A 118,885-nucleotide genomic window follows, 5' to 3' on the forward strand; every position below is an offset into this window, starting at 1 on the left:
CGCGGGGTGGTACAAAGTTATTTTGGCACCTGTTTCCACCGTGTCATTTTCCCCTTGCACAGTGTATGACGAAGGAGACAAAAGTCTCAGAGACAAAGGTCACAGACAGGACACGGCAGACTACTTAGACCGCAAAAGGTTAGACAGAGGGCAAGATGTTCAGACAGCTGTGGCCTTATCTGTGAGGGGGAGTGTGCTCCGCACCCCAATGTCACACGTGCAGACAGCTAAGGCTGCCCACAGGCGGGGAGTGTGCTCCACACCCAGCGATCATTCCTACGTATCAATTCCAAGGGTCCACAAGTTTTGGCTGATCTCAAAAGGGTTTGTTCTTAGCTCTGACATCACACTAGTTGTCACATACAACTAGGTGCCTGTTGTCACATAGAATCATAGAGTTGGAAGGGACCCCCAAATGTCAATCTAGTCCAACCACATGTAATGCAGGAAGCATCCAGGACAGATGGCCATCCAACCTCTGCTTAAAAAATCCAATGAAGGGGAGGCCACAACCTCTGTTCTGCTGTCAAGCAGCTCTTACTGTCAGAAAGTTCTTCCTGATATTTAGCTGGAATCTCCTTTCTTGTAACTTGAATCCATTGGTTCAGGTCCTCTCTTCCAGAACAGAAAACAAGCTCACTCCATCTTCCATGCGACAGCCCTTTAGATATTTGAAGATGGCTGTGATGTCACCTCTCAGTCTCTGCTTTTCCAGGCTAAAACAAATCCAGCTGCCTCAACTGTTCCTCATAAAGCTTGGTTTCCAAACCCTTGATCACCTTGGGCTACCACCTCTGCACATGCTCTCACTTGTCAATATCCTCCTTAAATTGTGAGACCCAGAACTGGACACAGTTCTCCAGGTATGATCCGACCAAGGCAGAATATAGCAGTACTATTACTTCCACTGATCTGGACACTATACTATACTTCTGTTGATGCAGCCTAGAATAGCATTAGCTTTCTTTGCTGCTACATCACACCGTTGACTCATGTTAAGCTTGTGGTCTACTAAGACCCCAAGATGCTTCTCACATGTACTACTGGCAAGCTACTTGTCACCCATCTTATGTTTGTGCAGCTGGTTCTTCCTCCCTAAATGTTGCCCCACTCAGACCACATTTTACCAGCTTCTCTGTAAGAATATTCTAGGGGACTTTGTCAAAAGCCTTACTAAACTTAATATACACTATGTCCACAGTAGTCTTCTGATCTACCAAGCTTGTAACTCTTATAAAAAAAGAAAAGAAATGAGATTTGTCTGTCATGACTTGTTTCTGAGAAACCCATGCTGGGTCTTTGCATCCAGTATGGATAGTTTAAACACTTGTGAACTGCCCTGAGATCGACAGATGATGGGCAGTATACAAATTTAAATAATACTAATACCAAGTAGAAAGGACTTTTATAGTGAACAGAAAGGATGTTGCAGAATAATATCTCACTATATTAATAATAAGATACTATATTAAGTGATGTGTTCTAATTCCACTTTCAATAACAGAACCCCCCTCCCCAAAAACATCAGAAGCTTTAAAGGACTCCAGTGTGAAAGATATTTATAAAAACAACAGTTTTACCTTGCACTTCATCTTTCTCTCCCTGCCTAAAAGAATGAACTTGAGAAATGTCAAATGTAATGCTAATTTGATTTATGAGTAAATGCAAAACAAATATATAAATAAAAGCACTGTTGTTTGCTGTTGTAGCATGTCAGCATCACTCACCAGCAACAGCAAGTTACCTACACTAGGAAAGAGAGGCTTACCAAGAACTTGCCTCAGTCTTCTCCGGTAAAGAAAACAATGCCCGACCTGAAGAATTTGGAGCAAATGATTCAGCAGAGGAAACACAGCCCAGAATAACTAAGGAGATAGTACAAGAATACTTGGCTAGTTTAGATGTATTCAAGTCTCCAGGGCCAGATGAACTGCATCCAAGAGTATTAAAAGACCTGGCAGATGTGATCTCAGAACCACTGGCAGTCATCTTTGAGAATTCCTGGAGAACAGGCGAAGTCCCGGCAGACTGGAGGAGGGCAAATGTTGTTCCTATTTTCAAAAAGGGGAAAAGAGAGGACCCAAATAATTACCGCCCAGTCAGTCTGACATCAATACCAGGGAAGATTCTGGAGCAGATCATTAAGCAAACAGTCTGTGAGCACCTAGAAAGGAATGCCATGATCACCAATAGTCAGCATGGATTTCTGAAAAATAAGTCATGTCAGACTAACCTGATCTCGTTTTTTGACAGAATTACAAGCCTGGTAGATGAAGGGAACGCAGTGGATGTAGTCTACCTTGATTTCAGCAAGGCATTTGACAAGGTGCCCCATGATATTCTTGTAAAGAAGCTGGTAAAATGTGGACTTGACTATGCTACCACTCAGTGGATTTGTAACTGGCCGACTGACCGAACCCAAAGGGTGCTCATCAATGGTTCCTCTTCATCCTGGAGAAGAGTGACTAGTGGGGTGCCACAGGGTTCTGTCTTGGGCCCGGTCTTATTCAACATCTTTATCAACGACTTGGATGATGGACTCAAGGGCATCCTGATCAAATTTGCAGATGACACCAAACTGGGAGGGGTGGCTAACACCCCAGAGGACAGGATCACACTTCAAAACGACCTTGACAGATTAGAGAACTGGGCCCAAACAAACAAGATGAATTTTAACAGGGAGAAATGTAAAGTATTGCACTTGGGCAAAAAAAATGAGAGGCACAAATACAAGATGGGTGACACCTGGCTTGAGAGCAGTACATGTGAAAAGGATCTAGGAGTCTTGGTTGACCACAAGCTTGACATGAGCCAACAGTGTGATGCGGCAGCTAAAAAGGCCAATGCAATTCTGGGCTGCATCAATAGGAGTATAGCATCTAGATCAAGGGAAGTAATAGTGCCACTGTATTCTGCTCTGGTCAGACCTCACCTGGAGTACTGTGTCCAGTTCTGGGTACCACAGTTCAAGAAGGACACTGACAAACTGGAACGTGTCCAGAGGAGGGCAACCAAAATGGTCAAAGGCCTGGAAACGATGCCTTATGAGGAACGGCTAAGGGAGCTGGGCATGTTTAGCCTGGAGAAGAGGAGGTTAAGGGGTGATATGATAGCCATGTTCAAATATATAAAAGGATGTCACATAGAGGAGGGAGAAAGGTTGTTTTCTGCTGCTCCAGAGAAGCGGACACGGAGCAATGGTTCCAAACTACAAGAAAAAAGATTCCACCTAAACATTAGGAAGAACTTCCTGACAGTGAGAGCTGTTCGACAGTGGAATTTGCTGCCAAGGAGTGTGGTGGAGTCTCCTTCTTTGGAGGTCTTTAAGCAGAGGCTTGACGACCATATGTCAGGAGTACTCTGATGGTGTTTCCTGCTTGGCAGGGGGTTGCACTCGATGGCCCTTGTGGTCTCTTCCAACTCTATGATTCTATGAACTTTCAGGCGGACAATATCCAGCTATTTCACAGCTAGAGTGCTAATGCTACCAAGTTCTGGTGGAATTAACAGTCCTTTCGATCAATTAGTAAGCCATCCATTCCATTTTATGCAATGCTACAGCACATTAAGGAGAACGATATGGAAAAGCAAAGGCCCCAGGCTTTTCAAATTATCCAACAGTAATAATGCATATGATCAATGATCAAAAGGCCTCCGGAAGATAGCTTAGTTATCTGAATGATTGATCTTTGCTTTAGAATCAACAGGACCAAAAAGGTTTTGTAGAATAGGATTTATAAATCTGAGGTATTCAATGAAGAGAAGCCCTTTAAGGAATTAACAATTATCCCACATAGATACACAGATTATTCATTAAATACAACTCTCACATCTGGGTTTTATTATACTCTGTAAAATATACACAGGAATCTTGATGTACTCAAAGAGTGCAGGTAAATACAGTATTCAAGCAGTCGCTATTTATATGTACATGCTCATTAATTCTTCAAAAACCCACAAAATTATCAAATAGATCAAAATACTGTCCTGTGTTTCCACACTATGTTCAGAAAACAAGCTGATAATTTACAATGGCATTAAGGTTTCCAGTTTCACAATACAAAAAGGATAAAAGAAGGTTGGGGTCAGTTTATAGCAAGTCATTTGTGTTTTACCTCAACATGCAAGAATATGTTCTTGCATGTACATAAGCAAGTTATAATTAAAAATGTTACTTTTCAATTAAAGCAGAACCAAATAAAGTAAATACCTCTATTTTAACAAATTTCATTTTAGGATCGAGAAATGTATTCCATTTTTCAGTTTATTCTTTTTTTTTTTACAGTAGCCTGTTATAAATTAGACAAACTCAAGGCAAGCTGTAACTCTAGCTGAAGGACTTGGAATACATTTCCAAAGATTCATCACTGTACCTTTTTGATGAGAGGGAAACCATTTTAACCATCCCCCAGTCACATCCTGTGCCATGAAAGCTTAGGAGGTTTTTTTTTAATTAAAAAAATTATATACATCATAGAGGCACAAATCTCATGTCATTGTATATGATGTAGAAGACTGGGCAAGCTGTAGAAAATGCCATTTCCCTAAGGCAGCCTAGCAGGGTGTCAGGATTTTACAATTCTCATTTTTGATGCAGTTTTGCTCATCCAGATAATTACCATTCCTGTATTTTGAATAAAAATATATATTTAAAACAGATTTATTTTCGTAAAAGTAAGCTGTGCAATAAATACTGCATCGCTGTCTCATCTCCCTTTTATTATACTACTGTACAAGTTTCACCCTGACTACTCCTGGTTAAGCCAGTACAGCTTCACTACTATAAGATTGTGACAAGTTCCTTTTCATTTCCTCTCAGAGAAACAAAACTGAAAATTAAGTCCCCCCCCCCCCATGGTACATTTAACTGTGTTGGGAGGCTGTTAGGTGATTAAAAACAAATAAGACATTTAAAACCAAATCTAACATTAATTGTCAGAAGTAATTTAGGGGTTGGTTAAGACTATTACTTATTTAACCTATTCAACTTTTCAAAAAAAGTTTTTTAAATTAAAAAAGTCTAAGTTATTCATTTGGTCCTTTGGCAATTTGCTGCACAAACAACGCCTTCTGTACCAAACTCAATTATTGCCTTAAAAATGTCTTGGTAAGATTTAAATCTATTGTCTTCTTTGTTGTATAACTTGTTTATTCATTTAGACAGACAATGGTGCACAGCCTTTTTTAGGATTCTTCATGGCACCATGGACAACCTAGTACACTGCAATTAAATAACATTTTGTGTAATTTTTCTTTTCTTTTGCACCATGGATTTGAAGCATTTCCTTTGCATAACCTACTTTTAAAAGCCTTTGGGAAGTTGCACAAATGTTTCATGTGCACCCATGTTTGTTTTTAAAAAAACCCTCTTCTGGGTGTCCCTTTTTTATATTCAGAAACTGCTTTCTCCAACAACACAATCTTGAAATTCAGCAAGTGAGTTCCTCTTCTGACCTCCAAGGAAGCTTCTTAATAGGTTTCAGAATCCGAGTCATTAAGTTCATCTTCTTCTGTATATGGGTAGCCATCTTCCCTGCCAATGTTGTTGAAACTACAGTAAGAGCTGTGTTCACTCCTGATAATAGGCAAGGAGTCAAAGGTGACAGTTTTTGAGGTGTTGGTGTAATGATTAATGGCATTGAAAGTAAGGGAAGGTAGCGTGGTGCTTGACGAAACAGGCATCATTGTGGCCAGAATGAGAGCTAGGCAATCAGCAACATCCTTATTGGGAGCACAGGCCAAAGCTGGTGTATAACCTAGAGTCAGAATAAAATCATAAATTTTAGTTCAAGACACACCCAAAATTTCAGATATCAAAGTCCATTCACTTGGTACAGCAGCAAAGTACGATTTTGTTATGCTATACAGTTTAACCTTGAGTTCTCAAACGGAATTCATTCCAGAAGTCCATTCAACTTCCGAAAACGTTCAAAAACCAAGGCACAGCTTCCAATTGGCTGCAGGAGCTTCCTGCACTCAATTGGAAGCCGTGTCAGACATTTGGGTTCCAAAGAATGTTCACAAACCGGAACACTCACTTCCGGGTTTGCAGTGTTCAGGAGCCAAAAGGTTCGAGTTACAAGGCATTCAAGAACCAAAGTACAATTGTACTAATTAAAAACTGGATTATGTGGGTGACAGACAACTGTGTCCGTCTGCCAAGTGGGAATGGGTTTCCATTTGTGCAATGGGACTCTGAGTTAGCGTGCCACCCCCCCATATCTAGCGCAGCTTCTGTTTTAGACTGGCCACAACTTTTGTGACATCCAAAGTCTGCTGAGTGGAAACAAGTCAACTTCAAACCACAGTTTATAAAGGTGGTTAATTCTCAGCAATTAGCTGCACTTTAAGGTTTGGATATAATGCTTAACTGTGGCTAATCTTCCATTCTCCTTGTAACTGCAGTGGGAAGAAGGTGGGGAGCATGCAAGCCCAAGGTGAACAGCAACACATAATGCTAAACCATGGTTTAGAAATTGCAGGCAAACCAAGTGACCACTGATTTAGAGGTTTGGTAAAATAGGTAAAGGGACCCCTGACCATTAGGTCCAGTCGTGACCAACTCTGGGGTTGCGGCGCTCATCTCGCTTTATTGGCCGAGGGAGCCGGCGTACAGCTTCCGGGTCATGTGGCCAGCATGACTAAGCCGCTTCTGGTGAACCAGAGGAGCGCACAGAAACACCGTTTACCTTCCCACTGGAGTGGTACCTATTTATCTACTTGAACTTTGACGTGCTTTCGAACTGCTAGGTTGTCAGGAGCAGGGACCGAGCAATGGGAGCTCACCCCGTCGCGGGGATTTGAACCGCCGACCTTCTGATCGGCAAGTCCTTAGCTCTGTGGTTTAACCCACAGTGCCACTCGCGTCCCTTGTTGTTAAAATAGCATTAGACAAATTCATGGAAAATAGACCCCAATAGATGCCCAGAAGCTGCATACCTTTGAATACCAGGCTTCTTGGAGGCAATATGGCACTGCTGGAAAAGGAAGTGCTATGCAGGCTCTTTTGATTCAACTTTACCCTGTTTAAATTTACTTACCATTTTCATCAACGGCAAGTACACTTGCTCCTTTTCCTAGAAGTTCTTGAACTACAACCGTTAATCCATTTCGAGCAGCAACATGCAAAGGTCTGCAGAGACAACCACCCACAAATCTTACAACAAACACATTAAAAATGCATACAAAGATTACTGTCTGATTATATTAGTATTTTCATTTCTATCCTTGTGAAAAGGTAATTATATACATATTAAAGCAAGCCGTTGCAATTTCTAGAGTAGAAAAAGTGATATCCAAACATTTGAGCATGTTTAAATATTTGTAAGTAGCTTGTTATGTATCTGTAGAATTAATCTATTACTACAATACAGAGAGGGTGGGAGTTATAGTCCGGCAATATCTGAAGGACCAAAGGTTAGCCAACCTTGGTTTTAAATACAGAATCTATATGGTGTGAGACTAAGCAGTTCTTTGGTTCTCGTGTAACCTGTAATTTTTTTGTGAACTAACTCTTATCCTATTCCAAGCAACCATGAATCAGAGTATAGTAACTGTGTCAGTAACTAGCAAAACATCCTTTTTCTGTCCCTTGTTTTAAGCCAGCATGATTACTATTTTCCTGCCTTGTGACCTGTAAATTATTGCTTCTTTTGTTTACTGTTAATATTTCTATTCTGCCTTGCCTTTGCCGAATGTTTCCATGAAGACCATTTCTTAAAACATTGTATAGATTAAGCTCATATATTGCCAATTATCACACAAAAATTTTTTAGTGAGCACTTTCCCCCATAATCTCCCTGCTCCCACTCCACAACATTCACCTAAATATAGTTTCTTCAATAATAGATTTTCAGTGCTATATGAAGCTGTACTTACGTCTGCAAGGCTGCATTGGTGGCATTGATGAGATTTCTATCTGTAATCTTCTCCAGTATTAACAAGGCACTAGTTTCATGACCCTTTTTTAAAAAGGAAGGAAAAGGAAAAAGAGATTCTTTATTCTTCCTTTAAAACAAACATCTATTATTTTAAACCTTGGCAAATTCAACATGTATATTTGAAACAATCTACACACGTTTTCTTTAGATTATGTAAGCAACAGATTTGGAACTAGTAGGCAGAGTTTTTATTAGCGCTAAGTATGGTCTGCAGAAGGACGCAAGATACGTAGCCCAATATGCTTAGATATTATAGTGGTGAAGACTGCATGTTTCTGTCTTTTACTTCAGTGTCTACAATTTTTGTACCCACTGCTGCCTCTCTTCCTTCATTCCGTTTCTGAACTGTATCATCTTCTTCCCCCACCCCTTTGCCAAAATGCCCTCTGTATTCCAAGCAGATCCAGTATAAGGGATGATGTTTCATCTACCCAATAATGGAATAGTTCTGGTAGAGAGTCCAGACCACTGGACACCTTAAAAATGCTCAACAGATGGACTTCATGGTCTTAGCTTTAGATCAGGCATAGGCAAACTTGGCCCTCCAGATGTTTTGGGACTACAATTCCCATCATCCCTGAACACTGGTCCTGTTAGCTAGGGATGATGGGAGTTATAGTCCCAAAACATCTGGAGGGCCAAGTTTGCCTATGCCTAATTTATATCATCCACACATATGCATATACAATGCATAATTAACTTATGAAGTGCTCTGTCTCAAGGTGTGGTGATTGCCACCAGCATTGAGGTAAAATGGGCATAGGCAAACTCGGTCCTCCAGATGTTTTGGGACTACAATTCCCATGATCCCTAGCTAACAGGACCAGTGGTCAGGGATGATGGGAACTGTAGTCCCAAAACATCTGTAGGGCTGAGCCATTGTTAAAAATCTGTTACCTGGCTCAGTGTTGATGCAGCTATGAACGAAGCAAGCATGATAAAGAACTCGGCACCCCACTCAAGGTGTAGTTCTTTCCCAGTGCATTTAAAAGACTGCTGCATCACCACTGCTGCTCTAGACCAACTTTATTCAAATGGATAAATGATGAAAACCACGACGAGACCAGCAATAAATCACAGAAGCTCCAAACTGGAAACTGATACATACCTTGCTGCAAGCCAAATGCAGTGCTGTGTTTTTACACTTATCTTGCAGGGTCAGATCGGCTTTAGCGCTGCTAACCAACACCTCTGAAAGAAGTAAAGTGTCACATTAACTGAAAAGATGCATTTATAGACAGAAGATTTATAGTGTACAACTTTTTTTTAACCGTTATCTCATCAGCAGAGATTGTTCCCAACTCGGAAGTGTAAATAGGCCTGACATGATTAAGAACATAAGAGCATGTTTGCTTTATCAGATCTAAAGCCTTTCAAGTTGAGCGATCTGTTTCACAAAGTTGCCAACCGGATACCTTTGGGAATCCGAATGCAATAGTCTCTCCCGCCACTCAAGTAACCGTTGGTAACGTTTTTTTGTTTGTGTGTGCAAATTCCCCTACTGCCCCATGTTTCATCATCCTATGCTTTTCTATCCTCTTAAATCACTTGACAGGTAGCCTGACTTACACTGTGGCTTATCCTGTGAATTAAATTATGAAACTACTGTAGTTGTTAAGAGGATGCGTGTTCTTTTGAATCCAATTCTGTTGATTAATAAAAATATTAACCCAAGGAAGTTGCTTGGTTGATCAATCTGAAATCTGCAAATCTGCTTTAAAAAATGGCCTATGCAGTTCTAATGCAGGCTTTTTACGTTAGTAGAATTAATAGTTATTAGTAATGAAAACAGAAAATACACAAGAGTTCTCTTTTTACCAACTGTATTTGTTTGTCCGTTTTCTGCAGCCATCATTAGAGGGGTCTTCCCAGAAGAATCTACAGAGTTTACTTGTGCATTATGGCTGAGCAAAAGCTGTAAGCACTCTACATGGTCTGTAAAGGCTGCTGCATGGAGAGGAGTTCTGGGGAGAAGAAAAAGAGCACACTTTGTAGATAAAAAGCAGGCTAACAACTAGTATCATATGCATGATTCTACCTAAAAACATAACCCGTCTAGCAGTTGTGGAAAAAACTGCTTTAGAAGATTATGATTTGTGAATTTGAATTATCTCGACACTTTAGAGTCAACTATATACATTTCATTTCCCCTCTTGCCCTTTTCATGGAATAACAAGGGGCAGGAGATATAGAAAGAGTGGGGTTGGGCAAAGCACCGCAGATATTACAAAAGAGGTCCAAACCCAGATCTCAGCCCAACATATCCAAAGCTTCTTTTCATATCATAAATTATTTTTTTTTAAGAGTTTTGGTTTACTGCGTAAAGAAAGCGCAATCCTATATAAGTTTAATGAAGGATTTCCAAATACTTATATGTAGGATCACACAGCTTTATTTCTTTGTTTACTGAACATATTTTAAATTATACATATCACTGCAATGTATAGGAAAGGGAATAGTCCAGTCAGCTTGAAATTATAAGTCAAGTATTAAATTTAGCTAGAACATATATAATAGTTAACCTACCATTGTAAAATACTAAGCTTTTGCAGATATTAAAACAGCAGCTGCTTTAAATTACAACACACAGATCTAGACTAAGGCCTATCTGCAATATATATTTAAAACAGCATCATACCAAAGAATCCTGAGAACTGTCGCTCATTAAGGGTACCGAGAGTTGTTAAGAGACCCCTGTTCCTCTCATAGAGCTACAGATTGGTTTAACAACCAATTCCATTTCCCAGGGAACTCTGGGAACTGTAGCTCCATGAGGGGAACAGGGGTCTCTTAACAACTCTTGGCACCCTGAACAAACCACAGTTCCCAGAATTCTTTGGGGGAAGCCATGACTGTTTAAATTATGGCACTGTTTAAAATGTGTAGCGCAGATGGGGCCTTAATCTAGATTAAACACATGAAACCTGCGACAAAATGTTGTCCAGGGTTCTAACCAGCCATGCTTTCTACCAAGATACTTCATTACATTCACGCTCCACCCCCCTTACTGGAATAACAGTCAGAGAACACAAAAAGCAGCAACTCTGGCTACCTATTAAGCAGAACTGAAAATGCAGAACATTCTTTTTAGTAAATGTGCTTCGGACCTTACCTGGCTTTCCCGTCTGTAGAATTTACAATGCTAGAACCCAGTGTATCAATTAGCATTTCAGCAGCGCCCTCGTTATCATTAATCCTATCAGAAATTTAAAAGGGAATTACTTCCAGAAAAGCTGCAGTTTGTTAAAAAGATAAAATGAAATCCATGTAGAAGTTGCTTACACAGCACAATGCAATGGGCTGAAAGCATTTCCTTCCATTTTCTGGAAAACTTCCTGCTCCAAAAGAAGTTCGACACAGCTGTCATGACCTAAAATGGTTTAAATGCCAAATAGCAAATGCAAAATAATACAAATCAGAGGTCTTTATTATGAAACACTAAGTATAAATAGAATGTATAGTTTATTTCTTATGTGTCACATGTTGGAAACTGATGTTTATTTTGGAACACTCCTGACTATCAGGTAAATGTAGCCATAGGTACCATTTTTTCATGGCTACAATGCTGTCACACATCTACTATTATAGAAATGGGTGAAACCAACAGAGGGTGAGGAAGGAGATAAATGAATTGAAGATCTATTGGCAGAAATATTGAATAGGGTGTGTCTTTTGTGCATGTGGACACCGACACTTATTTATCTTTTTCCTGTATGTGTTTATTTGCTATCCATGACCCATTCTGTGGCCTGGCAATTGGCTGCTTCCTACAGAGACTTCCTGGCACATGACACTTCTAATTAGTCACATGTTCTGGGACCAATCAGCTACAAACTTCCTAAGGTACTTTGGCATGTGTAAATCTTCACAGAATGGCGCATAAGATAATATGTTGCCTCTGCCCCAAATCCTTCTCTAGTTCTCCTGGTGCGTTTTAGGATTTTATTAGTTAGCACTGTCTGATCTGAGAATGGCAATGGAGATTGGAAGCACAAGGCAGCTTGTACGAGTCACGTGATTCTACACCAACCAAGCATTAAGAATATTTATTTACCATTGTAACAGGCCCAGTGCAATGATGTATATCCATGATTGTCTGCAAGGGCAGGTACTGTATCTCCAGATGCTGCTGACTGCAAGAGTGCTCCTAAAACCCCAATATGTCCACATGCAGCTGACAAATGTATAGGTGTTCGTCCTCTGCAATCTCGTAGTATGGACTTTGCACCGTGTTGAAGCAGAGCTTCTACACACTCCTCGTGTCCTGTAACTGCCTGGAAAAAATGTAACAAAGAAAGCATATATTGTGTCAACGTGTATATAAGTCACAAAGAAGAAGAAGGAAAAAATCAATGGTCTCCACAGTTATGTGATCCATCCATTGCTTCTCTACCATATCAGCCCAATCTGTTTTCACATCAATAAATGGACATTTGTGTACAAAAAGGCAGATGGAGCCGGCTAGGAATGTAGGCTTCAAAAGCTATTGAGAGCTGATTTTGCATGTCTCAGGACACTTTCCAAACAGCATTTGTTTCTGTATTGTTAACGCTACAGCATTTACATTGTAAGCCACTTTGTAACAGTTTGCTATAAAAGGGGAGGGGTATATAATATATACAGGGACGCGGGTGGCACTGTGGGTTAAACCACAGAGCCTAGGACTTGCTGATCAGAAGGTCAGCGGTTCGAATCCCCGCGACGGAGTGAGCTCCCGTTGCTCCTGTCAACCTAGCAGTTCAAAAGCACATCAGAGTGCAAGTAGATAAATAGGTACCGCTCCAGCGGAAAGGTAAACGGTGTTTCCGTGCGCTGCTCTGGTTTCCAGAAGCGGCTTGGTCATGCTGGCCACATGACCTGGAAGCTGTATGCCTGCTCCCTCAGGCAATAAAGCGAGATGAGCGCGGCAACCCCAGAGTCGGTCACGACTGGACCTAATGGTCAGGGGTCCCTTTACCTATATAACATATAACTAAAGTGTTCTGGATGCAGACTAAGTTAGTTGAACTTAGTTTCCATTGAAATCAATGACTCTTTAGTCATGACTTGCTTGTTGCGCTGAGCTCAGCAAGACCTCTAAGCATAACTAATTCAGTCTATATCTAAAGCAATGCTTCTCTAGGGAAACTTCAGCGATGCTACCTACTGAAGCAAAAGGTGAGGCAGGGGACAATGAATGACACACTTACCCCTCTGTGCAATGCTGTTCTTCCCCATTTATCTTTGGCATCTACATTTGCTCCTTTATTAAGCAATGAATAGACACAATCTGTGTGCCCATTGAGAACAGACAACATCAGAGGAGTCCTGGAAGAGAAACAAAAAAACCCCATACATTCTATGTGAGCTCACAAACCTGCTCACGTGGCAAGCTAGGCAACTGTGAAGAGAAACATTAGCAAATCCTAGTTTGACTCAGTCCATAGACTGGAAGGGCTGCTGCACATCTGAATGGAGACAGAGACAAATCTTCTTAAAAGGAGCATACCATATATTAAGAGCAGGGGCAGGCAACCTAAGGCCCGGGGGCCGGATGCGGCCCAATCACATTCTCAATCTGGCTGCGGACCGTCCGGGAATCAGCGTGTTTTTACATGAGTAGAATGTCTGCTTTTATTTAAAATGCATCTCTGGGTTATTTGTGGGGCATAGGAATTTATTTTATTTTTTTTCAAAATATAGTCTGGTCCATCACATGGTCTGAAGGACGGTGGACCGGCCCACGGCTGAAAAAGGTTGCTGACCCCTGTTAAAGAGAGTAGGATAGAGAAGCCAGGTCAAAATACAGTTGTGATGCACCTTTCACTATTGTTGCCTCATAACTGTCTGCAAGCCACAACCTGAAAAATGTATGCAATGCCTTAGCCCTTTGTTCTTTATTTTATTTGCAGAATGATTTGAAGATCTGCCTGGTAATAAACTATTTCATGGGTTTTTAAATAATGAATGCTCTGGAATAATTCAGCACTGAGTTTCATAAAAGGCCAGCTGGAGGTAATCGTTCAATACTGCATATCTTAATTTGAAAATAAACATTATCCAGAAGAAAACATGGCCACTGGGAATAATAAATTATTATGAAAATGATCAAATATTTTTATTTACATTCTTTATCTGAATCTGTTTCCTCCAGGCAAACCATGAACTATAAATCCAAGAACAAACTTTGGTTATAGCTTCGAGTTTGTCTGGAGTGAGACAAACCATGAGCCTGAGTTTGGATGAAACACTAAGCCAAACCGTATTGGCTTAGCTCAGAGCAGAGCAATGGCAGCAGGGCCAGAAGAGGAGCAAATAGTGAAATCTCCTAGTAAAAAAAAGTCTGAAAAGACCAGAAAGCAATTTAGGTATTAAAGAAAACCTCATTATTTGATTCATAGTCTACTGAAATATTTACTGTATGTGTTCAAAGCAAATAAATATCAGGCAAATATGAGTATATTTCTTTTTAAAAATCAAATGGTCCTAAAGGATTTTGATTTCATGCTCATGTCAGCCCAGCACTGTCAGCCCAGCACTAGCGAGCTCATTTTAAGAGAAAAATACAATTTGAGACATACTGTCCATTTCCGTCTTGGATGTCGACAGCATTCTGTGGTTCTGCATTTCCTATCAATAACCGCAGACATTCCGAATGACCATTTGTAGCTGTAAAATATTAACAAATAAAACATTAAAATCATTAAACATCAAATTATTTGAAAAAAATATAATTTCTGTTTTAAGACTGTCAGAAGGTACTACTGCATTGAAGCATAAAATACATTTTTGCCAGTGATGCAACCACATTCCATTTATCCTAAGGGTGAAATAATGCAAATTTTGGCTGACAAATCTGGATTAACTAAAGACCTTAGGCTTTAGTGGAGAGGGTAAGAGGGAATAGCTGAGATTCATATCACATAAGGGAGTAACTTGCAACTTACAGGATTTGTTTTGCCTGGGTGGGGATTATGTGATCAAGAGGGTTGGGTATAAATCTTTTAAAATAAACTAAATAAAAAAATAGGCTGAGGATCCCAAGTCACCTAGAAAGCACACACATCTTATGTGCTGGGCTGCTTCTTCATGTTATCCATGCAAGGCTACCATCAAAGTCCAAACCTTAAGGGAGACCAGAAAATATAAACTCATACAATTCACTGCTCTGGGTGCCTGAATATATTTGATAACTCATGAAACAAGATTTGGAATACTTTATGGGCCCTAGCTTTAACTATGGAAATCTGGCAGACCTGTTAAGAAGGAATACAAGCATCGTTGGGTTGGAGCTCCCCTGAGATCTGCTTTTTAGCACCAAAGATTACCAAGAAGATCGGCAGAAGGGACGTGAAGAAGAGTTAAGAGCCTCGGATATAAGATCTCCAGGTTGATGGACTGTTGGGGGTTGATGGAACTGACGGCAGGGGCCGAGACCGGGGAGGGGAGACGGTGGAAGAAGATTGGGAATTTAAAGTGTATATATGGAGATTCTAAAAAATTTAATGAGAGATGGAAAAAACATGGAATGAAATTTTTATGACTCTAGGGGAAAAGTCTTAAGAGATCAAGTTCAAATATATTAGCTTTAATGAGAAATAAGATTAAATAAAGTAAAAATGGATCTTTAATTGGTGAAAGAAGAGAATGTAAAATTACAGTATATTAAGATAAATTATTAGGATAAAAACAAAGATGAAGGATTTGTTGAAATATCTAATTGAACTAGAATACAAATAGGGGAGGTGTGAGGAGGTCAAGGAAATAAGCTAAGGAAAGAAAGTTATGTAAAAGTTTGATTTGTTCTTTTTTTGATTGTATGCATTTTTTTTCTTTTTTGTCTGTTTTCCTTTCTTATTTTTTATATTTTTTGATGTGACTTGTTTTTATGTATTGTTTTCTTCTTTTTTGTTGTTTAACTGGGTGTTTTTTTTGCTATTTTTTCATGTAACTTTTAAAATCTTAATAAAAATCTATTTTTTTTAAAAAAAATTTTGATAACTCAAAACCTCTGCAAAAACAAATGGACAAGGAAAGGAAAGAGACAGAAGCTCCCAAGCCAATGTAGTTAGAGATATGGAGGCCTGGGTTTAACACCTCTAGTTATAAAATAGGGTTATAAATAGGGTTATAAAATAAAACCAAATAAAATAACCAGAGTAAGATCAATATAATATATTGAAAGCAATTTTTGTAACTATCTGCTTTTTAGAAATAGCAGAATTAGATAATCTATTCTCTATTTGTAAGACCACTTGATTTAAAAAATAATAATAATTAAGCAGGGGGGGAATTTGTTAAACATTAACATTGTTAAACAAAATAAACAAATTTCTACCCTATTTCTACCCTAATTTTCTGCTATGATTTAAAAATGAAGTGTTAAAGGTCTTACCTGCAGCATGTATTGGTGTTCTCTTAACAACATAGTCTTTCACCAAAATAGATGCCCCCTGATTAATTAGTACATCGACACATTCAACGTGTCCTTTAAAAGCTGCAAGATCCAATGGCGTTCTACCATTATTGTTCCGGACATCAAGATCCAACAAAGACTGTACTAATACTTCCAGAGCTTGATGGTGTCCATGATAGGCCTGAGAAATGTTACAATTTTAGATAGATGGAGACATTACAGTGATAAAAATGAATCAGATTTGAGACAAAAGTGTATACTTTACAAAGATGTCTATCAAATGTAGCCCAGGTTTTAGCAAGCGTAAATAATTATTGATGCATAAACGAACTCAAAGCACAAGTCAAAATTACATTAAATCACCCAATGCAAAGGTATGTTTATTTTCTAAAAGGCCAATAATCAATATTTGGTGAACTAAATACTTACAGCTAAGTGCAATGGACTAATTGGTGCCCTGTTGTCTGAATCATTCAGCATGTCTGTTCCAGATGTTTCCATTAGCTAAACAAAAAAATATACACGATGAAAGTCAAATTATTTTTAAGTTGACATACATACTTCAACAATGCATGGTTGTCCCAATCTAAATTCATTAACAGAGGGAAAATACCAAAGTGAGGAATTTGTATTTTAAAATTAAAACATGCTTGTTGAGCTCTTGTAACAAAAACAAAGAGCTAACACTTAAACTTTTCAATTCCCCCCCCCCCGACATACTATAAAACACATTAGAAAGACTTGATGTTAACAAAGTTTTTTGTTTTTTAAAGATCAGTTAATGGTTATAAGACTGGGCGAGAAATGGAAGCATATGAGAAGGATGTTCCTTGGCCTGGTTCACATGTCACAGTAAGACAGGGGTATGGTTTACTGTAACTGTACGATGAATATGCTGGCTCCTAGCGAGGAGCTGACACCTACTTTCCTGATTCCCTCAGACTTTTTCAGTCACCAAAGGATGGCAAGCTAAGCCAAAGTTGGGCTCAGCATGTCATCCCAAGCCAGGATTGTGATAAATGTCTCTTCTCCCTAACCACGGCCTTTAACCATCGGATGACCTTCTGCTAACAAGGGGAATGCTTACCGTATTTTTCGCTCTATAAGACATACTTTTCCCCTCCTAAAAAGTAAGGGGAAATGTGTGTGCGTCTTATGGAGCGAATGCAGACTGCGTGGCTAAGCCAGAACAGCGAGAGGGATCGCGCACAGCGCTCCCTCTTGCTCTTCTAGCTTCTGGCTTAGCCACACGAAGCCTCTTCAGGGCACGGGGAGCCTTCATCCCACTGCCCTGAGGAGGCTTCGCACGGCTATCCCAGAAGCCAGAACAGCGAGAGGGAGTGCTGCGCAGCGCTCCTTCTCACTGTTCTAGCTTCTGGCTTAGCCCCTTTGTCCCTTCCCCCACCTCCCAGAAAAGCCCCCAAGAGCCGCGCTCCCTTTAAAGAGCGCATGGCTTTTGCAGGAGGTGGGGGAAGGAACAGAGGGCAGTCCCTCAGTCCCTTCCCCCACTTCCCAGAAAAGCCCGCAAGAGCTGCACTCCCTTTAAAGAGCCACACAGAGCATGTGTGCGACTCTTGGGGGCTTTTCTGCCTCCTCGGGGGAAAGCCTGCAAGCGCCGCACACACGCTCCACGCGGCTCATGAAAGGGAGCACTGAGCAGAGCCTGGGATGCATACAGGCTCTGCTCAGTGCTCCCTTTAAAAAATATTTTCCCCTTTACATTCCCCCTCTAAAAACTAGGTGCGCCTTATGGTCAGGTTCGTCTTATGGAGCGAAAAATACGGTAATTATAATCCCAGCTTTGGACAAAACACTAAGCCAAATCTTGGCTTAGTTGCTGTGCCACATTAACTTTAAAAGCTAGAGGATCAAAGTAGCTGCAATATCCTCCCTGGGAGCTGAACGATCATGCTATGCTATGGTTTGGCTTAGCATGATGTGTGAATGCAGCCTTTAAGGAATCAAGCTGAATTAAAGAAGCAAGAAAACTACATCACAAAAACTGGGCTAAATGAGAAACAAGCAGCAATTTGTGGTTTCTTTAACTTGTCTACTTGTATCACCAGGAACACCGTAGACAACATAAAAGCTATCTGAACGTTACTAATTAGCTTCTTTGGAAAACAAACTAGAAGAGCCATATGTTTTATTCTGAGTCATTCAACTTTTAGTTAAGTATCTGCTGAATTTCCAGTATAAATAGTGAAATGTCAAACAAAATTAGGCTATAAAGCATTCTGAATATTTGCAATAAATATTTTACAGCAAATGTCTTTATACTTACAACATCTAGAGGTGTTTCACTGGCAATCTGCAATGAAATCCACACTTTAGATAACAGTTGCTAAAAATGTGAATACAAAACTCCAAGCTTTTTATTATTCTTCAGAAAATTCATGGTTCTGAATTTAAGTTTATAAAACAGCAATTGTAATTCAAAGATGTACACATCTTTGCAGATATGTATTACACTTTGTATCCCAGGGTTTGGTATGCAAATCATGCATGGAACTATCTATAATATCCTCATTGTAGTTAAAGGCAACAATCCAAATGATTATGTTTGAAATAGACTTTACATATTGGCCAAGATTCAAAGAACAATGCTGGGCTTCTGTTTTTCAAACAGCATGCCACATGGCAATCACTTTTTAAACTGTATGGAATATTCAAAAGCAGATTGTATTATGGTATTGGGGTCTACAGTTCAAAGAAAAAGGGGAAAAAAATCACGTCAACATGCTTAAGTAATAAAATAATAGTTCCTCTTTAACCAAGCTTTTTGCTAATTGACACCTTTTTAATGTGGAAGAGGGGATTATTGGATTGTCTTTGTTTTTGGTGTGTGTGTGTGTGTGTGTGTGTGTGTGTATACACATACATACACACACACACAAACACACACACACACACACACACATATATGAGAGAGAGAGTTGTGTACCACCTTGAGATATAGGGTAGTATACAAATTTAATAAATGATAATAAAATAATAATTAAGGCTTCAGAGAAAGCTAAAAGTAGCTTTTCACTCTTGTTTTTCTTTGTAAATGCTCAAGGATAAGATAATAAATTTTATTTTTCATGATTATCTCTTTTTGTCTTTAAAAAAACCTGACTTACGTGTACTTCTTAAGATGTCTCACACAATCTTTATTTACTGGTCAATGTCCTTCACAGTAAATTATCTTACCAATTCAAGGCATAAGCGATGACCATAAGCTGCAGAATAATGAACTGCATTGTATCCTTGCTTGTCTCGAATCCCTGGATTTGCATCATTTCTTAATAAATATTCCAGGCACCTGTACAAAATGAAATGGCCTTTTAATCTTTAATCAATGTCTTCTTCCCTATACATGGATGATTCACTCATTCAATACATTTAGATACTGTTGCTTGTCATAAACAATACACTATAAAGCATTATATAACAAATGTATCATCATCATCATCAGTTATTGAATTTGTAGCCCAATCTTCCTTCAGACAAAGCTCGGAATGGCAAAAAGATACACAAGCTAAAATCAAAAACAAAACAACATTTTAAAACATTCTAAAAACAATTACAATTCAAAACATCTATAAATATTAAGGCCAGTTGTAAATTCCATACCAAGCCAACTAAAAGCAGTCCTCCCTTACAAAAGGGCAACATTGCACTGTCAAAAATGGTAGGAGACAAATGACTCAAAACAGTGGCAGAGGAAAGAGGCCCCAGGAAGGCATGGGCATGGAGGAGGAAGGAGTCAATGACCACGGATAGCTTATCAGAAATCCTTTCCCCCTGTGTCTATGACTTAGCTAAGGTAAAGGTAAAGGGACCCCTGACCATAAGGTCCAGTCGTGACCGACTCTGGGGTTGCGGTGCTCATCTCACTTTATTGGCCGAGGGAGCCGGCATACAGCTTCCGGGTCATGTGGCCAGCATAACTATGCCGCTTCTGGCGAACCAGAGCAGCGCACGGAAACGCTGCTTACCTTCCCGCCGGAGTGGTACCTATTTATCTACTTGCACTTTGACGTGCTTTCGAACTGCTAGGTTGGCAGGAGCAGGGACCGAGCAACGGGAGCTCACCCCGTCATGGGGATTTGAACTGCCGACCTTCTGATCGGCAAGCCCTAGGCTCTGTGGTTTAACCCACAGCGCCACCTGCCTCCCATGACTTAGCTACTCACAAACAAAACAGATCAATATTTGTGGGAGAAAAGTAACTTGACTATCAGTCTTTACTAATCCCTTCTAACAACATATCCCCATTAAACAAACAAACAAACAAAAGCTTCATGGCAAATTTCATGCTACTAAGGGGTTTGAATATTAAGATTTCTAAATAGTACCATACTTACTTTCCATCAGTGTCTGATGCAGCTGCATAGTGCAATGGTGTACAACCCCTTTCGTCGAGGTCGTTGACACTTGCTCCAGAACCCACAAGGGCAAACAGGCACTGGTAATTACAATTGGCAGCAGCATAATGGAGTGGAGTTCTATGGCACAAGATATTGGATATGTTATTTGTAACAATATTTATACTGAAAATTTATCAATATGCCATGGTGAATTTTTATATTTCCAGTAAAGGGTAGAAATAAGTCTGAAACTTTGTACTTGATCAGTCTTGAAATTTACCAGTAAATATCAGAATACTTGGACATACCCCAAGAGCCTAATTACACTGCAGACAAGTAGATTTCAATGGTAAATGAGTGTCCATTTATATAAATATATAAAAGCAGATACAATACTAAGTGCAAGGGTGGAAGTGACCATTTCAGTGCTTTTCATAAACAAAGGAAAGAGCATGTAAATAGACACTGGTGACAAGTAAACTATGCTTATTATTTAACATATCCTGCACATTCAAAAGGAGCATCATGTTTTACCTTCCAAATTTGTCTTTCTTATTGAAGTCTGCACCTGTGTTGAGCAGCAGATTTAGGCACTCCAAATTCCTGAAAGTGTTAGAACATGCTTCTCTTAGTCAGACTCCTCTAAAAACATCCCCATGCAATGTCACCCACGATAATCGCAATCTGCAGTTTTCTATGAAACTAGGCTAGGATCCAAAGGATTACAAAGTGTTCCATATGTCTTTCAGCCATATTCCCTAGGATGGCACCTCCTTAAAAGCTCTCCACCCAACCACCAAGGAATCTTAGGGTGAGATGGCACAAGTGACTGAGACCAGAAGGGAAGATTGCTTGCGCATGGGCTTCTCGGAATTTTAGGCTCTTAGCCATTGTAAGGAATCTTTTAACCAAACAGCAATATCAAATAACTACCAATAAAATAATGCAATATTAATTTCTTTTAATCACAAGCAAATAAAGACCTGTAATCATGGAAGGGAAATAAAGGGCATTAGAGAAGGACCTAGATAAGCTAGATCATTTAGGCTTGATTTTGTTTTACAATGCTTCAAAACCAGGAGTTCGTGAAGAAGCACTTGTTCATAGCTACTTAAATATTGTGATACTGTATTATTTTTTATTCTTTGATGGTATCCCTGAGAGTTCATAGAAGAGTGCATCCAGTACTTCAGACCTCATTAAGTATAGTGGGATAGATACTAGACAAAACCCTTACTGCTGTCCATAACATGTTAAATCTCCTTAAGCACAGAAAAATAATATTTTCCAAGTATTACACAGGTAGTACAGATCATCTGACAGACTAACTTTTATGCTGCTGCCGAAAATCCTAAATTTTAAGAAGTTGCTAAAACTGTACATACCCTCCAGCTGCAGCAGCATGAAGACAGGTCCTGCCAAAATCATCTGGGGTATCTATGTCAAAGCCTACAAAAGAAAGGCATTATTCTGTGAAACCACCTATAAAATGCATCTCTCTGTCCAGTTTGGCAGGGTATGCTATGAAGCAAACTTCCTTGTATAGTAACTGTAGCATGAATAGTTACTTCTACACAATAAATTAATCCCCCAAAGATGTTCTGTTAATGTATGAAAAAGCTAGCTTTAACCCCACTTTTGTAGCATTGCTGTTGAGCCTTCTCAGACATAGTGTTAAACAATGTCTTAGCATTATGCACAAAAGCTTGAGGGTAACACATTTCTTGCTATCCTCTGGCACAGCTGCAATATATCAACTTTTTGTTTTTAAACTAACGTGTAGCTCCCTAAATGTCCAAGCAAGCTAGGCTCAAGCTGTGGTTTATAATCCTGACTTGCTCATAAACCAGTTTAAATTAAACACATTTTTCCTGAGTTTGGATGCAGCAGGGTGTTGTGATTAGTTTAAAATCAGAAGCAAATCTTCCTTATAGCTGCACCAGAGGGGTATGTGGGGATGAGGAAAGCATGTGAGCACAAACTCATTTGCATAACAGTAAACCTGGCCCACTGAAAACAGTTATGCCTTCAGATTCCTTCTGCTGCAAGTACTGCTTTACATGGAAAGCAAGATATCTGGGAATTATCACATTTCTAGCACAAGATGCCTAAAATAGAAAGACTGAATGTGTTAAAAAAAAAGGAAAGAGGAAATCAAGTTTCCAAACCATACAATCATTGTCCATCAGCAAGAGAGGTTCAGAGTAAAATAAGATCAAATATTCAAAACCAAAACCACCATAATATAATGTGGGGGATATTAAATTTGCACACTAAAGGTGAAGGGAAAATATTTCTTGGGAATTTCGATTCCAGTACATGCCAGAAGGGCACCTATGTTTCTGGAATAACTTTTCAATTAAAGAAAGAAAGGCAAGGTGAGAGTTCCATCATTCTAGAGGGTACAACCCTCCAGCAGCTTCCAGACCGATATGCAAGGAACTTAAGACTAGAGTCAGCAGATGTTGCTTTCTAACTAGGACAATCCACAGACCAGAATATCTTACTGTTACCCACTGAACAGACTCTGAACTACGAAACTGTCATAAAGGCAGTCACTTGATTTTCACTGAATTATGCATCACGCTGCATACGAGGAGGAGCAAGTTTTCCTCTGACCTTGCAGTGCATTTCAGAGGTTAAGTACAAGACGATAGGTAAAAAACTCTCGTGGGGAGGGGAGATGTAGCAACAAAAAAAATTTTAGTTGGCCAACAAGAACAGCTAAAATTAGTTGACACCTGTTTAAGGTGGAACTCCCTATCCAGGGCTGCAAAACCAAGAAACTTGAGTCAATTGATTTCAGTGGGCCTACTCTGAGTGTGATTAATGCTGGATATCAACTATTGAATTAAACCCCACACACAAGACATGTAGAGTAGAGGAACTGCATGAGGACAGAGATTGCTCACAATCCTCCAAACCATGGTTTGGAAAATCATCTAACTATAGGCACAGTCTATTTCAAATCACTTTTCAATACAGTGTGTGTTATCAAGATATGGAATAGCCACTATTCCTTAGTTTTATCTTCCTTAGTTAGTTAAGAGTTTATATCCCATGCTTCAGAGTTTATATGAGTAGTGGTTCAAAAGAGTATTAAAACAGAAAAAAACACTGAAGATGGTTTTCCTTTTAGCGATTAACTATTGCTTTTGTTTGTTAAAATAGAAGCATTCATGTTATCAGCAAAAATATATCTTTACTGAACTTTTATTACATGCGTACCCCTCAGAAAGTTAATTTTAAAAATACCATCACCAAGAATAGTCCTTGATCTGCTGACGGCTCTAGTTATATAATAAAAATTGTAGCTTCCAACTCCAAAACAATAACTCTGTTATGCCTATCAGGGAGTGTGAAGAGACTTGGAAGAGTAATACTGTACACTCTTTCTACCAACAGTTATAATTTTATACTAATATCACCAATATCAATGACCAAAAATATCTAACAGGCTCTGTCTAACCAGTAAAAATATGTATCTGACTGAAAGCTTTAGAACGATGGAGTACATTACCTCACAATAAAACTACTCAGTATGTATTCACAACACACACTACACAACATTTGCTCTGTTTTCTTTTTATTAAGACCTACCATATTTCCTCAAGATATTAGATTTCAAAATGAGTGATATGGACAACTGTATAGAACTGCAACTGTTTCATAGCTATAGCAGACTCAAAACTAACAACATACATATAATGTAGGCATTTCAGGGTCAGGGGAACATGCAACTATTCTAACCTACAAATCTAAACAACATATAGCTATTTATCATTGAAAATTAAAGTTCCTAAATTCAAACTGGTTTCACCCCAAAGGAAACATTTCTCTGTGTCATTGAATTCACCCCACCACAAGAAAATATGGGATACACTAACGTATCAATTAATGAAACGAATCAATCACATATAATATAAGGGATGTAAATTTTTCAGAGGTTTAACACATAAATTATCAGCAGTGCTTTTTTTCTAAACCAAAGGGTGCTGGAAGGCACCTCACTCAGAAGACACACTCCAGAGCCTAAAGAGGATATCTATGGGCTTGGAGAGGGGGGTCTCCTCATGAGGAACCCTTGGTCAGGCTCTGTTCATGAGGCTACCTCAACTGCCTTTGCCCAGGCATGGGATGGGAGGAAGAGGTGGCCCACCCCCCTGCCCGTGTGAAGGCAGCTGACGCACAGGCAGGTAACTTCTTTAAACTCCTCCGCTGAGCGGCGTGTGACTGCTAGTGCCGTAGCTGAGCAGCTTGTGTGAGCCAGAGTAGCATGAGGGCTTGCTCAGCTTTGGAGCGGCTTAATTGACTAATACAGAGCACAGAGATCACTTGGGCAATCATTCAAAAAATAAAAGGTAAGGTAATAATAATAATAATAATAATAATAATAATAATAATAATAATAATTTTTATTTATATCCCACCCTCCCCAGGCGAAGCTGGGCTCAGAGCGGCTAACAACAATCAAAATAATCCAACAATTCTAAAAACATTTCATTATAAAAATTAATTAAAATCAAATTGATGGCAACCATTAAGCAAAATTCTGTGCAGATTGCCAGAGGAGGGGGAGTCAGGCTGCGCCCTGGCCAAAGGCCTGGTGGAACAGCTCTGTCTTGCAGGCCCTGCGGAAAGATGTCAAGTCCCGCAGGACCCCTGGATGGTTAAGTCTAGTAAATGATGGTTAAGTCCAGTCAAACGAGCTCACCCCGTCGCATGGATTCAAACTGTCGATCTACCGATTGGCAAGCCCAAGAGGCTCAGTGGTTTAGACCACAGTGCCACCCCCTGAATGCAAGCCCCCATATATCTGGGTGCAGGACAAGACTGAAAAAGATTGCATACTGCATTCTGTCTCCTAACTAAAACAAAGCAGATTTCCACCACTGCACATTTTATGTGTAAACAGTGAGTGTTCACACCTTTTACATTTAAACTGATCTATGAAGCATCTGAAAAATTAAAGAGCTGGAATTTGTTATAGCCTGAAAAGTATTAATGAGATTATCTATAATTAATTGCAGGTGTAGTACAGTACTTTTTGGTGCATCAGCATACAAAAATGAACTTCATGGCTGAGTGAGAACTTGAACCAAAACCTTGCTACTATGAGTCCACCCCTTGAACCATTATATTGTCAATTAAAATGTCAAACAACCAAAGGTTAACAGGAAAAGGGTTTAAACTTATTTTGAAGAGCCTACCTGAAGACAGCAGCTTTCTGCAACAGTCTGAGAATCCACTTAATGCTGCCAAATGGAGAGGAAACATTCCATGTATACCCCGCCTAAGATACACCATAATCAGACATCACAGTCTCATTACAATAGAAGCAATCCAAGATGTCATGCCAAACTCCTTATATATAAGGTAGCATTTAACTGCCCTTGTTAAAATAATTAAGGAAAGTAACTAATACAATTAAATGTAACGGTTCAGTCTAAATGCAGAGCATTCATTCAGAATGAGAGCCAAATAAAAAACTGAGCCTTATCTATATTTACATTAGAAACGCAGAGGCTGTCTTGCTTTAAGCAGCATACACAAAGCAACATGCAGCATTTTCAAAAGTTTGAATAAATTACAGAAATTTTATTAAGACCTTTATGCAAACTCTCTCCACAGATGTTCTGTAAACAGTGTAATATTGCTCAAATTCTGTATTATTTATTTGTATTGAGTGAGGTTTTACAGAGGCAATTTGACCGTTTTTCGACTAGATATACATTATATGGGGTAAAGTTGTATCTCTTGCTCATGTTCTAAAAAGGGACAATACTACTACACTAAGACGCATCATTAGAATTAACTTATCTCTCTCTATCTCTCTATCTCTCTCTCTCTCTCTCACACCCACAAATATGACCTTTTGAATTGATATATATTTCATTTTGATGTGTTTCTTACTTTGCAGTGTCAGCACCACTTGTAATTAATGTGTTGATGAGCAGTTCATGGCCATATCTGGCTGCTATGTGCAAAGGTGTATTTCCATTCTTATCTTCACAATCTATTTCAGCTCCTAGAAAGTAAATGTAAAATAAAGTGTAACCATATATGCGTGTGGGCTCAGCAGCATACAGGTTGTTAAACAAATAAATTCACATTTTAGATTATCAGAAAACTCAGAAATTTTCAAAATGTCAAATTGAGTCCAAAGTGTCTGAAGATCCTGAAATGTAACTAAAGGCCACTTGCCATGTTAAGAACAGTCAGAAAGTGGAAGCACAAGAAGTATGTGTTGTTGTTGTTATTAAATTTGTATACCGCACTATAATGGTAAAGGACCCCTGGATGGTTAAGTCCAGTCAAAGGCGACTATGGGGTATGGTGCTCATCTTGTTTTTCAGGCTGAGGAAGCTGGTGTTTGTCCACAGACAGCTTTCTGGGTCATGTGTCCAGGATGACTGAACTGCTACTGGTGCACGGAGGACCGTGACAAAGCGCCAGAGCGCATGGAAAAGCTGTTTACCTTCTACAGCAATGGTACCTATTTACCTACTCACACTGGTATGCTACTGAACTGCTAGGTGGGCAGAAGCTGAGACAGAGTAACGGGAGTTCACCCCGTTGTGTGGATTCGAACCACCGACCTTCCGATCGGCAAGCCCAAGAGGCTCAGTGGTTTAGACCACAGCGCCACCCGCAGGTCTCAAGGCAGGATAAAATCACAACATAAAAACATGAAATACACAATCAAAATAAAAACAATACCCCCTCAATAACCGAATAACTCCCCTTTCCTTCCTCCTAATGCTGATAATGAGACTCCATGATATCCTTCAAAGCAAGTATAAGAAGACTTCTGTAGGTCACAGATCTTACTATAGGAGAATTCTGAATCATAGACTTGCGGAATGGGAAGGGACCCCAAGGGTCATCTATATAGCTGCCATGAGAAAAGCAGCACTATGTTTTTTTGCGTGTGTTTTTAAAGGAAAATGGAAGTGTCTATGTTTGTGGTACTTTCTTTGATCCCAGGGCTGTGTGGGCTAATTTCAGAGTTCTAGAGAAATTTACTCTGAAAGCAAAGCTGTCAGTGTAAAACGTAAAACACAGGTTAACAGCATGATAAAGCCAACTAAAAGATGAGTGAGGGCAGGGTCCTCGGAGCAGACTTATTTGCTTGACCCAGGCACTGGCAAACCTGGAAAAAATAAGCGGTTGCCTCCCCAGAGAGAATTCTTCCCCATCAGTTTTTAAGTGCTGTAGCACTAAATTAATTACTTTATATACCCAACTTTAAGACTAGTGTTTTAAAATGCAGGATTAGTGTTATAGGCCTGTAACAAAATCTAGACTTATAAAGGTGATGGAGCATACTGGAATTACAGGTTTTTAAATAAAGTTAAGAGTTTGCTATTGATTTAGTAACCTGAAGATTCCCAAAACAGAAACTTCAAATTTCTGAGATTCATATTTCAGCACACAAGGCAGACAGATGAAAAGGTTAAAGCTAGTAAATTAACTGATTTATTTAAAATGTCAAACCATATGCATCGCATGACAGTAACAGAAACATTAATATTTTAATATGTTTTCTTTTCTTTTACCATTCTGGATGATTGTTTGTGATCTTGAAAATCTTCCATGGATTGCTGTCATATGCAATGGTGTTTTTCCATCTTTACTCTGGGGAAAAAGAAGTCAACCCATGGCTACCAAGTCAATTGACAACATTAGATAGACAACTTCAGTGTTTTATTTTTGCTTCATTTATATTCCTTTCCTGCACTATTGTAACGTTGTGCTAGAGGCTTTTCAACATTATAGTTTTGTAAATATTTGCATTATAACTGCACACAACAACACAGTGAGGCCCACTCTGAACTTATGTTCAGGGCACTTGCTGTTTATACAACAATGACAGCAGACAATCTTTATCACCAAGCAAGGATGCCAGAATACTTAAAGCAAGCTTTTCATGTACACCTAAGACACCCAAATCTGTTACACACAAATATTTCACTTGTGTCACCTGACACTTTGGTGTTGACCAGAAACCCACCAGCAATTCATTGCAAATCAGAAGCAATGCTCAACGGAACTATTCCATTCTGGAGGATACTGTATATTTTATATGCAACCATTCCCCTACAATCACATCTTAGAGACTTCCGGGTTAGCGCGAACGGCTAATGGCGGATTCCCTCCGAGCTCCGGAGGGAATCGGCTCTACTGAGGACGGGTCTTGCCGTGCCGGCGACACGGGGACCCTCAGAAACCGCAGGCGCGGAAGCCTGCGGACTTGGTGACTCGGTGGGCACCTTAAGCGCCCTCCCCGACCCACGAAGAGCCTTTTTAAAGGCTGCGGAGAGGGTACGGAGAGTGGCGTGGTGCTGAGAGTAGACCGCTACCTCAGTAGAGCGAAGCCGCAAGCCATGGCCGGAGAGCGCTGACTTTCTTCCCAAAATTTGGACTGGATAACAAAGGACCCGTGAGTAGTGGAATTTGGACTTTAAAAATTTTATCCTGTGAATTCGGCACGATCGGGGGATGTGTTAAAGGGAAATCCGCACCCCCTCTACTTATAGACGTTTCAAAGCAAGGAACGGAGAATTAAGGCGGAATGAATACTGTTTTGATGACTTAAAAGTTTCTCACAAATTTGATAGAACAAGATTTTTGTGCTGGAGAGAAAGGGAATTTGGAATTTTGTGTGTATCCCCCCCAAAAAAACCCGGGAGTGTCCTATTTGGGTGCCGGAGGAAGAAGTGAAAGGAGTTTGACAGCTGTCAAAGAAGCTGTCAAACGGGCGGACAAAGTAAAGAATTTTGCTATTTAACAACTCTTGGAATTAAAGCTGATACATTTGGACTGAGGCGATTGGAAACAAAGTATTGATAATAACAAAGTAACAGATTATTGGAAAAGGACTACTAAATAACTGAAAGCCCCCTAGGGGGAATTAGTGACATTACAATGGCTGCAGAGGGAAAATTACTGGCGGAGATAGAAAAAATGTTTTTTCTCGTGGGAATCCTGCAGGAGCAGAGTATGGCTCTGAGTAAAGTTTTTATGACCTTGAATCCTGAAACAAACAACTCTGCTGAATGCACAAAGGAGACGCATGATAAAAATTCTGCAGCTGAGCAGGAAGAGATGCCTTTGGAATTGACAGAGAAAAAAGAAGGAGTTCAGACACTACAAGTGGAAAATATCAACCAGGAATCTGCAGTGTTAGAGTATGAGCAAGAAGACCTCTGGATTACAGACCTGCGAAAGATGAGAAAGAAGAAGAGAGAAGCCCCTGGAGTACTTGGAATATTAAAACTAGAAAGAACAAAGCAACATGATTGGGACTTTTCTCTTGAGTATGGAAAACTAGATGGTCTTTCGCAGCAAACACTCTTCAACATTCTGGACGAAAGAAAATATGATGTGACTCTGACTGAACTCCTTCGGGGTCTTAGGACCATCAAAGAGGACTACCAATATAGTTGGCAGAGAGGGACTGACAGAGAATCAGACGCCTCGGACGTGAGGAATCCGGGCTAGAACTATTTTTTGTTTGTTTTCTGGACATTTGTCTAGGAAGGGACAGAAACCGGGGCAGGGGGGGGAGAGAATAGAACTATAAAATGATATGTTTTGTTTTACTTGGTCAATGTGACCTATAATTAATATAATAAAGGGAAAATTTGTGAAGGGGAAGTTAGATCGACCTTAAAAAAAAAAAGAAATTAATGATTATAAGAGAATTGGATAGTTGAATATAGATAAACAAAAGAATTTAATTTTTAAAAGCAATGTGAATATCTTTAAGAGGTTAGGTAAGAACTTGCTGAATTAATTTTGGAATTGGGATGTAAGAGGAGGGGGTGGGGGGAAGTCAATGAAAGTGGGTAAAGAAATTTAGGGTATGTAATTGTATTGGTGTGTTTGTTTGTCTTTGTCTTTGTGTGTGTGTCTGTTGTTATAAAAATGTAAAAACCCAATAAAAATTATTTAAAAAAAAAAAAAATACAATCACATCTTAGAAGTAGGTCAACCTTAATGCATGAGGTAATTCCGATTTTTTGCTGAACTGCGACAAAGCATTTATAATCTGCAGCCATGATTAGCTATGCAAACATGAACAGAACGGTCAGAAAAAGAAACGTTTTCATACATTTAATATAGACAATGTGATAATAAAATACAAAGATAAAAATTATGATTATTTAAAATACTGCATGTATTAGCATTTCAAATGGTAAACTGCTTTGAGAGAATTGGCAGAAAGACAGCACATAAGCAAAGTTAAACACGTAAGTAAATAAGCAAGCAAGCAAACTAACAAACTGGCGTTCATCCCATTCCAATATTCAGAGAGTAATGTATTTTTCTCTTCCCCATCTCAAGAGAATGGGGATTGGGGGACAAATGTGGAACAAAGAATGGTAAAATATATTGCCAGCACTCTTTAGTTTTGGCTTACATTTCTATGTATCTATTGATCATCATTACAAAGTAAAACACAGGCCATTTCAATGAATTATTTTGCGTTATATGTGGGGGGGTTCTTTATTTGAGCAATATGCTCAGATGCACATTTTAAAAAATGTTCAGCTATGTCTAACATTCTTTTTCATAACTTTCCAATAGTCAGTTGGAAGCTCTCTGAATTATTAAACTTTCTTCTTAGTCCCTTTTGTGTGACCTGTATGAGTGGTTCTCAAACATTTTGGATCAAGTACAAACCATATCTACTTTGTTTTCATTGAGTGAACCCCAATTACATGGGTGATTCTGTGGACAACTTGATCAAGTAGGGGGATTCCTCAGAGCCCCTTGGGCAAAAAGTAGGTTTTAGAAAGTATCCTGGAAACCAATGAACCATAATCCTACAAGCTCTCCCACTTATTCACACAGTGAAATGCATTGAGCCATGCGTTTGTTGAATATTAACAGTGTGCATATTATATTATATTATATTGCGTTTTAGGACAACGTGCATATTGATAATGCCAAGAAAATGTTCATAAATATTGTTACAGCATTTAAAATTCACCTTTCAGATCATTTTACCTTCATATTCACATCTGCGCCATTACAAACCAGAAGTTCTAAACACAATGCTCCATGGGTCGATGCAGCAGCGAAGTGTAAAGGTGTAAATCCCTTCTCATTCATTTGATTTACATTAGCACCAGAGTCTATCAGTTCATTTACTACAACATCTTGTCCATTGAAGCAAGCGACATGAAGAGGTGTATTTCCATATGCATTTGGTTCGTTCATCTGTAGGGGAAAATATGACGGGGGAGTCTTTCAAATGTTAAGTCCTTAAGCTACTTTTAGTCCATCACAATAATAATTTATATTCAGCAAATGTTACGAACAATATACTTGTTCAATAAAAATGGCAATTATTCATTGAATCTGAATCAAGGTGGAACATAGTCCAGTACCAGAAAATGTACTTTACATACAAATAGTCACAAGTTTAATTCCAGTTAAAAGGACCTCAGATTTGCAGGACAGAGCAAGGCTGCAGCTAAGTGAAGCAGACCACACTAGGCTACATGAACAATGGTATATGACTCATTATAAACCTTCAGATTTTCAATTATTAGTTACAAGAGTTTAGCTCTAATTGACACGTGATTACCCTTTCTTCCATCATAAAATATAATACAATCAGTAAATCTGTAAAGTACTCTTCCAGAGTTCTGATTATCCTAGGCAAGTTGTAAAACTATAAATATATGGATGCATACAAGGGTGCAACAATGCAGAAATTAAGATTATTTTGTCACCTTCCTAATCCCTTCCCTGCTGTGTTATTTCTCTTTCATAGGCTGCCTGTTTTATACTAAGATGGTCTACAAGAAGGCAAGGCCTGTAATTAAAAAAAATTGTACAGTGGTACCTCGGGTTAAGTACTTACAGTGGTACCTCGGGTTAAGTACTTAATTCGTTCCAGAGGTCCGTTCTTAACCTGAAACTGTTCTTAACCTGAAGCACCACTTTAGCTAATGGGGCCTCCCGCTGCTGCCGTGCCGCCGGAGCACGATTTCTGTTCTCATCCTGAAGCAAAGTTCTTAACCTGAAGCACTATTTTTGGGTTAACAGAGTCTGTAACCTGAAGCGTATGTAACCTGAAGCATATGTAACCCGAGGTACCACTGTAATTCGTTCCGGAGGTCCGTTCTTAACCTGAAGCACTACTTTAGCTAATGGGGCCTCCCGCTGCTGCCGCAGCCCAATTTCTGTTCTCATCCTGAAGCAAAGTTCTTAACCCGAGGTACTATTTCTGGGTTAGCAGAGTCTGTAACCTGAAGCATATGTAACCCAAGGTACCACTGTATAAAGAACACTAGCTATTCCAGAAACATCCTTTTAGAACAGACTAGATATGATACCAGTACATACTACATACAATTCCGGAAAAACTGTATTCATGTCTTAACAATGTACAAAATAACGAGAAACAATTTAGAGTCATCTCTTACTCACATCAACTCCAAGATCCAGAAGATACTTGACTACACTAATCATTCCACTGGAAGCTGCAGCATGTAGTGGTGTGTATGATTTTTTATCTTTACACGTAACTTCAGCACCATTGGCTACTAGCAGTTTTACTACATCAATATGACCTGAAAAAAATGAATAATTATATCATTTATTATACTGCAAGCTTTTAACTGGGGCAGAGTTAAGGTCACATGTTTGAGATTATTGTGGTGTTATGATGACTGATAATAGATGAACACATTCAAGATTGCCCTTCTTTTTAACAGTGAGTTGCGGGTCTTATTCATTAAATTTTAAAAGTGAAATCCAGTCCTTTTGATCTACCAGACCCATCAGCTGTAAGTGAAGGGGGGCGGCAGCATTTTTTTCTTATTCTCCTTTTTGCAGCTCCCTTGCTCCCAAGTAGCTTGGTTCAACAGAAAGAGTGTACAGGCCCTGAGACCGATGGTGCGGTTTGGATTTAATCAGAACAATAAGTGCTTCACTGTGGTAAACCAAAGGAAGGACCACTGGTGCAACGAGCACTGATCCCTGCACACACCAGCCACAATTAGAAGGTTGCAATTGCCACACTTAATGCAAGCAACACCACTTTTGATTGTTAGCCATCCCTTGTGACTTGGATGTCATCCACTTAGTATACACTGCCTTGATTTGCTTTAACGAGACACCCTGTCTGCATTTTGTGAGAGGTCCAAGTGTGGCTGCCTTCAGAAGGGGCAAGACCACACCACTAAAAGCAACATATTAATGTTGCAGTTACCTTTGCTATTTTAAGTCCTGTGGTGATCTAATACAACTCAGGCTGCCCCAGGAAAACTTACCCGTGTCTTTTGCTGTGGGCTCACTGTTCAGCCTAGGCCTTTGTGAATATTGATGTTCACTGATAAATTATTCCTATAACTGGATCCACATTGCACCCAGAGATTGTTCAGCTTTTTCATATCTCCCTAGAAGTCTGCTCTATGCTGCTATTCTCCAGACATCATACCAATGTGGTAAGTTCACTTCTTTCTGATTTTTTGCTAGATCCCTTCCTTGTTCTTTTTATCTCTCCTTCCCCGACCCCATCTTGAGTTTCTTCTCAGAAATGGACTAGTCAAAACTCCTGTGCAGAGAGGCACTAGGCTAAGAGAGTTCAATGGAAGCCACATAAAAATTTAAAGAGGAACAACTTAAGGAGGGGCTAAAGCAACTTAACTTTCTTTCTATTATCATTAATTTAATATACAATCTTTACAACGAAATAAAATCATATATGGGAAAACCTTGAGTCTCATGTTTTCATTTGTACTAATCTCTTCTCATATTTCTTTATTTTAGTATTCCTTAATATTTGTCTCCTTATTTTAATTGCTTATTTTCTATCTCTTAAATCCAATCTATATCTTTAACATTTTTTCAGTTAATACCCTCATCTCCCCCCCTCCCCGAGACCCATTACTTCCCTCCACCCATGTGCGATCTTTACATACATTATTTTTGTTTATTGCGTTACTCGCTGTTTATATTTATTGTTCCATCTTTATTATTATATTATCATATCTCCTTGCGCCCTTTAAGCTATTGCATATTAATTTTTAGTCTTCAAAACCAACTCTTTTCATGTAAACCTTTCTGCAATCCCATTCTTTATTAATTTTTTGATTAGGACAACCTCTAACACTGATGCTGTTAACCTTGCCATTTCTGCAAATTCGTAAATTTTGGCTCTCCATTCTAGTAATTCTGGTATTTTGTCTGTTTTCCAATTTTTTGCCACTAGAATTCTGGCCGCAGCTGCTGTGTAAAGGAATACATTCCTTTTATCCTTTGGGATATCGCTCGTTACTAAGATCAGCAGAAATGCCTCTGTTTTTTAGAGATTAAACTCCTGAGTATCTTTTTGAGCTCTTCATGTACCATAATCCAGAATTGTTTGACTACCTTATACCCCCATCACATATGATACATTGGAGATGTAAATCAGAGGTGGGGATAATGTAAGCAACTTAACTTTCTGAAGCTCCCTAATTTTTCAAGGATTGTGGTGGGTAAGAAGGTCTCATGGTTTGGGACAAGGACAGCCCAACTAATTTTACTGCCTGCGGTGAAGCAGCGTATGCTACCCACCCCCATTAAATCAAAGTGCATTGTACCCAAGGCCCATCAAGTTTTGTTGACACCTCTCTTCGGCTTTCTTCTTCCCTATCTCTACAACAGTAACTAAACATACAGTCCAGACAACACCCGAGTTGCCTGAGGCAACTGTGTTGTTCTGCCTAAAAGTAGTCAGCTCTACTAACATAGCGTGAGTGGTTATGTAGTATAATCCCTGTTTACTTTGCCTGTATGTTTCTGTGTGAAGGCACTTCAAACCACAAAGCTATTCGTTTACTTTTAAACCATTCTATTCTTACCGCTAGCTCCTCTGAAAGGACAGTAATTATAAATTCCCTGAAGTAAGCAAGGTATTTGTAGCAAATGCAATTTGATCTGTAGCATGAAACCATCTCTGGTAAAGATCTGTTCTGTGAACGTTCTGGGTTCATGTGCATGTATGTATGGTCATAAAGGCAAAATTTGTTGCACTCTGCACCACCTTCTACGGTGTTCTGGAGGGTTGCCCAGCTCTTTGGAACAGAGTGTGGGGTCACAGGGGGCTGGAGCAGAAAGTGGAGTCAGTGAAAATCACCATCCTTGTATTAGCAGACACCTTGACTAGATCAAAAGCCACTCCACAGCTCTGATTTTCATTCTATACGTCATCTCATACTTTCTTCAATATCTCAGAAATGTCCCTATGCTATTTAGTAACATTTGTTGTTGTTTAGTCGTTTAGTCGTGTCCGACTCTTCGTGACCCCATGGACCAGAACATGGACCCCATGGACCAGGGTAACATAGACATGTTTAATGAATACTTTGATCAATCACAATTGATTAAAAATAAGTTAGTTAATTAATTGTTCTTTAGTTGGTGGAGAACCCCAACCAATTCAATAATGCTTGTCTCTTTCAGAGAAAATAATTTCTTTTTAGTACCATTAGGTGATCTTTTACATGTGAAAGATCCACAATGAACATGCTAGATGTATTTCTAATATTAGATGGGATTCATCCAGGAGAAAAGACCACCATAACCGTAAACCAGACATAGTGATGCAAAATTGAGACAAGGCTGGCGGAAAGATCAGTCTCTTATCCACACCAAACAAGGATTGCACTGGATGCTCTGTGTTCATATGTGCATTCAAACTGCCTATGAGATTCCTGAACCAGGAAGGAAACAGCATGCAGAAGCCTGTTTTAAGAACAAAACCCTGAAACAAAGAAATCAGCCATGAATAAATTCCTGCCGGAAGTCAAGTAAGGGAGAACGAAGTGCTTTTACATACCCATATAAGCTGCCCAGTGAATTGCTCGTCTGTCTTTCTTGTCAAAGGCATTGATATTGGCACCTCTAGACAATAATAAACTGACCATCTAAAATGAAGATAAGTTAAATTTCTTAATATACATAAATATTTATATTAATTTAAAGCATAATCAAAATTGAATAAAGTTAATGCCTGCACAGCACTTAAAACTAAAATGCATCTACATTGAGGGAGAAAGTTACTGATCAGCTATGTGATCACTGCAGGATTAAAATAACCAAAATAAATAAGCTTCAATCAGTTTAGTTAGCTATTTGGATTTTCACTAGAACAACTTTTCAAAAACTGTATTAAAAGTCACTGTTGAAGTAGTTTTTGCAACCCTGAAAAAGCAGAAGAATTAGGTGTGTCATCAAAAACTTGATTCTGATGGTTATGTATTACATTAATAACTGACCAATGAACATTTTGCTACAGTACATATGATGGAGACTAAAAGGCTTTAATTGGTTTGTAACTATAATGTATGTCTTCCCTTAATCTGCATTAAACAGTTTCAAGTAGAAAGAAAGTCATGAAGGCACATGACACAGGAACCTTGCTGTAGCTAAGTAGGTTTGGATGTTGACTACATGATAACCACATTTACTACCCTGAGTTCTACAATGCAAGAAAGGCAGGATAAACATATTTTAAATTAAAGGAAATATTTCTTTCCATACTATAAACAAAAGAACAGTATTTCTGCAAGGCTAAAGTAAGCATGTTGCAGTTTTCTTTGCATGTAGCACTGGGATTAGGTAAACAGACCCCTGTTTGTGGAGGGACAGCTGGCTTGGGGGAGTCAAATGTAAGAAGTCATCTGTACCTCAACATGTCCACTGAAGGCTGCATGATGTAATGCTGTTCTACCAGCACGGTCTGACACATTTACATTGCTGAGAAGTGGCACCAAGGCTTCTGCACACTTGACAGCTTTATTTGCAGCTGCTATGTGTAGGGGTGTTTGCCAATTTTTGTCACGGGCATTGACATCTGCTGAATGCTTCAACAACACCTGCACAGCATCCTATAAATAATAAAACACACACTTCCAATAAATAAAAAAGATTAGCAAAGTAACCTCCCAATTCTGTTTCCTTTGAAGCTTATCTTAACTCCCCACCCCCACCCCAATAACCTGCCTCCCACTTCAATTACCCAAGTATTCTTCCTATGGACAAAAATCAAAACTGGCATTTAAAATTCTTATATACTCTGCAACCAAGTGTCCAAAAGCATGTGATCAAATATCTATTCAAAGGCTTATAAAAGGTTTAATGAAGGCCTTTCAGCAAGCAACAGGTGACTGGGTGTGACAGCTTCCCCCTTTATTTGTCTCCACTTCCTTGCCAGCACCAGCAGGGAAGGAGGAGCTGTCCTTTTGGACAGGGAGGAAAATTCTTTCTAGTATTCATAAAACTAGCATTGATAATTGGTCCCATTGATTGAGGGATTTAGAAGGTTGTGGGGTCCTGTGTTATTTAAGTTGCAAGGTTGTTTAATGAGAGTGGGCAATATAATAATATGTTGGGTATGAAGTCAAGTGAAATTGAGTTCTCTCCTCATGCCCTCTTTTGTGTGCCCCCCCAAAGTATAACTTTTTTTGAGTCCCTTTTACAAACTAATGAGAAAGCAACGATTATTAATGTTTACAAATGTGTTTTATTTTCTGGCTATACTGTCCTCTACTTTCTCCTTTTCTAAAATCTATATATGCTGCGCTTTTTCATTTATAAATTACAAAATGTGTAGCCCAGCTTTCCACATAAATTTTTAAATGGTCAAGGTAGTTAAAACCATAAAACACAAAAATAATAGCCAGCTTGGAACCCCTGATAATATGTGTTTATAATAAAAATAATAAAATATAAAATGAGCATCTGCAACCATGTACATTTCCCTATGAGAACCTTGGCTGGTTCACTGATCATCAAGGCAGTACCTGTGTGGGACTGAGGTTGGAATACTATATCTGCCCAACTGCAGGTAAATCAGTGGGATTTACTGAGTGGATATGTAAAGGATTGCACTATGAATTTTGGTTATGCAGGGTGGAAGGAAGGGCTCGTTGTACCTAGACACACTCCTCTTATTATTTCATACAATGAAACCTGGGTCAGCAGTCCTAAGTGTCATCTGAAACCAACATAACACCAAGGAGAGCCTAAACTGATCAAACTTTATCTGATATTCAGAGGAAACACATCCAGTTCAGACCATGAGTTTCCCAGGAATGTTTTAGCTTCAGAACTTTTCCTCTTAGAAATAATAATAAAGAATATTTTTTTAAAAAAAATCAAAACAGAAGGCATTATGTATGTATTTTGCATTATGTTCTTTTGTGTGACCTTGGCAAAAACAGTTTAAGAGGCATTTGACTGCAATGATGTCCCAGCACAAAGGTGCAGAGCAAAAACCTTTAGTGCAAAAATTGGCACAATATTATTTTATTAATTTATGAATCCCCAAGGCGATTTACAGTCATACAATAAAAACAATTCAAAAAACCAACTACATATGGGTTTAATAAAGATGCATACAAACATCTAGTACAGAGGCCTTTTGAAAAGTTTTTTTCATCTAGCTGGAAAAGCTTGGCAAAAAAAAAAATCCATTGAAAGTACCAACATTGGATTCTTATGTCCGTAAGAATCATAGTCATTTTATGAATGTTTGTCACAGGTCCTCAGGGAGCCTTTGTAGGTTCCCTGCAACCTCTCTTTCCACCTTTAAGCAAGAAAAAAGCTCTGGAATAAAGACATGATGTGCATATGGATTGTTCCCTCGGCCAAGCTCTGAGAAGAATCCATGTTCCTGTTCCAGCAGATTTTGACTACAAGCAGCTTCTCTCCTGCCTGCCACCAACTATGCTATTAATCCTCTGGGAGGCTAGCTCTGAGCACTGATATGCTGCCTTCAGCTGGTGACATGGCAAGTAGGATGGGAGGGGAAACAAAGACAACAGTCAAATGTAAAGGTACATGTGCACTGATGGGCAGACAAGATGGCTTGAGGAGGGAACAAGGAGCTCTAGGCAAGCACCAGAGTTAGAGGGAAAGCTGAGAAGCATCGGCAACACTGAAGAGCCTCAAGCTTGTTTCATTTCAGTTCTGAATTTTTCCCCATTTCAGAACAGAACAGTTTTCAACTGAACTTGATCAAATAACGGCTTGCAAAAATTGTGTAAAAGTTTGGGTGGCAAAGAGCAACAGGAGCACCTGGGTATGTTGGGAAGCAAAGCACTACCTGGTTGCTACAACCACAGCAACCAGCAACTCTATTTCCACTGAATTCCTCCAGTCCTCACATGGGTCTGGGAAGCAATGAAAATGAAGACAACAGGCAACTAGAGCTGAATAGTGCTTTGCATTAAGCTGCCCTATAAAAGTGCTTTTTAAAACCTGCAGGAGAAAAAGAGAACAAAAAGTGGTGCTGGGGTGGCAGAGTTTATGGGTCCTTATATTTCTGCCTCAAAGTCTAGTACTGACAGTGTCACTGTCTGCAGGATTCTTTTGCAATAAAATGTACTGAAGAGTTTTAAAGCAAACCCATACCTCACTACATGATGCAACAGCTCTGTGTAAAGGAGTCAACCATTTGCTGTCTTTGGCATTAACTCTAGCTCCTGCAAATGGGGGGGGGGGGAGAATACAAAAAGGAATATTATTTGATACAAATTCAAATATCTAAATGACCATTAAAGATTAAGAAACATAACATTAAAATATTCCTGCAGAGTAAATACAGATTGAGTGTAAATAAAATGTTTTTGCATATTGCAGTTTTTATGTTTCTCCCTGACAATGACCAGAATTTTAATTTGTCCATCAGCCAGTTTCCTGAATTGTTCCGTACTGAAAGTAGTAACATAAAGCAGTAAATAAGCCAGTATGCTTGTTATCCCTACTTATTCAGTTTCCCTGACTAGATGGGAAAATTATTCCCTTTAATCCAGTTGTTTTTCTTTGATGATGGAGGATTAGCTCTATATTAAAACAACATACTGTATATACCCAGCTAATTGACAGTATTTCATGCCTGTTCATTAAATACTCAGGAATGCAGCACTTGGAGTCCCAAAGCAATACTATCAAACAAAAATCAAAGATTAAAGATGCAATTCTATGTATGTATATCTGGAAATAAGCCCCACTGTACAAAATAGGACTTGCCTCTAAGTAAACATGCATAGCATTACACTGTAAGCAAACTAGACGACAGGAATTTTAGAGGAAGAATAGTAAGATGTTTGGCTTCACCTTCTCCCACATTAACACATTCTGTGCCTATGAAGGAGAGACTAGTAGCAGCATCAATGTCAATTCCCATCAAGTCTAATCTTTAACAGAAATATACACATACTAATTTCAGCATTTACAACATTAAAATGAAAATAGTACTCAGTGTCCCAGAGTATAAATTACATTATCAGAAAAACCTCTGGGAACTACTTAATGGACTGCCTGCATAACACTAGAACGGATGCATGCATTAATCTTACGCTAACATTTAGAGATGAAATGGTATTTAAAGAAACTATACTTGACGTAGCCTGAGAAGAAAAAAGGAGCAAAACTGTTTCCTTGGGTATTTGTTTCAAGAAAGGCACCATCCTTTTCCACATTATCATACTACTCAAACTTGAATATAATAATGATTTGCACCAGATGAAGTGGAACAGAAAAAAAGGGAAACACTTTTTAAAAAAAAGGAAAACAGGAAGCTGCCATATCAGATTATTTGTCAATCTAGCCATATCAGATTATTTGTCAATCTAGCCCAGTACTGTCTATTCTGACTGGCAAGAACTCTTCCAGGTCTCAGATGGAGAGGTGTTGCCTAGCAGCTATCTGATTCCTTTAACTTAAAACTCTAGATAGTCAACCTGACATCTACATTCAACACATGTGCTCTACCACTGAGCTATAACCCCTCTCCTAAACAGCCTACTTATCAGTGAAACATCGAAGACAGGAGTAAACTTCCCTGGCACATATTGCTCAATTATGCCAGCATTACCTCAGTTCCCTTCAACTGAACTGATGTTTAGCAAGCTTTCATTTATGCAATAACAGAAAATACTGAAAGTTGCCTCCATGACTGATGTTCATGTAATTTCAAATTTCAATTTCAACAAATGTTCACAAATAGGCATGGCCTAAGCCTTCCTAAAAAATATTAGCAACAGAGAAACAATCTGTTTTCCATAATAGTATATCTTCTTTTTAGTTCATATGTAAAATTAGCTACAAAAGGAATGATTTAAATAAAACAAAACTGGAAACTTTGTAGCTACACTATTTTTTTTAATATAGAAGCAGTATTTAAATAGTTGGCTACCTATGCAATACTTTTAATAATTCTACTGTTATTCACAACAAAACAAAAATGGATGACCAAAACTTTAGTTTTGTGTGTACGTTAAACACCTGAAAGGTTAAATTCAATAAACGGATTGTTCATATCTCTTATCACATTTGCAGAACTTGTAAAATTATTGTTCCAGTCACACATCTTGTCCATAACCAAGAAAAGCACCATACCAGATAAAATAAGTAGCTCAATAATTTCTGCATCTCCCAGATAGGCAGCAGCATGTAAAGGGGTCCGCTTTTCATTATCCTGTTGTAAGAGGAGGAAAGATTTAATAAATAATAACAAGTGGTAGAAGCATTCCCTACAAATTAATTAAAAATAATGGTGTAAAGCAGCAGTCAGCAACCTGGGCTGGATCTACGCACATCAAAGAAGCGTTTCAGTTAAACACATTGCAAACTTTGTATGAAAAATTGGGTAAGCAAAAACAGAACTCCACAGCGTGGAGTGTTACAGTGTTAGAATGCATAAACAACACATATACTGTAAAGCGTTTTTTCTTTACCAATGTAGCCGAGTCCCTGGTGTCCACAAAGGCTTCAGCTGGTGCCCATGGGCAGGTGTCCTGGATTCTGAGTTTTCATTTTAAAAAAAGGATTTAGCCCTCCTAGAAATGTAGTTATGGGCCAAAATGTGCAGGTATCTTCAAACCAATTTCTTTAAAATGTGTGTGTGTGTGTGTGTGTGTGTGTGTGTGTGTGTGTGTGTTGCAGCCACCTTGTATATTTTCCCGATACTGAGAAATGTTCCCTATTGCTATTAGCAATAGCAATTAGCAATTAGCAATAGCAACGGCATCAAAGTGTGCATGTGAAATCAATATTGTATAATGGTGTGATCTCCATGATCCTGAGCCGGAGGTCCTAGCTGACTTCCCATTGTAATCATAAAGTTGTTGGGAGTGGCTATCTAATCTTGTTATATGATACTCCCCATGGCAGCTGTTTTGTGTTATCCCACCCCTCATGGCAAGTATTTTGTGGGTAGCATCAGCAGCACTCACTCAAAATTCAACATGTGCCCAGTGGTCACATTGGTAATCACTGGTGATTGGTAATCACTGGTGTAAAGCTCTTTTTGAAGTACTGTATTTTATATTTTTAAGAAACACAGTTAACACCATAGCAGTGTTAAACATCTTAGGTGATGAGTACAAATGTCCATTCCATAATCAAGAACACTTAATGTAGATTAGCAGCCAAGCAAAATACTCCAATCTCCCTTTTATAATCCATCAGTATGGATTTCCAGTTAATGCTTACCAATAGAATTGGAAAACCCTCCATGAGAGGATGGAGCAATGCTACCAGTTACAAGCAAATTAATTTAAAGAGCAAAATAAATATTTGTTTGAATTTTTAAAAAAGTTTCACTTATAGTACAACCCTATATCTACTCAGAAGTAAACACTACTGAATTGAATGGAACTTTCTCCCATGTTAGGGTGTAGAACAGCAGCCTTAGTGCAATTCAAATGCTATATATTGAAACAAGCCCCAAAATTTATTTTTACTGGAATACTTGTAAATATATTAAGTTATGTCCACTCAATAACATACCATTATTTAACTTTTAAGGGAAAAAATGAAGAACTATTAATACTTCATTTTACTCATTTTAGCATGCTAGAAGAGCTGTGGGTGCATATGTACTCCCTAAGGACTGTCACATCATTGAAAAATTAGGATTTAGTCTAGTTTTCACCAATATTGTATGCATTCCAGTTGCTGAATTTGACTTGTATTTTGTCCATTCATTATATATGTCTACTCAAAGTAAGTCTCACTGAATTCAATTGCGCTTAATCTTAGGAAGGTGAATACAGGATTGAGCCTAATTAATTTTCTGAAAATACATTCCTAAAACGGGAAAATAGTCCATATAGGAATATAGTTATAGAAAATGATACACGTCACATCACTGCCTTAAACTGTAATGTGCTGTTACTTCCAAATATGCAAACTGCTCTTTGAATGTTCCTTCCCAATTACGGTAATATTACTTAAACCACTTTGCTGATTTGGATATTAGAACAAACTGTGGTGTGAGGAAATCAGGAAAAGTGAGAGAGAAGGAAGTTAAGCTTTCTCCTGATGTTCTAAACTGTAGTATGGAGGACTGGGGAAAATGGTTTCAGTTTTCACAAACCAGAAAATGGAAGGCAGACATGAATGAAAAGAAGCGTCACAACAATTCTATGTGTTGTTTCCTGAATTCTGTATGCATGCATCTTTCAATATAAGTCAATTTACTTCACAAAGTGCAAATGAGAAACCAGAAAATCCAAGGCTACGTGCTAGAGGCCTTGATACCATATTGAATGATGCTTTGTAAATTCCTAGTTTCCTTCTAAGAATGTCATTGTTTACTAATCCAGACAAATGTTATTATTAGCATCAGTGAAAATGCTCCAAGCCCGGCTTTAAAAAATCACTAATAAGAGTCCCTGCCTTCAGGCTTACACTCTTCAAAAGACATGAAATAAAAGAAATATGGAGGGGGCGGGAAGCAGGGGGCAAGCTACACTCAGGCACTAGGTCTACACTACAAGTCTAGCAACCAGATGAAATGAAAACTTAAAGGAGAAAGGTCTTGCTAGTCTCTCAACAGAACAGATGGAGTGACCTTGTTTCCCCAAATTGCCTTCTGCTGCAGCCTGACAGAATAATAATAATAATAATAATAATAATAATAATAATAATAATAATTTATTATTTGTACCCCGCCCATCTGGCTGGGTTTCCCCAGCCACTCTGGGCGGCTTCCATAAAAACCAGAAATACACTAAAATATCACAGATTAAAAACTTCCCTGAACAGGGCTGCCTTAAGATGTCTTCTGAATGTCAGGTAGTTATTTATCGCTTTGACATCTGATGGGAGGGCGTTCCACAAGGCGGGTGCCACTACCGAGAAGGCCCTCTGCCTGGTTCCCTGTAGCTTTGCTTCTCGTAATGAGGGAACCGCCAGAAGGCCCTCGGCGCTGGACCTCAGCGTCCGGGCAGAACGATGGGGGTGGAGACGCTCCTTCAGGTATACTGGGCCGGGGCCGTTTAGGGCTTTAAAGGTCAACACCAGCACTTTGAATTGTGCTCGGAAACGTACTGGGAGCCAATGTAGGTCTTTCAATGTAGGTGTTATGTGGTCTCGGCGGCTGCCCCCAGTCACCAGTCTAGCTGCCGCATTCTGGATTAGTTGTAGTTTCCGAGTCACCTTCAAAGGTAGCCCCACGTAGAGCGCATTGCAGTAGTCCAAGCGGGAGATAACTAGAGCATGCACCACTCTGGCGAGACAGTCCGCGGGCAGGTAGGGTCTCAGCCTGCGTACCAGGTGGAGTTGGTAGACAGCTGCCCTGGATACAGAATTGACCTGCGCCTCCATGGACAGCTGTGAGTCCAAAATGACTCCCAGGCTGCGCACCTGGTCCTTCAGGGGCACAGTTACCCCATTCAGGACCAGGGAGTCCTCCACACCAGCCCGCCCCCTGTCCCCCAAAAACAGTACTCCTGTCTTGTCAGGATTCAACTTCAATCCATTAGCCGCCATCCATCCTCCAACCGCCTCCAGGCACTCACACAGGACCTTCACCGCCTTCACTGGTTCTGATTTGAAAGAGAGGTAGAGCTGGGTATCATCTGCATATTGATGGACACCCAGTCCAAACCCCCTGATGATCTCTCCCAGCGGCTTCATATAGATGTTAAAAAGCATGGGGGAGAGGACGGAACCCTGAGGCACCCCACAAGTGAGGGCCCAGGGGTCTGAACACTCATCCCCCACCACCACTTTCTGAACACGGCCCAGGAGGAAGGAGCGAAACCACTGTATAACAGTGCCCCCAGCTCCCAGCCCCTCTAGACGGTCCAGAAGGATGTTATGGTCGATTGTATCAAAGGCCGCTGAGGGATCCAGCAGAACTAGGAAACAACTCTCACCTTTGTCCCTAGCTTGCCGGAGATCATCAACCAGCGCGACCAAGGCAGTTTCAGTCCCATGATGAGGCCTGAATCCCGATTGGAAGGGATCCAAATGGTCCGCATCCTCCAGGCGTGCCTGGAGTTGTTCAGCAACCACGCGCTCAATCACCTTGCCCAAGAATGGAAGATTTGAGACTGGGCGATAGTTGGCCATACTGGCCGGGTCTAAAGATGGTTTTTTAAGAAGCGGTTTGATGACCGCCTCTTTCAGCGGATCTGGGAATGCTCCCTCACAGAGGGAAGCATTCACCACCCCACAGAGCCCATCGCCCAGCCCTTCCCGGCTTGCTTTTATTAGCCAGGATGGGCAAGGATCCAGGAGACAGGTGGTTGGTTTCACGCGTCCAAGCAGCCTGTCCACATCCTCGGGGGTAATGGATTGAAATCGATTCCATGCAACTTGACCAGACAGAGCTCTAGCACTCTCCCGCCCCAGCCCTGCTCCCACGGTGGTGTCTAGCTCCTTCCGAATATGAGTGATTTTATCTGCAAAAAACTTTGCAAAATCGTTGCAGGAGATCTTGGGGTCTTTACAAAGCCCCGGTGGTAAAGGTGCTTCCGTTAAATTACGAACCACCTGAAAAAGTCTCCTGCTACTATTTTCTGCAGATGCAATAGAGGCGGTGAAGAAAGTCTTCTTCGCCGTCGCTATCGCCACTTGGTAGGCTCGACGTTGAGCTCTAACCTGTGTCCGGTCAGATTCGGAGTGAGTTTTTTGCCACCGACGCTCTAGCCGTCTCAGCGATTGTTTCATCGCCCTCAGCTCCGAAGAAAACCACGGAGCTGTCTGGGCTCCATGCAATCGGAGAGGGCGCTTCGGAGCCAGACAGTCGATAGCCCTGGTTAACTCCGCATTCCAGCGGGCCACCAGGGAATCAGCTGAAAGGCCATCAACATGGGATAAGGCATCCCCTACCACTCTCTGGAAACCATTTGGATCCATTAAGTGGCGGGGACGGACCATCCGAATTGGTCCCACCTCCCTGCAGAATGCAGTACTATCCTCGCTAACTTTTACTATCTTATCGTGGATCTAGGAGTTTCACAGCATATTAAATATCTTCTAACAACATTGTTTTAAAACACTACTTTAAATGATATTTCACTTTATCACTCTTAAAATACTGGACACAAACACAGCAAGCCAGGCAAGTATTCTTATTCCTATTCTGTTGTATGATCTTCCATTTATGTTTGTTTACTATCTATTTTTGTCATTCCTTCAACAAGGTTCTTACATATCATATCATCATAGCCTCTGTCACCCAAAGGAGATAGGACACACACAAACATAGTTTTAATAAAGGGAAACGAATCAGGAAACCCGGGTTTGTACTGATGCAGCCAACACAGGTGTTCTGCATTGCAGACCTATTACAGTGGTGCCCCGCAAGACGAATGCCTCGCAAGACGGAAAACCCGCAAGACGAAAGGGTTTTCCGTTTTTCGAGGCGCTTCGCAAGACGAATTTCCCTATGGGCTTGCTTCGCAAGAAGAAAGTCCATAGGGAAATCTCCGGGGACCTCTTTTAAATGCTGGCGGTGGGGAGCAAAGCCTTTCCCCCCCTCTCCGGCCTTCAGAAGAGGTCCAGGAAGGCCGGCGGGGGGGCGAAAGGCTTTGCTCCCCACCGCCAGCATTTTAAAAGCGGTCCGGGATAGCAGGGAAGCGCTTCCCGCTATCCCGGACGGCTTTTGAAGGCAGGCAGGGGGGAGCAAAGACTTTCGCCCCCCGCCAGCCTTCCCGCGGGCTTTAAAATCGGCCCGGGACAGCGGAGAAGTCCGCTGTCCGGGGCGATCTTAAAATGAGATCCCTTCGCTGCCGCCCGCCAGCATTTTAAAAAACCCCGGGACAGAAGAGGTCGGGGGACAGATTGTCCCCGGACCTGGTCTGAAGGCGGTTTCCATAGGAACGCATTGATTGATTTTCAATGCATTCCTATGGGAAACCGTGCTTCGCAAGACAAAAAACTCGCAAGACGAAAAAACTTGCGGAACGAATTAATTTCGTCTTGCGAGGCACCACTGTAACGTGTAATAAATGGCCACAAACTAGCGCAGAAAATGTCTGGTTTCTTTTTTCCATTCAATACTACTACCTCGCGAGTTATTTTCTCCACAACTGCAGCAAAAACAAAACAGAATTTTGTTGAACCTTAAATACAGTGGTACCTCTGGTTACGTACTTAATTTGTTCCGGTTCTTAACCTGAAACTGTTCTTAACCTGAAGCACCACTTTGTTAATGGGGCCTCCCGCTGCTGCCGCGTCGCCACTGCACGATTTCTGTTCTCATTCTGAAGCAAAGTTCTTAACCAGAGGTACTATTTCTGGGTTAGCAGAGTCTGTAACCTTTAGTGTGTGTAACCCGAGGTACCACTGTAATATTAAATCTGCCACTCTTTAAGATGCAACGAGATTCGCTATTGTTGCATAAGGAAGATCCATTTTCCCACTGCTTCCCCCATACAAATACCCACATTTTTTAATAAAGAAGCATCAACTCAACCTCCAAGGAACATGTTTGGGTGCAACTAGTTATTTGCTATATTTTGAAAGCACCATTAGACTTGAATGATTACAACAATATTACTTTTATGCTGATATTTTAATTTTTTTTTACACAAGTTAACCTATGTGGAAAGACACCTGCCAAAGTTCTAAGGGGGTTACTGCAAACACTCATCAGCTGATCAGAGTGAACTCCCTTGAATGTGTACCCTTCAAAGGTGCTGCCTCCCTTTGACTGAATGGAGCAAGCTCCTTTGAAGGAGTGCTCTCAGTGCCAATCAATGAAACTTGCTTCTTAAATTGGAGCTTTCCCCTCTCTGCTTCAAGATGAATCAAACAAGTCCCACTCGCCAAGCTCCTTTGTGGACATGTCTGTACCTCCCCTACACCTGACATCACATTATAATGACAGGTAGGCATGACCTGTGGGGGAAAGCTTTATGGGCCAAATTAGGACCCAGACCAGGCATAATTAAGTCCATTTGTCATAGGTTCCCCATCACTGTTGTAGACCTAAACTGTACAGGTCCAAGTAACTTTCACCCAAATATAGGAAGTTTTCAAAATTTATTAATCTCTTTCGTTACAGTTTGAATTCAACATGCTTTAACAATATGCTAGAAGTGCTAGCTTCCACAATTCTGAATCTTCTGGAACACACTGAGCTCAAAACTGAACATGTTATGCAACTAAGCAATAAAATAAAATAAACCAAAACAGGCCCCTGCACACAAAATTCAGAGAACAAGGGCTGTCTTTTCATGCATTACAAAAGAGGTGCCTAATTAAGACCTTAAATATTAGAATCACAGCAAACAGAAGGTGTGTGTGTGTGTGTGTTTTCTCTTGGCATCTCATTTGGCAAAGTGGTGCTGCACTTTTTTGTAGCTGGAAAAACTGTTGCATAGTCCCTTTATACTTTCAGTTCCAGTTCTTTCTACTTAGCACATTGAAACTCTGAGACAATAAAATATAAGTGTTATTCAAGCTGTACTGCTAATAAAGAGTTCACATTAAGATCAAGTAAAATCCTGATGGACCTAAAAATAGTTATTGCCAAGGTTTGGGTAGATTACACACTTGATATTAGTGTCATCAACAAATCTCTTAGAAACATACAGAACCTGTTCTGTATCAGCACCTACAGTGTTCCAAGGTGTTGGAAAAGGCACTCAGATGTCTCCTAGTGAGGGAGATTGAAGCTTTATGGACCACAGTGACATACCAGCCTTTTAATGTCTGATGTTTAATAATAATAATAATAATAATAATAATAATAATAATAATAATAATTTATTATTTATACCCCAACCCTCTGGCTGGGTTTCCCCAGCCACTCAGGGTGGCTTCCAACAAAATACAATAGTCTATTAAACATTAAAAGCTTCCCTAAACAGGGGTGCCTTCAGATGTCTTCTAAAAGTCTGGTAGTTGTTTTTTCTCTTTGACATCTGGTGGGACGGCTGTGTTCCGCTATATTGTGTTTTGCTGTGTTCTGCTATATTCTGTTGAAAGCTGCCCAGAGTGACGAGGGTAAATTACCGTATTTTTCCGTGTATAACACGCCTCCATGTATAAGACAACCACTATTTTTTGGGACTGCAACAAAAAACTTGGGGGGGGGGAATTGCCCAGAGTTATTGAGCTTTTCTGGGGGGGGGGTCAACGCTGCCAATCACTCTATAGCCTGCCTGCCACTGCAAATTGCACATAACATCGTGGCCACCAATAGTCTGCACGCTTGCCGACCAAAGCCCACCTGCTCACTTGCCACACGCATGCCTTGCCGCTGCTGTAAATCAACATTCACAGCCAATCATCAGCAGGTCTTGCCGTAGCAACCAATCACATGCCCAATCACCGCTGCCAATCTCCTGCTGGCTGCTGCCACCAATAGCCCATCCCCCATCTGTTATCCGTGTATAAGACAACCCAAAAATTTTGCCTATTATTTCTAAGGAAAAAATATTGTCTTATACACGAAAAAAATACGGTAGTCAGATGGGCAGGTACAAGTAATAAATTATTGGTGGTGATGCTACATTGGTTATTACATAGAAAAATGTATAAACTACCTGATTAAAAAGTGTTGAGCATAGTAAAATTGTAGATTAAAAACCCAGCTAAAATCTACAAAACTGGTTTAAACAACTATATGCAAACCAATTATATTTAAAACAACCAAAATCAGTAAAACATTTTAAACTAATACAGGTAACTAAATACTATGTGTGGGTAGGCTTGTTGATGATCAAAACATTGTAAGAAAGGCTGCTGCCAAATGTTAACAAGCAGGGAGCTCCAAAAGCCCTGGTGCTGCCACTTTAAAAGACTTCTCACAAATGTGCAATGAACATCATGTGGCACTTGTGAACGTACAAGTTCTGAAGATCAAAGTGGTCAGATAGACACATATGAGGCAAGGTGACTGTGGTACCTGCTGTCTTGAAAGATGTGATGGCGTGGCCACACCTAAAGAAACCAGCCATGTACCCTTTGGACTGAAATAACTATCAACCGCTCGCAAATACTCCTTCTTGGGCAAAGTAGTGGAGAGAGTCGTGGTGGGGCAGCTGCAAGCATTCTTGGAAGCCACATATTATTTAACCCTGTTCCAAACTATGTTTAGGCCTGGCCATGGAACTGACCTGGCCTTAGTCACCCTGGTGGATGACCATTACATAGAATGGGTCCCAGGGAGTGTGACATTGCTCCTGCTTCTCAGCCCCTCCCCAGCTTTCAATGCTATTGGCCATGGTATCCTCTTGTACTAGCTCTATGAGAATGAGAACTGAGGGCATTGTGTCACAATGATTCCCATTCTACCTACAGGACAAAGTCCAGAGGACAGCACTAGGAGAGTGCTTCCCAAACCGCTGAGATGCCGCAGTGCACTATTCTACCTCCAATGCTATTTAATATCTACATGAAACCACTGGGAGCAATCATTAGGAGTTTGGGGGCACATTAACATCAGTACACTGCTGACATTCCACATAACAACTGAGTCAGGAGAGGTCATGAGGTCCCTGGACCAGTGCCTGCATACAGTGGTGGAATGGATGAGGGAAAATAAGCTGAGCTGGAATCCTGGCAAAACGAAGGTACAGTGAGCGACTGGCTCCTGTGTCTGAGAAATTGATCAACTGTCTGCTATGGAGAGCATTTGTGCTTCCTCCAGGTAAGCAGTCTGGGAGTTTTTCCGGATGTAGCCTCAGTAGCTAGAAGTAACTTTTATCAGCAGCGACCAGTATGACAGCTATGGCTGATCTTGGGCCAGGAAAACTTGACACAGCACTTCAGACACTGGTGACTTCAGGACTGAATTACTTCAGTGCACTCTATGCAGGGCTTCCTTTGCACTTGATTGGGAAGCTGCAGTCATTGCAGAATGCTGCAGCACAGTTGCTGACAGGAGTGAGAAGCTGCCTGCATGAAACACCTTTTCTCAGAGATCTGCAGTGGCTGTCTATTCGCTACCGGACCAGGTTCAAGGTGATACTATAAATATATAAAACTCTTAACTGCTTGGGATCAGTTTATCTGTCTAATCCCATAATCTGTTACAGGTGCCACACAATACTCATTCCAAACTTGTAAGAAATCAATCTTTTCGTCTGGCAGCATATACTCTGGAATTCCTTGCCCACTGACATCAGGCAGGCACCTTCATAAGCCTGCTTATAACATTTTGGCTTAGGCAAGCCTATCTAGACATGTAGAAGTTGCATGTATTTTTCTGTTTTAGCTCATGTTGATTTTAGTCATCTTTTGAATGTTTTATAACTCATTTTTAATCAGTAATTTTAATGTTTTACTTTCTATTTTTGTGAACCACTTAGACGTTCTCTATATTACAAGCAAGCAGTATATAATTTTTGCTAAATAAATAAAATTAGGCAATGCTTCAAGTAAACTGACCCCAAACTGTTGCCTAGATGGGCACAGCTGGGTCAGATCTACTCCACCCAGCTCCTCCACCTAATTCTTGGTAATACACATTTAAGACTGCTTTGTAATCCACAATCAAATCACTATATGAATTGATCTGGGACTAGATGACGGCACCATACAGCTGGAAGGCTTAGTGATAGAATAACCAGGGAGCTAAGGTAAGGGCTAAAGGAAAACCGAAAAGGGGAGTCCTGCCAGAAGCTATTCCCTTCACACATCGTATCTTCCATTGCTCATGATCACTCTTACCCCAGAACCATTCATTTCTCCCAGCTCTGAAATCATGACTACTTGGGCATACGGATACCCCACCAACATACTCCCCACTTTGGCGGCAATAAAAGATCTAATTACAAGCAGTAGGCAGCAGCATGGCATTAACTAAGAAAACACTGCAATAAGAACTAGATAAAAAAAGATCATTAAAGTACCTGTGCTTACAGCAGTCAAAAATATTCAATAAATGAAGTCCCTGGAAATTACCCTTCCAGTCAAACCATCTCCTGATCTTTAATGCTGTAACCAACAAGCTCTCACCTGGTCAATCCCATACATTATCCATCTCTCCCCTAAGAGAAATCACAGCAATATCCTCCACCTCCACTCAGTCTCCTACTCTGAGTAGTATCACAGATACTCCCTGGACCCTGCCTCCTACCCAGGACCACAAGCTAGCAATCCACATTTCCAACAGCTGACAAGGGATGATGCTGCCCACAAGTGACTCTCCAAAGGGATGTTCTGTTACTTGCAATCAGGTTGGCTTTCATGAGTCCTACCCAGAAAATTCGGTTTCAAGCCTCTTTGCAATGGAAGCTGATCGCCCCAGGCTAAGGCTTCGAGCCAATACAGCTGCTTTGCAGAACTTGTCTTGCTGCTGCCACTGACACAAGCTGACAGTGTTGCATGTCCAGGCTGGGGCAAGCAGCTATAGGAGGAGCAGGGGGCAGTTTTTATCACTGAATTTTTACAGGCATATAGCTTCCCTTTGTACTTCCAGCAACACACCAACATCATGCACCCTGGCTAAGAGAAATGTTCTGTATAACTTAAAAATGTATATACCACATTCAAACATGGCTGCTTATAGTGAAGATGATGTTTCACAAACTCAGCAAGACACACAGAAGCAATGTTACCAGAAGCAGCACCTTGTGATCAGTGAAAATTGACATCTGTGAAAGCTACTAATTGAAATATTATCTAGGAAGAGAATACAATTTAACAAGGCATTTTTCTTTTTTATGACATCTTTGCTTGTGTGTGGTTCCAGTTGCAAAAGAAAATTATCCACTAATCTTTTAAATAATTAATGCCTCAAAAAACAGAGAGACCAAAGCAGTATCTACTTTTGAAGTTAATTAATTTCTGCTTGGTGTTTTGCTAGATTTCCTTATTTAATTCATTTCTATTTGGTTGCATACAAGCTGATGCATGCCAACTAAAAAGAAAACCCTAAAACCCCCGAAACAACTCATGTACACTACAGAAGCACACCAGGGGAAAGCTATAATTGGCTCTCTGGCATATATTTCTGTGCCTTTCTTAAAAGTAAAAAAAGAAAGAAAGAAAAGTATGTACTGTCAAAGGCTATAGCTTTCACAAGTACAAGAGTGGCAACATCTACACTTTTACAGGGATATGACATACACAGAGGTCTTCATTCTCTCCTCCTTAAAGTACTTTCATATTTCAAATCATGTCTTCTACCTAAAAACAACTGGATTCTTCTTTGAAAACTCCATTTTACCATGGATGCAAGGTCATAGACCAGGAGTTAAAGAGCATGAAACTAAAAAAACATAGGGATCAGCCCCATCACATAGCCTAAAGTTCTTGAATCCTGGCTCTAGTTTTCAGCTTCTTTATTACTTAAAAGGTAAAGGGACCCCTGACTGTTAAGTCCAGTTGCAAACGGCTCTGGGGTTGCGGTACTCATCTCGCTTTACAGGCTGAGGGGGCCAATATTTGTCCGCAGACAGTTTTTCCAGGTCATGTGGCCAGCATGTCTAAGCCGCTGCTGGCAAAACTAGAGCAGCGCACAGAAACGCTGTTTACCTTCCCGCTATTTGCACTTGACATGCTTTCGAACTGCTATGTTCGCAGGAGCAGGGACCGAGCAACGGGATCTCACCCTGTCACGGGGATTCGAACCACCGACCTTCTAATTGGCAGACCCTAGGCTTTGTGGTTTAGACCACAACGCCAGCCGCATCCCTCTCTATATTACTTAGTTGGTCATTTAAAAAACGATTATATCTGTAAGGTGAAAGTAGTTCCAAATACAAATATAGCGGGATCAGATTTTATTGTGATATATTTGTCATTTTAAAAACTACTGTAGCTGAGGTTGCAGAAATATATCAAGGATAAGACCAACAAATTTTTACTTTTTTTATTTTTTTAAAATTTCTATACCGCTTTATATTTTTAAGAAAAATCTCAAAGTGGTTTACAGCATATTAAATCAATAAAACATAAATAAAACAATCTGAAGAAAGTCAAATATAGAGCATACTGTCAAAGTAACATAACAGTAAACTAAACTATTATCATAAAGATTTCAAAATAAAATATTACAAAGGAGCTCAACTACAGAATACATATTTAACAAAGTAGGGCTGGGTGAATCTGGGTCCCGCCACCTAGGCCAGGTGAAAAGGGCCTCGCAGGGAGCAGGCCTTCATGCCTCACAGCCGGACGATCAGAAGAAATGAATGTGTGTCTAACAATGGAACTGAGGGATTTTAATATATGCTTTATTTGTTTCTGTAGCACAAAAGTAGGTAAGCATGTTCATTTCCATTCCAAAACAATTTCCAGCAAAACTACAATATCTGCACTCTCTGCAAGGTTGGGAGATCAGATGAAAATTACACATGCGTCAGATCAGTACTATTCCACAATCTAGTTTACCATTAATTTAGACATGCCCAAGTAATGTTGCAATGATAGTTACAGTGGTACCTCTGGCTACGAAGTTAATTCGTTCCGGAGGTCCGTTCTGAAGCTGAAACCGTTCTTATCCTGAGGCGCGTTTTGCTAATGGGGCCTCCTGCTGTGCGTGCGCCTCCGGCACGTGATTTCCATTCACATCCTGGGGCAAAGTTTGCAACCAGAAGCAGCTACTTCTGGGTTAGCGGAGCTTGTAACCTAAAGTGTTCATAACCAGGAGTGTTTGTAACCAGAGGTACCACTGTAATTCAAAATATTGTAAGTGCTGCACTTTCATGAATGTGAAGATTCATCTTATTGCAAGGATCCTGGGTCTTCTCAGTGATGGCTCCCTGCTTGTGGAATGGCCTTCCTGGTAAGGTGCACCTATATCCCTCACTGACTTTCAGGGCACATGTTAAAACATTTATATTTACCCAGGTATTTGATGAGTGACAGATATTAGCCATGGTAAATGTGAAATTAATAACTTTGAGGGTATATGGTTGTTGTTTTAGATATTATAAATGTTTTAAATGGCTTTACAATGTTTTAAAATATGTCAAAAATTATTTTATTTTAAACTGTACTGTATAGCATTTGATGTTTGTTACCCCAGGATTGGGGTGAGATACAAATGTAAATAAACAAGCTGAGATTCATTGAGACAGAAAGTAATATCAGCAGAATTCCTTGTCCTGGCAGTCCAGGAAGGGAGAGTGCAGGAGTCTCTTGGATTCACAAGTTTTCTCCACATAAAGTTAAATCATGGCCTAGCACCATGTGTGAACTATCCCTTCCTGGAAATTGGGGAGGATTCTCTCTGCCTGTAGAAAAATATTCCACTATTCACACTATGCAAACACACTATGCACTATTCCACTATGCAAACAGCGTTCAAAACTCCCATTGTTCTAGGTGCGTTTTATGAACAAGGAATTACATTAGCTCCTAGCTTTCATTGCTCTGTTTCTAACTCTTCTAAATTCAGGTAGGTACCCGTGTTGGTCTGACACAAAGTGATTTTTTTAAAAAAATTGTCCAGTAGCACCTTAGAGACCAACTAAGTTTGTTCTGGGTATAGGCTTTCACGTGCATGCTTCTACTCAGAACAAACTTAGTTGGTCTCTAAGGTGCTACTGGACAATTTTTTATTTTTTATTTTAACACTTCTAAGTAAGTGCAAACTTACATTACTAAATGGGAGGAAATGACTAATCAGTTTGTTGGCATCTTTACATAAAAAGGAAATGAAAAATCATGTTTGTCTAGAAACATTATGTTGGTCAGTGTCTATTTTTAGAAATGTCTCTTCTGTGCTAGTGAACTACCAGTGCACAATGGAGGGCCTTTGCACACGGTTCCATCCCGCTTTGTTTCTATAACTATAGAGCATGCATGGTGACTCCAACAAAATGCAAAATAGCATGGCCTCAAGCTTAAACACGGTAAAAATTTAGAACAAATTTTTACCTCCCCAGAAACTCCATCAGTGGCTGATGAGTGGACAACAATGAGTAAATTTAGGCCAAAGGCAGGAAACAACTTTAACAGACTACAGTGGTGCCTCGCAAGACGAAATTAATTCATTCCACGAGTTTTTTCGTCTTGCGATTTTTTCGTCTTGCGAAGCACAGACTATGGAAAAGCTTCAAAAATCACCAAAGTCTTCAAAAACCTCAAAAAAGGCTACCACACCGCGTGCTATGAGTTGCTCCTTGAAGTGAATGCACGGTTTTAAGAAAAAGGAAACAAACTTGCAAGACAAAGGAAACAAACTTGCAAGACATTTTCGTCTTGTGAAGCAAGCCCATAGGGAAATCCGTCTTGCGAAGCAACTCAAAAAACGAAATTCAACTCTTTCGTTTTGCGAGTTTTTCATCTTACAATGCATTCGTCTTGCGAGGTACCACTGTACTGTTTAACTATTATTCAACCTTAGCAGAGCACTGAATGTTTGGTACTCTTGCACAGCGACCAGGATCTAGAGAACTAGGAAGAACATCACATGCACCCAGAAGCTGACATCCCTTCCTACCTTACACCTTACCCTGTATTTTCCTTCCAGGATGCAGCTAGAAGGAAAATACTCAACACACACCCAGTCAGGATTTATTCCATTCATGAACAAGCTCTACAGATCCTAGCCAATGAAGTTAAGCAACTGCACTTGCTTGTGCTTTTACTGTATCTTCACCAATTATACTTGAATATGATTCCCATGGATGCTGTCAAGTTTTATTCATAATTAGCAGGGGAGAACTCTCTTTCTTCCAAAGTTTCAACTAAAACCCTGCTTACTCCAGACTAAATTATGTTCATTGACAACCCAAACAGTGAAGAATATAACATTTCCCCGAAACGAAAATATCACAACCCTCATCCACAAGTCTGTTTTAGACCTGGGAGTTCTAAGAGCTCCTCCTCCACAAATGGCTTGCCCTATCACTATAAGCAGATAAACTTTATCAAAATTCCCCAGCATGCATCGATCAATGAAGATCCCCAACCACAGAAGATCTGTGCACACATTAGAGGACACACTCTAGGATTCGAGCGCTAGCCTACAACCATCAAGGAAGGTTTGCAGCAACTAAGCATTATAATTCATTGTAATATGTGTGCCACCATCAATTGGCACTTCACCATTATTTACTTTACAAAATAACACACTACTTAACATGCTGAAAATCTGAAACACTTACAATACAGGCAGCCCCCCATTTATGCAAGGACTACGTTTTGAGGCACTGCTCGCATCAGTGAAATCACGTATAATTTAAACCCCTTGAAAATGCCTGCAAACACCCCATTCCACCTTTTTAGTGCTGTTTTTATGACATTTCCGGGTTCAGCATGATGTGCGTATACACAGTTGCACACATATTGAACACATGTAAACAGGAGGCTGCCTGTACCACCAACTGAACAGAGGACAAATTGGGAATGGTTTGACCCTAATCATGTATTATTTTATTACACATGTTGGATCACAACTCACTCAATTCCTGTTTTGTTCCTAACTTGCAGAAGAAGAATACAACTAGGACAGAGCCTATCCTCACTGTAGGCTTTATTACAACCAAATCCTTGTGTCCTTTTGGAAAGCATCTTGTGCTCTGGCTCACACAACTATAATAGAGTTACTGTGCACTAGATCTTGCATTTGAAACATTGGTTTAAAATTCTAATGAGCAGCCCTGTTTCAATGACATTTGATTTCAATCATTTATTTTTCATTACACATTTTCACCAGCCAACACCCATCATGACAAAAGTTACCCAGTATACAAAGAATACATTTGTTTTAAAACCACTAGTAACAACCACTAAATTCAGTGCCTAATTCTAGTCAGGTTGAGATTGAACCAAGATTTCGCCAGTAAACCTATAACTATTTTCCTCATACACAGTAAGAACTTCTTTAAAAGTCATAATAAAGCATAATTTTCCCATCATATTTTGTAAAACAGCATTAAAAATAAGTTGTATGCTAAATACCCGATTAGTACTTAAAACCATATCCCTCTGGAATGTTGATAGACTAAAAGCCTAGTGTCTATGTCTACTCTGGAACAAGTCCTACTGAATTCAATGGACCTTACTCCCAGAAAATTGGAATTAGAATTACAGGCCACATTTTTCTAGCAAAAAAATCCCACAGAATTCAACAGGTCTCTCTCCTGAGTAAGCATGTATAACACTGAATTAGTCTCACACTGAGGGCTCATCTAGCCAGGCATCCTGTTTCTAACAGCAGTCAGACGATAAATCATATAACATCAGATAATTAGTATGATCATAATAACTGCATGACTAAGGTTGCAAGGCTATGCACCCTTCCTTACTTGGGAGTAAGTCCCACTGAACTAAATGTGACACTTCCAAGTGAATATACAAAGAATTGTGATGCATGAATATAATAACAGGATCATCATATATAATTATCTTAATTCTCCTAATGCCAGTTCATATGTAGCCAGCACCACTCATGCACAAGAAAGAAGTATCAGGGGACAACAGATCACAAAACATTCCAATGAGCAGGTTGAGCATGCTCAGTGGGCATGGAATGCTGACTGGTTGTTGGGAAGAGAATACAAATAAGAGAGAAAACTAAGGGGAAATGGAATGAATTATCAAGGAAGAAGTCAGGGGTGGCTGAACAATAAATTCCACAATGCGACATTTATTTATTTTTTTGCAGGTCCCACTTGTACATGAAACGTATTGGCTGCTGGGAAATTCATTAGACTGATTTTGCAATATTAAAAAGCCTCTTGCACCTACAGAAAAAAGGCCTGCAATTGTCTATCCAGCTGCCAAAGAACAGGTCACATTATGAGTAGTTTGGACAACCAACATGGCAGCAGGAAACCTGATCCAGTTTACCAGCTCTAAAAAGTGAAATATTTTGGTATTCCTCTGTCCCCCATCTTTTCCTTGGTTTTATGAAAGGGCTAAAATGAGATGACTTGAACACCAACATGAATTATGGGTGTGGGTAAGGATTATTAGTAACTAGAGGCTGGATAGTGGTATATGGTGGAGAAACCATATTTGAGTTGTAACTTTGTTGCAATTTAGTGCAGTCTTATTATTATTACAATATCTTAAAAACTTAAGAAGAAAGATAGGCAAGTGTTTCTTTAAACTAAACAGATTAATTAGTTTACCACCAAATGTAGGTAAAATCTGACAGAATAGTACTAGGGTGAGTTATATTTCGTAAATCAATAAATTTATTACAAAGACTTCTGGAGTGTCTCAGATAAGAAGAAAAAGACAACAAAATAAAATAAAATCTATGAGCAAAAAATAAGGCATTTACCTGAAAGTTAACATCTTCTTTCTTAAAAATTAGTGCACGAACTTCATCAGGGTCCCCATTAAATATAGCTTGAACAAGTGGTGGCTAAAATATAAGAAAACAGAGAAAGCATTTTAATTTTAATGCTATTCAGGTGTAATTATTCCACCACAGTTTTAGACGAGTACCAAAACATTCCATATCACAAATACTTCATTAAAAATCTGTCTAATGCACTCTTTTAAAATGCTCTTCTACATAAACAACCATACTCCACTAATTATCTATACAAGATAAAAATAAAAAATACCTGATTATTGCATACTAATTTTGCAGAATGCCTTCTGAAAGAAACAGAAAACAACTAGACACATGCATGCAATGTGATAGACAAATAAGGAAGTGCAGTACATCTAAATGATCTGGTGACAAACACATCGATTTCTAAAAATATCTACATGTGCTAACCACCACCATAAACATGTGAAAGCATTATTGCCAAAGCAATAAATAATAACTACTCCACTATTACAATGTTGCTGGACTAGTAGCCCTGCATCACATGATCTATTTTCCATATTTTTAAAGAATGGGACTTGCTTTACTACAGAATATACTATATGGTTTTTGAAAGACTACATAACCAATTATTTTAGGAGCTGTGTTAGAAACAATTTGCTACAAAATTCACTTCTTTGCCAATTTACTTTTGAAGGCAATGATTGGAGCACTCCTTAAGGTTTGAAAAGGAACAATCTAGAGAATTTGTTTCATTCATTAGGATTATCGTTAGACACAGAAGTGAATCTACACAACCATATTAACTACTTCAGCAAAATAAATACCAGTTACAGTTTCATATTTATGGCAAGTCAATGGAGCCTTGAACCACAATTACAAACAGGACATATTTAGCAAGAACCTCTTACCAAGCAATGTCCTGAAGCTGAAGGATGTAGAGATATGCTTTCCTGAGGCAGTTTGGAAATAAACGTGGGAGAATCATCTTCCACCTCCTCCAAAACAACAATACACACACGACTCATTCGACCCGTTTGAAGGAGAAAATTAGATTTGTAACAGCCTTGTCCCAAGGATAGCCAAGACAGCACAGAAAGTTCTTTTCCTCTCAAACATAATTTAGAAACACTAGTGCTTTGTTTTGAAATATTTAAAATGGCATAACTTAAATTATATTCTATTTGTCAAATTCAACAACATATTCAGCTAATGAAGTATTCCAAAATATTCCATAAAAAGTTCTGCTAAAATAGTTCTGCTATTACTTTATAGCACTCAATTACTAAAATATCCTCTTACAGTAGAAATTACAACAGTATATATAAAAATTCTGAACTTTCACCAGCCAATTTGCTTTTGTTTAAGTTCTACAGAATAAGACTACCTAAACAGTAAAATCATTGTTATAGACGACATAACACCATTCTGTATAAAATGAAACAAGAGACAATTGCTCTGGCAGAGATGATCACAGCTCTCCCCACTCCAGCAAGGTCAGCCTCCAGTTAACGGTAGCAGGATTTCTACCGAAAAAGGCATACATGACTGCCCCAAGTGTTCCAGGTCATAATCATTCCGCAATTAAAAATGCTACTGCCTTAAAATCAAAAGTCCATCACACAAAAAGCAACGTATAACTCAACAGTTATTCAGCACTAAAGCTCCAAGGTTGACATTTCTTCTCCATGTAAAAATGCCTGCAATGTACAGCTAAGCTGCAGTACATTTACATGTGATGAGTCAGACAACAAAGGACAATGAGACTCAAATAATACTGCTTCTTCAATCTAGATTCCCCAACAGACCGTAACACAGAACGCTTCTCCATCAGTCAGAAAAAAAATGCAGAACATTTGTTTTCCATCATCAGACCATTGCTCTAGCTAGCTGCTCCAACAACCAACACGTAAGATATAAATGCCGGTAACAACGTTTTAGCAAAACACCACAAACACAAGCACTTGAATTATTGCTTTAGACTTTTCCTGCAGAAGTAGTTCATCACTCGAGCGCTTCTTTTGATCACTGTGTGAATAGAGGTTCCATTATAGCCTTCATTCAGACCGATGTAAAAAGGGGGGGGAGGGGGGAGAAAATCAGGCTCCACGCATCATCTTTCAGCCAACTTCTTTATTTGAAGATCTGTGTCTATGCAAGTCCTGTGGTTCTTCACGTTAAATGCTCTATTTATCCAAATTTTGTCATTAAGTTAGGATTTTTCATGCAGCAGATGGTACCGCAAACGGTATAAAAAGCTAGTGCTTTAAAAAGGTCATTACAGAACACATTAACAGGACACAAAAATCGCACCCGCAGCAGTATTCCAACAGAGCAATAGATCCGCAGAATGAAATGCCTAGTAATGCTCACATGTTACACTTACCAAATAACTGAGCTACTGCTCTGGATGCAACTTCCTGTAGCAGGGAGAGGGAAAAAAGCAGCTTTGGGGCAGCCCTCACAGAATATCGATGCCAGTTTTGTGTGACTAATTCAGTTAAAACGTAAGATTTCTGTTGAGCCTTTAACATTTTCCACTAAAAGCCACAAGGAAACTCGTATACTGGCACTGCTGACTAACAATGTAGGAAAATAAACAATTCCAACCCATAACTGCTTTCATATGTTACCATATTCTCAGAACGGTCTCAGTTAACCCTCTGTGGCCATGCAACTTTTTAGTCTTTATAAACTAGGAATTAAAAAGCCTTTTAAAAAAATCAATCCATTATACAAAGTAATAGCTGCTTACCAGAAATATTTGGGTTGCCGTTAAAAGACATATTTAGCATGCTAACAAGCACCTAAGAAAAGTGAGGAAATTAACAAACACTAAGAAAAAATGTCATCCAATAATCTGAATTTACAGCTTTGGTTTGAATCTGCTGAGCTGTAGCAGTGATCTGTGGGTGTATTATATAAATGGGTCATATGCCCAAAGTATTGGAAATGTTGCTTTTTTAACTCAACAGTACTTTCAGTTCATATTAAGTAACCTTACATTTTTAAGGTTCTCAATTTCAGATCTTAAAATACAGACTTAGCAGAGTTTCAATGGACATGCGCTGAATGACCATAACAAGAGATATCTGAAGTATCTTGTAAGCTGCTTTGGATATGAATACTGTAGATATATTCCTATGGGTTAAGTATCAAAATTTTCAGGTATCAACCAACACTGGTATTTTCAAATTCTGTGGTGAAAAATAAGTTCAGCAGTATACAATGAAACAAGATTCACATTTCAGAAGAAAAATACTTTTAAACAAAATTCCAAGTAACTGACTCAGCTGTCCTCAGCTCGGAGATTTTGAAATTTTAGCTAGAAACCATTTTTGTTTACATTGTCACCTCAGTCATTTCCTCATACTGGTAAATTAATCCCATTTATTTAAATGAAACTTGGTTAAAACAATGCATTCAAAATCGGACATTAGATGTTTTAAGTCTGGTATCCTATGATTTCTTAATTGGGAGAAATAAGTTACTGACCTGCCAACGTAGCAGTTCGAAAGCACGTCAAAGTGCAAATTGATAAATAGGTACCACTCTGGCGGGAAGGTAAACGGTGTTTCCGTGCGCTGCTCTGGTTCGCCAGAAGCGGCTTAGTCATGCTGGCCACATGACCCGGAAGCTGTACGCCAGCTCCCTCGGCCAATAAAGCGAGAAGAGCGCCGCAACTCCAGAGTCGGTCACGACTGGACCTAATGGTCAGGGGTCCCTTTACCTTAAGTTACATTGAACACAGTGATCTTGTATGGTCATAATGTTCCTAGTTTACTAAACCATAGTTTAGTAAGTCAGCAATGAGCGCTGAGGTTCACCATGTTCCCCTTTATGCACTGGCTCTGAAATTTCCATCCTCATCTATTTAAATGAGAGTTTCCCATTTCAGAAGTAACATGGAGCTCTGGTTTAAACGTATCAGGACAATGAGGTCAGCGGGTGAAAGAGCCAAAGGGGGGAGAAGAAGGGGGAACATGCAGGTCTAATGTTCTCAATACTATGGTTTGACAACTTCAATCCAGCCCTGTGGATGCTTACCCAGAAGTAAATTTCTGTGAGTCTTTTCGAACATAATGTTCCTGGCTCAACAGAACTATGGTTTTATTTAGTCTGGAACATTATGTCCAAAAAGGCCTCCTGAGATTTACTTCTGGGTAAACATGCATAAGATTGGGCTGAAGCTATCTAAAACTGAGGAAAACTAGAAGCACTTTGCCCTTCTTTTTTCTATTTAAAGGGCAAAGGCAGCTAACACCAATAGGGGCTGGTGGGGCAGAGGGATGGGCAGCTTATGGTAAGAAGTGCTAAGGCTAACAGAGCTAATGGTAGGTGAAACATTGCAAGGTTGCAATCCTATGCACGCTCATATGAGAATAAATCCCACTGGACACTGCAAGTCTTGCTTTTGTTTTTTTAAAAAATAGGATTGTGAAAGTAATCAATGCCAAGTCATACCTCATCAATATAATTAGTACTTACACAGTAGTGAAAATACATCACTCCTTTACAGAAGTATAATGCAAATATTACCTCCAGAGTTATTTTTCAACATGCAGCCCAATCCAATGCATGTTTACTTAGAATGTGTACTGAATGCAGTAAGGCTCGCTCCCAAGAAAGTATAGGAGACGGCAGTTTTAGAAGTCCCCATTTTTATTACTGGCCCTGCTCCTATGCCTTTAACAGCAACCTGACATGCAAAAATTAATCAGGTAAAGGTCTTCTTAGCATGGCTATATGGGTGGTAAGTGAAGCAGCTTCCAGCCAGAGCTAAATCAGGACTTGCTTCTAAGTGCACGGGATTGTGTCCCCCCTCTTTTTTTCCATATATGGCTTTTTGTAAACTCAAAACAACAGACCCAGAAAATAAAAACTAGCAATCTGGGTGCTAGTGTTAGCCTAGATGCCTCAGAGCATAGGTCTTCAGGGAACAACATGGTTACTACCTTTTCTCTTAACAGAGCTCCTGTGCCTTTAAGAGCTGCAGAGAGGCAGATATTCAACAAACACACCTTTCCTAAGAACACAAGATTTAATGAAGTTGGAGGCCAGCTCCAGGCATTAAAATAAACATTCACTCAATTTTTAGCAGCCCCAAAAACTACATTTTCAGTGAGCGGTAACAAAGAAACAGAGTCACATAGACTTCCCATCACCTGAACTGGAATTTTGTCTGTACTGGAATTGCAGAGGTGGGAGGGGGGAGAGGAAGAAGTTAAATATACCTTGCTATTCAAAGCCTGGATCTGATAGTGTCCCATAGGGACAAGGTCACTCGCTGCTGCTGTTTTCATCAGTGGTGCGGGCTCTGTGTGTGATTCACAGGTGTCAACAATCAAGTGCTTGGAATTAATTGTAGGTACCTGTCACAAAATGTCCCTCTTTTTACAAATAACTGGGTCCCAATTGGCTAGCTGTTCCAGGTTGCAAGGAAAGGAGGGTGTATGAAATGTCACTGGTTTTCACCATCTCTCAAGGCTAATTTTCAATAGGAATTGCTTTTTGGGGGGTTGTTATGGAAAGTTATAAGGCAGTACTGGGACACAGTGATGCAGACGTTAAACTATTTGTTTATTTTACAAATCTTATATGCAACTTGATTGTAAAAACAAAACCCTCAGAGCAGGAGGAAAGAAAGAAAAGACAAGAATGGGCTTAGGTTCTGGAAAGCACAAGGGACTGTCCCAATTGATATTTAAGGGTAAGCCTCTGGAGGAACCCTGCCTATCAAGATGTGCAGGTAAAGCTTGGGGGGTTGGCTTGGGGTAGGAAACACAGGAAGCAATGGCTGCACCTATATATCACAAGAAAGCAAACAGAACATTCCCAAATGTGTGTTTGCAAATATATTTAATACAGTATCTTTTTAAATGTTAAGTATATTTCTAGTGACTACAAGCCCTCTCTAAGCAAATTCTAACAATGCAGGAAGGAAAGCTGGCACAAATATATTTTCAAAAAGCATAAGCAAGTCAGGTACTACATGAAATACAGCTGCTAGATATGTCACAAATTCATCCATATAAAAATCACAAGTTCATCTTAACTCCATGCCTGGTTGCAGAAATTAATATTAAAAACAAAATTAAGTTGTCTGTCATTTAAAAATCCCAGAGAACAAGGAAAATGACATGTAAAATGAATGTACTTCTAATTTTGTTATCTTGTTACAGTAAGCATTGAAATACCGAAATACCTACTAAAAAGGACTCTTAACTGTATGCATTAAATATACCTACAGAAGCACTACTTGCCTTGCAATAACATCTTTTGAAAGTACAATATTGTTTATAAGAGTATGAAACAAACGTATTCCGGGAAGAATTCATCTGGGGAGAGAATCAGCTCCATACAGCACAGCATTACCTGGGAATTTAAAAGTGACATTCTGCTACTGCCCACCCATGTGAAAGTATAATTAGCAAATTACATACTATACCCATATGCCACATAGAATATAACATAAGGACACAGAGTGCTATATTTTGGGGCGATAATAAAAAGCTATCCTTATGTCATTATAGCTAATGATAGCAATTATAACTGTCACAGAACATGAAGGGATCATATCCTACTTCTTCTAAGTTTGAGTGAATCTCTTCTGTAGTACTGTCCTCAACTTATTCTATCTGAATCATTTAAGGATTTTGCCTCCCTTCTCTGTACAGGCAACAACCAAAAGACGCAGGGCATAATGGAGTGGGACACGCTTATACACACTCTGCTGATGCGCACGGAGCGGGGGAACATAACCTCTGTGTGAAAAGGTTGTTGACTGTACTTCCTTCAAAATACCTGTTTCTCAGACCATTAGTTCTTTGTCGTTCAACAACACTAACTCTTGATTCCACTGTCTCCCAAGCTCTCTCCTGGTATGAGCCCTTCTGACTAGGAAATCCAAGGAGGACACACCACAGCTGCTGGAAACTGACTCCAGCTTATCAGAAACGATAGGATTTGCTTCTCTTAGAATAGTATGTTGTAGGCTTCTTGTAGGTGGGATTCCGAGAGGCACAACACTGCTTCAGCTTGCTTACAGGGCCTGTTAAACTCCCATCACTGTGGCAGAAGCTCCCCATGTTTCCCCTAAGAAACTCCTATCCTGAAGGTTGAAGCCATGAGGTGTGAGAGACTGACACCAAACAGCAGAAAATAAGACACTGTCATCTTCACCACCTTCTACACACATGTGCAATTCCAGATCCCATATGACTCTGGGAGCAAGTATGATTACTCATATCATTCAGTAGTCAGGAGACAATGCTGTCAGACTGGAGTTTTCCAGTTGGCATCTTAACAACAAGAAATCACTAAAAACAAATTCTAACACCGATAATTCGTACTTCATAGGAAGAAACCAGTGATAGCAGCAACACAACAGATTGTGATCTAAGTTTTTTTTTGGGGGGGGTAACATTTTGCTTCAAGAATTTGACTATTTGATGTGAAGTTTCCAACCAACTGCGTTTAGTCACAACGCTCAATAATGAGGCTAAGACAAGGACTGTATTCATAGAAAGCCATCATATGATAAGTCAGACATCAAAGGAGGTAAATATCAGTGTACAACATTTGCTTTTTGAAAAGGGAAAGCCTGCTTTCAAAGTGCATCTAATGCTCAATTTTAATCTGACACAACAGGAGCCTTATCATCGGGATTCTTGCTTTGCAGGGGGTTGGACTAGATGAACCTTGAGGTCCCTTCCAACTGTACAATTCTATGATTCTATGTTTACCGGGAATAAAGTCCAGAACAGTTCAATAGTATTTTCTTTCTTGGAAGAAAGTGACAAAAGTCCAGGATTATGAATTCTTGCTGAGAAGTACTACCATCACCACTGCAAACCCAAATCACACAGGCAGCCTTTACTTTCTAGCAGGAACAGCAGGCATGAATATGAGAAATCACAATACTAGGGAATTAGACTAGGGCATGGGTAGGCAAACTAAGGCCCGGGGGCCGAATTCAGCCCAATCGCCTTCTAAATCTGGCCCATGGATGGTCCAGGAATCAGCGTGTTTTTACACGAGTAGAATGTGTGCTTTTATTTAAAATGCATCTCTGGGTTATTTGTGGGGCATAGGAATTTATTTTATTTTCAAAATAGTCAGGGCCCCCACAAGGTCTGAGGGACAGTGGACCGGCCCCCTGCTGAAAAAGTTTGCTAACCCCTGTTATAGAGCCAACCTCCAAGACTCTGAGATTAAACATTACAATCAAGTAACCTTGTTAAAAAGTAATAGAACTACTGATGTGGCAGAACTGGGATACATCTGATGACTGTATATTCCATAATTCCCTGATATGCATGATATCTCATATAGCAGGACAAATTAACTGCCGAGGCTGAACACTTACACAGAAAAATAGAGAGGTATCTAATCTTTAACATGAGAAGTATAGTAAGTGATAAATGGGAGTATATTCTTTAGCATGGAGATTGTGTGTGTGTGTGTGTGTGTGTGTGTGTGTGTGTGTGTGTGTGTGTGTTCTCTATGAGTCTAAGTGGTAGTCTTGGATTATTTCTAGGGTTTTTTTAATTGAGAATATCTCCTGTGTGTGACAAAAGCAGTTGAAGATTTCCCACCCACAGTTCACTAGACAAGAGGCAGACAGAAAATAAGTGCCCAGTATATACCCAGCAAAAATAAGATAGCTTCCACATATTTCCAACTGTAGAAGGAAGCAAAGCTGTAAAGTAGCAATGTGACTATTAGGGAAGTGGAGCATTTGACTATTTTGCAAGTATCTTCATTTAAAAAAACAAGACACAAAAATTCACTGCAATCTTGAGAGCCTTCTTTCTTCCACCTGGGGCACAAGGCTTCCTTAACGTCGAACATCCTAACTGGCTTCCTCACAGTCTCAAATTTTGAAATACTAGTTACCAGTCAAAACATGAGTCAGGGATCAGACACATTATGGAGGCTCTGGCTCATTCAGGAAGCAAAATCTGAGCTGGATGCATTAGTCCTTCTTTTGTTATTCCTTGGCTGAGGAAAAAGCCCTACCTTGACTATTTATAATTTTGAATAAACTGGGGGGGGGGGGAGAGACATGGCATTTTTGAATATAGTTTTCCAAGATATTAGTCTTCAACTATTTTTTAAAAAACATAATTTGTTTGCATTCAAACATATCAATATTTAGCACCTTGTTATATTTATCTGTGGCAACAGAAAGCCATACGAAATAATCTTTATGGTTAAAGTAAGTTGCTAGGGTAACAAAATGTTTGTCTAGTAGTCAAACCAAAACCATTTGAAAAATCTTTTGAAAATCCCATGTGTCTATCAGCAGCAGTACTTGGGAGGATACCACCAGCGATTTACAACTTATTACAGGAATACATACTTCCTCTCAAACTATTTAGGAAACACAGAAGAAAATGATTCATATTATTCTGGCCTGTGGAAGGGTGTGGACAACACACTGATTACAACTATTCAAAATCTTCAGCAGTGACTCATCACTGGTATAGGGCATTTCCAACTCCAGCCTCTTTGGCAACGTAATATCTTCCGTTACATTATTCAGAGGAAGAGCAAATTGATGAGATCTAACCCATTCTTTCTTAGAATATACATATGACAAAATAGTTTTCAGAACTGAGCACATGGCAAAGTTACCTAAGCTGCAATTCTATATGAACTTACCCAGGAGTAAATCCCACTGAGCTCAATGTGGCTTACATCTGAGCAGATATTTATAGGATTGCACCGTTAAGCATCCAGGTTTGAAGGGTATTAATAGATCAGCTAAAATCAGGTGACTAGAGAAATCTATCCAGGTTTCTTTACCACCTCAAAGGAGAGGAGATGCTACGTTTTCCTTTTTGGACTCTATTCTCTAGTTCTTTCTTCCATCCTGAAAATTACAAATAGACTCTTGTTCAAGTACGTGACAATTCAGATTGTTTTGTTTCCAGAAGTTTATTGTCAAATAATATACATGAGTCTTTTTAATTACAAAAGGTAGAAATACAAATGCTGCCTGTTTGACAAAGAGTTTTCTGCGAAAGAGAACTCCAAAATAAGCATGTGCAGCCAGTTTAGCAAGGTTTACAAGATCCTTCATGAAAGACACAAAAAAAGACAGAGGGAGGCTGTTTTTTCCTATTGTTATTTTGTGAATTTTAGCTCTCAAAAGATTTTTTTTAAATGTCTTATAGATTTGGCCAAAGGCAAATGAACACATTTCTCAAAATTCATATGCATTAAGATGTCAGGAAATAACTAGGTTGCTAATCATACATACTATTTGTTGTTCTAGCGGTTAGGAACAGACATACTGCATATGTGAAAGAATTGAATTACAGTTTCCATGGATACCATTTTTTTTATCTAAAAAAATGTGACTCCTGCAAGAATTACTCATCATCACTACATCTGCACAATCTGACTTTGCAAAACTAGCCAGGATCAAGGTTAATCATTAAATCAGATGCATGGTGCCTAATTATTTATTTAAAAATCCTTGGGGGAGATTCAGATTCATCAGGAATATGTAGTCCTATACCAGCTCAAGAAAGATTTTCTAAAGTAATGCTTTGGAAGCAGAAAGAATATTAAAAATCCCAGTTCAAATGAGTAAGAACAGGATAAATCTGACTCTCTGGGGTTCATGTATATGCTTACAAATTAGTAAACATACGGAACAGGAATACATGTCTTTATTCACTGTCCACATTACGGCTAAACTCAGATGCTGTTCTTGGTTTATTCTTTACCCAATCCTTCTCAACAAATAACACATTTCAGAAGACAATTGTGCTAGCTAGATCACTGCTACATTTCAAAACCGATAATTATTTAAACTGAAATGTGAATGCTACTGATATTTCTCAGGTTAACTGAGGTGCTGATGATACTGTCAATATATAGTTCCTGTTACGGCCTGCACTGCTGTTTTTGTGAGCTCCTGGGGTAGTGTGTGGTTATGGAGGAGAGAGTCCTTGAAAAACGTGCCTGGAAGGGAGGCCTTGCAAGGAAGTCTCAGGGATATCAACTATTCAAGTGACTGGAGGCAGAGGTAAGTGAGGCTAGAGGATGGCTTGGTCCGAGAGAGGCTTACAGAAGCTTGCATTCTGTTGCTTGCTCTGACCTCTTACCTGTGGCATCACTGGAGGTCTGGTGGTGGTGTTACTGAACACTAACCCAGTTCCTAAGATCCATAATGTTATTGTGAACAAACAGGCTGACCTGATCTGCATAATCGAGACCTGGGGAGAGGGAGATGGATGGACCTGACCTAACACAACTCTCTCTACCTGGAGTGACAAACACTCTCATGTGTCTATTTGTTGCTGTCAGCCTCTTTAGGGGCTGCATTGAAAAGAAATTTATGTCTTTGAAATGAGTACCTATTCCATGATTCATGGCTGGATTTGAAATCCCTAAATCTACTTTGGAGATGGAACCCACAAAGGGCCGACTATTCTGACAGTGAGCGATAAAAAGGATGCTTCTTGTCCTGACATGCAACAAGATTTTTTGTCTTATCATGAGACTCCATCAAAATGTTCTATAGGAAAGGCTGATAGCATGCATTAGTTGGAAGTGGATTAGAATGTGAACTGACTGTACAAATTAGATGTGTATAAATCTGTTGTGCATGTTGAGTTATACATAAATTAAAGTTTAACAGGTACAACCAATCTTAAAGTGTAAACTATCCTTCAATGGCATTTTTTTAAAAGTGCAAACTTTTCAAACGGAAAGTTCATCTAAATCACTAGTTTAAAATCAGCCTATTATCTCAGCCTCACAACAGAGGTCATTACGACATAGTCCCATTTCTGCAGTAATAGTCCCTAGAAATTTCTTAGTCTATAGGTTTCTATTCAACTGTTGGGTTCTGTGTGTAAAAATCCATAATCTAAAATGCAAGTTTTGACTGCATATATTTTAGCACAGTTTCACTAGCTAATGAAAAAGCCACTATATAAAGTAAACTACTGCCCCCTGGGGTACAAAATCAGAATTTTAAATCCAGTCTAGCAAACAATTCCAATAATTACATCTATGGATATACTGAAATATAGGCTGACAATTCCAGACAGATTTGCTAATTACCAACCCAGAACAATCCTCTTCTTCCCATCTATATTTAAAAGCCTGATTTTAAAATATCACATCTCTAGCTAATTAAAGTTGCCTGAAAGGAAAGAAAGACGCTACTCTAAACAGCATCTGAAATTTCAATCTAAGATTGTGCAATTAAGACATTGTTCTTCAGAGCAACTTTGTAACAGCATGATAATTACTAGAGTCTGCAAGTACACGCACCAAAATTTAAAAATTCGCACATAGTAAAACTCTCTTGGGAACAGAAAATTAAAAGCTGCAGGACATTTGAATGAGAGTGTCTTACTTTACACTATATACAGGAGGCATCAGGAATAGTCCAAAAAATAATCTGAAGAAACTTGCAACATACACTTAACACAAAAAATAATGTTCCTATTTCTTTGTCCAGTATAGATGTCAAATGTTCAAAGCAGCTGCCTAAGTGTTCGTTGATGAGAAAGGCAGAGGAAATGAATCTCTGAATTAGCCATCCCTGTCTCTCATATAGGTCACTCACAGAACATACAACTAGCAAAGTGGCTGACTATGACAAAACGGCTGGGTATAGTTAGGTTGTGATGTTTAACTCTACCTCACACCAACAAGCCCAATTACCGTATTTTTTGCTCTATAAGACTCACTTTTTCCCTCCTAAAAAGTAAGGGGAAATGTGTGTGCGTCTTATGGAGCGAATGCAGGCTGTGCAGCTATCCCAGAAGCCAGAACAGCAAGAGGGATTGCTGCTTTCACTGCGCAGCGATCCCTCATGCTGTTCTGGCTTCTGAGATTCAGAATATTTTTTTTCTTGTTTTCCTCCTCCAAAAACTAGGTGTGTCTTGTGGTCTGGTGCGTCTTATAGAGCGAAAAATACAGTATATTATTTGCACCACTTGCCCCCTACTTTTCCATGGTATCAGTGTCATCCATCTCTTCACTGTCCCTCAAATCATAGAAGTCACTTTTAAAAAACGCTCAGACTATTGTGGGGTGGCTGGTGGAAGCCATTTTCACATAAAAAAATATGTCATGCATTCCAAAATTTTGGTGAAACAAATTAATTCCATTCTTTGACACGTCCTCCTATATCCACAATCTTAACACTGATCAGAAGAACCCACTAGGCAGGCCCAGAGTTAAAACTGCCAAAACAGCAACAAATGTACATGCTGGTAAAGGTCAACCTGAATGGTTCCGTCTATGATCACTTAATACTTAATGGGTATAAATTAATAAGCCTAGCATACTAGCCAAGCATGGGTAGGCAAACTAAGGACCAGGGGCCGGATCAGGCCCAATCGCCTTCTAAATCTGGCTTGCGGACAGTCCGGGAATCAGCATGTTTTTACATGAGCAGAATATGGTTATAAGACGTCCCCGTTTCCCAGGGACAGTCCCCGGATTTACAAATCAGTCCCCATACAAAATCCATTGAAGTTGAAAAGTGTCCCCAGATTCATTGAAAAAAATCTGGTAACCTTAGAGTAGAATGTGTCCTTTTATTTAAAATGCATCTCTGGGTTATTTGTGGGGCATAGGAATTGGTTCATTATTATTATTATTATTTTTCAAAATATGGTCCGGCCCCCCACAAGGTCTGAGGGACAGTGGACTGGCCCCCTACTGAATAAGTTTGCTGACCCCTGAGCCAAGGTATTTAAATTCCAAGATTAGCATTAGGCTATCAGGGGAATTAACTCTAACATTATAGCCTCATTCAGATGTACCGTAACTCTAAACAACCAGTTAGCCTTTACAAGAACAACTTGCAGCAAGCCATAGGTTAACAAGCTTCCTCATCCTCATTCCTCCTTTTGCGTGTCTATGAAAAGCAGTTTGGAAGCTTTCACTTCCATTTTCAATTAACTGCAGCTTGTTATAGTTGAACCTAGACCATAATCTTAACTATGGCTTGTTAAAACAAACCAACGTCAAACAAAAGTTCAGATGGTACAATAAAATGCAGTTAATCCAAAACAGAAATCCAAATGAAGTCACGGCTTCAACCTATCTGCATATGTAGACTTGTGTAGCTAAACTGATGGGGGGGGGGGATTGCAACAGTTAAAGTTACATTTCTAGGTTCTTTTCAACAATAGTATGAAACAACAGGAAATTAAAGGATACTGCAGAAACCAATGTTAAATTCTATAATGTAAGAACCCAAATTTGCTAAAAAGGGACCTTCCAAGAGCTTTCATACTGCAGTTCTGACTAGTCTGAACAATTACTGATCAGCTAACAAGTACTTTAGAAAAACCCATTTTCAGCAGTTAGATAAACTAGTCCATCGATTCAGTTTTACATCAGCATTTACTCCAAACAGTTTACATGTAATATCATATTCCTTTATTTTTATTTGGCTTATATGACAGTAGTTTATAGTTGAGCCACATGGTGGCACAATACAAAAAGAAAACACGGTTTGAAAACCAAAAGCAAAGTCTTATTGTTAACTAAAATGTGGATGCAGAACCACCATGTGTAGTATGAAGAGGAAAGAAGAGGAACAGGAGGCAGTGCTGATCCCCTGCTTTGTGTTCCCCAACCCAACAAGATCTACTTAGAGGAAAGCATATGGGGGGGAAGTAATTTGGGAGGGGAGAAGAGACAAAATAATGTTTAAGTTTAAAGCTGCATTTTAAATCAATATTATTTTGTACTACTGCATACATTAAATATTGTTTCACTTGTAACAAATGCTATTTTAAAGAATCATACACGAGTCTACCACTACTGTAGTTTAAATCTATTTTATTTAAATGTTGAAGGCACACATGGAAATTACACAAGGCATGCACACTGCATGCATCCTTTTTTCCCCTAGGACACAGACATAGCTCTCAAGGTATTGTTGGAGAGCTGTACCCCAAGATCTTGGGGACCAGAGGTTCCCCATTTCTGTTCTAAGGCTACAGTAAGTCTGTACAGTCATTACCTTATCCAGTCTCAAACCAAAGAGAATAATGCCACTCCAACTTCTTTAATAAAGTATGCTTTTGAGGTGCCTGTTCATGGTATGTTTTTCAAAAAAAAACCTAGACTGAGGATTTCTCTTTGAAATGCAATGGCAGAGAAATAATTCCTAAGTATCAGGTGCATATTCCCAGTCTCAGGGGCTGCTTCAAAGGGACTATTTTGCACAATCAGATTGAAGCAGGACCCAATTTCAGAAACAAAGATTGTGAGAAGGTGGCTATAGGGAAATGTGGTCTCTAAAGTACGTGTATCCCATGTGTGTAGATAGTTCTAAGTTGAAACCAGCACCTTGGTTTAGGCTCAGAAGCATGCTAGTAGCATGTGCAGTTGGCAAATCCAAGGCTGCACAGTCTCATTTAAAGGGAGATAGGCTGCAGCATTTTGCAGCAGCTGAAGCATCTGGATCATTTTTCTCAAGGTCAGCCCTTCATAAAACACATTACAATTGTCAAGCCTGGAAGTTATGAAAGCATGGTTCAATGTGGCATGGCCATGTCCTCCAAGATGTAATTAACAGAAAGCTGTTCTAGGCTACAGCAACCTGCTTGGCAAATGCCACTGTCTTGGACAGACTTCCCAAGCTGGCACCCTCTAGATGTTTTGGAGCACAACTCCCATCATGCCTTCAGACTGGGACTGATAGGAGTTGGGAGTCCAAAACACTTGGAAATCACTGGAGTGGAGAAAGCTAGTCTAGGATAACATCAAGGATGTGGTAGAAGAATAAGGTGAATCCAAAGAGAGAGACACCCAATAAACTTCCTTCTGCAGCTCAAATCACAGGTCAAATCTGTGCTATGTAAACTCTACTATTAGGATAGTGTTGACTTCATCCTCATGCATCAAGACAATTTTCTCTCTTTTCCAGCTCCACCAGTTCTCTGGTGCACATTCATTTGTGTGCCCTATTTCTGCACTCAAAAAAAACCCATTCAGGGTGTGACAGAACTGTACCGTTATCCAGGTTCTTAAGTACATTTTAATTTTTTTTATCATAAAGGTTACTGAGATTGCTGATTCGCTGAATCTTTTTCCAAATGTTAGCTATGTCAAAATTAAGTAAAAGGTTATGAGCTTTATTCAAACTAATGTTGATCACAATTAAATTCACTGATTTCAATTTGACAAATCTATTTGACTTTAGATTTTGAGGGCCACAATATCTAATATATTTCACTGAAATTTTTGCTAATTTAGAGAGGAAAGGAGAAGGTGATGCAAACTTGCAGATAAATAAAATATTTTGTAGAGCACAGTAAAAGGCAAAAAACACCTCCTTTTGTCTGAATGAACTACAAGACTCAGAGAGAGATGAAAATCTAATAAAACTCAAGACACAAACCTACATGTTCATTGATACTCTTGGAGAAAAATGTTTCTCACTATATTTAAATGTACAACTTTAAAGAAAAATGGGTTAAGTATCAATACTTACTAATTATGTTACGCTTCGTAACAGTTATTGAGAATAAAAGCACAAACTCTGAAAGCCCCTTGTTACCGGGTCTCCCAATAGTAAAAGTACTTCATGTGATTGGCTGGCACAGAGTCTCAAACAGTGACTGACAACTCGAAGATCACAGTAATGAGCATGCCACAAATGACTAGAGCAGTTAAATTGCTGTCATGCAATACACAACTATGATAAATTGCACTGGACATGTGTGGTAGAAATACAGACCATTCTTGCATGAGATTTTGTTAAGCATAACATAAAACATTCTTATACAGCTATTGTAGCAGAATCTAACATGCCATAGAATCAGGTGTCAAATGCTGAGCATTAGCAGAGTTTATCTAATAATTTATCTTACTCACTCCCACTCAAACAGCAATACTGGTGAAAACTAATTCATATATTTCCAAGATGAACACGTTGTCTGCTGAGTATTAATTTGGAAGAATATTTTTGATGAAATTTGATCTTTAAAGCACTAGAGATAACTGGGTTTTCCTACTGTAGCTACATGCTCCACTAGTCAAACACTATCCTTTGTCAAGGGACTCCACCACCACAGTTATTAAGCAGATATGGAAGAGCAAGCAATAGCATGTAGTATTACACCCCTGATTTTTTCAGTAGATTTGCAACTCTGTAATTTCCCTCAATACTCAATGTTCATCACACAGTCACAATGTTTTAAAATGAATTAGTCCTATGTGGAACTTTGACACAGATCTGTCTCTGTTAATTATGCAATCTCAGTCCACAGACAAACCTTGCAAAGATAGAGAATTATAATGAAATACAAAAATAAAATATTTCCTTGATGGCATATTAGCTGCATTTGGATGAATGTATACCATCTTATTAAGCAGAGAATAACACCCCTAAGCAAGTAGCTTCCTTGCTCCTTCCTTTGTGCAAGGCGCAAGTAAACCAGGAATTCATTAGCCAGAAAACTATGGTTTGGATCAAGAGAAGACCTTAAACAATGTTCTGAATATGGTTTTAGACCCTTGCTTGTTCCAAAGCTGGTAACCACAGTTTCCCATTCTGTATGAAATAGAGAAGCTATATTTAATTTGGGGCATCTTGATAGAATTATGGCTCACAAGAAGGGAAGAGGAAGAGAGTTCTGTGCATGGGTAAAGACTTGTTCATTCTCATCTAAGCCAGGCCATATTAGTGTTAGAATCTCAGATGTATAAGCTAATTGCCAAATGGCACCTTAAACCTAAGTTACGGTTGCCACAACGAATGTCTACTCACTAATTTTACAATGGAGCTTATTATATTATTATTACTTTCCTTTCATTTCTCTATTGTATTTCTCTACTATATTTTAAAGACTAAAACTCAAAACTGCTTACAAACATTAAAACATCAAATAAAACAATCCAGAATAAAACAAAATCAACCTTCAAGGACAGTATTTCAGACCCTTCTCTAAGTGACATTTTGCTTTCCCCATACTTATTTACCTACTTAATTTATACAGCTGCTCCATAGCAGTACTCTAGGAAGCCAGTGTGGTGTAGTGGTTAGAGTTTCAGACTATGATCTGGGAGATCAGGGTTCAAATCCTCACTCAGCCATGAATCTCACTGGGTGACCTTGGGCCAATCACAACCTCTTAACCTACCTCACAGGGTCTTTGTAGGGATTAACGAAGAAGAGGGGTGAACCATGTACTTTTGGGGGGAAAGGTAGGATATAAATGCAGTAAGTTAAGCTCTTCATCTTACTTGCTTAAGAAAGCTAGAGACCAGCCAGATGGACATGTCAAGTCACCAACCTGGCATCCAGAAATCTCCACATGGTTGCATTCAGACCCATGCCAATCACAAAACATGTCTGGTGCCTGGAGAATTTCGAACACTGACTATAATGTAAGGTCAAATGAGGCATAGAATAAACATTTAAAGTACAGTGATACCTCGGTTTTCAAACGTAATCCGTTCCGGAAGACCATTCGAGTTCTGAAACGTTCGAAAACCGAAAACTCAATAGCCAACAGCTAGGCCTCAGGATCTTGCACTCAGTGGAAGCCGCATGGCATGTTCAACTTCCAAGGCGTGTTTGAAAACCGAGGTACCACTGTATTTCTCACTCATTCACCACAAATCCTTATAAATATAAAAAAATTGGCCTTCAATTAATCAGAGTATGATGTATTCTAGAACAAGGATAGATCTGCTAGAATTGCTGGTAGGCAGAGTGCAGTGGCGCTCAGGTCAAGCTTGCAGGCAGGCTCCCCATAGGTAATGGTTGGCCACTTTCTGCACTCCTCCCAGCAGTCATTTCTCCTCTGGTCCCTGCTGTGGATACATGACCTGACTGGTTGTCTTTACACTGAGCCTTATGCAAGTTGCACTCTAATAGTCACTGAGTCTGTTTGGTTGCCCTGAGTTCCCTCATATATTCAGGAAGCAACCTGGGCTTCACAGTGCCAGAGAGGACACTAAGGATCAATTATGTTGAGAACCCATCAGGCCTCACTATTCCCATCAAGTCTCACTATTCCACAGTGAACTTTGGCCACTGGAAAAGTTCCCATCATATTGAGGAATCCACCAATCTCTGTAAGTATTCAGAGACAGATCATCTTAATGAATCTCCCTCCCCTCCAAACTTCTTCAGATAGTGCAGTCAATGACAATGGGGTAGATAATTTTAACCCCCCCCCCATCCCAATATCCAAAAAATGCCCTCACATCCCGAGGCAGAGACTAAATAAAGGGTATGGCCTACAGTGTGTCCAATGAGACAGCCCCCTGGTTGTCATGGAGATCACAAAGTCCAAAAGCCAGTCCAGTCAAGGCAACCTCGGTGCGGATATTTAAGTTCCCCACAATCAATGTCCTGGGATTCCATGACACCAGATTTGGGACATCTCTGCCAGCTCAGCTGTTGGGCAGCAGGGTGGGCAGTACACCAACAGCATCCCTAGTCTGTCTTGCTGACCAAGCATCAGATAAAGGCCCTAATAGCCTATCTCAGTGTAGAGAAGTTTCCTGATGAGTAACAAAGCAGTTTTGAGGACCACAGCAAGTCTGTTACCCCACACGCCTAACCTAGACTGGTGCTGCATCAAGTACATAAGTGGGCAAAGCTGGGTCAAGACCCCACTGCCCACCCAGTGATTCGTGCCAGTTTAGCTCCATCATCTGTGGTAAAGTCCTGTTTGTGGATGTGTTCTGAATCAACTTGGAATTGAGCTACATCATTGCCTGGCTAAAGAGCTCACAGCCAGTCCTCTGATTACCCATAGCATTGGGTGTCTGGCAAGGAGATGATGTGCACATATTTCCATCCTATACCTATGCCAGCATTGACTTATATATGCTTCAAGGAACCCTGGGCAAGAGCAAACAGTGGTTGAATTTACTAATTAGCTGTTATCTGTGGCTTCTGCCAACCCTATCTTCCTTCCCACATGGAGAGCTCAAGGGAAGAGCAGGATCTTATCCCAAACATCACAATAAGCTTCAGAAGCACTCATTAGCAGGGTGGATAAAAATCAATGATTTTTTTTTTTTTTAAATCATATATATATTTATTTAAATCAGATTTTTTAAATTTAAATTGGATTTTTAAAATAAAATGCTTTTGGAGGGGAAATCTTTCTAAAGATAGTTTCCTATTAAAGTTACATTGTTATTATTATTATTATTTTTAAAATTTCTATACCACTTTATATTTTTAATAAAAATCTCAAAGCAGTTTTTAGAATATTAAACCAATAAAACAATAGCCAAGCGATGTTCCTCCAGCCTCATGAGGAGCCTGTGTAGTAGAGCTGGTAAGTTCTGGGCCCCACCCCCTAGGCCAGGTGGAAAGGGCCTTGCATTATAGTCCAAAGCAGAGGTCAGCAAACTTTTTCAGGAGGGGGCCGGTCCCCCGTTCCTCTCCCAAAAGCACCCCCCAAAAGGACCCCCCCTCCTAAAAGGACCCCCCCCGCCGCCACTCACACCGCAGCCGCCAACGCCGCCTCGTCTTCGGCAGTGTCAGCATCATCCTGTGTCTCGGCGGGGCACAGAGCCCATGCCACTGGCCCGGGCAGCAGAGGCAGCCTCCATGCTGCCGCCGCTTCCTCCTGCTCGGCTCTTCCCGCTCAGCCACTTCCTCCCGCTTGGCCGCCTCTGGGTGCCACTCCTTCCTTCCCGTTGATGCGGCCGAGCGGGAGGAGGCAGCAGCAGTGCAGAGGCTGCGCTAGCATTGCTGCGGAGGCCGCACCAGCGCCGCCACCTGCCCAGAGGCGGCCGCGGCTTCTGATGGGCTGCAGGAGCTTCCTGCAACCAATCAGAAGCCACGTCGCAGAAGTCAGTCCCCGCTCAGCGAGGCCTCTGTGCTGCGCCAGTTTAGCATGGGCACTGACTGAGCGGGCAGCAGGGTCTGCAAGGTTCGGGGGCCAGATTAACGAGCCCGACAGGCCACATCCAGTCCGCGAATCGTAGTTTGCAGACCCCTGGTCCAAAGGCCATTCATCAGGAAATAAGGATTTGTTTTAAGATTTTTATGTGTGCTAAAACTCAGTCTAATGTTGTTGTTGTTTTTTAAAAAAACCGTTTAACCATGTCAGTTAGCAAACATGGATACATATGCTATAATGTTATTGTTTTAGTTAAATAAATTGTTTATATTGTTATTAAGGAAATGATTATTTTTCTTCTTCCAATAAAGTTGCCCAAATATAAACAGTTAACTTACTAAACCTCACAATAATTTTATAATTATCTGTCAATAGATTTCTAATAGTATAACCAAATCAGTAATTTTTGACATAACTGTTAAAACTATTCTGAAAATTTATTATTCCAAAAATGAAACCTTCATCTGGTTGTAAATATTAAGATTATACCAGCAAGAATGAGTCCTTCTGTAAAAATAAATAAATAAATAAATAAATAAATCAAGTGTTACTGACTAGTGATTTAAATCGTGATTTAAATCAATTTGATTTAAATCAAATTCATCCTGCTCACCAGTAAGTCATCTTGTTGTTTTCAGGTGCCTCTGAACCCTAGAGACAATATCTGTCCTTACCTTACAACGTGCTCAAGCAAATGGTCACTAGGCTATGATAGCGATGCCACTGGCAACTGCATGTTTATGAAGCTCTCCAGGATATATACAGTACAGCACAAACCAATATTGATACAGTCTTTAATAATACCCTTATGTGAACTGCATCTGAAGCAAATAACTACACACACCTCTACTCTTTTAAAACAATTTTTTGTATCATGATAGAAGCGAACCTTATGCAAACCAAGGTGTTCTTATGTGCAGGAAAGACTGCATTAAACCACTGCTTTTTCCTGAATGTGAAGACTATTTGAAAGTTTGTGGAACTTGTATCCTTTTCTTAAAAAGCAGGTTACCAGTTCAGAATAAGGGTTCAACGTTTATTTTTTTAAGTAGCACATTCACTGCCCCATCCAGAATGAATGAGGAAGGCACAGTTTTTCAAATATTTTTGTCTTTGTCTTGGCTTATGTTCTGTCTTCTTAAAGGGTTGTGAAGCAGGAAGTAAAATAGTACAAAATAAGAGCATGTTATGATTATGATACTGGATGTTCTAGGTTTTTTAATGCATGCTTCAAAGTACTTGTCGGTTATGGCTTTCAACTAATTGTACCACTCCACTTAGTGAATTAGCATTGTAGTGTGAATTGTATTTACTTTCCTTTGTGAACCAAACTCAACTAGCTCCAGAAGTGTTTTGAACTAGCCGCTGAAACCCTTACTGCCTTGAATCACAGCAACTTCACTCAAAATCAAATTGGAACCAAACAAAAGCATTCATTGGTTCGACTCTCCAGTTAAAATAGCTATATAAAAGCTCCAAAAAAGCCATATTGAAAAGGGACAAGAAAAGCTTCTTTTATAATTACTACCATTTAGAATCAAGCATTAAGTTTATCAATAAATACAAATGCATTCTGCATGATGCAACAACAAAAAAGACAAATTATGCCATATGTATTGAATTTACTGCAATGAAGGAGGTGTTAACCTATGGTATGTAGAGTAATGTAAAGCAGCATACAATTATTGCAATGTGAATACAATTTAAATAACTTAATACTGTTACCAACTAAAGCTAAAACTCAAACTTTTGAAATGTAATACAGGTTATTTACAACTGGAAAACATTACAATCACCATATATTATGCAAATTGAAATTTAACATGGCATCAAGGTGAGAATGCCCAAGATGGTGCTCAATCAATGCAATTTAAAAACAGAAACAGCAAGATTAAAAATAAAAACAGAGAAAGCACATAGCAGATAAAGGACTAGCTCCAGACTAAGCTGTACTTAGTTCAATGAAATCAGTGGGACTTAAATTAGTCATGATTTAACTTCCCATAATGATTTCAATGGAATGCAAGTGAAGTCAAATAACTCTAACCATTTTAAAAGGGGGTAGGACTCAGAAATCCAGCATGCCATAAGCCCACTGAAACCAAATACAGTGGTACCTTGGGTTACATACGCTTCAGGTTACATACGCTTCAGGTTACACACTCCGCTAACCTAGAAATAGTGCTTCAGGTTAAGAACTTTGCTTCAGGATAAAAACAGAAATCGGGCTCTGGCAGCGCAGCGGCAGCAGGAGACCCCATTAGCTAAAGTGGTGCTTCAGGTTAAGAACAGTTTCAGGTTAAGTACGGACCTCCGGAACGAATTAAGTACTTAACCCGAGGTACCACTGTAGGCACAGAGGATACGATCTCTGTTCCCTAGAATGTACCAGTATCCTATGCACAGCTACATATACACACATTCAAATTTTGATCATGAGCACATTTTAAAAGCACAACTTGAAAAACATAAGGTGTGAAGAGGGAGACGCCCTCAAAATTGTTGGTGGTGGTTTTACAGAAGTGAAATAAAACAAGTTTCTCGAGCAGGCAGAAAAGCTGGATTGGCTCTGTTCCACTTGCCAAGGTTAGAATGTGTAAGTATCATATTACCACAGCTAAAGCTTAATAGAAAGACCATAAGTGTTGTGACTTTCAACAATAGGCATGCTACGTAAGATTAAGGTAATTCTCATGGTTACCTTGACTAATAAAGCATACATTGAAGCATACATAGTTTGAAGGCAAAGGAGCTCTAAAGCAGAAAAAGCATGCCCTCAAGTCCAAAGTTTGTGTTCTCATATATATGAATGAATTTATAAGTCACACTTTCAATAAAAAATATAGCAAGGTGGAATACAACATCAAAAACGATATCCATAAGCATAATTTAAAACATCAATAAATTATGACAGGATTAAAAAGGAAGTTCATGTTGCAAGGAAAGTAAGGATGGCTGTCACCAACTGCTGCTGGTAGGGAGTTCCACCGGGCAGGGTCTGCCACACTAAACAAATGGTCCTTTCTGATAGCCAGCTGAATCTCAGCGGTATGGGGAACCACCAAAAGTCCTCCATCAGAGCACTCACAGCAGCCCCATCTCCCAGACTCTCTAGCCTGGGTTGATGCTGCTGGGTAAGAGATGCTCCCCTATCTTGGTAATGCATACCAGGCCAGCATCCTTGTGATTAAGGAATAGAAAGCAGTGATAAAATCCAGGAGAACCCACAAACTACAAACCTACTCCTTCAGGGGGACCACAACCTCATCCAGTAAGAACAACCAGCTACTAACAGCATCATTGTCTTGTCAGGATTGAGCTTCAGTTAACTGGCCTTCATCCAGTCCACTAATGAAGCCAGGCATCAATTCAACACATCCACTGACTCACTGCCTGAAGATTAAAAGGAGAGATTGAGCTGAATGCCATCAGCATACTGAAAACAAAGCAGTCCTAAACACTGGATGATCCCACTGCACAGTTACACGTAGATTTTAGACAGGTGTTCAAAATTAGACAGGGGCATTTTGAACCTGGCTATTGGCCAACTGCGACCAAGTGAAGATGTCCCGGTACAAATGGGCTATAAGGACATAGTGGTCCAGTTCAGATCATGATTTAGCACTCAGGTGTACAACCTGTAACATGCAATATACCACCGAAAACTCACAAAGGAAAGGAGGGCAAAGCAAAATGGATAGAATCATGGAAGGAGGGAAATTCCATTCCAAGTAATTAGTTCAGACCTGCTATAAAAGCAATCTGTTCCACTCTGAGCAGCCTGCATGGTGAGGAGCATAAGAGAGAAAATGGATGGCTCTACCTATTTTTGGCTCAGGCCATGCCTACACCTGGCAGCAATCCCATTCACTACCAGCAAACAGCCCCCAACAGATTACCACCAAGAGGATGCAGTCCTCAACAGAAAAAAAGGATCACCACCCATGGTTTAGCATTAGCAGACCTGCCACAGTAAACCTGGGGCTCGCATGGCCCCAGTTAATCAAACTGTAGTTTGTTGCAACTGTCTGTTGCATCTGAAACTAATACCTCATCCTGGTTTTCTTGCAGTAACAAGTGAGAATAAACCAGAGTTTCCAAGTTTGGATGTATTATGCAACAATGTTCATTCAAAACCAAAATTGGAAGCTTTTGATCTCTTCCCCTCATGAGCTTGGTAAAGGGGAGACTGAGAGAAATAGTATAGCCATCTATAAGGCTATCACATGGAGCATGAAGCAAGCTTGTTATCTCCTCTCCGAAGGCTACGACCAATGGATCCAAGTTACAAGAAAGGAGATTCTGATTAAACATGAGAACAACTTTCTGACAGTAAGAGCTGTTCGACTGTGCAACAGTGGCAGACTTTCCTTCCTTGGAGGTTTTTAAGCAGAGGTTGGATGGCCAGGGAGTTGGTCCCTTCCAACACTACAATTCCACCCTACAGAAATCCAGGAGGCAGCAGCAGGGAGAAAAACTGCTGTGATTAGAAAGACATTGCTCCCTCTCCCACTTATTAGATGATCAATTAGATGGGGGAGGGTACATCTGCATACCCACTATGCCACTGGACTGGGTGGAGAGACTGGAAACCCCTTTGCTCAGTGTCAATTATGAGAAATCACAATTGCTGGAGCTCTGCACACTTTATCTCCCAAGTGGCAGTGCTGTCACCAGTGAAAGACTGGGACTGACCACCAAGGAAAACCAGATCAGGCCATTGCATACACCACCCATGGCATACAGAACCTAGCAGTACAAGGGGGTGTACTACTGCAAAAAGGAAATCCTAAAGCAAGTGAGGGAGGCATGGGGCAAAGCATATATAGCCCTGTAAGGGGAATTCTGCCAATTTTGAGTCCTACTTACTGTAACCTTCTAAACCAGAGGTCAGCAACCTAAGGCCCATGGACCGGAAGCGGCCCATGAGGATTGCTTAACCGGTCCATGAACTGCCCCCGAACCGAAGCGCCCGCTTGGCGAGTCCCCATGCGCTGTGCTAAACCAGCGCAGCACAGCGACTCTCTTCTGTGGCTCCAAAAATTGCTTCTGTGCGTGCCCAGATGCCGGAAATCGCTTCTGCGCAGGCACAATTTTTGGCATCTGGGCATGCTCAGAAGCGATTTCCAGCGCCACGGACATGCGCAGATGCAATTTCCAGCATTGCACTGTGCCAGTCCAGCCCACGGAGGATCTGGGCGTGATCCAGCCCATGCCCGGTAAGCCTTGCCGACCCCTGTTCTAAACCTAAGTGCTGGTTATAATCTGGGGATGTGGAATATGAAGATGAATACTCATTTCTCACACAGCATTGACAGAAGCCTAACTTTTGTGGGACGATGGGTGGAAAATATTTGATCTTCAAGGCAGCTACATTACTGCAGCTTAATTCTTGAGGGCAAAGCAAGACAATTCTGTTTATATACACACATTCTGCTTGTATTCATGCTATACAGTGGTACCTCAGGTTACATACGCTTCAGGTTACAGACTCCGCTAACCCAGAAATAGTACCTCGGTTTAAGAACTTTGCTTCAGGATGAGAACAGAAATCGTGCTCCGGCGGCGCGGTGGCAGCAGGAGGCCCCATTAGCTAAAGTGGTGCTTTCAGGTTAAGAACAGACCTCCGGAACGAATTAAGTACTTAACCTGAGGTACCACTGTAAATGTTTTAAGAAGCAAGAAATCTTTTTAGTATTTATTTGAAGAAAAATGTCTAATTGGTTGGAAGCAGGTGAAACTGATATTTCTGTTGCAAAATTCTGGGTGTAGCTCCTGAGCAAGGAATTTAGTCTTGCAACACATTTATGTTTGACACCCCTGCTGCAGACTGAATGTGGGAAGGGAAAGAGAACTTCAAGCCATAACAATGGAGCATGAAACCACCCAAAACAGAAATTCTCAGCCCCCTGAATTCTAGAGTTTATGCATTAACTGCTTCCATGCTTTCAAAGATCAACAAAAATCAACTCCCAGTCCATACAAATGTACAGTATAACTAGTATAGAGAAAGCACAACTGAAGTTGACATTTAAACTTAAAGTTTAATTAAATTAAAGTTTCTTGCAAGTCCATCAGCTACATTTCAAGAAAGCAAACACTGGTCCCATTTCCTCCCACTCTACTTCTACAGCAAACAGGACAGGATTCTAACTTATCCTGCAAAGAGTCATGGCAGACTACTGCCAACATATAAACCCCTGCCACGGAATGCATAGCTAAAATTATAAGGATGCATGTATCAGTCTAACCACCTTTTACACCAAGAGCACAAGAGGTAGAATACTGGTAATAGGAAAGATGAGGAAAGGGCCCTTGACGACAGAGTATTTTGCATAAGCTCAGCCTCAGAATATAACAACATATTGCTCACTTTGCTTTTTGACACCAACTGAAAATGTACCTATTCACCCAGGCTTTTATAGGATAACAGAACTCAATTAATCCTTCAGCAATTAAGCACTCTGTAATATATCTTTTCAGAGGTTATACTGACTTGCTTAAGACCTTAGAGGTTTTTATCGTTTGTAACTCCCTCTAAGATCAGTGATGAAATGCAAGCTAGAAATTTACTATACAGGCATCTCCCCGTTTGCATGGGAGTTGCATGCTGGATCATCGTATGCATTAGTGGAGCACATGTAAACCTACCACAAGCCTACCCCGCGCCTGCCCCGTTCCAACCCTATTCTGGGGCCTAAAACTCCCCACTCCACCAGTAGCGCACCAACTGAACGCAAACAAAATGGTCGCCACCTGTATAAGTATAGAACCCTTATAGGCAGTGCTATTTTTCTGGAAAAAGAGGTGCTGGAACTGACCATGAATGCCTCCCTTGTTCTCTTATAACAGCAATGGTGCCAGAGAGGTGCTGGAACTGAGTTCTGGTGAGTTCCAGCTGGGAAAAAAGCCCTGCTTATAGATAGATACACTTTCCCAAGGCCCCAAGACACAAACACCCAAAATGACTTTCTTATTTCTGCGCTGGGGATGCACAGGTTCAAATGAAGACTGCTATAAATGCATGCATCACCATCACATCTCATTATCAACTTCCTATTAAAAATAGCACTGGCTAGTCAAACCTTCCTCCTTCCATAGGAAGTGGGGGGCCTCTCTCATATACATGTTCAGTATGCATTAAGCAGAAAGGCTGACCCTGACTGGCAAGCACTTCACTTTTAACCATTAATAGTGCTGCACAGAAAAGGAGGTGGGGCTCATGCCTAGGTGGGGACATTTGGATCAGCTCATTATTAATGAACACCTGGCTCACTACTCCAACTTTTCACCTACAGGATCACAAACTGGGCACACAGAGCAGAAACAAAAAGTGCAAGCAGCACTGCCTTGCAATTCCTTGAGTTGAGTGACATTTTCTCAGTCCTCCGTCCTTCTCCTAACAGAAGAAGAGTATGGAGAGTATGGCTGAGGAATAAGAACTGAGCTGGAACCACTTTCTCTCAGTTGCTCATTACCACCTATGGAGCTGGCAAGCATTATATATTACAGTCCCTGTGTCTTTTTAGGCTCTTTTGTGGTAGCTCTTCAACAAGATTCCCAGTGCAACGCAGACCAGCAACAATGGATAGTATGCATCCAACCATTCCTCTGTACAGTTGCCACATTCATTTCCTCACAAGGCTCCTGCACCTTTACAAATCTTTTTTTATTTCTTTTTTGTATCATGATATTGTTCAATAGTGGGCAGTTTACAAATTATTTAAATAAATAATTCGGCTGTATTCAACTACAGTGGTACCTCAGGTTAAGAACTTAATTTGTTCTGGAGGTCTGTTCTTAACCTGAAACTGTTCTTAACCTGAAGCACCACTTTAGCTAATGGGGCCACCTGCTGCTGCCACGCCGCCGGAGCACAATTTCTGTCCTCATCCTGAAGCAAAGTTCTTAACCCGAGGTACTATTTCTGGGTTAGCGGAGTCTGTAACCTGAAGCGTCTGTAACCCAAGGTACCACTGTAAATACTTGTGCTAGCTGGTGCCAGTGAAACAAGTCCCACTAGTGCAACAGGGCCACCCCCTGACAACTCCTCCCTTGCACCCCTCAAATTACGGTAGCTCTAAGGGGTCAGGAGATCCCCAAAACAGCATGCAGGGAGAGAAGGAAGATAATTCCATCAGGGAGCAGAAATGCTTGTGCGGACAGAGCAATCTCCTTCTTGCTACTTTCAATTAAACCCATTGTCCAGTGTGTAAGTCAACTCTTCCAAGAGAGATCTACACTTACACTATGGCATCAAATTGTTAACAAGTTCCAATATCCATTTTATACCAGGAATTTTGCAGTTCCAATCACCAAGTACCTTAACAGCACTTCAGGTGGTTTCTTCCATCCTACTGTTTAATGTTTGGCTTTTTGTGAAATGGACAAGTTCAGGAAGTACAATACTATGTATTTGTCCTGGCTCTCCCCAACCGATGCAGAGCTGGAACTCATGACTCCAGTTTTGCCAAAGGCATTCAGATTAGAATGGTAGAGAAGACACAGCAAAAATTGCAAGGATTAGCAGTTACATGAGAGGTGGAAGGCATGGCTAGTTTGCCAGCTAAGATGCTGAACCAGAAAGCCACATGCCCCTGCACCTTTCTTTTGAAGGACGGGGTGAGCACAGAATGTAGTCTGGAAGGCAGCTGGAGTCCCAAGCAAATAGGTACTCCTTTTAGTGGGCTGGCAAAGTGAGGTTTGTGCATGCTGGCTTCTCATGTCCTAGTGGTAGAGGCAGGGCGGGTTCCAGCGCAGCATCAGATTTAGTCCGAGTTGCTTCCTGTGGAGGGGAATGAAGGCTCCTATATAACAGGAGGAAGTGCCACAGGTGGCTCACCAGCTGGAAAAGTTATGGGAGGAGTGTCTGGAAGGTAGGTAATGAGAGACACAGATCAAACTCCCCAAGGTCCTCCCACTCCTCAGGGTTTGACTACCTGCACCATTGAACCTCCAAAGCTCGCATTACAGTATTCAATATATGAAGTTATTAGCCTAAAATCTATACTGACCTCATGTATAATTTGATATATTTTCTATCCCCCCCCCCGCCCAAATGGGACTAATTCTTCCACTACATTGGCACATTAACATGAAAATAGATTTAGTTTTCTAAATCCATAAATATATGTATAAGATTTTAGCTAATAAGAACATAGTGAAGGAATGAGTAGACATAAATAGTGTGCAATGGAGCTTTTCCATATTTTAAGTACTTCTCGTGCCTATGAGTAAGGATGTGTATTGCACAACGGGGGGGGGGGGAGGAATTATAAACAGCAAGTCAAAAACCTACCATTAAGCAGATCTTGGAATATTCTAAGCAATTGTTCATCAGCAGAATAGTGTTAGAAAGAGCCCTAGTATACTGCAAACATGTATTTTACAGATTAAAAGGCAATATAGCAATCAGGCCAGAAGGCTGTAACAACTTTGAATAAGCAAGCCAGCATTCAACAAGTCAAGGCTAGAAAAGGAGGTGGTGAGATACGCAGTAAAAGCATGGCTGTGATAAATGAAAATCTTTGCTATGTAGCAAATCTATCTAGATACGAGTCTACAATCTAACAAGAAAAAACCTAAGCCAATGTTTCCCACTAGCAAAGAACTTCTGAGAAAAAAACTTAACAAAAGGTACATTAATGGGAGGCAGAGAGAGACAGGCAGACACTTAAACACTGCAAAATTTGGATCTTTCTGACCTTCATACACCAACTAAGGAAATGAATATAGAATTATATTGTTCTGCAAATGGAAACTATAGAAGCAAATATGGCTGTTGTGGTAGAAGTGAGTGTGATGATTAATGTTGGCTTAGCAACAGGGAAGACTGGGTTCAGATCTCTGCTCATCCACAAAAGCCAACACAAAACAGCCAAGGCTGTGTACACACAGTATACATTTAAAGCACACTCCTACCCTCAAAGAATTCTGGGCACTGTAGTTTACTCCTCAGAATTCCCACCAGCCCTTAAACTACAGTGCTGAAAATTCTTTGAGGGAAAGCATGTGTTTTAAAAGTATAGTGTGTAGACAGCACAAGTCACTAAATTTTAGCCAGCCATATCTCTCTCAGGGGGTTGCGATGAAAACAAAATGAAACGGGCCTTTGTAAGCCACACAAAATCAAGGCCTTTGAGTGATGGGCCACAAATGTAATATTAAAATGGACTAGGATATGAGAGAGTTAAGGGCATGAGTGCTAGAGAGGATGAGTATCATTTTAAATAGATCAGGCTGGAAGGCATGCCAGTATGTTATTTGAGCCCCTTAGATACATGTACAACACCGAGTGATATCAGACTGTCCATGTTAAATTAAATGGTTCCTTCTGGCGGGGTCCTCCGATATCGGACACTGGGATGGAAGAAACCCTTTTTTATGTCAGAAATAGAACAAGCTCCCATTAGCAGCATTCCCAGAGACCCCTAGTTGGCCCCCACTGGAAAGGGGGGGGGCGGACCTTTGCTCTGAGACCCACCAGGGCTCTTCCTAGTGCTCCCAGCACAGTTTCAGCCACGGCCATGTAGGGCAAAGGGGTACCACTTTGTCCAATCTGCGCAGCCGCCTGTAGAGGAGTACATAAAGGTGCAAGCACAGAACGCCGAAATGCATATATAGATATATGTATGTGTGTGTGTTGTCTGCTTGCACCTTTATACACCGTGTGTGTGTGTGTGTGTGTGTGTGTGTGTGTGTGCAGGGAGCTGGAGAGCAGAGCCGTATGGCATAATAAAGGGGGCGTGCGTGCATGTGCCGGGGGGGGGCCTCTCAGCACACGAGTATACCGGGAAAGGAGAGGAGGAGAAATGTGGCGGTGGAGAGGAAAAACGACTCGCTGCCACCTGTTAGGCCTGAGCCACAGAGTAACCTGGGAAAGGAGGAGGAGGAGCCAGGAGGTACCAGGAGGTAAAGGGAAAAAGGGGGTGGGGAGTCGTGAGCAGCAGCAGCAACACCCCCCCCCGCTGTTTCCTAGCAGGCGGGCGCGCACACTGCCGCCACACACGCGCGCACGGGGGGGAGGGGGAGGGGGAGGGGGAGGGGACGAAGCAACGCCCTCCGGCCCGTATTCCCTCAGCCACACACGCACCCTGTCACCACCACGCCGGAAGCCTTTGAGAAAGAGAGGGAGAGAGAGAGGGCCACGGCGGGGCCACGCCATCCCCACCCACCCACCCACCTCCGTCCGTCCCTAATGCCGCCATAGTGCCTCTCCCGCCCCCCAGCCTGTCACCCTCACCAAAGAGGGGGACTCGCCCCCTCAGAAAACGTTATGGCTGAGGGCGGCGAAGGGAAGGCCGCCGCCGCCGCCGCCGCGCTTGAGGCACCCACCTGCTCGCGTAGTTTGAGGAAAACCATGGCGAGGCCGCCGCCGCCGCCGCCGCTACTACTACCCCGCCTCCTCACGGGCCACCGCTGCTATTCCTCGCCGCCGCCAACGACTCCTTCCCTCGGCAGCCCCGCCTCCTCAGCGCCTGGGCCGCTCAGCCCGTGCTCGGCAGGCCACGCCCACGGCCACGCCCCCGCCTCCTGGCGCGGCGGCGACGGCGGCTGCCTCTGCTGCGAGGCGCGCGGATGGGGCCGGGCGGGGGCGAGAGCGTGAGGTTACCTCTTCGCCCCGCCCCCTCTCCTCTTCCACTCCTGTCCGCTAAAACACACAGAGTATCTCTCTCTTTCAAATCTTGCCCTTTCACTAAAGGGTATAATGTGGCACGGAGAGAGAGTCGATTTGATCCGCCCCTCCCCTTTCTTCTCCCTAACGCCCTCCCGATGAGGGTCGCGACGCCCGTCACTCACCACCAAATGGCGGCGGTGATTGGGCGCGGGGCGCGGCGCGGCAAGCGCCGAGGCTGATTGGAAGGCAGGTTGGCGTGTGCGGGTGGGAGTGCGCGTGTGATTGGCAGGAATGAAGGTGAGGGAGAGAGGAGGGTCGGCACAGAGAAAGAGAGAGACAGAGTGCGCGCGCTGGGCGCGAAAGATGTGCCAGTGGCTTCTGGGAGAAGGAGGGCTGGGGAGATGAGATTAGTGAGGGCAAGGTGGAGGTGTGTCGCCCTTTCCTGGGCTTCACCTTGGAGTCCTTTATAATTTTTTATTGCCTGTAGCCTCCCTATCCAGGTTTAGGCAGAGTCCGATTTACACCTCTGCAGCTGATTCGTTATAGTTAGTGCATGGTTTCCCAGCTGGAAATCGATAGGTTCAGGTTTTAAAAGCACGACTCATGGAAATTCAGTCAAAATTCACTATGGCTCCCAAGAGAACGTATTTTTAGCAACTGCACAAGATGATAGGAGTTCCCCTGTGGCTGATGGCACCTACTGCTTCCACACGGGATGAAAAAGCTTAGCCGAAATGGGTTATTAAAGTTGCAAGTGGCCAGGCTGAAATCATCATGTGAGAATTGTTACAGATAGGTAGCCGTGTTGGTCTGCCATAGTCAAAACAAAAAAAAAAAAATTTCCTTCCAGTAGCACCTTAAAGACCAACTAAGTTAGTTCTTGGTATGAGCTTTCATGTGTATGCACACTTCTTCAGATACACTGAAACAGAAGTCACCAGACCCTTCTATATAGTGAGAAGGTGGGGAGGGGTATTACTCAGAAGGGTGGTGGGATTGGGTGCTATCTGCCAGTCACCCAATCATCACAGCCATTGGCAGCTATCTGCCAATCACCCAATCCCACCACCCTTCTGAGTAATACCCCTCCCCACCTTCTCACTATATAGAAGGGTCTGGTGACTTCTGTTTCAGTGTACGTATCTGAAGAAGTGTGCATACACACGAAAGCTCATACCAAGAACTAACTTAGTTGGTCTTTAAGGTGCTACTGGAAGGAAAAAAAATTTTTTATTTTGTTTTGACATGTGAGAATTGTGATCATGTTAATTTGGTGAGTAGGTAGTATAGGTTGGAAATGGCTGGGTGGATGTTTTCATAATTCTAATTCTTAGAAGGTGGTTTCTTCATCCTGAGATAACTGGATTGTAAAAGCCACCCAAGTTTGGATGTGTGTATGTATATATGTGAAATAAATAAACTTGGGAGTGGGTAGCGGACTAGAGTGATATTTAGCAGCAACAATGCTGTAAGTACTTTGGAAAAACTTGGGGTGCCTGTGTGGATTTACAGAGTTTATTTTCTGTAAACTCATTTGAACACATGAGAAATTGTAGTACTGTATTTAAACAGACTGAGAGCACCTGCTGACTGTCAGTATTTTGCAGAAGGCCTTCAAGTGCATGCCTGGAAATGGAGGTTTGCACAATCAAAATTGTATTAAAGTGCTCTGTTCCCCTACTATACCAAACTCACTTTTATGGAAATAAGCTTTCTGTAGTTAGGAAGGTAAAGGTAAAGGGACCCCTGAAAGTTAAGTCCAGTCGTGAACGTCTCTGGGGTTGCGGCGCTCATCTCACTTTACAGGCTGAGGGAGCCGGCATTTGTCTACTCCGCAGACAGTATTTCCGGGTCATGTGGCTAGCATGACTAAGCCACTTCTGGCGCAATGGAACACCAACAGCAGAGCAGCGCATGGAAACGCTGTTTACCTTCCCACTGGAGCGGTACCTGTTAATCTACTTGCACTTTTTGGCATGCTTTCAAACTGCTAGGTTGGCAGGAGCTGGGACCAAGCAATGGGAGCTCACCCCCGTTGCGGGGATTTGAACCACCGACCTTTTGATCGGCAAGCCCAAGGCTCAGTGGTTTAGATCACAGTGCCACCCGCGTCCCTATGTAGTTAGGAAAGTGACAAGAAAATGCATAGAACTGTAGGCTGAACAAATTATTAACAGGAAGACATTTAAACACTTCAGAAGCAAATCAGGATGAATCAGTTAAGAACTTTGCTTCAGGATGAGAACAGAAATCACGCAGCGGCAGCGGCAGGAGACCCCATTAGCTAAAGTGGTACCTCAGGTTAAGAACAGTTTCAGGTTAAGAACAGACCTCCAGAACAAATTAAGTTCTTAACCTGAGATACCACTGTATAATCTAACCTCTCTGAAAGCTTAGCAAGTGAAACAGGATGAATGCTCAGTATGCATGTCATCACATGGATATAGTGAGGGCTCCAGTGTTTGATCTGAGATCCTTCTATAGCTCCCCCTGCTATCTGTGATAGTGATTAAGTGGTGCCCCGATTATGGAATACTCTTCCTAATGAGATTCATCTAGTGCATATGTTGGTGTTTTGTATTGTAAAACAGCATTGGCATTTATCTGAAGGATAACATATAAATTCATATAATAAGAAGGAAAGAAGGAAAATAATCTGTTGGTAGTGCATCTGCTGTCACGAATGAAATGCTGCTTGCCTTGACCTCTGTTCTATTTGTATATCTGTAAACGGGCAAATATTTCAAAACACTAACTAACTCTCCAGTGCTGTCCTCCAAAAGAAACAAGAATTAAAGTACTGCTGTCCCTGGAATCTGTCGCCATTCAGAGAATCCTGAGTGGGAAGCAATGTATGTAGTCACGTTCAAAGGCAATTAGTCTAAAATGAATAACTGGAAAAACCAGGAATAAGTAAGATTGAATGTAGTTCTGTTCTGCAGTTTTGGTTGACAGCAGGAGAAGGAAGACCTGTGGGAGAAGGTAGATCAAGATATACAGTACTAGGTTTCTGAGTGATCTGCAGAATAGTGGCATGGTCTTCTGGGCAAGTAAAGCTGCAAGTTAAAAAAATATCTCATTATTCACCTGTAAAACATGTGAAGAATGCCATTTTTTTAAAAATTGCTCAGTGATATGTATTTGAAATAAGGAAATCTAAAATATAATGAAATATTCAAACATGTAGTGTATAAGGTAAGGTAAAGGTAAAGGACCCCTGGACGGTTAAGTCCAGTCAAAGGCGACTATGGGGTGCAGTGCTCATCTCGCTTTCAGGCCAAGGGAGCCAGTGTTTGTCCACAGACAACTTTCCGAGTCATGTGGCCAGCATGACTAAACCACTTCTGGCGCAACGGGACACCGTGACGGAAGCCAGAGCACACCGTTTACCTTCCCATCGCAGCCGTTTACCTTCCCATCGCAGCGGTACCTATTTATCTACTTGCACTGGTGTGCTTTCGAACTGCTAGGTTGGCAGGAGCTGGGACAGTGCAACGGGAGCTCACCCTGTTGCGCAGATTCAAACCGCTGACCTTCTGATCGGCAAGCCCAAGAGGCTCAGTAGTTTAGACCACAGCGCCACCCACGTCCCCATCCCAGTAGTGTATGGTACTTCCTGCCCCCCCCCATTCAGTTGTTAAACTAAGTTGGCTGTCCTTGATACTTTCACATTATTTAAGGGTGCCAAGGTGGCATATCATCGAAACTATTGTTCTACAGTACAAAATAAAATGTATTTTAAAAACTATAACAGTGGCTAGTTAATTCTTCCTGATTAATTAAAAACTGAAGTTCTGAATCCTGTTTGAGGAATCAGCCTTTAAAGAGTTGGAGGCTTTTTTACAGGCAAAAAAATAGTCTAGTTCTAGCTTTACTTGTCTGTGTTTGCTGGATTCTGAGAGTACACAAAGGCAGTAAGATAATACCTTTAATTGCTCTTACTACCATAGGTTAGTCTGCAGGTATCACCTTACCTTCTTTGTTTCTGGCCTTCTCCGGGATCAACACATTCAATAAAGCTCTGTATCAAATTCTTTATTTTGGGCACTTAAAGGATATAACCACATTCACTCTTCATTTATTTCTGATTCACCATGCTAATACAAGCAAGAGCAGCTACCAAGGTCTGCTCAGCAGGAGGCTCTTATTGTTTTGATCAAGGACAGGGATACATTTCAACACTGTGCAGCTGAACTCTGGTCCAGAATAAATAGTAGAGTCTCATAAGGCACTCGGATCCAACACAAAATATTTCTCAGCGGAGACAAGGACCATAAGCCACATCCTGTAAACATTTTACTGAAAGCCCCTTCAGAATTTGCCCTCCCCATGTTCCAAACATGTGGAGGAGGAATGGGGAGTGCTGACCCCTGCCCTGGACAAAACTTCTCAAGGAGGGACTTCACTGCGTTTGGCTGAGTGGCCATTAGCTCCTCTGTGTCACTGCATACTTTCTCCCTACAGAACTACTGCCAAACAGGGGTCTGGACGAGACACCAGGAGAAGCAGGGACATTGGGACTGGGGACAACAAATGTGTTCCTTCAGTGGAGGGCAGTTTGTGGAGTCAGGTAGTAAATGCAGCTTGAGCATAGGTGGAGGTACAGCTTAACACTCCCAGCGAATCCACTGCCCCACATCTCGTATCCAGAGAGGCAGCCCCCCCCCCCGCTGCTTTTAGTTTACATCCACCAAAACCCAGCCCTCTCTCTGCCTTTGCCTTTGTGTCGCACTCAAAAACTGCAGTCTGCCCTTTGCTCCCTTTCCTGTGACATATTACATCATTCACATTACGCCATTCTTCAATGGGACACGGGGGCAAGGTCTGTTTTTTTTCCTTATTGAGAAGACTTAAGGAAAATAGAGCTTTTAAGAGCAAATGTATAATCATCATCTCCCATGGAGGCACATCACAGGCATATCCTGGGCTATTAATCCATGGTTTTCCCATCCAAAATTACACCTGGCAGATTTGCTAGGACTATTTTTTCTGGCTCCATTAACCCTCTCCTATCCAAAAAATTTATCGTACAACAATGTACGTCTTCACCCCAATTACATGCTTAAAATTAATATCCAGGTCCCCATTTCCTTTAATAGATACTGGGTCAGTGGTTTTCAACCAGGGTGCCGGGGCACCCTGAGGTGCCTCAAATGATGGTCAGGGGTACTGTGGGCAATGCTGGCCTCTGTCCCTCTTCCATCCCTCCCTCTTCCTCCCAAAGGCTTACACAGCTGTTTGCTGCAACAGCCCTGACTACAAGCTCCCCAGGCGAATGGTGCCTCTGGAGCTGGCCAGGGGGTGCTCCCCAGGCCCCTGTGGGGCAGGGTGAGGAGGCACCTCTCTTTGGGGTGGGAGGGGGCAGCTCAGAGTCCAGGGGTGGCAGCTGCAGGTGCCCGGAGGATTCCTAAGGAGAGAGGAGAGGAGAGAAGGCTGAGGGAACACTCCACAAGAGAGGGTGTTCGAAAAAGGGTGAGGGGCTGCCAGCTCTGCAGGCAAGGGGCTGGGCTCCTGAGCCCCACAGGGGTGCCACAGAAAGAATGTACAGTGGTACCTCGGGTTACATACGTTTCCGGTTACATACGCTTCAGGTTGCACACTCCACTAAGCCAGAAATAGTGCTTCAGGTTAAGAACTTTGCTTCAGGATTAGAACAGAAATCAAGCCCCGGCGGTGGCGGCAACAGGAGGCCCCATTAGCTAAAAGTGGTGCTTCAGGTTAAGAAAGGACCTCCGGACCAAATTAAGTACTTAACCCAAGGTACCACTGTAAGTTGGTCAAGGGAGCCGTGGACTCAAAAATGTTGAAAGCCTCTACTGGGTTATAATGAAACACAGTTAAGACACCCTTCCAGCTGATTGTCATTTGGCCATATAAAAAGGTAAAGGGACCCCTGGCCATTAGGTCCAGTTGTGGCCGACTGGGGTTGCGGCGCTCATCTTGCTTTACTGGCCGAGGGAGCCGGCATACAGCTTCCGGGTCATGTGGCCAGCATGACTAAGCCGCTTCTGGTGAACCAGAGCAGCACACGGAAACGCAGTTTACCTTCCTGCCGGAGTGGTACCTATTTATCTACTTGCACTTTGACGTGTTTTCGAACTGCTAGGTGGGAAGGAGCAGGGACTGGGCAACGGGAGCTCGCCCCATCGTGGGGATTCGAACCGCCGACCTTCTGATCGGCAAGTCCTAGGTTCTGGGGTTTAACCCTCAGCATATAGTTAACTACAAATAATTCGTTATCATGATGCCCAGGCCAGTCTCGAAAGTTGCAGGAGGCTGTTCACATGGACTCTAGTGCTTAAGCTAATGTGCTGGCTGCCACATGGGGCACATGCATCATTACACATGCATTACTCCATAGGCAAATGTGTTCTGCTGCCAAAAACTCAGCAAACTGCTGTGCTCCTGGTAGAACAGATCCACAAAATTTTGTGAAAGGCTAGACATTCTTTCTGCAGATATCCTTAATCAATGTGTGCTACAACTGGAAAAAAATGATTATATATACTACAATTGACCGGGGGGCAGGGGACGGGACGGGACAACGACACAACTTTTGAGACTGAACCCAAAATGTCTGCCCATCAGTTCGTATTTATTTATGTAAACAACATGGTTTTATAGGCTTGTTATGAATTAATAGTACCTGTTTAGGGAAGCTTTTAATGTTTGATGTATTACAGTATTTTAATATTTTTTTGGAAGCCGCCCAGAGTGGCTGGGGAAGCCCAGCCAGATGGGCGGGGTATAAATAATAAATTATTATTATTATTATTATTATTATTATTATTATTATTATACCTTTTATTTAGTACTAGCTGTTGAAATGTGGCTGCCCTTCAGGAAAGTCCAGAAATTTCACTTGGTCTGGAATGCAGCTGCCAGGGTTTTTGTATTTTTTTTTGTGGGACTCTTCACTCCTATCTGTTGCTATCAAGCCAGATCTTGATATGAACCAGATTTCACTGGTGGCCAATTTATTTCTGGGATAAATTAAACTTGCTGGCTTTGATCTTGAAAGCATTAAACTGGGACCAGATAATCATAGGAACTACCTCTCCCTAGACAAACCTGTCCAGGAACTGTGTGCCACATCTGAGGTCTGCCTCTCAGATAGATGTGCACTGAGTGGATTCAAAAGATAGTGGTGGCACCAAGATTGTGGAATGGCCATCAAAGAATGATATTCCTGGCCCCTTCTTTTTTCTGCTTCAAGGCAGGGTATAAGAACAGTTTTGCTTCAGAGGGCATCTTTTAGTTCCTTCTCTTTGGCCACAGTCCTAAACACACATACTAAGGTGTGAGATTAATAAATATGTCGGTTTCGGTTCATCTCGCTTTCTCATTTTCTAACCTTAAAGTCGGTTATCCACATTTGGGCAGCAATTTGCAATTTTTGTTTTGTTTTTAAATCTTCATGAAAATTCATCAGTATGTCAGTGACTAAATTAACAGCATTTAGTGCAAATTCCTCCCAATATGCATATATTTTTATGCGGTTTTGAGGGATTGACACATTTTTTGCAAGCAATTTTTCTTAATGTAATGCATTTTTCTATGTTATATTCACTAATATATGCAATATATTTCCCCTAATATAAGCACTGTTTGGTAGGAGAATTGCATCTCAAAATTCAGAGAAGTGTAAACAGCCAAGTATAGTTGTGCTTCGGCTCACGTTGTGGTTTGAGAAGTATGAATTAGATATTTTCTCATGAAATGCCAACAAAATCAAATTTCTCTCTCATCCCTTCTAAGGAGGAAGCGTCACTGGACACAGTGGAACTTATGGTACTTCTGAATAAGAACACATAAGACTTCATTTTTAAATCAGCTGCTGTAATTGTCTGTTGTTTTATTTGATTGCTGTATATTGTAAATATTTATGAAACACTTTTAGTGTATCTTGATTCCCGAAAGTTCAGAGAAACAAATAATAAATATAAGGCTCTCAAAGCAATTCAGATTTTTTTTTTTTCTCTTTCTGCGACAAATTGGTTTAACAGTACAATCCTGTGTACACAACTTAGCTGGGAGTAAATTGCTTTGAACACTCTGCAACTTATTACTGTGTGTGCATACACAGAACTACTCTGTAAATATAGTAATGCTGTTCTTATACTATGGATGACAATTGCCCATTATTCAAAACACATGAATACAGGAAATATTATTTATCTAGCGTTTATATTTTTCACCTACGTTGTTTCTGCAAAGGTTTAGCAGCCTATATGAGAACGGTTTGATTCCTCTTTCGAGTTACAGAGAGAAACCATGTTTGCATAATAAGACTATATTTAAAATTGGACTCATTAAAAAAATTATAATGACTTATTCATCAGTAAAGCACTGTAGTTGCATTGTCAGAGATGTGCTTTTTTGCAGGGAAGGCATTCTAATTTTGTAACAATTTGCGGCGGGGGGGGGGTGTCCCTCAAATGGCTTCCTTTTCTGCAAAGTGACAGTGGTTTCCAGCGCAGCGATTGCTTTCTCAGTCTCCACCAATTTGCTTTTGACACTCATAGCTTCCAATTATAATGGGGTCTGTACCATAACATCTTCCAATTACATTGGGTCTCTAGACCATAATAGCATTTTTATCTTTATTTTTGGACAAATCGGTCACCTTTTCGTATGCCTTTTTCAGAGCAGCACCTTTTCACTATGTGTTACTTCTTGTCTTAATCAAACCAAGGTCCATCATTTTTGTATATGGGAATTAGTGTTCTCTTCCCAAAACAAAGCTCTGTGGACTGTAAAGACTTAAGTTCCTTTCTGCCAGGTGAGATGCTGAAAGGTGTGCAAAACCTGTGAAATTCAATGCGGGAGTCAAAGCCTGAGCTTCCAAATGGAGATGGTCATTAGGCTTGTATGCAATACAAGAGACATTCAGTCTAGCCTTTGGTGGTCACGCTCTTTTTCCTAATGATGTTTCCTAATATACTGGGGCATTTCTTTCACCCACCTCTGTCCCCTTTCTTAACTCCCAACCACAAAATCTACACATTAACTAAGTTGTAGAATCCAAAATACAAACAGCACATTTTTTGTTGTGCTTTGAAACTACCTGAATAACAAGGTCACTAAATATAACTGAAGCGAAAGGATGACGGAGCTTTTCTTTTTAGAAAAACCTCCAGCCACAAATAATTTCAGCCATATGGGAATGTTAGCGATACATTTTCTGGAAAGGGGGTAGTCTTATGGCTACAGATTTTTTAATATATATATATTTTTAAGACTGATTGCTGGATAATATATAACCTCTTGACGTCTCATCAATAGTTAATAATGGCATGAAATAAGTCTCCTGATAGCTGGAAGCGCTCTCTAGGTTTTGACAAGCGATATACCCATCAGAACTGACGCCCTTTCAAGTGAGTAGACAGGCAAGGAAATACTCAAAAAGCAGTCAGAGAGGAAGGGGCGATGAGCTGAACATTTCTCGCCGGGGTCAGATGGAAACTGGGGCACAGGCTTGTGGATATGGAGATAGAGGAAGCTGTTGTGCTGAATCAGACAATTACACCATCCATTTAGGTGCTTTCTGGGGTATACAATACTGTATGGTGTTCATCGGCACACATGTCCCTGCACAGGTCTTCCCTGGTGTCCACAGGACCTTCTTCCCACATCGAAGAAGCACTTTATTGTAGCCAGAAGAGTAAGTAGGTTGTAGTGCATGTGTGCTGATCCCGGGGGGAAAGTTACCGTAGGCGAAGTCAAAGTCCGGTCCTGGGTCACTAGCCTGGAATCAGTCCACAAGGAGCGGGGCGGGGTCCGAAACAGGAAGCCGGGTGGGGACAGGAGCACTGAAGAGACAGGTCTGGGTCCGGGCAGGAACAGGAACTCAACAACGACGTTGCTCCCACAACCTGGGACCGGGCCGACTGGCCTTTATCTGTTCTGAGGCTAGGGGCGGTCCCGGCCCTCAGGAGACCCGCCTCTCTTGGCCTTAAGGCGAGCACTCCTCCTGGGAGAAACCAGTTCCCTTCGCCTCTCTGCCCTGAGTCTCTGCAGTTCAGGAGAGGCTAAAGGGTTACTGGGCCCAGGGGGAGACTCACCTGCAGGCACTGAGTCCTCAACCACCTCTGGAGCCAGAGTGGGATCACCTGGTGCTTGCTTCTGAGGATCTAACACAGGTGCAGGCGCTTCAGAATCAAGGCCCTGCCCCAGTTCAGCCGGCCCTGGAGGCGGGGACTCCTGTGCAGGCTGGGATTCCTCTGGTTCAGCCTCTGAATCGGAATCCCAGGCCATCACAGCATGCTTTGTTGTGGTGCTGTCAGGTTTTGGGGAATCGGTGGCAGCAAAGAAGTAGATACAGTGGTGCCCCGCAAGACGAATGCCTCGCAAGACGAAAAACCCGTTAGACGAAAGGGTTTTCCGTTTTGGAGGTGCTTCGCAAGACGAATTTCCCTATGGGCTTGCTTTGCAAGACGAAAATGTCTTGCGAGTTTTTCCGACTTTTCCCCCCTTCCCCCCCCTTTTTCTAAGCCGCTAAGCTGCTTATCCGCTAAGCCGCTAAAAGCCGCTAATAGCGCTAATCCGCTAAGCCGCTAATGGGCTTGCTTCGCAAGACGAAAAAACCGCTAGACGAAGAGACTCGCGGAATGGATTCTTTTCGTCTTGCGAGGCACCACTGTATAAAAGTAGAAGAGTTCTTACCCATTAGTTTATTCAATAATCACAGCGAGAGACAAAGGAATGCTGTCTCTCTCTAGAAATGGTGTTGTTCCAAGTAAAGCCCAACCCCCCCTTCAGCCTTCTTATCATATGTCAGCCCTGGGCCGGCTGATCTGCACTTTCTGTCTCTAAGCTTTCTGTTTGGCTTCTCCCAGTGCCCGCCTAGTTCTGGGAGAAGGGGGCTCAGGAATGCTCTTCAAAGACACTGAGTCTGTCAGCTGTCTCTTCTCTGGTGTTTCTTCTTCCTGCTGTTCCTCTTCCAATATTTCTCCCCTCTGCAGTCTCTGAACTATGTCCTTCTGCAAACCACTGTTCTAAACCTATACAGTTGTACCTCGGTTCTCGAACACCTCAAAACTCATACATTTCGGCTCCCGAATGATTAAAAACCAGAAGTGAGTGTTCCGGTTTTCAAGCATTCTTTTGGAAGCCGAATGTCCGAAGGGGCTTCCACGACTTTTGATTGGCTGCAGGAGCTTCCTGCAGCCAATCAGAAGTCATGCTTTGGAAGTCGAACGTTTCGGAAGTTGAACAGACAGTCCATCTCTGGAATTTTGATGCAGAGTTCGGCAATTTGATGTTTGTAGTAGAGTGCTGTTTGCTTCCACTATTCTCTGTAGTTCTGTAAAATAAATAATTACAGAGAGGCTGCTGTGCTCTCCCATCCAAATAAACTAAGCCCTGTAACAATACCCCCAGAATTTCTTAGTGCACAGAAGTTGCTAGCACATAACAATACAATAGCACAAGAAGAGATATTTAGACTACAATCCCATACCTGCTTCTGCATAGACACATATAGTGTTGCACTGTTAACAAAACTGTGCCATTTTTTCTTGATTGAAACTGTTAAATATGTTTATGCATGCACAGAGTTACACTGCTGTACGTCTTCTCAGATAAATACAATCGTAAGAGCTAAAGAGCCTCTGGCAAAAGATGGGCATCTCTTATATATGTACATCTATGATGAATATTATTTGTCAAGCAGGTGCCATTGTGTGGATTTTCAGAGAAGATAAAAGCACTGCCATGACAGTGTGTGGGGGGGGGGGGGAACGACTAATGGCAGCACAGGCAAGCAGACAAACCATTTTTACTTATCTTTGCATTTTCCCCCCTGACAAACCTGTTCCTGTTTCCACAATGATCTCTCTTTGTTCATGCTAAGAGATTTAACAGTACGCCGAACAGAAACAAGAAGGGAGGATCAGATCAAAATCTCTGTATCCTCCTCATTTACAATTAGCTGTAAAAATGTTTTGTTACATTTCCTTCTTTACTGTACGTAGCTGTCTGAGAAAAACTGCCTAAGATGTCTGATAAGTTGCCTAGATGTCAGACAACTTAACATTCTTGATTTAAATTCTAATCATCTTTTGAGCAGATACAGCACCTAAAAAGCGATCTCTCTCAAAGGGTATAGAATATCTATTTGACCGTGGAATCAGATACATATCTACACGGAAGTAAGCCTTGTTGAGCTCAATAGGATACACCACCAGGTAAATGTGAATTGGGTTGCAGCCTAAAACACTGCGGGGTGTATTCAATGAAGACGTCCAGTGTGCGCAAGGAGTTTCTCTACCCCTCCTCCAGCTTTGAATGGTTGGGGAAACCCCTACAACAGATATGGAGGTGTGTGAGGTGTGTGGAGAGATAAGTGGGAGAAGTCCTGTTGTACATGTGGAACTCCTTGCACTAATGCAGGTGTGGGGAATATAATAATAATCATCATAATCATAATAATACTACTACAGTGGTACCTTTGGTTGCAAATGGGATCCATTCCAGAGGCCCGTTCACAACCTGAAAGGAACACAACCTGCGTTTGCATGTCTGCGCATGCGCGGCAACGATTCACCACTTCTGCGCATGCACGTGACGTCATTTTGCGCGTCTGTGCATGCGCGAGCGGTGAAACCTGGAAGTAACCCTTTCCGGTACTTCTGGGTTGCCACGGGACGCAACCTCAAAACACTCAACCTGAAGCAAACGTAACATGAGGTACAACTGTAATGCTGATAACAACAACAACAACATATATTTATATGCCGCCCATCTGACTAGGTTACCCCAGCCACTCTGGGCGGCTTCCAACAAATTAAAACACAGTAAGACATCAAACACTACAAACTTCCCTGTACAGGGCTGTCTTTGGGCTTCCCAGTTGTTGCCAAACTACAACTCCCATTTGTTCTAGGAAGCGTGTCCGATGGCCAGGCGTTTTATTTATACATATAAAGGATGCAAAGGAACAAAGAGGCAGTCAGCGAGAGCAGAGCCAGTCAAAGTCTGGTCCCATGTGCATTGTCAGTGGACAGAAATATGCAGGCATATGGTGCGAAAGCTAAAATATTGACTGAATCCATAGACCCTCTGCCTCTTGGGCTCCAAACAGTTAGTTCCTAACAGTGAGTATAACATGTATTTATTTATTTTTCCTCTGAAGGTTAAGCCTGTCACAAAATGCACGCTTCCAAATCTTGATTCCGGTGTTCTCAAGAACTGTTGCATGCCCAACAGTATATACTGTCAAATCAGTTCTTCACAGTATTTATTGTCTGAAAAAGATGTATTCTATCTTTCCTACCTGAAACAATGCAAAACATTTGAGTGCTCTGGTGTGTATACTAACTCAGAAGAAAGTCCCACTTTTTTTCAGTGGAGCTTACTCTCAGGTAAATACGTTCCAGACTGCAGCCACGATAGTCTTTTAAGGATGAAACAAACACTTTTGTCCAAAGCCTAGTTTGGCTTCCAGGAATGTGAAGTATATAGCTATGGATTCCTTGTAGTGATTTCATTTCCTTCCTTGTTCATCTTGGAATGTCCAGCTTTTGTTGCATTTAGGGTTGTTGTTTTTTAAACTGCTTAATTCAGAAAGAACAGATCAGAAAATCCAGTGAACTACTTTCAACGCAGTCAACACAGATCAATCAGCTTCTTGCAAGAAGAGGAATTCTTAATATGTATGCCGTGTTCTCTTTTATTGAGGGGGCAGCTCTGCAACTACATCCATGTGTGCTCACCAAGCTTCCCTTGAAGTGCCTAGGAGAGCTCTGGCTTACACAACAGCTCCAAGTTCCCATCAGAAGACAACCAGGGTGGCCTGTGCCAATTCCTGCATCTTACTGATGTAGATAATGCAGGTCTGGTGAAAGTCAGATTAGCATCAGCCTGCACACACAAGGTTTTTAATGAGGTCATTTGGTACTCCATTTTATCTGTACTTTAGATACTATTAACTGATCTAGAAGTGTGTTGGAGGTGGTGGAATTATGAGTCAGTGTAACCCCCCCATGCGTGGGTTGGTGCAGCCCAGAAGGATTGAAAGCTCAATAGTATTTCTCAGCTCTTATTACCTTGCATAATGAAAATGGAAATAATGTCTATGTATGACTAATTAGCTGGGGGATGGGGAAGAAGTTTGTGTGCATATGGCATTATTTATTATACTTGTGTCGTGGCTGCAGGTCTTTATCCTTCAAGGTGCAAATGATAAGTTTGCCATTGTCATGCTGGTTTGCAACTACAAGTGTTGCAAAGAAACAGCTCTGAAGTGCCCATTACTTTGGTGGTTTTTGTTTGTTTGTTTGTTTGTTTGTTTGTTTGTTTGTTTAATGTTAGGATTGACTGCTTACGAAGCTCCAGCACTTCTAGTTTTCTCTTTGGACTCAGAGGGACTATTGCACTGTTCATGTGTTAATTACCTCTGCATATCGCTCTTTGTGGGCAAATGCTATACAGTGGTACTTCGGGTTACATACGCTTCAGGTTACATATGCTTCAGGTTACAGTCTCCACTAACCCAGAAATAGTACCTTAAGAATGAGATGAGAACAGAGATCGTGCTCTGGCGGTGCGGCGGCAGCGGGAGGCCCCATTAGCTAAAGTGGTGCTTCAGGTTAAGAACAGTTTCAGGTTAAGAGCGGACCTCCAGAACGAATTAAGTACTTAACCCGAGGTGCCACTGTATTGATTTGTACTGTGGTGGTTAGTGCTCCCTCAAGCTGGTGAGGTTGCAATGAGGTCACAGAGGTGTGGCCAATGAGATGTCACAGTGGCAAGTTCTGGTTTTCTCCCCATCCTTCCCCCTTGCCAAGAAACAGTGGACAATTAAACATTGTAGTTTTATTAACACTTAGAACCTAAAGTGTATTAACATTGTTCAGAAGGGGGCCCTGCTGTCACAATTTATAATGTGAGTTTGTGATGCAATAACTGTATATTGCTCAGAAGTGAGCTGCGCTGAATTCCATGGGGATTTCTCCCTGATAAGTATATATAAGACTGCAGTCTGAATTGGTTAGTCCTAAATAGAGATGGAGGGACTCAGGTGGCGCTGTGGTCTAAACCACAAGCCTAGGGCTTGATTATCAGAAGCTTGGCGGTTCGAATCCCCACAACGGGGTGAGCTCCCATTGTTCAGTCCCAGCTCCTGCCCACCTAGCAATTCGAAAGCATGTCAAGGTGAAAGTAAGTAGATAAATAGGTACCGCTCCGGCGGGAAGGTAAACGACATTTCCGTGCGCTGCTCTGGTTCACCAGAAGCGGCTTAGTCATGCTGCCCACATGACCCAGAAGCTGTCTGCGGACCAACGCTGGCTCTCTCAGCCTATAGAGCGAGATGAGCGCGCAACCCCAGAGTCATCTGCGACTGGACCTAACGGTCAGGGGTACTTTTACCTTTAAATAGAGATGGAAGGATCTGTCCACTTCAGTTTTGTTAGATTCTCATTTTTCCAACCTTAAATTCAAGGAGTCTGGAGATCCATTTTTCACTAACCTCATCAAATTCTCATCAAATTCTTGAATTTTGTAAAATCTCATGGAGCCTTCCTGACTTTCAGAGAGTTATATTTCTGCCCTTTCTCTTAAAAGGTTTTCAGCCGTGTATATGTGGATCAGTGTCTCTCTTTGGAGATTTGCAAAGGATGTACCGTATTTTTCGTTCCATTGGACACAGTTTTTCCCCTCCAAAAATTGAGGGGAAATGTGTGTGCGTCCTATGGAGCAAATGCAGGCATGTGCCATAGCCGCGCACAACCCCTCCGGCAGGGAGAGATTGCGTGGGGCTAAAGAGGAAGCCAAAGCAGCCAGCGGGATCCATCCCGCTCACTGCCTTGGCTTGTTCCATAGCCATGCGCAACCCCTCCGGCAGGGTGAGGTTGTGTGCAGCCTGTACGCTGCTCTTTGGGGCTGGGGGGGGGGAAGAATTTTTTATTGATTTCCCCTTCTAAAAACTAGGTGCGCCCTATGGTCCGGTGCGCCCTATGGTGCAAAAAATACGGTAAATCCTGTTTTCAGCATCAGCAATCAGATGGAGGATTTTCACAGACAATATTACAGATCTGACCATGGAGGTGTTAAATGACACTTGCTGGGGAAACTACATTGACAGTGTAAAGGCAGTGAAGTACCAGCTGACTAAAGTTCATGTTCACTTGTTTTGAGTAGCACAGTCAAGCCAAGACAGGAATCAAACCATCACTGACTTCCAATTTCTGGTCTCATTGTGGTTTGGCATGATACCATGTTCTGTGTAAACATTGTAAGCAAGGCATCACAACTGCAGCCAACCTCAGCATCTCAACCACTATTACTTTGAAGAGATGCTGTCTTTGTTTTGTTGTGGCTTACAGAGAAAACAGATTTGAAAATGTAATTACATCCCCACAAGGAATGACAGAAAACCTGGGTGTTGACATTGTCTTCAGTGAGATATATAATCACCATCAGTTTGGTTACAATTACAGAGAAGATGGTAGGAAGCTTGGGAGAAAATTGAAAAGGGAAATCCCCTATGGCTTCATTAACTATGAACACCAATATCTGGGATCCCCTCAAAACCAGTGCCAAAGTTTTGCAGGCATTTTGCAGCGAAAACCCCACATTTTGCAGTGCTCCACAAATGGAGCAATAGCCACTCACACCCAGGGGTTAAAGGGTAACCAAAACCCCAACATTGCCTGACTACTTGGGAGTGAACCCATTGAAATAAATGGACCTCAAACAGTTAGGTTTATTAGTTTAAATAGGTTGACTTAATGTCTATTGTATACAACTCAGTCAGCTGGATATCAGTATTAAATTGCTTTTATATATGAGCTGTTTCTGTTTCAAACAGTTACATGAATTGGTTTTTACATATGCAGTTGGTTTAACAGTTTTTATACCTGCACCAGTGCTTTTTTCTGGGGGTTCTCAAGTGTTTCTGTGGGGCCTGTGATCCCTCTTGCTGTCCTGGCTTATGGGATAGCCGTGCGCAGCCTCTCCCGGGCAGCGGGATGAAGGCTCCCCCTGCCTGAAGAGGCTGCGCGTGGCTAAGGCAGAAGCCAGGAGAAGCGCTTCACTGAAGGGGTGCTGTGCAGAAGGAGCCCCTTCTGTTCCAGCTTCTGTTTCGCTGAAGGTGCGCTGCGCAGCTCTCCCTCTCTGCGCAGCGCCATTCACTCCATAAGATGCACTCACATTTCCCCTTACTTTTTAGGAGGAAAAAAGTGCGTCTTATGGAGCGAAAAATACGGTATATTCCCCATTAAAGAACTGGGGGTGGGGGCGGGCAGAGGGAGTTGTCATTTTTTGAAATGCTAACATACTTTGGGGGGAAATGTATCTCCTTGGGATTTCAAAGAACAAAGGGTATGTTGATCCTGATTTAGGGTTTTTAAGGTGGGGGGGGGGGAGAGATTTTGCTACGGGTCAGCCCAGTAAGAGACTTGGGCAAGGCTTCTGTGTGTTGGCCTCTTTTTGAGAAAAGCCTAAATAAAATGTGTTAAATGAACAAGGCAATAATTAAGCAGTCTCTGCTTCTGTCAGCAGTGCAAGAAAAGTGAGAAATAATTAAACAAGCAGTTGCTGAAATCACTGCTGACCATCCCAACACCATTTTTTTTCCGCCTCAGGAGATACACACACACACACACACACACACACACACACACCCCACTCATTAGTTCACATTCCCACAATGAAAGAAAGGCACAGTTCAGTGTAGCTTAAAGAAATATAATTATAATGATTAGCATTACTCATTCTGAGTTGGCAGCAATTCTTTTCATGTACTTTGTCATGTTGTGGTGTACAGGACATTATTATTTTTTAAAACCGTTCTTGGGCAGTCGTGTACTGAAAATTTGCATGGTTTGCAATTCTTCTGTGGATTGCGGAATATAACCTGAGATGGAGAATGAGATCTAGCAGCTGTTAAAATAATCTTGATCATCTGAGATTTTATTATTATTTTTGAAGGGCAGGTTTCTAGAGCTCATCATTCCGGTTTATAAATATTAATTATCATAGTCAGTTGTTTGAAAACACATGATTTTGGCAGAACCCTTAGAACAGGGCTGGCCAGTATGATGCCCCCCAGTCCTTTTGGGATTAAAACTCCCATCAGCCCTTGTCACCGTGGCCAATCGTGAGGGATAATGGGGGCTGTAGTCCAAAACATCTGGAGGGCATCAAATTGGCTACCCCTCCCATAGAAACACCACAAGAAAAATAAGTATAGATGTTGTGGAGTGGTTGGATGCAGAGGAACGGTGGGAGGAACCAGCTGGGGAGCCACCAAGGGAAGAAGGCTCAGAGATGGGACAATGACAAGTAGTAAGAGGGAGAAGATGGGGAGGAGGAGGTGTCAGAAGCTGAAGAGGTAACAGGGCTGACTGAGCTGGGAGAGTCTATGGTAGAGAGAAGTCCAGAATCAGATGCTGAAGCTGGCAAGTGGGAGGTCAAGAAGCAGAGATGAGTCAGGCTGGTGAAGCGTTGTGGGTATCTCCCCCTCCTGCTGTGACAAGCTCCCCTCCTCCCTGTCTCCCAGAACCAGGAGAGGCAAGAAAAGGGCGGAGGAGAGGTTGGCTGCATGCAGGCGAAGTCTCCGATTGCTCGGAGAAAGCCTTGGAAAGAGGAGGCGACATAGACAGCTGTGTGGAGTCAGGGACCTTTAGTCTTGGCAAGTGATTTCATGGAGTAAGACCCACAGGGAATGAGCCGCTGTGCTCATTAGGCCTGACACTGAGTCAAGTCTGTGGAGATCATGCTTTTGCTAATAAAAAGTTAAATCTAACTTTGAACCGTGTGATTTACTGACCAGCATGCTCTGTGCAGTTACCCCAAACCCATAGGATGAAATGAGTGTGTTTCTCTTAACTTAAAAGCCCACTTCAGTAGCCATCATTGTTATGTACTGAAGTTCTCACCCTGGGCCAGCAGGGGGATACTGTAGATAGTTCAGGTCCACATATGCAAATAAGGGATTGAAAGTGACGTTCAGTGATTGGATAGTTACAGAAAATGGTTACTGTTGCGTTCTAGTGGAGCTCTATATAAGCAGGCTGGCTGAACCCTTCAGTTCTGTTCTGGCCTGTGAATAAACAAGAGCTGTTTGTAGAATCACTGTGTCGTCTGATATGTTCACCCTCATATTATATTAAGTAGCTTTAATCATCTGTTCAGAGAAGAGGACATAGTGGAGAAACAGATCAAGGACTCAGCTATACAGATGCAAATACAGTCATACCTTGGGTTACAGATTCTGTGCATGCGCAAGCACTGAACACGGAAGTACCAGAACAGGTTACTTCTGGGTTTCAGTGCTTGCACATGCACAGAAGTGCTAAATCGTGCTTTGCGCATGTGCAGAATCACGACCTGCACGTGTGCACATGCGGCACTGTGGGTTGCGAACATGCCTCCCGCATGGATCACGTTCGCAACCGGAGCATCCACTGTATGTTTAAGTATGTTTTAAGTGCATTATACAAATGAGACACTAGGTGATGCCAATGAACTAATGGCAAATTCCATATATTTTACATTTTTTTAAAAAAGCATTTCCACAGCGTTTTTTTATATCTGTATAGATTCAGCCTTCGTTTTTGCCTTCTATCGCCACCCACCAAATGGAAAGTAAACAGTAGCAAGCACAGTCTGATTATTGCAGTATGATACTTTATGATCCATGCAAGTGCCTATTTGCATGTGCTTTTCTTCTTTTTGGATTGGGTTGTAAAAGGAATGATTATGATGGTGTTTTAAAAATCTTAAGACTCCAAGTCATTTAATTTATGTCAAGCATTCCTCAATTCATTTCTGAGACTCACAACTTTCTCTTTGTGTTCTGTTAGTTTATATCTTGGTAATTAAACCCTGCTCGTTAATGAAAATTCCTTCTACCTTGTGTAATGTTGAAACGACCAAAAAAAGGGGGGAGGGAGGAACAGGCCCATTTAATTCCTTGTTATCTTGCAATCATGTCCTTTTTTTGCTCTCTTTCAGTTTTAAGTGGTTCGCATCAAAGTCAATTTTCTAACGTAATGCTCTAAATTTAGGCTCCTCACATGACTGGAAGACGTTGAGGAAGACTGCAGGGTGGTTCTAAGACAACCACCTTTTTGTATAAGAGCTCAGAAATAGAAACGTTTTAATAGTTTACTAATTCGTTTTCCCTGTTATTTTTGTCAGTTCGAAGAAAACTCAGGATAGCAGTGCAAATTTGTGCTGTACGGTGAGGATATTTGTAAAGAAGAGCCTCACCAGGTCAGGCCAAAGGCCTATCTATCCCCACAGCCACCCCAGATGCCTATTGTAAGTTTCTAAAGTGAGGGGCAAATTAGGCATGAAGTTAATTAATCGAATGTAATCAGTACATTATGTTAAAAAATTTGTTTTTGCTACAAGCTCCCCCTTTATAGGGAACCAGGCAGAGGGCCTTCTCGGCAGTGGCAACCTCCCTGTGGAACGCCCTTCCATCAGATGTCAAGGAGATATATAGCTATACAACTTTCAGAAGACATCTGAAGGCAGCCCTGTACTGGGAAGGTTTTAATGTTTGGTTATGTTTTTTATATGTGCCCAGAGTGGCGGCAGCAACCAGAGAGAGAGAGAGAGAGAGAGAGAGAGAGAGAGAGAGTGAATGGAACCATATAGGGTAAAATCTGAAGGCATACTTAAACTGAATAGTCTTTGGATGGCAATGGAAGACTCTCAAGGAGGGCAAGAGATGAATCTTCTTGCAGCAGAGTGTTCTGTATTTGGGTGCCACCACAGATAAGACCCTTTTCTCCTTTTCCCACAAACCATAGTTCTGATGGTAGTGGAACATGTGGAAGGCCACACCTACTGACTGCAGTTTAGTAGCCAGAACCAGATGGCCGTGGTCACAACTAAATAAGACTTTAATCAGCCTTTGCCATCATGAGCTTTTGTAATAAACCAAGGGTACGAGATGCTAGCTTGCAACAATGACATGATTCCAAGCAGCAAATATTAAGGTATGGATCGGGGGGGGGGGGTACAGGAACTGACTGGCCTTAGGATCTGTGAATGGCACATTAGGAATTACATATCAAACTCTGCCATTAGTCAGCTTTCAATCATTAAAAGCATGCAAAATTATCAAACTAAAAACTACACAATCTATTGAATGACTATAGCTGCAGGAGTTATACTGCACTGGAGAGCAACTATTTTATGCATTCATATTTGGCACGCTGATATAATGATCCTCGAAAACACGTACTTCTGCTGGTAATGTCAGGCTTGGGCACCTGTTGTGGAGAGAACCACACTTACATTATCATGTTCTCTTATTTTCTTCAAAAATCAAGTATCAAATTGTGTGCAGCAAATTTCATCAGCTCGTTTCAAACCAAAGCACTCCTACAGAAAAGTCCACATGCCTGTGTTCATACCTGTTTCCTTAGGACTTCATTCTTCCTGTTTTTCTGAAACATTTGAACATTGAAAGACGCTTGGGCGCTCTAAGCAACTGAGCACCCAACAACAGTGGGATACACACACACACATCACACATATAGGTGTTGCATTTTCCTCTTTCAAGCACAGCATTTAAAAGCTGTTGAGTAGCTGCCTGGAGTATTAAGCAAAAGCAAATGCTAACTCAGCCTTGGGAGCTATATCTGAAGCACACAAAGAACGGAAAGGGGGAGGGGAAAAGTTTCCTCAACGGTGGAGAAAATGGAGTAACCACAATAATGATAGATGTTATGCTCCTAGCTCCTAAGCAGGAAAATTGCATCAAGCACAATTTGTCATGCACTGCGATCTTGGACCAACTTTTACTATTTCCCCATATGTTCTGGGTCCAGGTTTGTATCATAAATGTATTTCCAGTTTTCTGTGCACAATCCCGAGAATTGTATCCATAGGTGGTGCTTATGTTGCGGGCAGATAATATTTTCAGAGCATTAAAAGTGCCAAATGGTGCGTGCTTGGAAAGTGCAATCCTTCATCCAGAGAGCGCATGCGTGAATATTGCGATTGCTGTGAGTAACGTCGTTGCTTAAGTGTCAATAATGCAGTTGGAGTGGATTCATATGGTTTATGAAGCAGTTAGCGATGAGCAACCCAACCCAAGCCTTTGTTTTCTCTATTTGTTCTAAATTCTCTGGATACTCTGCAGTTGCCAGCTCGTAAAGGAAGGGCCACAACTCAACAATAGAGCTGCTGTATTTCATGCAGAAGAGCCCCAATTCAATCACTGGCATTTCCAGTTAAAGGGAGTAGGTATAAGGTGATGTGAAGGGCCTGGGAACTGCTGTCAGACAGGGTAGATAATACTTTGCTAGATGGATATATAGTGTAAGACAGCTTTTTACGTTCAGCTCCCACGCAAGAGTCCAGTGCTCATCTACCTAGAAAAGTACTGTTATGTACTGAGTTCAATAGGATCCAAAATGCAGCAGTCTGATTGGTCCTAGAACAATGCAGCAGTATGATTGGTCTGCAGGAGCCACCCAATCCAGCTCCAGATGGAAGTGAATCCACAACCTGATTGGCCTACAGGAGAATTCCGGAATTAGCCAATCACGTGCAGCCCATTGTGTATATAATGTATATAAAGCAGATACTTTGGGGGAACATTCATTCCTCCTCACCACTATGAGCTGAATAAAGAGCATGAAATCCACTCTCGACTCTTGAGTATATTTCAAGTACCATAGTTTTTCCACTAGCTTTTACACAGGGCTACCAAGTGGGTACAGCAAGGACCCAAGAATATGAGCTTTTGTTTTTTTGTTTTTAAGTAAGTTTCTAGTCTGTCTAGAAAGAAAGTTATGAAGTAAAATGTGCCAGTCTGGCAGCTCCAACCTATCAGTGTTTCTAGCCAATGAGTGGTGTGATTGACAAGTGAGTTGTTTGGATACAAGGCAATATGAATTCCTGGGGTCCTAAACAGCTCTTGTTTGCCTAGTGCACTTTTACCGCTTCTGTCTCATTTTCTAGATGTTGAGATCTCTGTAGTTTGCTTTCCCTCTCACTAGCAACCAGTATGCATCTTTCCTAAGGTATATTTTTCTGAGATGAGGTACTCTCTAGCAGTTATTTTCTGCATATCCTACTTAGGTATGTCTGTGCTGTGCACTCATTAAAAACTCAATTTATCATTAAATTACAGTACAAAGGTAAAGGTAAAGGTAAAGGACCCTTGGATGGTTAAGTCCGGTCAAAGCTGACTATGGGGTGTGGCATTCATCTCACTTCAGGCTGAGGGAGCCAGTGTTTGTCCACAGACAGCTTTCTGGGTCATGTGGTCAGCATTGCTAAACAACTATTGACACAACAGGACATTGATGAGTGCCAGAATGCACAAAAATGCCGTTTACCTTCCCGCTGCAGTGGTACCTATTTATCAAATTGCACTGGTATGCTTTCGAACTGCTAGGTTGGCAGGAGCTGGGTCAGAACTACGGGAGCTCACCCTGTTGCACAGATTCGAACTGCTGACCTTCCAATTGGCAAGCCCAAGAGGCTCAGTGGCCGCCCGCTCCCTTACTTACAGTACAATGGTGTAAGTCTACTCAGAAGCGACTCTTTTGTGTTGGACTTCCTCCCAGGTAGGCAGGTACAGGTTTGCAGCCTAGGATTGGCACTAGGGGAAAAGCAGAGTTTTTGTGCCTTTAACAGCTGTGTGGTAGACAGAAATTTGGCAGGTTAAGCCTTTCCTAGTATAAAAATACAGTTCGGGGGAGGGGGGGACTTCACCTGTGTCTGTCAGGCATTTTATTATATGTGCAGCCACTGGTTTTTGGTTCCTCCACTCCACCTGCTAAAGAAAATACAAATTTGCATATGTAATTGTTATGTAAATCTGCACCCTCTTTTGCAAGTAGGACAAAGGGTCCGATCCATATACAGTGCACTGGGCCTAGAAAACCCTGTTGGTGCTTTTACACGCGGGTATAATATTGCAGTATTGCCACTGAAAAGTTACTTGTCACTTGCAACACACTTTTCAAGATCGTGTGGGAAGAAAGCCCTTGCTATTGCAACCGAATAATTATCATTGTTCTTAGATGTATGTGGAACATCCTAAGCTCATTATAGTAATTGCTACAGCTCTATATCATTCCTGCCATACAAGAGCACAATCTAGGGCTTTGAAATTATTTTTCCATAGGTTGAAAAAAAAAAGTCAGATTTATACTCAGTAGGCCTATTCTTGCCAGCAGCTTCCAGCTTACACTTTTCAAATCTGGGAAAAGATTGACATTGGATCACCATACCTGCTTTCAGTGTCCAATAAAGCTGTCACCTTTTCTTACCAAAGTTCTTAAGAGCTATTGGCACTTGCCAGTCAGAAATCCAAAAGGAAAAGCTTCTTCTGCTCCCCCATTTTTTTCATTTTCTTGTCATCCCATCTCCACCCTAGGAAAAGTAGCTAAATTTCTGTATTGGATGTTAAAAAGTATGGAGGAGACTTTTTTGACATCAGGCCAAGGACCTTAGAAGCAGGTTTGCCACTGGAAAGCCAACAGAAAAAGACTGTGGCTCTGTACACACTTTAAAGTGGTTTTGGTACATCCCATGTGATGTGTAGGTGGGTTCCCATGCGGCAAGACTCAGTGATAACAGCAAGAACCTTTATTGAATTAACAGAACTGGACAACAGAGGCAAAGCAACTGCTTATATACATTTCTGAAGGCCTGGGCCACTCCCACTCCCAACGTGATTGGCTGTCTAAACTTCCATTTTTCTTTTTTTTCCTTTTTCTTTTTAAAATGATATTTATGGCTGTCTAAACTTCCAAGCTGCAAATCATGACTCAGAGTTTAAGGGCCAATGGCAGAGGCCCAAATCTTGAAATGTTCTGTGATTGGATATCATGTATCGAATCAGAACATGGGCTCAGAATCCTTAGTCCAGACTCAAGCTCAGGCAAACACAGACCACTGAATACATAACACCACGAGTGCACCTTTTTGTGGCATCCACAGGACAGTGTCTTCATCCAAACGTCGGTCCACACTTCCCACCCTTTTGATTCAGATTTTCCTGATCAGTGAGGTCATTTGGTAAGGAAACAAAATCAAATTCACAATCATATATTACCCAATTGTGGGTTTGCTGAAGTGCATTTGTGTGATCAGTTTTTGGGTGTGTGAATGAGGACTGTGTCAGGGACAGAAAGAGTTAAACTCTCTTCCACTATCCCACCTCTGATGTTTCTTGGGCCTCCTTACAGCTGCTATTTACCTAACAAAATCTGTTGCATGTTAATTGCAAGTGTCACATCCAGCTCAGTGCTAAGAAGTGCCAAACTGCAGTCCTAACAATGTTATGTTTTGACACGAGCTTTTAGATATTGATTCAAAGAAGGCACAAAAGGTGAACTGTTAGCTTTCTCAATTTAAATTAAAATCATCTAGGTAGCTAAAGGTAAAACCATCTAAAAAGAACTCAAACCTATGCCCAGTCTCCTGAAGTGTTTGTGGTAGCTCAGAAACTTAATTGAGCTACTAGCATTCACCATGTTCCATAGAAATGTTTTCAGACATTATTGTATGACTCATTGTTCATTTCTAAGGCGATCTGGTGCTTTTGATTTTATGGAGGTTTTTTTAAAAAGTGGTATTTGAATATAATCTGGAGTTTGAAACAGGCACTTGCAAAGTTCAAGCTGAAGCATCTTGGTATTCTGAGAAGCGTGGGCAGTAGTTTATTGCTGAACAGTGGCTGCTAGTCAATAAAAAAAGAAAAAAGAATGCAAGTTTTCACATAATGTCACATATTTTAATAAAAGAAATAATCTCAGTGCACAGACCTGGGAGCTTCAGCTTGCCCAGGTTTCATGGCTGAATACAGATTAGAACTCATTTGATACTTGCCAATGTGTCTCGCTCCAGATGTCGTGGACTACAAGTCCCATTAGCCGTAGCCAGCATGGTCAATGGTCAGAAATTATGGGGGGGGGTCTTTATTTACAGCACCTGAGGGACACCATATTGGTTACCCTTGGTAGAGTGTCAAATGAGGCTCCTTTTTCCTCATCCCCACTCAGCCGTGAAAACTCACAGGATTACCTCAGCCCCGAAGCTACTGTTCAGCTTGATAAACCTCACAGAATTGTTGTGAGGATAAAAAAGGCAGGGAACTGTGTAAACTTGAGAAGAACAGGAGAAAAGATGGAATGGAAATGTAATGGAAAAAGAGGAAGAAGAAAGCAACAATAACGAACAAGCTGCTTTGAGCATGCCTAGAACAGCTTTCCCTCGTTGTTCTGGGAACAGAACCAGCCTTCGAGCATTAGACCCCAGGCTGTTGGAGACAGCTCAGTCG

At 41.1% G+C, this 118,885-nt stretch overlaps 1 protein-coding gene across 2 annotated transcripts; it reads right to left on the reverse strand.

Moving 5' to 3' along the window:
- Positions 1 to 3,818: 3,818 nt before the first annotated feature.
- Positions 3,819 to 92,506, reverse strand: ANKRD28 (ankyrin repeat domain 28). Of its 2 annotated transcripts, none has more exons than XM_081881919.1 (28): positions 92,337 to 92,506; positions 60,136 to 60,219; positions 42,102 to 42,180; positions 40,113 to 40,183; positions 37,385 to 37,585; positions 36,535 to 36,622; positions 33,138 to 33,280; positions 31,707 to 31,919; positions 28,250 to 28,328; positions 26,604 to 26,718; positions 25,901 to 25,983; positions 22,076 to 22,139; positions 21,225 to 21,293; positions 20,688 to 20,828; positions 19,531 to 19,642; positions 18,620 to 18,646; positions 16,765 to 16,839; positions 16,315 to 16,516; positions 14,501 to 14,588; positions 13,130 to 13,247; positions 11,995 to 12,214; positions 11,223 to 11,310; positions 11,053 to 11,136; positions 9,759 to 9,904; positions 9,049 to 9,131; positions 7,879 to 7,961; positions 7,041 to 7,132; positions 3,819 to 5,756 (listed from the first exon to the last, which is right to left on the reverse strand). In XM_081881919.1, the coding sequence occupies exons 1-28, from the start codon at positions 92,361 to 92,363 to the stop codon at positions 5,470 to 5,472; spliced, it is 3,162 nt and encodes a 1,053-aa protein (XP_081738045.1). In that variant the 5' UTR covers positions 92,364 to 92,506; the 3' UTR covers positions 3,819 to 5,469. The 2 variants fall into 2 exon arrangements, with proteins under 2 accessions (XP_081738045.1, XP_081738044.1); XM_081881918.1 differs by lacking the exon at positions 92,337 to 92,506 and adding an exon at positions 61,044 to 62,506.
- Between the last annotated feature and the right edge of the window lie 26,379 nt (positions 92,507 to 118,885).

This window comes from Podarcis erhardii (genome assembly GCF_964252035.2).
Source record: "Podarcis erhardii genome assembly, chromosome: 12".
Classification (NCBI taxonomy): Eukaryota; Metazoa; Chordata; class Lepidosauria; order Squamata; family Lacertidae; genus Podarcis; species Podarcis erhardii.

Excerpts from the sequence above, each read along its gene's own strand:
- ANKRD28 (XM_081881918.1), bottom strand. The coding sequence starts at position 61,160 with ATGAGTCGTGTGTGTATTGTTGTTTTGGAGGAGGTGGAAGATGATTCT. Across the intron at positions 60,220-61,043 it reads CAGCTTCAGGACATTGCTTG|CCACCACTTGTTCAAGCTAT; the intron begins GTAAGAGGTTCT and ends CTTATATTTTAG. Across the intron at positions 11,311-11,994 it reads GCACTGGGCCTGTTACAATG|GTCATGACAGCTGTGTCGAA; the intron begins GTAAATAAATAT and ends AAACCATTTTAG.